This window comes from Conger conger, chromosome 9 (assembly GCF_963514075.1).
Source record: "Conger conger chromosome 9, fConCon1.1, whole genome shotgun sequence".
Taxonomy (NCBI): Eukaryota; Metazoa; Chordata; class Actinopteri; order Anguilliformes; family Congridae; genus Conger; species Conger conger.
In genome coordinates this window covers 726848-871026 of record NC_083768.1, presented here as the reverse complement: position 1 = coordinate 871026, position 144179 = coordinate 726848, and the positions used below count along the sequence as shown (strand labels likewise).

At 41.9% G+C, this 144179-nt stretch overlaps 7 protein-coding genes and 1 pseudogene across 7 annotated transcripts in view; all 8 read right to left on the bottom strand.

Moving 5' to 3' along the window:
• LOC133136606 (CMP-N-acetylneuraminate-beta-galactosamide-alpha-2,3-sialyltransferase 1-like) overlaps positions 1-822 on the bottom strand; it is a 12588-nt pseudogene extending 11766 nt beyond the window's left edge.
• A 706-nt stretch (positions 823-1528) lies between these two features.
• Positions 1529-26748, bottom strand: LOC133136605 (CMP-N-acetylneuraminate-beta-galactosamide-alpha-2,3-sialyltransferase 1-like). The gene is made up of 8 exons (XM_061254242.1): positions 26518-26748; positions 25367-25591; positions 13965-14123; positions 7976-8166; positions 6859-7038; positions 6082-6127; positions 2638-2757; positions 1529-2259 (listed from the first exon to the last, which is right to left on the bottom strand). The coding sequence occupies exons 1-8, from the start codon at positions 26746-26748 to the stop codon at positions 2089-2091; spliced, it is 1323 nt and encodes a 440-aa protein (XP_061110226.1). The 3' UTR covers positions 1529-2088.
• A 5064-nt stretch (positions 26749-31812) lies between these two features.
• On the bottom strand, positions 31813-49189 carry LOC133136604 (CMP-N-acetylneuraminate-beta-galactosamide-alpha-2,3-sialyltransferase 1-like). Its single transcript, XM_061254240.1, has 9 exons — positions 49037-49189; positions 45190-45268; positions 44040-44091; positions 38668-38806; positions 37578-37768; positions 35119-35298; positions 34695-34740; positions 34413-34532; positions 31813-33164 (listed from the first exon to the last, which is right to left on the bottom strand). The coding sequence occupies exons 1-9, from the start codon at positions 49187-49189 to the stop codon at positions 32994-32996; spliced, it is 1131 nt and encodes a 376-aa protein (XP_061110224.1). The 3' UTR covers positions 31813-32993.
• A 4188-nt stretch (positions 49190-53377) lies between these two features.
• On the bottom strand, positions 53378-67015 carry LOC133136603 (CMP-N-acetylneuraminate-beta-galactosamide-alpha-2,3-sialyltransferase 1-like). The gene is made up of 8 exons (XM_061254239.1): positions 66658-67015; positions 64034-64085; positions 58312-58450; positions 57266-57456; positions 56224-56403; positions 55800-55845; positions 55515-55634; positions 53378-53548 (listed from the first exon to the last, which is right to left on the bottom strand). Exons 1-8 carry the CDS (start codon positions 67013-67015, stop codon positions 53378-53380), a joined length of 1257 nt encoding a protein of 418 aa, XP_061110223.1.
• Positions 67016-75184: 8169 nt separating this feature from the next.
• Positions 75185-92444, bottom strand: LOC133136602 (CMP-N-acetylneuraminate-beta-galactosamide-alpha-2,3-sialyltransferase 1-like). Its single transcript, XM_061254238.1, has 8 exons — positions 92255-92444; positions 85817-85868; positions 80785-80923; positions 79961-80151; positions 77062-77241; positions 76638-76683; positions 76362-76481; positions 75185-75355 (listed from the first exon to the last, which is right to left on the bottom strand). Exons 1-8 carry the CDS (start codon positions 92442-92444, stop codon positions 75185-75187), a joined length of 1089 nt encoding a protein of 362 aa, XP_061110222.1.
• Positions 92445-92449: 5 nt separating this feature from the next.
• LOC133136601 (CMP-N-acetylneuraminate-beta-galactosamide-alpha-2,3-sialyltransferase 1-like) lies at positions 92450-114889 on the bottom strand. Its single transcript, XM_061254237.1, has 11 exons — positions 114737-114889; positions 108860-109135; positions 108134-108187; positions 107721-107776; positions 101384-101522; positions 99988-100178; positions 98924-99103; positions 98498-98543; positions 98215-98334; positions 95734-95806; positions 92450-92547 (listed from the first exon to the last, which is right to left on the bottom strand). Exons 1-11 carry the CDS (start codon positions 114887-114889, stop codon positions 92450-92452), a joined length of 1386 nt encoding a protein of 461 aa, XP_061110221.1.
• Positions 114890-123671: 8782 nt separating this feature from the next.
• LOC133136600 (CMP-N-acetylneuraminate-beta-galactosamide-alpha-2,3-sialyltransferase 1-like) lies at positions 123672-137078 on the bottom strand. Its single transcript, XM_061254236.1, has 8 exons — positions 136721-137078; positions 134517-134568; positions 129223-129361; positions 128246-128436; positions 125793-125972; positions 125369-125414; positions 125091-125210; positions 123672-123842 (listed from the first exon to the last, which is right to left on the bottom strand). Exons 1-8 carry the CDS (start codon positions 137076-137078, stop codon positions 123672-123674), a joined length of 1257 nt encoding a protein of 418 aa, XP_061110220.1.
• Positions 137079-143434: 6356 nt separating this feature from the next.
• Positions 143435-144179, bottom strand: part of LOC133136599 (CMP-N-acetylneuraminate-beta-galactosamide-alpha-2,3-sialyltransferase 1-like) — a 6740-nt gene continuing 5995 nt past the window's right edge. The window contains exon 6 of the mRNA XM_061254235.1: positions 143435-143850. Coding sequence (XP_061110219.1) covers positions 143680-143850 — 171 coding nt within the window. The 3' untranslated portion in view covers positions 143435-143679. The remainder of the gene's footprint in view (positions 143851-144179) is intronic.

Sequence of the window (144179 nt, the reverse complement as noted above, 5' to 3'; positions counted from 1 at the left end):
CTCCATGTCTCCTTGTGCTGACACAGCAGGTCCTGCGGCAGCTTCAGCATTCACGCCATGTTGGGTCTGAATACAGCCCATAATAGTGGCGTAACCCAGAGTAAGAACCAAACTGGCTGACGTTCTGTGGGGGTGGGGCTTTGTTCTTGGATGAGGCTGTGTGCCAGCCTCCGGCATAGATCGCATGGCCAAGATACTCAACAGACCTGCACTTCTCGTTCAACCCACATTCCTTCAGCCATCCAGTGTACGCAGGTGTTCCTCACCTGTGGGTCCTGTCTGTTACGCAGGTGTTCCTCACCTGTGGCTCCTGTCTGTTACGCAGGTGTTCCTGACCTGTGGGTCCTGTCATGCAGGTGTTCCTGACCTGTGGGTCCTGTCTGTCACGCAGGTGTTCCTCACCTGTGGGTCCTGTCTGTCACACAGGTGTTCCTCACCTGTGGGTCCTGTCACACAGGTGTTCCTCACCTGTGGCTCCTGTCTGTTACGCAGATGTTCCTCACCTGTGGGTCCTGTCTGTTACGCAGGTGTTCCTCACCTGTGGGTCCTGTCACGCAGGTGTTCCTCACCTGTGGGTCCTGTCTGTCACGCAGGTGTTCCTCACCTGTGGGTCCTGTCTGTTACGCAGGTGTTCCTCACCTGTGGGTCCTGTCTGTTACGCAGGTGTTCCTCACCTGTGGGTCCTGTCACGCAGGTGTTCCTCACCTGTGGGTCCTGTCTGTTATGCAGGTGTTCCTCACCTGTGGGTCCTGTCACGCAGGTGTTCCTCACCTGTGGCTCCTGTCTGTTACGCAGGTGTTCCTCACCTGTGGGTCCTGTCATGCAGGTGTTCCTCACCTGTGGGTCCTGTCACACAGGTGTTCCTCCCCTGTGGGTTCTGTGGACTGCACACCGGCCGGGCTGGACTTACACCTTGGCCTTCATGTTCAGTCATGAGTTCAGCAAAGCCGTACAATGTCTGACAGAATGTTTTTAAAGAATAAAAAAGCAAGATCCAGTTGTCATTCAAAGATAAGGACAAACATAAGCTGGCCCTACGTGTAAAAATGAAATGTTGGTACTTTCTCCCTCTAATCAAAGCCAGTAATTAGGGACTAAGTGTTGGTTTCCTCCCAGCATTAATAAATAGCAGTGCAATGAAGCATTCTCATTCCCCATTTCACATCAACAAACTTATGACACAGCACTACAGCTTGCTAAGTGCTACTGTAGTGCTACATTTATCCAATGCTGAATTATGTACTAGTGATGATGGAATACCGCTAGTTCTGGTGATTCACTGGCATTTCAGATAACGAAATTAAAAAATCTCTATTTTTGTATTTGATGTGGATAAAATTGAGGTCCCATTGAACAATATATAATGATGACGATGATACTCAAATCCTAAAGATTTAATGATATAACTGCAGCTTGTCATATTCAAAACATATTCAAACAAATAAAATACATTTCTGATTTAATTTTAAAAAGCAATCATTCCATTTATAAATGTGAGATGAAGTTTAAAAGGCACACAACCCCCATCCTCAAATCCAAAACCTTACACATTAGGAATTTCATTGATAAGGCACTTCACATACAGAGACATAGCCCTCACAGATATTCACCATGTGTACACCAGTCATACAGGCAAAGTTATATATCCATTTAAAACTAAAAATGTCCCAAGTTATTGATAGAACGAATATCTTGATTTCCTTGTCAGTTAATAGAATGGTTAATTGAATACATTGGTGTAGAAAATGAAAACGTCCCCATCCGACATACAGTAAGTAACATTACATTACATTACATTACAGTCTTTTGGCAACAAAGTGCAAAACTATAAACAGGGACCAATGTGCTTTCACCCCTGTTACTTTCAACCTGGCTCTCCCCTAAAGTTACCACAGTCACATTTGAAACACGTTTAAAATTAGGTTTTTTTTGTTGATAGCGGGGTAATGACCTTCGCCTCGGGCAATTTCCAATATTATTTTTTGGCGGAGCAGCAAGTTTACATGGCCCTTTGCCATTTCCTCCAAAAATAAAAGCTTATTAAGGCTGCTTGGGAGGTCGTGTTCATTTCACAGCCAATGCTTCCCCTCATCTCCCTTCAAACAACTTCATTTTTTTTTTACAGGCCAGCAGCTTCATGACGAAGGACTCATAGTCTCCGGCGTGCAGTCCAGTTGGCTCCGACTTTCTAAATTTGTTTTTCTCCCAGTAATGCTGCCAGGTTCTGTCCTTGGATGCTCCAAATCCAAAAACATTCACCTGAGACCAAGAGGAAGTAGAGGGACAGTTAAACTGAATATATTTTCATAAATTGCGGTTTTTGGCTTGTACTTACAAGAATAGGACACACAGAGATGTACGCAAATACCCAACATAGCTTCACTTGAGACTAACTCACAAAGGACAGCATTAAATTAAATTTAATTTAATTAATGAAATTTAATCTTGCAAAAATTCTTCCACTGGATCATCAGGCTTAAAGTTAAAAAAGGTATCAGGGCATTTTACCAACACTAGATGGCAGTATATGCCAGCTCAAACGCACACTGCACTTTGATTTTGCTTTTTTCTTGGGTAAATTGGATAAAGCCAGTTTGCTCATTATATGGTTTGTTAACATGTGTAATATGTGCTTACCTCATCACATATGTGGATGGCGAACATCAAGGTTAAGAAGCCGCTGGAGGGATATTTCCCATGGCGTTCAAGCCACACATCATAGACATACTTTAAGAACGTGGGGTTATATATTAACACCTGTGTTCAAAGAAATCATAAAAGTCACCAAATCAGCACAAAAGACATACTATATGTAGAATTTGTATAGTCACACACACAGGCTGACTGACTGTGATCCCTGACCTTTTACTAGTGAGTGGGTAAAGTTGCCTGCTTTTACAACCGCGACTCATCGCTCTGTACTCTCGTAGGAAGCAGGACGGGTAATCAAGGCATCTGTTTTCTTCCAAAGCAACCCCCTCTATTGTCTGATTGTCTATTCAGGCCTCCAGCCGTTAAAACTCATTACGACAGGGCAACATTGTTTACGGCACCGAGAGGTTGGGAGGGAATCCTTCCTGCCAGGCCCGACCTTCTCCTGAACCCTTTATGACTCTCTCCCTCTTTACTCAGTCACTGAATGGTGTGTACAGCACTGGATGTTTCATGGCAAGGCCAATTATGATAAAATTCATGTTTGGTATCATTTTTCTTGGTTTAGTGTGGTACAATGGTCTCCTTTCCATAGCAATGTACTAAGGATATCATAGCCATCCAGGAACCTAGGGAAAGCTATGGAAATCTGACCTAAGAAAAGTCATCTGGTTCAACCCCCCTGTCTAGATCCCATCCATCCATCCATTATCTGAACCCGCTTATCCTGATCAGGGTCGCAGGGGGGCTGGAGCCTATCCCAGCATACATTGGGCGAAAGGCAGGAATACACCCTGGACAGGTCGCCAGCCTATCACAGGGCACACACACCATTCACTCACACACTCATACCTACGGACAATTTAGACTCTCCAATCAGCCTAACGTGCATGTCTTTGGACTGTGGGAGGAAACCGGAGTACCCGGAGGAAACCCACGCAGACACGGGGAGAACATGCAAACTCCGCACAGAGAGGCCCCGGCCGACGGGGATTCGAACCCAGGACCTCCTTGCTGTGAGGCAGCAGTGCTACCCACTGCACCATCCGTGCCGCCTGTCTAGATCCCCATTAGTGATAATTTACAAATGGTTAATTATGGACCCAATTTTATGGTCAAGCATCAAAGGCCTGGTTTGCTACTTAAGGGGAAGATACAAGGGGTCTGGGAGATCTGTTTCCAGACTCCCGCACCTGCCGTGTGTGTAGAAACCCTTGCCAGGTATGACAATGTTTTTACTTTGTACCAGTGGAGGCTGGTGACTTCCAGAATTGAGGAGGCCATTTTTTTCCGCTTGCTCACTTCACTCGCGATGGAATGTTCCCTGTTCTCTTATCTGTCTTTGTGCTGGCCAAAGGCATACTATTTGGAGTGTAAGCTACAGTCAGAAAGTTCTGGCTGATGAAATTCATTGTGCAGAGCTTAGCCTTGTGCCTTCCTGAAGAAATGACATTGCTGTAAGTCTATGAGCCTGCCTGATAATTAAGCTGAGAAATGACATTTGGATGTAATATAAATGCCAAGTGAACATGTGTAAAAGGCAGGAATTTTAATTATGTAGTTAAAAACAATTTTGTTTAGCTTACATTTTTCATTCTTCTACAGCTTCAACATGTAATCACCAATTTAATCAAGTTTAGCATATAAAAAAGATAAGATAACACTTTCTTTATCATATGTAGTTTTATTCAATATATTTAATATAAAATATGTAAAAATATGGTTCCAGTTGGCTTTATCTAACGTTAACGTTATCCACTAGAGGGCAGCACTCTATTCGTATTTAGAGTGAATTTCCTCACAGAGCAACAATTCAGTAATTTGATATGGAAGATTATTAAATTGACTTGTAATAAAACGAAATGGACTACATTAAAAATAAAACTGTTCAATAAATCCCAAATGGTGTCTAACATGACCTATTGAATGTCATTCTCACTCCCTAGTATCTGGAATCTGCATATCTCCAGCCCAAGGTCTCAAATTGCGGCAGAATCTCGCCGACTTCCGAGGTCGTTTTAAGCAAAAGTCAAATGAGCTATAAACATCAGGGATGATAGCCAGGGGTGTTCTCTAAATTTCCTGAAAAGCACAAGTTGATAGGACACTCGTAGCCACTATGGCGAGTGTTTGTTTGACTGAAGTGACTGGCGAATTCTCAAAATGGCTTCTGTGTTGAATAGGAAAGGAAAGGATAGTTGATTCCAAATGAACCAGTAGCATGTGATTGGACGAACAAAATGTCAATCTTTCAGCCCTGGACACAATGCATGGTGAGGCCAGGCCTCCGTTGCCCACCCATTTTCAGTGATCTGGCCAATCACATATTGGCATGAAAAAAAATGCATTACATTGACTTCTATGAGAAGCTAATTTCCTAGGGGAGGCCTGGCCTCCCTTAATACAAACTGATAGGGAAATCTGGCCTGTTGCTTTACAATTGCAATATTGGGTTTTAGCCATGGGAAAATTTAGATTTATGAACAAAACTAAAATAATATGAATATAAAAATATGTTTTTTGTTAAAATAAATAAATAAAATAAATATATTTATTGTTTTTTTTAAATCTCTCTCTTCTCTCAAATTATTGGGGAGGCCAGGCCTCCTCCACGTCTATGGAGGAGCCTCCAGTGCTTGGTACTCTGTGTAAAAGTGTATTATATACTATGATTTGTAACTTGTAACTGTGTTTTGGTTGTAATTTGAAGAAGTAACCTACCTGGCAAAATACATTGTTAAACTTGATTTGTTTGGTTTTCCTCACTGACACTTAATGTTATACAGGGAATGCTTGCTTTACGCTTAATGTATCACGGCGTATAGCACCCGTAGACCTATGATGGTAAATCCCTCGCCTCCGCGTGTTAGTTCATTCATGTCGAGCACAGCCATAGCAATGTTGGTCTGCTTGGGTCCCTAGGCTGTAAACAGATGTACCCAAGAGTAGCTATTCCTGCGACCTCTGATGACTACAGATAGCTAGTCAGTTCGTGAGACGTGCACATAACGCGTGATGTGACATGCGGTGGTACCAGCAGAGGACTGTTCGGAGAGTAAATCTCAGTACAGGATTCCCGTAACAATCAAGTCCAAATTTAGATAATGAGAATATTATACAATTGGACCTAACTATATTAAAACAGAGTCAAAGTCTATAGAAACTGTAAAATGCACCATTCCCGGAGTTCGGGTCAGTCCATATCAGTAAAAAACGGAAGTGATACTGCTGTCTTTGTCACTTGGTATTTCTCTGACTGATCTAGTTTCTCTACGGAATGGGTTCAATTGGGTAATAACATCAACCTCTTCCCAAGCAGCACCTGAAGGACACGCAGATACCTTCGGCCTACACAGCTAACTTCATCATTGGGTTAGCGGGGGCTTACACACACTTAAACAGAAGCAAGTTGTGACATAAGACTCTCACCTTATGCTTGTCTGCATTAATCTTGGCCATCACCGGCATCCAGGTGCTGTTGAGAACAGAGAGCTGTCAATAGCCTGCTGGGTGCCACTTAGTCCAATGACGATCCACAAGATCACAGAGTCCACTAGTACCCCAGGGCAGGACACTTGGAGCATCCATGGCAGCACTGAACCAAGAGCTGATACTTTGCCTAACTTTAAAAAACTTTGCCTGACAATTTTAAACCCTCACCCGGTTTAAACGAAGTGCTGCTCACAAAGGCAAACTTGATGTCAACTTGTGTACAAAATATAGTAAAGATATCGACAGGCAAGTGTCCCCAAATCTACCCAAATACAAAACATCTGCATATCTTTTTGTCCAGACACATGAATGATGTTTTTCTATTAAAACAGATTCTTTGATACAAAATGTCAAGAAAATTCACCTTCACATGTGTTTTATTCACATATATGAGAGTATGATTTCATGAAGGTCTCCAAAGTGTACAAAAAGCTCTCCGAAAAAGTATTACACAACCTAATGTTGCATCACTTTTACAATGGAACTTTATTTCAAAATTAGGGTAACCAGAGGCCCATTAACCCTAATTAATGACCCTAACATTAAATTCAAAGCGTAATGATGAAAACTGTTGCTTCTTTTTCATCCGAAAACAAAGTGAGTGAGCACCACAGCAGCTTCTGACGAGGGCTCCTGTTTCTCAGAGCTGCATTCAGCTTCTTAGATCAATGTTCAAACACAAATGCATTCCCAATGTAGCCCATGGCCACCTACCGTTTCACAGTGCCTGTGGTCAGAGCACTAGTGATCCACTCCAGATCCAAAGTCTTGAATGGTATCAGCAGCAGGCTCGTGTCCTTTTGCAGGTTTGTGGCACTTTCTGGGTACATGACACGATGGGTGGTTCTGTTCCCTACGTCCTTTTCATAGCCCAAAATGGGAGCTTTGTTCATTCTGCAGAGACAATATGTATATATATATATACATATATATCGCTCTTAGAGAACTGACTGCTATGTAAACTAGTCTTCACATTGATTTTTGACAATGCAATCATGAGAGCTGCATTTATGTGGCCCAAGTTTACGAGACAACCAGGAAACATCATTATGGTTTCTGTAACGTGATGGGAGAAATATGTTTCAACACTATTGGCACAGAAAATACACTGGCTGGTATTCAATTAACATTTCTCCTTCACTTACTAATAAATGCAAGCTTTGTACCTTTTCTTTGATGGATGGAAGAAACACATGGCAGGAATTTTACTTTTCTGCCTCTGCTTTTAATAGTTAGTCAAGGTCAGTGAGTTACAATAACAGCACAGCTTTCTTATGCATTTATTAATGCACCCAAAAACAAACCCAAACACACAGACAGGGTCTAGCCTAACACTGTCAGTCCCGAAGCAGGCCGAGCTATCCAAAAAGATATTAAAATAATGTAAATAAAACATGACATGGCCAAGAAGGCGTATTGCTAGAGGGCCTAGTGGGGCCAGGCGTTATATCACAAACCTTATAAATAATTTGGCGAAGATGATATATACGGTTGGATAATTTAGTTTGTAAGTTTGAACTTCTATTAATATGTTACCACTAGTCGTGATAAATGGGATGTTTTAAAGTATTCCTGCAGTGTTTTATTCATAAATAACACTACTTTCTCTAATAACGCAATCAAGCAGTCGCGGCATGGAGTGCATAATCAATCACAGACAGGTCGATAGGCCTAGTAATGTCGCACGTAGAAGCTATGCCTTAAGCAACCGCCGAAGGGATAGTTCGGAGAAAACACGTAGAAAAGTTAACAACTTTCGTAAGGTATACCTTTCGCGTCTTCGTAAACTGCTAAGAGACACCGTTATTGAAAATCAGGCTGAATCGGTCACCTTATGACGAAGTCATTGGAGTCAATGATGGATCCGTAATCGGATCCGTTGAGGTTCCCAGAATTCCCGACTACAGCACAAGTCCTGCAGCGATTGGGCGCTGAGTCGTTGTAGTGTCCCTTGCCAGGGACGACCTTGAATAGTTTCCGCACCACATCTCCGTAGTTGGCATTTTGCTTAGTCTGTAGCCTCTGGGGACACAATAAAGACACACAACAGAGACTCTCAGCTGCTCGAGAGTCAATCAGCAAGAGCAACGATAGCTGCAGAACAGAACAAAACATTTATTTGCATAACCCCAGGCGAATGAAAGGTTATGCTGTATTTAAAATACAGCATAAATAACCGCGGTCGAGCTGCACGTTCACGCCTGTTTTCCGTTCTGGTTCCTCCGGGGAGGAATGACTTGCCTACCACTGTCAGGACAGCAGAATCCCGCCCCCTATTTCGACGCAGACTAAAAACACACCTTTTGAAACTGTACCTTAGTCCTCCCTCCTGATTTCCCCCCACCCTTCCGATATCCCTGTTGTCCCTGTTGTAAAACTTGCACTTACGATGACTGTATTTTTTGTTTAGAACAGCACTTCATGTGTATTTTACTAGTTATGGATGTGATGCTTTAACTTGTGGAAGAACCTATGCACTTGTAAATTGCTTTGGATTAAAAGTGTCTGCCAAATGATTAAAATGTCAATGTAAATGTAGGTATTTATTAGACATATTTCTTCGACTTATTAAGTCTTCTGCTGCTGTGGCCTAACCACTTACAGTGATGATGCGTTGTGTGGTCAGAGATGCTCTTCTGCTTAACACTGCTGTAATGTGTGGTTATTCGCGTTACTGTCACCTTCCAATCAGCTTTGACCAGTCTTGGCCTTCTCCTCTGACCTCTCTCACGTCTCTGCCCCCGCTGAAATGCTGCTCACTGGATGTTTTTTTGTTTTTCGCACCGTTCTCTGCAAACTCTAGAGACTGTAGTAAGTGTAAATCCAAGGAGATCAGCAGTTTCTGAGACACTCAAACCACCCTGTCTGGCACCAACAATCATTCCATGGTCAAAGTCAACTAGATCACATTTGTTCCCCATTCTGACATTTGGTCTGAAAAACAGCTGAACATCTTGATCACATCTGCATGTTTTTATGGATTTAGTTGTTGCCACACAATTGGCTGATTCAATATTTGCATTAACAAGCTGGTGCACAGGTCTACCTAATAAAGTGCTCACTGAGTGCATATTGGTGATTGTAGTTTTGCAGGTGATCATATTTGTACTTCATAATGTTCGGTTTTGAAAGTGAACTCATACACTTTTATAAAGGTGCATTTTAATGCATTCATGCTGAACATTTGCTTTAGAAAAGGACAAACATGAACAATATTTTTAACATTTTTACAAATGTACATGGGGGGGCACTATTCAATGCAATTCTATTTCCTGCATTCAACATTCATCACAACAAAACTCAAAGCCTCGCTTCATTATATACTGTTCAACTATTCAACATTCATCACAACAAAACTCAAAGCCTCGCTTCATTATATACTGTTCAACTATTCAACATTCATCACAACAAAACTCAAAGCCTCGCTTCATTATATACTGTTCAACTATTCAACATTCATCACAACAAAACTCAAAGCCTCGCTTCATTATATACTGTTCAACTATTCAACATTCATCACAACAAAACTCAAAGCCTCGCTTCATTATATACTGTTCAACTATTCAACATTCATCACAACAAAACTCAAAGCCTCGCTTCATTATGTACTGTTCAACTATTCAACATTCATCACAACAAAACTCAAAGCCTCGCTTCATTATATACTGTTCAACTATTCAACATTCATCACAACAAAACTCAAAGCCTCATTTGATTATATACTGTTCAACTATTCAACATTCATCACAACAAAACTCAAAGCCTCGCTTCATTATATACTGTTCAACTATTCAACATTCATCACAACAAAACTGAAAACCTCACTTCATTATATACTGTTCAACTATTCAACATTCATCACAACAAAACTCAAAACCTCATTTCATGATATACTGTAACCTCTAAAACTCTATTATGTAGTAATGGATAACATACCTGTCTGCTTGGGTGTAGTACGATGCTTGGATGCTTTGTGCTTAATCTTGATCGATGTATAAGGACGTGTGAATGTTTAACATAATGGCCATTTATGATTTAGAGAATTATTTGTTAAACAAAAAATTAGGGGCCAGATGCATATCATGCAAATATGCAAATAGTTTGGGTGTGGATTTGCATTATTATTATTAATATTATAGTTAGGGCTAATGGTTGCGAATTTGCCTATATTTGTTTCATGTGCCTAATGATGTGTTTTTGGGCCACGTTTACAATGACGTGAGAGGGCAAAGGCTATAGGCCTATATGACATATAGGAAGTTGAATTGCTGGGGTCGAAAGCCGATGGCGTTTGCTATAGTTTGGTTAAAAATACAATTTTGACCACACGCTACCTCGATTATAATATGTTTTTCGTTCAGTTAAAATACAATGTCTAATTTACAACTATGTTTCGTTCATGTTTTGGTGCTGCAAATGGACAAATAAATTATTTTAATTTAGCAAACGGAGCCCGAGGGAAGAAGTGCGTTCGTCCAGCCAGGCTATGCGCTGCTTCACGGTTTGGAACAAATGGTTGAATTCGTCAAAACAAAAGTCAAAATTGTATTAACATGTTTTCCAAGTTGGCAATGGATATTCTATTGACTAGCACCAAAGCCTCATTGTCATTGTAATTTCCCCCAAAGCCATGTGGGCCATTGAGAACCCAGCCAAGAATGTTTTTTTCTGCATAAGGTCCACTACCTACACTGTTTACTATTTTCCAAGGTTCTAAAGCTCTTGGAGCATCGACACCGATTAGTAGCCCAATGCTGCCGTCAATTGGCGTTACGTCAACCTCCTCCAGGTAAGACCATTTCCTTATATCCTCCACTTTTGGAACATTGTCACGTGTCACTGGAATTGATTTTTGTGTAAAAACAGCAGGCAGTTTAAGAAATGTGTCGCTGTTTAATGCAGCTGCTTCTATGCCAGCTATTTTATAACTGGTTATTGGTTTTTCTTGACCCATTGTTTTTAAAAGTATCTGTTTTTTCTTTTTTACCAGGGGCACAAAGCTTAATGGACAGCTCCCCGGATCTAGGTAAGCATGTGTTTCTATGCATTTCGTTCCTTTCTCCAGTTTCACTTTGACAGGCCCAATTGATAGAGCCCAGTCTTGTGTTCTGGCCCCAGTACGGCTACCTGTTGCCAGAGAGACCACCACATCAGAATCTACAGATTCTTGGATATTCTGAGGCTGTCTTTGATTTTCCTTTGTTTGTATGTGCAAAATTGTTGGATGATTTAGTTCACACACATTGCAAGACATTGCTTCTGACAATTTCTGTTCATGTGACCTGTCTCCGAGCACCCAAAGCACATGCCTTGTGCTTTCAAGAATTCCTCCTTTTCGTTATTTGGTTTGGTTTGAAATATTTCACATACTTCCACTGAGTGATTTTTGTTGCAGAACACGCAGGGCATTGTGAATGCACTTGAAATACTGATTATGGTGGGGGCTTGTTTGTTATCATATAACTGAAACTTTGTTTGCTAAACATAGGTGAAACTGCCGTAGCAAAACTGCTTTTGTAACCTACACTAAGTTGATAAGGTAGTGATGGGGTTCCTTTAAGAAGTTTTTGCCGCATTTTAGGCTATTTTCTGCGGTAGCGTCACAGTTTACGGCAATAGTAAGGAGGGCAGTATAAATGCACTGGTAGAGCATGTGCGCGCCAGAGCGTAAGTGTGCAGACTTGAGGCAGTAGCAGTACAGTCCTGTAAAGTAACCGCTGCACCCACTGGCGATAATTCTTGCTCCTACAAAGTTTGCAATTACATGCCTCTCATATTAGGTGTCGGAGACTGAGAAGAGTTCGTCTTGGGTCATCCGTCAGTTGCCTGGTGGACACCACTAGAGGGAGCCCCGCTGCCGCTCATAAATTTTCTTCCTTTCGTCAACGGGATCAAGTAGGAATTGGAACAGAATTTTTTTTATGACAGGGGTACCCGTTTAACTTTTTTTTGTTTTTTTGTTGTTTTTTTCTCCAAACAAACATGTTCATGGACTGAGTCTAGATAGTTCAATTTGAGAATTCCGATCAACACATTCAGAGGTTGTTAACAAGCTGCAGCGTAAAAAATATTATGTTCGGTCTTACAAAATAAGATTTTGTGATTACCAATTATTTATTTTTATGCTGTTCCTTTTCACATTTGCAAAGAAAACTGTATGCTATGTGCAATTGTAGGACTCAGTGCGTTCCAGTTCAGACAATAGAAACTAAAATTTCCCCTGTGGTCCCTACTCTAAGCTGGCTTCTGCATTCTTAATATTTAATATAGGGGTTACACTTTCATTTGGTTTTGAAGTTTTATTCAATGCACTTTGAATTTCCCCGAATATTGGATCCAACATTATTCGAGATCGTTTCTCGAAATAAAAGTAAATCTCTAAATGCTGCTCTGTTTGTGTTTGTCATACATGTTGCAGACAACTGTTCTCCAGCTTTCGCGCAGCTTAAAAGTCAGTTTTGACAGAATGATTTTTAAATTGGAAGGTGTTTCAAGATCTGTCATATAATCCATCTCTTGCATTGTGTTGTGACAACTGTTAAAAAATATAGCATGAGACCTCAGACCAGATGCATCCTCTGCCTTGGTAGCAGGCCACGTCAATGCCTTGTCCATAAAAGCAGATGTGATTCTTATTTTATTTCCGAAATGTCATTCAAGCTGTTCATTTTGCTTGTTCATGACGTCAAGAGAATCATAATTATATGAACAAGCGATAGGCCTATATTTAGAGGTTTGATTTTCGACTGTGGGTTGGGTAGGCCTAGGCCCTTTTGTGCAAATTAAATATGAGCTTTGGGTTCTGATTTAACCTGAGTTGATGTGGGTTTGGGCTTATTTTGTTTTGTATATTTGCTTTGTTAGAACCTTTTTTTCCGTCGTTACAATATATTCGGTTGATGTTCTAGAAGTTGCAAGACTCGCCCTTTCTGTGCCTAAAAACTGGGACTCTGTAAGGATTAAGCATAAACAAGCCGGTGCCCAGGTCTACCTAATAAAGTGCTCGCTGAGTCCAAAATTCAACACCTTGAATAAACTATTATCAGTGTAGCGGCTTGGGTTCATACCAGCCATTATGATCGTGCTCCTATTCCTCATCCGACAATAAAGATTGAACATTCACTTGTAAATCCATGAACTCAGACAAGCATTCATCAAAGAGATCAATCTGGTGTTTAACTTCATTATCGTCACGCCCGGTCTCGATAAGAGCATTTATTTCATTGCGCTTCCGCGTGAGGACACCCAGGATTACTCACGGTTCACTAGGGAATATCTTCCAAATTTAAAGTTATTCTTTTCCAGTAATCCGAGTCTCCAAACTCCGTTATCGAAGAACAAATTTGACTTTTGTTTCGACGAATTCAACCATTTGTTCCAAACCGTGAAGCAGCGCATAGCCTGGCTGGACGAACGCACTTCTTCCCTCGGGCTCCGTTTGCAACATTAAAATAATTTATTTGTCCATTTGCAGCACCAAAACATGAACGAAACATAGTTGTAAATTAGACATTGTATTTTAACGGAACGAAAAACAAACCTCACTTCATTATACTATATATTGTATCTCAACCCCTGACGTACCGTTCCATACATCACAACAATACTCAAAACCTCACTATTTTGTTAATATTATTCTTTTTTCTGTTCATTTTTATTCACATTGCATGTATGACTTTCCTTCCAATCAAATATTGCTAAATGTATGTCGTATGTTTTACCATGTTTGTAAAACTCAGCATTTGTGTAAAAGTTGTCCCCTGAAATGGGGGCTGGCGGATGGATGAGATGAAAAAGAATCCATGTTTGTGTGTGCTTACCTGCCACCAGTAATAGGTGCTCTTCGAAAGTATGGCGTTCTCCTGCGACAAGAGCGGCGATATGGACGTGTTAAAGCGCTTCATGAACCAGGGGTCTTCATCCTCAACAGAGATGCACTGGCGGCAGGCACACAGTGCCCTGGAAACGGGTTTGTCGGACTGCCGATAGTCAAGTTGTAATAAGTATGATGACAGATTGCTGTAGCTAAATAAAACTAAGGTAGCAGCACAGCTGCAGAACAGCACAATCAAAAGCTTGCTTTTCAGATGCTTGAGGTCCACCATTTTGGTAATGATGTGTTGTGTTTGTGATACTGGAAAGAGTGGAGAAAAAAAACCTTCCTCAATGGAGGGTGACTTCAGTCGAGGATTTGGAAGGTTTGTTAAATGCCCGTAGTTTACATTTCCTGCTTGGCAAACTGCATGTAATGTGCTTTGAGGTACAGATTAAAAAACAACCATTGTCTGAACGGGAGGGAAAATATGACGGTTTGAAGCAAAAGGAGGAAGCAGAAACATGAGACAGGCACCCTCCATCAACAGCACCATTGAAAACTGCTCTTAAAATTCCACACCTGGAAAGAAAACAAAGGAGAATTGAGCATGTTGCTCCATGGCAACATATCTATATATATCAGTAATGTACCTGGAACATTCCCCAACAGAGGGATTGCTCTCTGTACAATCCATGCACTCCCCTGCGTAGTCTAGCTATTTGACTAATACAAGCGTCAGCTAAATAACAGCTAGCTAGCTAATGTAATATTCAAGAGCCAAAAATATATTTATCTTATTTCCAGGTGGAAATGTGAATTCCTATGATGCACACAGCCTGAGACGCTCAAGGAAAAAGTACGGACATTACATAAAAATTGGTGTTTATGCTTAAAGATCTGTCAAATTAATCTGTTGTTCACTCTACATGTTCACATGTGCAATAAGTCACAAAGGAATGCATGTCATACCAAATGAAAAAATTATGTCCCAGGCACATATTTTGTATTCATTACATCCTCATATCTTATTTCAGTACAGAGTTACCGACAGTTAAGTTGAGGGTGTGCTCTTGTGACAACTTGCCCCATCATAGACAGGGCTCCAGACTGTGGTGAGATTGTGCCATTTTGCATGATAATAATTGATCATAGCCCACTTACTTCAGATATCGGACTCCCCGTACTTGCAAAACTGATATCCCTTGGAGTCATTCCATACTCAACCCATATTTCCATCATTCAGTTTAACACAAAGGAAAGAAACCACAATAAAAATATATCCCGTTCATACTGGTCGATGATTACTGTGGCTCCCTTTCCCAGGGCTCTATGTACAGTAGTGCCCCTGTAGCAGTGGTCGCGTACGGATGAATGAACTTCTGAACAGGCGGCGCAGGTACAAGAGTATCGGACTTTTAAATAGCCTATTCTGTTGCGATAACGCCCCCTTCCAGGAAAAAAACAAGGTTTAATTGAAATGGCATAACTTACACCTGAGCTATTCACACATCCCAGACGCGTTGGGAGTATTGTAGCTAAATATTGTACGTGGCTCAAGTGGTCATTTGTGGATAAATAAATGCAATGAGTTAGCAATGTGCTACTACGTGTTACTTTAATGTGCGGTTTTGGACCTGAATAAAGCTCCAATGCCTCCTTCTACATATGAGTCTTTCACACAGTCTGTCCTTGGAACACTTACAATGTCCTGCCCTGGCCTGCGATGAGGTATGAGGATGTGTGGTTTTGGTGAGACCTGTTTCTACAGGGTGGCCTGTAGCTGAGTGTAGTGGTGAGACCTGTTTCTACAGCGTGGAATAAGAATAAGCTCTCTCCATTATTATTTTTATTTTATGAAATACTATTTATACATGTATTAGGTAGACAAGTACACCAGCTTGTTACTGCAAATATTTAGCCAATCATGTGGCAGCAACTAAAAGGTCTGTGTTGTAAATGCACAAATGTTAATGTCCACAAATGTTGCGCACACTGTTAAAATGCTCCAGTTACAAATAATGAAGCAAGCAATATAAATTATTTCAACATTAAAAATAAGAACAAGAAAGCACAAATACTCAATGGGAGAAAATAAATATCATAAATATATGAGTGTGGCGAGGACAGGTGAAGTAAGCAGGTAAGCAGCGCGACCCGAGGAACACGCCTACAGGTGTAGAGGCACACGCCTACAGGTGTATAGGCACACGCCTACAGGTGTATAGGCACACGCCTACAGGTGTATAGGCACACGCCTACAGGTGTATAGGAACACACCTACAGGTCTATAGGCACACGCCTACAGGTGTATAGGCACACGCCTACAGGTGTATAGGCACACGCCTACAGGTGTCTAGGCACATGCCTACAGGTGTATAGGCACACGCCTACAGGTGTATAGGAACACACCTACAGGTCTATAGGCACACGCCTACAGGTGTATAGGCACACGCCTACAGGTGTAGAGGCACACGCCTACAGGTCTATAGGCACACGCCTACAGGTGTACAGGCACACGCCTACAGGTGTATAGGCACACGCCTACAGGTGTACAGGAACACACCTACAGGTCTATAGGCACACGCCTACAGGTGTATAGGAACACACCTACAGGTCTATAGGCACACGCCTACAGGTGTATAGGAACACACCTACAGGTCTATAGGCACACGCCTACAGGTCTATAGGCACACGCCTACAGGTGTACAGGCACACGCCTACAGGTCTATAGGCACACGCCTACAGGCGTATAGGCACACGCCTACAGGTGTATAGGCACACGCCTACAGGTGTACAGGAACACACCTACAGGTCTATAGGCACACGCCTACAGGTGTATAGGCACACGCCTACAGGTGTACAGGAACACACCTACAGGTCTATAGGCACACGCCTACAGGTCTATAGGCACACGCCTACAGGTGTACAGGAACACACCTACAGGTCTATAGGCACACGCCTACAGGTGTACAGGAACACACCTACAGCTGTATAGGCACACACCTACAGGTGTATAGGCACACGCCTACAGGTGTACAGGAACACACCTACAGCTGTATAGGCACACGCCTACAGGTGTACAGGAACACACCTGCAGGTGTACAGGAACACGCCTACAGGTGTACAGGAACACGCCTACAGGTGTATAGGCACACGCCTACAGGTGTACAGGAACACACCTACAGGTCTATAGGCACATGCCTACAGGTGTATAGGCACACGCCTACAGGTCTATAGGCACATGCCTACAGGTGTATAGGCACACGCCTACAGGTGTATAGGCACACGCCTACAGGTGTACAGGAACAAACCTACAGGTGTACAGGAACACACCTACAGGTGTATAGGCACATGCCTACAGGTGTACAGGAACACACCTACAGGTGTACAGGAACACACTTACAGGTGTATAGGCACACACCCGTGTGACTACATTGTGAAATTCATCACATTGGGCCCCACTTCTGTGAAGATATGTTGTCACCCAAAATTACATTACATTACATTAATGGCATTTGGAAGACGCTCTTATCCAGAGCGACATACAGTTGATTAGCCAGTTGAATCCTCCCCTGGAGCAATGCAGGGTTAAGGGCCTTGCTCAAGGGCCCAACGGCTGTTGGGATCTTATTGTGGGATTAGAACCACCGACCTTGCGTGTCCCAGTCATTTGCCTTAACCACTACACTACAGGCCGCCAAAAATATGACATCGCTCATCACATACTTTCAAATCTTATCAAAATGTAGCTGATTCCCATCTCTACTAAATAGAACTAAGGAATTTTATTACTTTTGATACAACAAAACTGAAACGTTTACCTCACAAAAAAGTGAGTAATTTTTAAAACTAATAGATGAGTGCAGTTCAGGGAAGCAAACATTTTAATGTTATATTTTTGTATCTACCTTCAAAGTACGGGAACATAGTTCCCAACCAACCTCTCCTACACGAGACTCATCATTTCTGGGGTTCATTTATTTATTTATGTACTTTTAATCGGGTAATTTTTTGGGTTTCATTTTTCAATAAAAAAAAACGGATGAAAATTTAATTAAAATGTGACAGCCTTAAAAACGGATATAATAACAAAAATAACAATTTAACCAGGATAAATCTTTTACACATTGTTCTTTCTTTTAAGGAGGTTGGATATGTTGCGCCTGCACATTTTGTGACATTCGCACAGTGACAGCCGCAATTTGTATGATTATTATGGGCTTTATTTAACCAGGGAGATCAATTAAGGACACATTCGTACAAGGACAACCTGGCAAGTAATAGTGTGAGAGTCGCACATCCGGGATCCGGGTTTATTCGCATTCAATGGTTTTTTCCATGGTGACATTTTCTACCAATCTGGTCACATGATATGCCCTAGCTAACCGTTTGAGTGTGAATACGACTTTTAATGCGCCTTGTTAGCTCCAGGGAGACGTTGACCTCAATTGCATCTAGAATCTATCAGATTCCCCGGCCAGTTCTAACTTTAGTGTACAATAAAACGTGAAACTGATCACGAATCCGCACCCAGGGTGCAACTTTGTACATCATTATTTGTGAAAAGACGTTATCGATAGGCCAACATTTTGGCAGTTTTTGCCATTATTGATCGTCCATCGATTGAACATCGGAAGACATGGTACATATGATAATTAGTTATCGTAGCCTAGATCTGGCAACGCTATAGGAATGCCTGCTTTCATCTCGAAACGTTTTGCTCAAACACAAGGGGGATCTAACCTTCTATTAGAACTTCGCACGACAGGCTAAAATTGTTATTCTTTTCACAGCAAGGGTCCAGCGAACAAACTTCAATGACAAAAACCTACAGAGACATCAATGTGAAAAACAAAAAACCCTCGTGAACATCAATTTAATCGGAATTGTCCTTGGCCTATTTTTAAACAATTGGGGAATTTTCGGAGTGAATTGGTTAAAACGGACAATGATGAGCCTTAAATATACAATGGGCTCCAGAATGATAAAGTAACGGAGGCCGAAAGTAACATGGGTGTTTTCTCTAAAACGATGGGAGCTGCAATGACGTGGTTACTTGTGCATGCGCATATAACGAGCTTCATACAAAATATCGGCGCCATCGGAGCAGTTTGGTGGAGCTACCGTCGAGAAACTTTTTTGCGCGAGTTGTGTTTACTTGTTTAAGTTGGCTAACATATGTAATTGTCTTGACACATCTCGTGACTAAATGACAGTGTAACGCGGCGCTTCTTTTATAACAATAGAGAGATTCAAACAACAGTACAGGTCCAGGCAATCAGTTAAGTGAATATACAAAAAAATGCTTTATTATAAGAGATGCCACTTGATACACACACACACACACACACACACACACACACACACACAATTACTCCTACCCTTTTGCCTCAACTATGGGCCTCGTTGAACAGCTAGGGGTGGGGCTGGCCGTTAACCCTGGCCAAAGGGCTAAGCTGTACCCTGACTAATAAAATGATAAAATAAAGATCTTGCTAAGTGCAGTTGTCAAGCTAAAACATTATAATACAAAATGAGAACAGAAGAGAGCAATCGCAGGTAACGTGGAACACTTATCTGGCACCCCGCAATTAGTCCAGTCAGGTGCGCTGAATTAGGCTACTTGGGGATAGCAGGTAAATTACGTGGGCGTGGCAGATAAACTCCATTCATCACAATAGCATAGGCTTCAAGTCTTGGATACTAGCCAGGGACAAGTGACAGGAGAGAGGGGAAGTAACGTCCTATTAATAAAGCATTTTTGTATTTTCAACAGAAACAGTTCATTCTATGTTGCCAAAATCAACTCGCTAATGTTTGAAAATTAGTCTACAAATATTGCATCGTTATAATTGTGATTGCTTTATCAGACCTCGCTATTAAACTCAAATTACGAATTTCAGTATCTGTGCGTTATGCTGTTAGCTTTCATGTATAATTTGTTGATGTTTTGCGGAAAACCGTCATGATGCTCTTTGTCTTTGTTTACGCGCTCCTGTTCTGTTTGTCTTTGAAATAAACGTTATGTTTGGAGTGGTTTTAATGTAAATTAAAGACAATATATTAAGTGTCAAGATATTCATATCATTTAGTATCTTGGCACTGATGCATTGACTATTCGTGTCCTATATGGACATGTGCACATTGTTCTATTATAGTATCCTATAGTTATCTTATGTCGAATAATATTCTATATTTATTTCGAACCACGTAGCGGTAATTGCTTGATTAATTGATTATCTCAGCAGGAGTCTGCAGATAGCCTATAGTAAGGATACACACTCAGTGATCACTTTATTGGAGATATTTTTGGACTTATTGGTCTTCTGCTGTTGTAGCTCATCCGCAATTCAACATGTTGTGTGTTCCGGGATGTTCTATGTCACTATAGTAATGTAACTGTAACTGATACCCACAGCGTGATTTGAGTTGCTGTCACCTTCCCGTCAGCTAGAACCAGTCTGGCCATTCTGTGAGAACCAAACATTATATTTATTTATTTTTATTTGACCTTTATTTTACTAGGTCCCGTTGAGATTTACATCTCTTTTACAAGGGAGTCCTGGCCAAAATGGCTTAAAATACAACAAATAACACAGATTGTGCATTACGCACAGCAAGACACAGAAGAACATAGACAATATACAAATAATTTAGGCTAACACAAAAAAAACATTTAGGTAAATATTTAGTGCATACAGTGTCCATTGAATCGCTGATAAGCAGTTAAATGTTTTTTAAAGGTATCAGTGTATTAAGCTTCATTTTCTCTTGTAGCTTCTTCCATGCTGAGAGAACAGCATCGCTGAAAGCTTTCTCATGTACAGACAGTACAAACATTTGGAACAACAAAATGAAGTCATGTGATCTCAATGCACATGAATTTGTGTTTGTCCATTCTAGCAAATAACTTAAATACAGTGGGAGCTGACCAAGGACAGCTTTATAAATCGAAATTAACCAATGGTATTGCCTACGGGCTGAGAGTGAGGGTAGTCCAGCTTTCTGATACAGGGTACAGCGATGTGTGTGTTAAGTAGAGTCAGTCATGAACCTTAATGCTGCATGACATGCTGTATAACACTGCCCAATATGCTTAAGCAGGATTTACCTGCACACGTGTAATTAACATCTCCATAATCAATCACTGACAAAAATGTTGCCATAACAAGTTGTTTTCTGGGATGAAATGAAAAACATTTGGTTCTATAAAAGAAATTGATTTTCAGTTTTTCTACATGACTTGTGAAAGAAAGTTGACAGTCCAAATGAAATCCTATGTACTTGTAAATATTTACCTGCTCTATTAATTTACTTTGTCGGGTTAACTCAGTCTTATCTGCATTCAAAACCAGTTTCAAATTGCGCAAGTGGTCCTGAATGCTATTAAAAGCAGTCTTCCAAGCTGTAAAAGTATATAATACTGTGTCATCTGCATAAAAAATGAAGATGGTATTTGTCACTTTTTGACCCAGTTCATTTACATGAATAGTAAACAGGATAGGGCCGAGAATCTAACCCTGGGGCACCCCATTACGTATGACCATAACATTTAATGTATAATTATCCATTTGGACACATTGACTCCTGTCAAAAAGATCATTTTCATGCCAGCTATATTGATCCGTCTATCTTTCAATATAGCATGATGCACCATATCAAAGGCCTTGGATAAGTCTAAGAACAAGGCTGTGCAATGCTGTTTCTTATCCAAGCTTGAGTTATGTCATTTAAAACCTGTTGTACCGTGTTTTTTAACAATAACAATAAAAGAAAAATAGAATAATAAAGTGTGGAAAGAGTGACTTGTGTACACATATGAACACACAGACCAACGGACAGACAGACAGGAGGATGAACATTGTGTACACATATGGACACACAGACAGACAGGAGGATGAACATTGTGTACACATATGGACACACAGACCAACGGGCAGACAGACAGGAGGATGAACATTGTGTACACATATGGACAGACAGACAGGAGGATGAACATTGTGTACACATATGAACACGCAGACAGACAGGAGGATGAACATTGTGTACACATATGAACACGCAGACAGACAGGAGGATGGACATTGTGTACACATATGAACACGCAGACAGACAGGAGGATGGACATTGTGTACACATATGAACACGCAGATAGACAGGAGGATGAACATTGTGTACACATATGAACACGCAGACAGACAGGAGGATGAACATTGTGTACACATATGAACACGCAGACAGACAGGAGGATGAACATTGTGTACACATATGAACACACAGACAGACAGGAGGATGGACATTGTGTACACATATGAACACGCAGATAGACAGGAGGATGAACATTGTGTACACATATGAACACGCAGACAGACAGGAGGATGAACATTGTGTACACATATGGACACACAGACAGACAGGAGGATGAACATTGTGTACACATATGGACACACAGACAGACAGGAGGATGAACATTGTGTACACATATGGACACACAGACAGACAGGAGGATGAACATTGTGTACACATATGGACACGCAGACAGACAGGAGGATGAACATTGTGTACACATATGAACACGCAGACAGACAGGAGGATGAACATTGTGTACACATATGAACACGCAGACAGACAGGAGGATGGACATTGTGTACACATATGAACACGCAGACAGACAGGAGGATGAACATTGTGTACACATATGAACACACAGACAGACAGGAGGATGAACATTGTGTACACATATGAACACACAGACAGACAGGAGGATGGACATTGTGTACACATATGAACACGCAGATAGACAGGAGGATGAACATTGTGTACACATATGAACACACAGACAGACAGGAGGATGAACATTGTGTACACATATGAACACACAGACAGACAGGAGGATGAACATTGTGTACACATATGAACACACAGACAGACAGGAGGATGAACATTGTGTACACATATGGACACGCAGACAGACAGGAGGATGGACATTGTGTACACATATGAACACACAGACAGACAGGAGGATGGACATTGTGTACACATATGAACACACAGACAGACAGGAGGATGGACATTGTGTACACATATGGACACACAGACAGACAGGAGGATGAACATTGTGTACACATATGAACACGCAGACAGACAGGAGGATGAACATTGTGTACACATATGAACACGCAGACAGACAGGAGGATGGACATTGTGTACACATATGGACACACAGACAGACAGGAGGATGGACATTGTGTACACACATTGTGGTGCCTCGGGGGGGATCCTGAGGTGCAGTGGGTGGGCGCAGCTGGAAACCAGACACAGGAGATAGCAGATATCAGAAAAAATGATTATTTTTATTTTTTCTGTGTTTTTATTTTCGGGTTATTGGTGATAGCGCCCCCCCTCAGGGCAAGGGTAGGGGAAAACTGGAGAAATAAAAGGGGCCGTTCAGGCAAAATAAACTCAGGTTCTTCCCAGACTGGAGTATGCTCCAGGGCCTCCTCCCTCCTTCCCTCTTCAGCTGCGTCAGGGCTGGGGGGAAACACAAAGATATGGGGTAAGTAGGATGGGATTTTATTAGGCTCATGTGTCCGGTGTCCGTTTCCAGGTCTTTGGGGTTGCTGTTTGTAAAGGTGGGGTCTCCTTCAGGGTCAGTACAGCAGGGCGTAGACGGTCCTTCCTCTTTCTGCCTTTCACACTCTCACACGCTCAGGAATGGCACCGACTGAACCTGTTTGCAGCCTCGACCGCGCCTTAAATACCATTCCCTGCTCATTAGGAAACAGGCTGCAGCTGAGTCATTACTTTTCCACTCTGCTCACTCACGTGCACTGTCCGGCGTCCTGGACTGCAGGTAGAGGGATCTCTCTCCAAAGTGCTGATCTCCCCATCACCTCTAGGAAGTTTGGTCACTTTTGCTTTGTTGTTTGTGTGTTTATTTGTTTGTTTAAAAAAAAAAAATTCAAATAGGCCCTGGTCCTTATCTTTGTTGTACAGGTAGCAATTGAAATTGTACTTCCCTCTAGGGTCTTTCAGCGCACTTATCCCTAGTTATGGGTATGCACTTTGTTGTACGTCGCTCTGGATAAGAGCGTCTGCCAAATGCCATTAATGTAAATGTGTTGGTGGTCATCGTGAAGGTGTTCCTTCAGATTTGAGTCCAGAAGTCTGAATCGTAGCAGAGTGATAAGTCTTTTTCCCAGGCTTGGATGGGGAGGGATATTGTTAGGTCTGTGGTTGATATTAGTTTGTATAATTTGGAGATAATTTTTTTGGTGTTGATTATTTTATTAATTTCATCCATTAGCGGAGGTGGTTGTAAGTAGTTTTAATTTTATATTTTAAAAAAGATTTTAATTGAAAGTACTGGTCTTGCTAAAAAGTATTGCTCTTTCCCAATGATACATCCGAGAAGAGTCACGACTGGTCTCCTCCTGGCTCCTTGACCACAGCAACAGCCTCTTTACACTGCAGACTAACCCCCCCTCTCTCAGCAGGGCGGGGGGGGGAGGACTACTACTAACGAATGTTGTAGCGGCGGTACACTAGTAAAGAGAGTTTGAGAACCACTGCTTTATGTCACCAGTAACACAATGTAATAATAGGAATGCAACAGAGTAAAGTCCATTATTAGGAACCCTTGGCTGTATAGTCTAGGGGACAGACAGGTGGGAAGCGCAACATATTACAGTATACCAATGTGTTGACACTAGTGAAACGGTGTGAACAAATGACAATGACCACAAAATAAAATGATGGGTGTTTATTTGGCTACAAAGTTACCAGACTAAGGAGAAAAGGGAGAGAACAGTGCCAAAGAAAATAAACAATTATAAACATTCCCTTACTTAATCTACCAAAATCTAGACCATAGCCGTAATGACCGGCTACTAGCTAAACTAGCCAAAAACTACAGTGATGGCATGTCCCCAATTTACCTAGTGTGTGTTGACAAAGAAAACCCCTACGTGTAAGTATGTATGCCCATGGGCAGCTCTTACCTATACCCCTTTTCTCCTGCTAACTTTACCCATAACAAAAACTATACAAAGAGCAAACAAAAAGCAGGTCTGAAGAGCAAACAATTTCAGCATGCTCTCTTGCAAAAACAGAAAGGTGAAAATAACTGCGGTGTGGTTGAACAGCAGGGCTCTTGAGGATGGTGGAACACCCTCTGATTGGTTGTGGGCTGATTGGCAAGGTACGACAGCTGGCATGAATCAGGGACCTGGGAGAGTGACAGAGGAGAGGGACAACTGACAAAACAACAGGACACACCCAAACAAACCCTGACCATATCCATCTTTAAATATTTTGCAGTATCACTGTTCTAAGTGAGGTGTACAGTTCTGCAGCATCAAATGCATCTGTAGGAGCATCCCATCCATTCTCCTGCATTAGTAGTACACAGAGCTCGAAAACAGTCTCATCACAAGGGAGCTGACTCTTGGGTGTGCACTCGTCCTTGCACACAACCACCTCCTCAAGGTCCACTGTTTCGAGCTTGTCCTCAGCACCGTACACCTGTGGGACTGTGTACATGATGACTGGACGACCTCCATGCACATCTTGACCTGGCCTGGGTCTGATCTTGTGGGTGTTCCATGTTCGCACCACTTCATCCACTTCTTTCTGCAAGAATATACATTACAGGACAATTACACTTGAGGTGGTGTGTAGCCTAGGTATTGCATTATTGTCACTCACTTATAGATCAGGCCATAGGTTACTTTAACATTGCGCTTGACTTACTATGGGCTAGGACTGGTTAGACTAATACTAAATATTTTAACTTAACACATTTCATTTTCACTGAATAAAATTAAGTGTTCTGTGTGACATTATCTGATCCTATTATTAATAATAGGTCATTTGTACAGTTTTCATCTGGATCGTTCTCTGATGCGCTGATGATGTGGAGACTGCATACAGTGTACAGTGTGTGCGCGTGCTGTTTTGAGCTACAGTCTGATTATGCTGTACTTTGTTTTTTGTGTGTACAGCCTGCACGTGAAATTCACTGACTACCTGCATGGAATTGACTGTGTGCGTAATACGCAGCTGGAAAGCTCCAATCGTTAATTGTATCAGCTATATCAGGAGCGCTGTGTGTCATATTATCAATCATGATGTTCTTTCTCCATAAATGAGCGCGTTCCATAGACTGTAAGTGCGTTCATAATTGTGACCTCTTCTCTCTCTTTTACTCTCGGGTTTTGCAGAGGCAATACAACTCACCCGATGACAATAATTGTTTTGTGATTGCTTGTGATTATGAAAAGACATGGGGCTATAGGGGGTGTTTACATAATAGATTCTAATTACATAAGTTTGATGTACTTCAAACAAATTCTCTTTAACTTTGGATTCATTCAAACCCGATGCAGGTGTCACGAACTTTAAATGTATTATTTACATAGGCCTATATTAACACACGTGTATGCTGAGAGAGAAAGAGAGAGAGAAGGAAAACAAACGTTCAGTGTTTCTTTTACTTTCTATTTTTGTGCAAAATGAATATTCATATTAATAGTGTCATTAATGTAATGATGTCTTACCTGAACGAGGTTGAGGAAACAGAACTGGATTAGGCTTTTATCCAAAAAGTCTCCAGAGAAGTGGCCATTGTCTTGGTGAGCTTTGAACATGTTCATCCAGAACTGAACGCTTTGTTTGCGCAGTATTCCCCACCAGGATTCAATACGTTGATTGCCCGTACTGCGTCCATAAATAAAACTATTCTCTTTGGCGAAGGTGTCGGTGTGGTTTCTCCTCAGAAACACCTGCATGTTAGCGACATGTCCATTTTCAGTGCCATTGTCCGCACGAATCCTCTCTGGACACCCACCCAAGCGCGTAACGCATTTCATATAATAGTCAGCTATAACCTTGGGGTCGTTGTTTGTTGTGTAAGCTTCCATCCAAACAACAAAACGACTGAAACCATCTATGCATCCGTTAATCCCTATAGCATATGGCTTCAATTTGTCATAGGAGTCCATGTGCCAAAGAGCATTAGGCCCTTTAGTGTTGTACTGCCTGCGCCTAAGACGCTGCGCTCTTCTAAGATCCACACCTTGAGGATCAATTAATTTGATGATCTGTCGTATTGTGTCCTGCTGTACCACAAATCCCATTTGAATTGCCCGTCGATGTAACCAGCGATATCCTTATGACCCAGTTTACGGCAATGTCTCTTCAAAGTCCGGATGCTTATGATAATATGGTGATTCTGGGCTAAAATCAAGAGTATTTCCTTATTGCTAAATCCGATTGCAAAGTATAACTTGATGAGGTCATCCATTGCAAGTGGAAGCGGTGGCGGTGTGATCCAAGTTGCAAAGTGAAGGGATGTGGTTAAAAAGCACAATTTTTTTTTTCCTCGTAAATTTGCGAGATTATAAAGTGGCAAATTTGCGACTTTAAACTCAGAGAATTCTGAGTTTAAATTCTGAGTTGAATTCTGAGTTTAAGAGAATTCTGAGTTTAATCTCACAATATTTCCCCCCTCCCCCCACTCCGTATTTTTTTTTTTTTACCGACAATGGCCCTAATACGCCTTCGTACAGCTTGCCAACTATTAATGGATGGGGAAATTATTCAGTACATCATGTTTCAAAATGCATAAAATAAAGGTATATTTTAATGACAATCAAAATGGCAGATATGCAGGTTGCTTAGCTTTGCAGTGGCATAGCTTTGTCAGATAGGCAAATGAGGGATTGTAACAGACATTTAAACCAGGAGTGCCCAAATTTTTGCACCCCACTGTAAAAATACTTGGAAATAAAAACTGAAATTCGGATACGAATCTCATGTACAGCTTCTGACCTCAAACCCAATTGTCTTCAGTGTATAATTGGGCTTGCTGTTCCAATCATTTTGGAGGGGACTGCATAAAAACAACAAAACCAATGGTCACCATTTTAAATAAGTTGTTATATTTGTGCAGTTAAATATGTCAAATATGTCAAATATGTCACGGTAGAGAATACTGGCTGTTGACAGTACGGCATGAAGCATTAAAAAATTGTGGGGTTAGGGTCTGTGGATCAAATGTGGATTAATCTTTCAGTCTAGAAACCCCAACCCTCATCTCCATCCTTGAGAACAATTATTTTCTTGCAGTTGTACTTGTACTCCCAAATGTTAACTCAAATTTTCTTGCAGAATATGAATATCATACTTTCTCTGTCACTCTCTCTTGCTCTCTCTCTATCTATTGGACTCTATCTATCTCTCCCACACACACTCAAAAAGAATACCCCTTGCTAGGTCATCACAACTGCTCTCCTTCATAATATTATGCCCACAGGGACAAAAACACAGATTTGTTAACAGCTCTTGGTGAAGTTTTCAAACGCCACTCACACACAAGAACGAGTTGCCAGAATGAAAACAAACCCATTATTCTTGCAGAAATGCAACTACGGTATGCAACTATAAAAAAAAGTTTTTAAACCTCTTAAAAGCTTTCTATGAACAAGCCAGCTAAATTGCTTGTCATCACGCATGCACGCCATGACGTCACTTTCACGCTGACGTCTTTGGTTTTTTTTGAAGGTGCTGCTGCGCCGATGTTATTAATCTTGCAGAATGTGAAGTTGATTCATTTTGTAATGATGCTGACGAAACAATATCTGTATTTTGGGAAGGTATATATTGCCATGTTTTCTGGAATGATACAAAGAAACTTATAGATGGTACAATCGATTGTTTTTTTTTATTTGTGCTACTGTGTTTTCAAAAAATGAGAAGGTAAACATAAACCATAAAATGTTTGTTTTCAACCTTCTCTTAATTTGAGCAAAATCTCATATCCATTCCAGCGAATATGCTAATCAGAAACCACATTTTGTAGTATTTCAGGCCTTATTAAATCACACTTGCTTTACATAATGTGGTGTAAAGCCTAGCTCCAGTTCTAAAGCCATTGAGACTGCGTGTAATGGCAATTTTCTAGCCATCCATTCTATTACATCAATCAACCTGTAATATACTTAGATCCTGTGATATTATATATATCTTTGTTGAGTTCAATAAAAAAGTGTTTTTATTTACAGATATTATTTTCTCAGAATCTTGCAATATGTTTGCAAGGCCCCACAAACTAAAACTGTCTAGTCTCTCTTCCGAATTCAGAATTCAGACTTTATTGCTCAGGAAGCGTAATTGTTCAACACATGAACACGTTTTAGTTTACGGTAACATAATTCCCAAAATTAACGAGACACTCACATATACAATTATGTGCTACAGCACTTAGCCAATTTACAGTAAATAGTTCGTTCGCCAACCCGGACGGAACAATATTCTCAGTGTTGTATAGCGCATTATCAATGTTTCTGCATGTTCACACTTCAGATTACATTCTTTGTGAAATTGCCCTTGTGCAGCATTCAACACACAAACATTAATTTGAAGGGAAGAACAATCAACCACAGGAGTTTGGTCTATATTCTGGTGAACTATATTCGAGTCTCATCCTAAAACATAGACGTTCAACAAGATCTCCTTTTCTTTTTATTATTATTTCATTCATTTTTTAATCACAAACATTTATGTTCTTTAATTTCTTTTTTTCTTTTCTTTTTTTCAGTTTCAAGTAAGTGGCCGCCTTAATTAACTGATTACGTCAGTTTTTACTTCAGGATAATGCTAATCAAGCTAATAGCAAATGCCGTTACATTGTTCGAATATGCACATGTCCATACAGGATACGAATAGTCACTGCATCGGCGTCTGTGATATTAATTGATATAGACCACTTACTTCCGATCTTAGGCTCCCCGTGCTTGAGAAACTGATATCCTTTGGAGTCATTCCGTAGTCAAACCTATATTTCCATCTTTATTAACCCAAAGGAAAGAAACCACAGTAAATCCCGTTCATAATGGTCGATGATAACTGTGGAGAGGCACCAAAGCGTGCTCTATTTAAAGTAGTGCCATAGTAGCGGTGGCCGTGTATGGGTAAATAGTATCGACTGTAGATCGGGTAAAAGATTATCGGATTCTTTAATACCTTTTTGAGGTAACGCGCCAGCGCCCGAAAAAACCGAGGCTGCAATGGCATTACTTACACCTGAGCGCCTTACACCTGAGCTACCGGCATTTGACAGACGCCTGATAAAATAAATGGATATTTGAATTACAATCAAAATGGTAGATATGCAGGTTGCTTCACAGGTGTAAAAAGTATAATACCATACAGAATCTGGGCAACATGCAAATACATACAGACAGAGAATGGCATAGCTTTGTCAGATAGGCAAATGAGGGGGGCTGGTAGATGAAATGAAGGTTTAAGGTTTCAAGGGCGATGTCATTAAAATGACTTCACTCTTGTCTCGCAAAGCCAGTGACACTCTCATGCATGTGTCACCATGGCAGCAGGTGCATACCTCTTCTTGAATCATGTCCTGGGTTAGCATATCAATCCTGCAGAATCGTACATTACTTTTCCTGCATTTCAACCAAAAATGCTGGCTTCCTGTGTATCCTATTGAAGAGAGTGAGCATACAGTAGATTTGTCTGGTAGAGAATGATGTATTCACCTAGTCCAAGAAAATTAATAGATACCAAGTTGGGACCAATTTTATCCTCAGTATATAGCCAAAGACATATGGATAAATATTAATAAATGAAAAATAATATGGTTTTTCTATATTCAGTGGAAACTGAACAGGGGGGAGAAAAGGGGAAGAATCAATATGACCCTCCATATTGTTTCCTTTAACCTGCAGGTAGAGACAGAGCACCAATGTATCTCAGCAGGTCCAGCAAACATAATCTATGTGGTTAATTTAACTGAGCTTGTTTCCTTCATGTTGCCAGAATGTCCAGACATCCCTTCTTAAGCACATGAAAAGCAAAGGGTTTGATTGTCACTTATGAAAGAATATCAGACATAACTACATAATTTAGTCACTGTAGATTTCTCCCTATCTGGAGATGGCAAATCAGCTAATTCAGAAACTTTGTAGACCAGGAACCATAGAACCTTCTGATCCTCAGGTGCATGAGATTAGGCAGAGTCTAAACCCTCAGAGCAGAATATCTGTGGTATTAGGCTGAGTCTAAACCCTCAGAGCAGAAAACCTGTGTGATTAGGCTGAGACTAAACCCTCAGAATACCTGTGTAATTAGGCTGAGTCTAAACCCTCAGAGCAGAATACCTGTGTGAGATTAGGCTGAGTCTAAACCCTCAGAGCAGAATACCTGTGTGAGATTAGGCTGAGTCTAAACCCTCAGAATATCTGTGTGTGATTAGGCTGAGACTAAACCCTCAGAATACCTGTGTAATTAGGCTGAGTCTAAACCCTCAGAGCAGAATACCTGTGTGAGATTAGGCTGAGTCTAAACCCTCAGAATATCTGTGTGTGATTAGGCTGAGTCTAAACCCTCAGAGCAGAATACCTGTATGAGATTAGGCTGAGTCTAAACCCTCAGAATATCTGTGTGTGATTAGGCTGAGTCTAAACCCTCAGAGCAGAATACCCTCAGAGGCCCCGATAATAATCGGGGCCTCTCTGTGTGGAGTTTGCATGTTCTCCCCTTGTTTGCGTGGGTTTCCTCCGGGTACTCCGGTTTCCTCCCACAGTCCAAAGACATGCAGGTTAGGCTGATTGGAGAGTCGAAATTTCCCATGGGTATGAATGTGTGAGTGAATGGTGTGTGTGCGCCCTGCGATGGACTGGCAACCTGTCCAGGGTGTATTCCTGCCTTTTGCCCAATGTATGCTGGGATAGGCTCCAGCCCCCCTGCGACCCTGTTCAGGATAAGCGGGTTAAGATAATGGATGGATGGATGGAAAAAATAATAATTTAATTCATAAATGCAAGATTAAGTTGAAAAGGCACAAAACCCCCATCCCCAAAACCCAAACCTTACACATTAGGAATTTCATTGATAAGGCACTTCACATACAGAGACATAGCCCTCACAGATATTCACCATGTGTACACCAGTCATACAGGCAAAGTTATATATCCGTTTAAAACTAAAAATGTCCCAAGTTATTGATAGAACTTCATGATTTAATTTACTTGATTAAATTATTCCCTCAAAACAAAGCATATTAAAGATGAGCTGAAGTCAAAATGTACTTTTTCCCCAATTTAGTCAAACAAAGTAACGCGTTAAAGTATTCCAAAAAAATGTATCTAGTTTTACTCATGTAAATGTCATATCTAGTTTTACTTGTGTACGTCATATCTAGTTTAACTTGTGTACATGTCATATCTAGTTTTACTTGTTTATGTCATATCTAGTTTAACTTGTGTATGTCATATCTAGTTTTACTCGTGTACATGTCATATCTAGTTTTACTTGTGTACATCATATCTAGTTTAACTTGTGTACATGTCATATCTAGTTTAACTTGTGTATGTCATATCTAGTTTAACTTGTGTACATCATATCTAGTTTAACTTGTGTACATGTCATATCTAGTTTAACTTGTGTATGTCATATCTAGTTTAACTTGTGTACATGTCATATCTAGTTTAACTTGTGTACGTCATATCTAGTTTAACTTGTGTACATCATATCTAGTTTAACTTGTGTACATGTCATATCTAGTTTAACTTGTGTATGTCATATTGCGGAAGCCAGTGCTGCTAAGGGGGCGACATGGCTCAGGCAGTAAGAGCAGTCGTCTCATTGGCTCAGGCAGTAAGAGCAGTCGTCTCATTGGCTCAGGCAGTAAGAGCAGTCGTCTCATTGGCTCAGGCAGTAAGAGCAGTCGGCTGGCAGCCGGAGGGTTGCCAGTTCGATCCCCCACCCAGGCTGTGTCGAAGTGTCCCTGAGCAAGACACTTAACTCCCAAATGCTCTTGACGAGCTGGTCGGTGCCTTGCATGGCAGCCAATCGCCGTTGGTGTGTGTGTGTGTATGAATGGGTGGATGAGAAGCATCAATTGTACAGCGCTTTGGAAAAAGGCGCTATATAAATGCCAACCATTTACCATGCTCTAACTTCAGCCTTTAAGGCCGTTCGGCAGTCCTGTTCATTTCACAGCCAATGGTTACCCTCATCTCCCTTCAAACAACTTCATTTTATTTTTACAGGCCAGCAGCTTCATGGTGATGGACTCATAGTCTCCAGCATGCCCTCCGGTTGGCTTTGACTGGAGAAATTTCCTTGTCTCCCAGTAATGCTGCCAGGTTCTGTCCTTGGATGCTCCAAATCCAAAAACATTCACCTGAGACCAAGAGGAAGCAGATGGGCAGTTGATGTTGAACTGAGTAGATTTTGTGAGGCCCAGGTTACAAACAGCTGTGGAGGCATTCACTATGAGGCTGAGGTTATAGAGGCATTCACTATGAGGCTGAGGTTATAGAGACATTCACTACGAGGCTGAGGTTATGTAGGCATTCAGTACAAGGCTGAGGTTATAGAGGCATTCACTATGAGGCTGAGGTTATGCAGGCATTCAGTACGAGGCTGAGGTTATAGAGGCATTCACTACGAGGCTGAGGTTATGTAGGCATTCACTATGAGGCTGAGGTTACAGGCAGCTGTGGAGGCATTCAGTAGGAGGCTGAGGTTATAGAGGCATTCAGTATGAGGCTGAGGTTATAGAGGCATTCACTATGAGGCTGAGGTTATAGAGGCATTCCCTATGAGGCTGAGGTTATAGAGGCATTCACTATGAGGCTGAGGTTATAGAGGCATTCACTATGAGGCTGAGGTTATAGAGGCATTCCCTATGAGGCTGAGGTTATAGAGGCATTCACTATGAGGCTGAGGTTATAGAGGCATTCACTATGAGGCTGAGGTTATAGAGGCATTCACTATGAGGCTGAGGTTATAGAGGCATTCACTACGAGGCTGAGGTTATGTAGGCATTCAGTACGAGGCTGAGGTTATAGAGGCATTCACTACGAGGCTGAGGTTATGTAGGCATTCACTATGAGGCTGAGGTTATAGAGGCATTCACTATGAGGCTGAGGTTATAGAGGCATTCACTGTGAGGCTGAGGTTATAGAGGCATTCACTATGAGGCTGAGGTTATAGAGGCATTCACTACGAGGCCGTCTATATCCAGACCAAGGCTGGGGATTAGCGAGGTCATTGTTTTTCGGTCCAGTAAGGATTACTTCTGATTTGTCACAGTTAAGTTTGGGATTAAATCCCAAAGGACAGTATTAAATCAGAAGCACCATGGAAACACTACATCTGTGGTCCTAACAAGACATTAAGAAGACTTATAAGTGATTCAGGAATGGTCAATGAAATTTGATGTTGCAAAAATTCTACCAGTGGATCATCAGGCTTAAAGTAAAAAAAGGTATCAGGGCATTTCACCAACACTTGATAGCAGTATACGCCAGCTCAAACGTACACTGCATCTGACACTGCACTTTGCTTTTGCTTTTTTTCTTGGGTAAATTGGATAAAGCCAGTTTGTTAATGATATAGTTTGTTAAAATGTGTAATATGTGCTTACCTCATCACATACGTGGATGGCGAACATCAAGGTTAAGAAGCCGGTGGAGGGATATTTCCCATGGCGTTCAAGCCACACATCATAGACGTACTTTAAGAACGTGGGGTTGTATATTAACACCTGTGTTGAATGAAATCATAAAAGTCACAGAATGAGCACATGAGACATACTACATGTTGTATTTGTATATTCACACACTTGTACGTACACACACACACACACACACACACACACACACAAAAGAATCTTGTGTGAACAAAGTACGACACAAGACTCTTTCACCTTATTCTTGTCTGCATTAATCTTGGCCATCACACGCATACGGGTGCTGTTGAAAACAGAGAGATGTCAATAGCCTGCTGGGTGGCACTTAGTCCAATGACGATCCACAAGATCACAGAGTCCACTAGTACCCCAGGGCAGGACACTTGGAGCATCCATGGCAGCACTGAACCAAGAGCTGATAAAGGAGCCCTTTTTCCCTTTCTTTGTGCATAACTGTCTGTCTAGCTCATTTTGCCCCTCACCCTAACATTAAATGCAAAGCGTAATGATGAAAACTGTTGCTTCTTTTTCATCCGAAAACAAAGTGAGTGAGCACCACAGCAGCTTCTGACGAGGGCTCTTGTTTCTCAAAGCTGCATTCAGCTTCTTAGATCAATGTTCAAACACAAATGCATTCCCAATGTAGCCCATGGCCACCTACCGTTTCACAGTGCCTGTGGTCAGAGCACTAGAGATCCACTCCAGATCCAAAGTCTTGAATGGTATCAGCAGCAGACTTGTGTCCTTTTGCAGGTTTGTGGCACTTTCTGGGTACATGACACGATGGGTGGTTCTGTTCCCTACATCCTTTTCATAGCCCAAAATGGGAGCTTTGTTCATTCTGCAGAGACAATATGTATCGCTTTTAGAGAACTGGCTGCTATGCAAACTAGTCTTGACATTGATTTTAGACAATGCAATCATGATAGCTGCATTTTTGTGGCCCAAGTTTACCATACAACCAAGAAACATCATTATGGTTTCTGTAACGTGATGTGAGAAATATGTTTCAACACTATTGGCACAGAAAATACACTAACTGGTATTCAATTAACATTTCTATTGACTTAATAAATGCAAGCTTTGTAATTCAGGAGTTCAGGGTGGAAGAACACATGGTAGGACAAGCTGCCTCAGCTTTTAATAGTTAATCAGGGTTAATCATATTTTATTTCTAGAAACAAAAAACTGTGACATAATAAAAGCACAAAATTGCAGTGCCAGATTGTTAAAGACGATTAAAGCCGAGAACAGCAGTTTAGATGTTTATCAGCCTCTTATTTGCAAAGCAGGGCAATAAAACTCCAGCCTCCCTCTCACCATGCTCATGGTTTACAACCCTCACCTCCCCACGGAGTCAGACAATAAAAGGCAACTTTTATTACATTTCTGGTCAACATATTTCCGGTTTAGTAGAAATACAAGTTTGTTTTGCTAATTGTTCGATACAGACATGTATGGAACCAAATATCCCACCTGGTGATGACGCTATGGCTGTTTTCTGACTCATTTTGAAGTTTATTTCATAATCCGTTCAGCCATTTTCTAGGAAATTATATATTAACCCAGCGCTATTTCTTATTGTTGCAGACATGCATTGCAAGGTCATTTCAGTACCAAACTAATGTAAAACATAGTAAGCTTCTTGTACAGGGCCTCCTACCCTTTCCAACAAGGTATAATGTGTCATATTCAGGTTATGGACAGTTTAGGAATATTGCTGAGTTTGCATAGCTGCAATGAATATACAGACATGAATAATTAAAGGATTTGGACTTGCTATAGATTAACCTGTATTGTACTGGCGAACAGGGCTAGCATGGCTCTGGCTAACCTAATTTTGAAATAAATGTGATGTCCATTTAAAATGTGATGCAGGTTCGTTTGAAAGCATTAGGGTGAGTCATCCTTTTTGGGGGGCGTTTTGGACACTTCGGGCATGCTTTAAAAAAACATACTCACATACAATATTTTCTTTACATTTTTAATAAAAAACCAGTTTTAAAAGAAAAATAAGCTTTTCTGATCATTCAAGTGTCTGGAGAAAAAGATATGTACATATATTTGGAGAGATTAGGGGACACTTGATGACACCTGGGTGCAGTTGTGGAATTTGAATGCCTGTCGATATTGTTACAAAATGTTGTACACCAAGTTAAAACCAAGTTTGTCCACAAATATAAAGTAGGTCTGGGTTGGTCCTTGACTTAGAAATTGAGGTATTCAGTGCTGAACTATAAAACATTAATAATAGTAATGAAAATTTTGTATTTCATGTATCTTTTGTGTACACTGTATGTGCACGCTCTGACTTAAATTTGTTACGACCCAAATTAAAATGTTACAGGCCTCTTCTTTCTAACCTTTGAATTTAAGTGTTAATAGTCAATAGTTTCAGATATTAATTAATTATATTGGACAAAAATAGGTGGAGGGCAAAGTGAAAAGGCGTCAATAATATGATTACAGTGCTGTTCTGTTTTTTGAACTATCCAAAAAACAATGCTGGGGCCTTCACTCCTGAAGAGCCGCAGGGTGTGCTGGCTTTTGTTATTACTTAGCATTCAACTGATCAATTAAACCACTTAATTTGTTTAAAACAGTTCAAATGTGGTTCAAATCTGGAGTATCCCAGTACCAACTGTGGCTGGTAGCTCCACAGGGCAAAATGCATGTTGTGTTTACATTTCCCAGGAATAGGAGGTTTCAATCCATTAGGGCACTGATCTCAAACTTGAGAACAGGCCATTCAGACCAGCAATGCTGACCTTATCCTACCACTAAAGTGTACCTACTGCTTAGTTTGCCTAACAGCTAAATGGTATCTAGCGCCGTATCAAGCCTGGTCTTGAAAACCCCCAGTATTTCTGCCTCCACTACATATCCACTTTTGGATTCTGTTTAAATCTTCCTGGACTAAAAAAGATTTCAAACTGTTAGCTAAACCTTCTAGTTTTGTATCATCTGCAAATTTAACTGACGTACTTTAAATGTCCCTGTCAAGGTCATTTATATGAATGAGGAAGAACAGTGGTCCCAGCACCGATCCTTGTGGGACTCCACTTCCCACAATACCTCAGCCTGACCTGTTTTTAGGTCAGGTCAGGCTGAATCTGTCACCTTATGACGAAGTCATTGGAGTCAATGAGGGCTCCGTAATCAGATCCCTTGAGGTTCCCAGAATTCCCGACTACAGCGCAAGTCCTGCAGCGATTGGGCCCTGAGTCGTTGTAATGTCCCTCCCCAGGGACGACCTGGAATAGTTTCTGCACCACAGCACTGTAGTTGGCATTTTTCTTAGTCTGTAGCCTCTGGGGACACAATAAAGATACACAAGAGTGACTCTCAGCTGCTCGAGAGGCACTCAGCAAGAGCAACGGTAGCTATGGGAGCAGAATAAAGCCTTTCTTAGGTAGATGGCAGGTTATGCTGTATTTACATGGTTTTACTCCGATTACATTCGTCAAGAGACCAAAACCAAAACACACACACCCACACATACACAGTTCAGTCAGAAGACTTCTGAAGAAACGATTACAATGCAAATGCAGTAACAGCATGTAATATAAGCAACAGCAGCATTGAAGCAACAGCATGCCAAAAAGAGCAATGCAGCAGAAAGAGCCAGGCAGAGCTATGGTTTTAGCATGCAGAATGAGCCAGGCAGAGCTATGGCTTTAGCATGCAGAATGAGCCAGGCAGCGCTATGGCTTTAGCATGCCAAATGAGCCAGGCAGAGCTTTGGCTTTAGCCTGCAGAATGAGGCAGGCAGTGCTATGGCTTTAGCATGCAGAATGAGGCAGGCAGTGCTATTGCTTTAGCATGGTAAATGAGGCAGGCAGAGTTTTGGCTTTAGCGTGCCAAATGAGCCAGGCAGCGCTATGGCTTTAGCATGCAGAATGAGCCAGGCAGCGCTACGGCTTTAGCATGCAGAATGAGCCAGGCAGCGCTATGGCTTTAGCATGCAGAATGAGGCAGCAGCGCTATGGCTTTAGCATGCAGAATGAGCCAGGCAGCGCTATGGCTTTAGCATGCAGAATGAGCCAGGCAGTGCTATGGCTTTAGCATGCAGAATGAGCAAGGCAGTGCTATGGCTTTAGCGTGCAGAATGAGCCAGGCAGTGCTATGGCTTTAGCGTGCAGAATGAGCCAGCAGGTCAGCTTTTGGATGATTTCCAGCATCATAGGTACTTTTTTGTGTGCGTGCTTACCTGCCACCATTTAAAGGTGTCGTCAGACAGCATGGCGTTCTTCTGTGACAAGAGCGGCGATATGGACGTGTTAAAGCGCTTCCTGAACCAGGGGTCTTCATCCTCAACAGAGATGCACTGGCGGCAGGCACACAGTGCCCTGGAAACGGGTTTGTCGGACCACCGAGAGACAAGTTGTGATAAGTATGATGACGTATTGCTGGAGCTAAATAAAACTATGGTAGTAGCACAGAAGCAGAACAGCACAATCAAAAGCTTCCTTCTCGGATTCTTGAGGTCCACCATTTTGTAAATGATATGTGTTTACAGACTGGAAAGTTGCAAAAAGGAGGGAGAGCTTCCTCAATGGAGGGTTTGACTTCAGACGAGGGTTTGAAAGGATTGTATCAGAAACAAAGTGCATGACCTATTCAGGCAGGGAATGTTATCCTTTCAGAACAGTTCTCAGATGCACTCAAAAGCTAGATGCATGCAGTTTACACTTTGGGGGTTTTCTGCATGGTAAACTGCAAGTACGAGAGGTACTGACAGTCGTAGATTAGTAAGTAACTGACGTCTGAATAGGAGGGAAAATGTGACGGTTTGAAGTGCAAGCTTGTGCTTCCTGTTAGAGGGAGGGGTCCTGCTTTCTTCTTTTTGACTGAATGAGGTGGTAAAGAGATGGTGAAGCTGCTCTCTGCTGGAAATCACCCACCTAGAAAGAAAACACAGGAGGACTGATTACACTCAACATATCTATGGTACATATCAGTAATGGGCCTGGAGCATTTCCCAACAGAGGGGATTGCTCTCCGTAGAATCCATTGGAACACATAAACAACTTAAATATTACCAGATTATTCAAAAAACTAAAATCCAACCTGAGACTGCTACACTTAAGGAAAATCTAATGTTTCTGCTTAAAAATCTGTCAAATGAACATGTACATGTAAGCTATTGTAAGTATTCACTGTTCTGCATGTAAATGAGAGGCTTAGCACAATAGACACATAGACAGCAAGGTTTATTTTGAGGGGACATAGTGCATTGAAGGTGAGTATAACAGTAGTAATTCTCGATAAGTTTGGTTAATGTACTATCAATATTAATTTGTTCTGTATAAATTTATATCAATACATGTAGTCTGGTGCAACCAGGCACACACAAATAAAAAAATTAATGTACTGTATAATACTGTGATCATATCGCGTACAGTTTATGCATATTACAAAACCAAATGTAGATACTTTGTATCTTATATTATTTGGTGTACCCAAATATTACTTTGTCATAAAAGATGCCTTGGGTCCATACAATGCCCATACTACTTCTGATAAACTACCTACAAGGAGATAAAATAATAGGTAGATATTGCACATGATTATAGTTACATATTGCACATGGTTATAGTTAGATATTACACGTGATTATAGGTAGATATTGCACATGATTATAGCTACATATTGATTATAAGTTGATATTACACGTGATTATAGGTAGATATTGATTATAAGTTGATATTACACGTGATTATAGGTAGATATTGCTCATGATTATAGTTACATATTGCACATGATTATAGGTAGATATTACACGTGATTATAGGTAGATATTGATTATAAGTTGATATTACACGTGATTATAGGTAGATACTGCACATGATTATAGCTACATATTGATTATAAGTTGATATTACACATGATTATAGTTACATATTGCACATGATTATAGGTAGATATTACACGTGATTATAGGTAGATATTACACATGATTATAGCTACATATTGATTATAAGTTGATATTACACGTGATTATAGGTAGATACTGCACATGAGCCGCGGTGGCGTAACAGGCTAAGACGCAGCAGACTTGCGGTTGCAGTTTGCTGCAGTTGCACACCGGGGTTCGATTCTCGGTCCTGCCAAAAGCCAAGTTTGACCGGCTCACGTGGGGCAGCAATAATTGGCTCGCTGCTCCAGAGGGAGGGACTTGGCAGGGTTATTAGATCGCCGCACAATAAGCACCTCGGGCGCCTCGGAATCACGGCAACGGGCACGAGACGAGACGGCTTGAAGGCGTGTCGCTCTCATTCGGGCCGCCCAGGGATGGGGTACGGGCGGTACATCTAATACGACTACCTCCAATTGAATCAGACGAGGTACAATTGGCTACCAAATTGGGAGAAAAAGGGAAAAATCTGGAAAAATTTTAATAAAAAATAAAAAAAAGATATTGCACATGATTATAGGTTGGTATTGCAGTGACTATAGGGAGATATTGCACATGATAATGAGTTGATATTGCACGTGATTGCACTCTTTAGGTTCAATCTCCCACACCAGGCAGGTTAGAGGTTCCTCATTTTATGAGAGTTCTACAGTCCCCTCCAAAAATATTTGAATAGCAATTTCTTTGTTTTTGCTATACACTGAAGACAATTGAGTTTGAGGTCAAAAGATGTAGATGAGATGACAGATCTGAATTTCAGCCTTTATTTCCTGGTATTTTTGTCTAGATTTGTTAAACAACTAAGAACATCACCTTTTATATCAGACCACCCATTTGTGTTAGAAATGATAAACCAACATCAAGACCAGAGAGCTGTCTTTGGGAGAAAAGCAAGCCATTTTGAAGCTTAGAAAAGAGGGGAAATCCATTGCACAAGCATTGAGGATAGCTTGTACAACAACTTGGAATGACCTGAAAAAGAAAGAAACCACTGGTGTACTGAGTGTTGGTGCGTTTTGCTTGTTGTTGCGCTTTTATTGAAAACATCAGCTAATCAGAGAAAATAGTGAATTACACCCACCAGTAATGGTGCTTCTGGCAAATCGACCCTGATTGAAAAGATATTAAAATAATGTAAATAAAACATGACATGCCAAAGAAGGCGTATTGCTAGGTGGCGTAGCCACAAACCATATCACAAACCATGTATAAAAATTATATATACAGTTGGATAATTTAGTTTGTAAGTTTTTAATGATATTAATGATGTTAGAGTGACATTTATTTACACACACTCAAATTTCAGCCATGTTATATTATTTTTCATTCATGAACTTAATTACCATACACGTGAAGATAATTTGGGACAGCCTGAAAATAAAAAGATTTAAAGAAGGAAAAAATTATATTCAAAATGTTTTACTTTATTTTGTTGCAGTAATATCTTATACTTGATAATCAGTATCATGCATGACATTTGAATCATCTTAACAAATAAGGCCCAAATGCTACACTGTGTCCCGGTACCCTGTCTCCTGGCTACTTCCTGGGTGACCATCGCCACGCCCACTTCAATGAGTGAGTCACAGAATAAATGTCATGTGACCATGAGCAATTTATATACACGGTATTTGAGGTGAAAATGCTGAATGACAATGATTAGCTAGTCAAGGCGAAAAACTCAAAATACTTAATGCGTCCCAAATTCTGAATCTGAATTCACCCTAATGTAGTGAATAGTAAACCAAGAAATAAACGTAATTTGTGATGAACGAGTAGGCTACATTCAGTCTATCGACTAAAAGCGGTAATAGCATTCTTCTAAACCAGTGTTTTTTGTATAGAAAGGTGTAGGGTGTGTTGTAGATATTTACTCCATAAAAATATGTTCTTTTACATATTAGACACATAAAATAAGCCACGGCCATGCTTAAAAATTTTATTTATTTTTTTTAAAAGAAGAAAAATGACAAATTGAACGCCATATCTGGGTTAAGGGAGCTGCATCTTCACTGGGCATTGTAAGATGGAAATGAGGGTTTTTAAGAACAGGCTGTATAGACCTATGTTTGTTAATGGATTTGCGGCAAGATCCTGCAGTGCATAGCCTTATACGCGATTACGCGGATATATTGCAAAATACGACGTCTGCTGTCCAAATTCATTTGTATATGGGGGAAAAGTTTCTTTTTTTCGGTCATTTGTTTCAAAAAGTTAAACTTTCTTATATTCTAGATTCATTACACATAAAGTGAAATATTTCAAGCCTTTTTTTGTTTTAATCTTGACGATTACGTCTTACAGCTCCAGTATCTGAAAATATTACAATATTACATGAGACCAGTCAAAAAAAAGATTTATAATACAGAAATGTCGATCTTCTGAAAAGTATGTTCATTTATGCTCTCAATACATGGTCGGGCAATCATGGGGAAAACTGCTGACGTGACAGTTGCCCAGTAGACACTCATTGACACCCTCCACAAGGAGGGTAAGCCATAGAAGGTCGTTGCTGAAAGGGCTGGCTGTTCGCAGAGTGTTGTATCAACGCATATTCATGGAAAGTTGACTGGAAGTTGCTTGAAGTCCAGTGTGTCCAAGTTTCCACAGTCAGTGATGATTTGGGGTGCCATGTCATCTGCTGGTGTTGGTCCACTGTGTTTTATCAAGTCCAGAGTCAACACAGCAGATTACCAGGAGATTTTAGAGCACTTCATGCTTCCGTCTGCTGACAAGCTTTATGGAGATGCTGATTTCCTTTTCCAGCAGGACTTGGCATCTGCCCACAGTGCCAAATCTACTAGTAACTGGTTTGCTGACCATGGTATTACTGTGCTTGATTGACCTGAACCACATAGATAATCATCGAGATTCAAAATAATAAATAATTGAAATATTTCACTTTATGTGTAATGAATCTAGAATATGTGAAAGTTTCAATTAAATAACAGAAAAAAGTAACTTTTCCACGGTATTCTAATTTTTTTTAGATAAACCTGTGTAGCGTATTAAATTGATATTCACAAAGTAGGGATTAGTAATAAGTGAATAGTGAGCCATTTCAGATACAGCCAATGGGTGCGTCCCATTATTCTGAAAATGCATACTTCACTCCACTTTGTCCCAAACGTTACGGTGCCCTGAGATGGAAGGGCTACGTATAAACACCGCTATAATTTCTACATGGGAACCCAAAGTGTATACAAAATACCCTTTAATAAAATCTGAAAATTTGCACTTTAATCACATGTTAATTGTGTGATTGCAAATCTAAAATTGTAGCAAATCAGAGGCAAAGAAATACATTCCGAGCCTTGAGAGATATAACCCATCATATTACATTACATTACAAGGCATTTAGCAGACGCTCTTATCCAGAGCGACGTACAACGAAGTGCAAATCAAACACAAGTATGAGTGCTAAGAGGACCTGAGAGCCCAGTACAGTTCCGAGTCTTAGTGTGTTTACAGATACAATCGGAACCCTTGAAGAATAACCCGATGTACAAGGAGGGGTTTGGAGAGACGCTATTAAACGACTAATCCTGTTATATCGGCCTCCTCCTCGTTCTCCTTATATAAAATAGTGTCAGAAGTAAAACTAAAAAAGAAATACTACAACAAAGTTAATCAAACCAGCGCCACCATTCATGTGACTAACTTACCTTGATGTCCGCTGCGGGAAAGGTGAAGTTACATTTCCATCGCCGATGAGGACTGAAAAAACAAAAGCATTTATGCACCTACACTACAGGTGCGTCCCAATAGACGGAAATTGTATAGGCATACAGCACTCCTTTGCGCCACATTATTTCGCAGAAGTGGAGGAGTGGCCCTGGGGGAGTGGAGTAAAGGATGGTGGAGTGAAAGATTGTGGGACGCAGTCTAGCACTGAATGGGGGCGAGTCGCGCACATTAAACTATGAGAAGTTAACGAGCACACCTGCGGACGATGGCGTATGACAGGTGAACACAGCGATGCAGCTTACGCCGGCCGGCAAACGCAAATGATCGGCCGAAATGGATAAGCCGTTTATAAACGGTATAGAATTGCGTCAGGACTTGATAAGAAAAGGCGGGCCATATCAAGTTTGCGTTGGGAGGCGAAGCTGACGAAATTCTGTCAGGAAAAGGAAGGTGATTTTTTGAAAGGGCACGGTTCAACATGCGTGATGCTCACCACAGACAGTGGATAATATTAGCGGCACAGAGTCAGATGAATATGCATTTCTGGGTGACGTGTCAGCGCAAGGCAAAAGTGTATGGGCCCAAAAGGTAGAAATTAATGGGGAATATATTGAATTTAGTGGTCCATCCCCAGTGAGTCCACAGCAGCATGGAGCCCTGCGCCCTCCTTTTAAAGTCCTGTACGGTCCAGGGGATACTGTCCTTAATGTTCAGGGATGTTTCACAGCTCAACTGTAGATTTCACAGCTCAAACACAGAGCGTCAGAGCAGGACATGCATGTGGTGTCAGGTCTTTCAAAGCCACTTCTGGGTTCACCATGCCACTGAGTCGCTGCAGCTAATTCAGCGCACTCACGTTGTGCCGGCTGCAGGGGAGGAGTTTGTGAAGGGCCATCCAACTGTGTTCAAGGGCTGGGGAAGATTGGAGAACTAGACATGATTTCACACTGTGTTCAAGGGCTGGGGAAGATTGGAGAACCAGACACGACTTCACACACTCTCTAACTGCAGCCAGGAGAGAGTCTGGCTGACGACAGAATGCACATGGGTCAGTACTGCGGCAGGTACAGACGCCTCGGCCTTATCGGGTCAGAACGCATGGCGGGCTGATGGAGGAACCACATTCACCTGTGGGCAACACTGGAGCCAGAGCCCTCAGACATGCTGCGGCACCAAGCTCCTCAGACACACCAGGGGGCTGAGAATCCTGCAGGAGGGCACACCTCCCTGACCCGGAGAGGAGAGTCACTAAACCACCCCTTAAACTGCACTGCAGAGGAGAGTCACTAAACCACCCCTTAAACTGCACTGCAAAGGAGAATCACTAAACCACCCCTTAAACTGGACTGCAGAGGAGAGTCACTAAACCACCCCTTCTCTGCACTGCAAAGGAGAGTCACTAAACCACCCCTTAAACTGCACTGCAGAGGAGAGTCACTAAACCACCCCTTCTCTGCACTGCAAAGGAGAATCACTAAACCACCCCTTAAACTGGACTGCAAAGGAGAGTCACTAAACCACCCCTTCTCTGCACTGCAAAGGAGAATCACTAAACCAGCCCTTAAACTGGACTGCAGAGGAGAATCACTGAACCACCCCTTAAACTGGACTGCAGAGGAGAGTCACTAAACCACCCCTTAAACGGGACTGCAGAGGAGAGTCACTGAACCACCCCTTAAACTGGACTGCAAAGGAGAGTCACTGAACCACCCCTTAAACTGGACTGCAGAGGAGCCGTCACTGAACCACCCCTTAAACTGGACTGCAAAGGAGTCACTAAACCACCCCTTAAACTGAACTGCAGAGGAGGCGTCACTAAACCACCCCCTGAACTGGACTCCAAAGGAGAGAGACCAGAGAGGCCATAATCATATGCTGGGGCTTGTTTTCCTACCAACTGTGTTACTGTAAAAAAAGGAGAAAGGAATGTTACAAAAGGTTGTGTAGTTCTTCTTTGCTTAACAGGGGAGATGTCCTGGGATGGGTTAATTCCAGGAGCTGTGAGAGATGACTTTTGAGCAGGGTGTACGAGGAGGGGGTTGTAGAGATGCTATTAAACAGCAAGTCCTGTTATATCGACCTCCTCATCATTCTCCTTACTGTATATTGTATTGTACCAGACATCTAGATTCAGGACAGTTTTGTGAAGTGTGTTTGGTCAATCCAATGTGGTGCACTCGGGTGAACCCTTTTGATTTATGATGATTCCATTACATTACATAAAATTATTGGCATTTGGCAGACGCTCTTATCCAGAGCGACGTACAGTTGATTAGACTAAGCAGGAGACAATCTGGAGCAATGCAGGGTTAAGGGCCTTGCTCAACGGCCCAATGGCTGTGCGGATCTAACTGTGGCTAGACCGGGATTAGAACCACTGACCTTGCATGTCCCAGTCATTTACCTTAACCACTCCGCTACAGGCCACCCTGATGACATCATGGAAATGTTCTTGTGTCAGGTCCATTGTTTCATGAGCAGTTTATTGTGTGTGATGATAATGTGGAAATGTTCCTGCATGAGATCCATTGTTTCATTAGCAGTTTGGTGTTTGTTTTGCACTCCAAATCAAAGAAAACACAATCCGCCTACAATGTCAACACTACCAAACAGGACATCCTCAATTGACTTCCTGAAGTGTGCCAGCCTTCAGAACAAGGAACCGAAATGACAGATGTCCAAATCAATGTCTTTATTAACTTTGGGGCAGGTTAAGCAGGCGTAGGTCGACCGCAGGAAAACAAGTATATAGAAGACTAGACAGTTTGTAAACTATAATCCAGGCAGGGGTTCGGTTTCTAGTTCTGTCTGTTAGTTTATTCGTTTTTTTCTTGTAATTTATCATTTTTCATTATCATATCTGGTTTTCTGTTATCACCATTACTGTTCATTGCATTTCGTCTCCGCCGATGTTTTCGAGCCGTAGTCACTCCCCTGTCTGCGTGTCCCCCTCAATATTTAGAAGAGGTGAATTTGTCCCCCCAAAACATAATGAATGATAACCTCCTCCCCAGTACAGGTATAAATAACAGCACAGAGGGTCTAAACGCTTAGATATCTTTCTTGCCTATTTTACAATTATTTCATACACCCGCAGTTGCGATATGTCTACCGTTGCGGAAGCACGATAGTGTCATGAATCAAGTGTAAATAGCTATCACGCTTGTTTTACCTTCAGTGTTTCTGAATGAGAGTATATGCGGATGAAACGCTAACGTTATCTAGTTTATAACTTGTGCCTGAAGTTATCTGAGGTGCGTTCAGCAAACAGGCGAACGTTTGCAAACAATTAAAGTTTTTTCCGTTAGCATTCTGTTCGCTGTGTTTGCAAACGGTCTGAAAGATATGCGGCGAACAATGAGGAAGCTGGACTGAGGTAAATGTGAAGATAAATTGATGCAGAAGAGGAGTAAATTGGTTCATAAAAATTCACCAGAATGCAGGAAATTAAGTGAGAGATGCTCAAAATTTCCTGGGGGAGAACACCCAATGTTGAAATGAAACCTATGCCCTTGAGTACTAATATACTATATTAACACACTTACTGTCTGTCTAACTAATAAACTAACAGTCACTTATTTCGGGTATTTAGATTTATACACTTACTATAACTTACAAACAATTATCTCCCATTTCTAGTCTGCTCTGTAACTCCGCCTCTCTGTTCTATCACTATGTAATGTCCACGTCCTAATCCGGAGCCGAATGTCTTTCATGTGGGTTCGTTTCCTCTTTGTTATTATATCAGTACCCTATTATGTTCTCCGCATGTTGTCCATTTGTTTAGCCCAACTCACTCCCGTGCCCCGCCTAGTTTGGTCTGGTCTTGGTATTTAAACACCTGTCTCTGCATTGTTCTTTGTCTGAACGTTGATCAATATCGGGTTGCCAATTCATAGTAAGCCTGTATATTTGAGATTCAAGAACGACACGAGTTTGCCTTATCCTTCTGTTTTTTTTTTTTGCTTGTTTGATTATTTGATTATTCGTTTTGGCCCTTTTTGTACTCCAGCTTGTGACTCTCAGATTATAGGCCCCTGCTTTGTTTTTTGACCATTATTTTGAATCTCGATTCTGGCATTGTTTGAACTCTGTTTACCTGGCTTGATTCTGGGATTGTTTGAACTCTGTTTACCTGGCTTGATCCTGGACTGATTAAAGAACAACATTTTTGCATACTCCCTGGTCTGTGTCTGGGTCCTCTGAACGGTACCTCACACATAAAATTAAAGAAAACCAAAACGTAGTCGTGGTCACAGGCAGAAGGTCGATAACAGTAAGGCAGTCCAAACAGGCAGATAAACAGAAACAAAATCTGGGATGTGAGATATAGCTCAAGTCTGGAGACATGGAACACTGGATGGAGTCAGGCCCTATGCCTGGAAGGTGGGGGGTGTGATGGGAGACGGAGTCAGGCATTGAGAAGGTGGGGGGTGTGATGGGAGATGGAGTCAGGCATTGAGAAGGTGGGGGGTGTGATGGGAGATGGAGTCAGGCATTGAGAAGGTGGGGGGTGTGATGGGAGATGGAGTCAGGCATTGAGAAGGTGGGGGGTGTGATGGGAGATGGAGTCAGGCATTGAGAAGGTGGGGGGTGTGATGGGAGACGGAGTCAGGCATTGAGAAGGTGGGGGGTGTGATGGGAGATGGAGTCAGGCATTGAGAAGGTGGGGGGTGTGATGGGAGATGGAGTCAGGCATTGAGAAGGTGGGGGGTGTGATGGGAGATGGAGTCAGGCATTGAGAAGGTGGGGGGTGTGATGGGAGATGGAGTCAGGCATTGAGAAGGTGGGGGGTGTGATGGGAGATGGAGTCAGGCATTGAGAAGGTGGGGGGTGTGATGGGAGATGGAGTCAGGCATTGAGAAGGTGGGGGGTGTGATGGGAGATGGAGTCAGGCATTGAGAAGGTGGGGGGTGTGATGGGAGATGGAGTCAGGACATGGGGGCCCCGAGGAGCAATGATGTGCATCCTCCACCCAGGGGAGCGAGGCCTCCCAGGAGGGCAGGGATTTCTCCACCAGGCAGCGCAGTGTCTTTGCCGACTCCTGGCTCGTCCGCTCAGTCTGGCCGGCGGTCTGGGGGTGAAAGCTAGACAGCAGCTGGGTCTTGGCCCCCAGAGCGGACAGCATGACCTCTAAAAGCGACTGGAGAACTGAGGGCCACGGCCCCTGGTCACCTCCAGGGGCAGGCCGTGCAGACGGAAGGCGTGGAGGAACAGGAGCTCCGCTGTCTCTTTCCAGGAGGGTAGTTTGGGGAGAGCAAACGAAGTGAACAAACTTCAAAAACTGGTCCACCATGATGAGGACCACGGACGCCTTGGTTTTGCCACAATGGCTTTTTATGTTTTTTTATGTTTTGGTCGAAGCTTTCTCTGTCAGAGAAACTTTTCTGGGCCTGAAAAACTCAAATTAGCGTTTCCCTAAAACTTTTTCCCTCCGTCTTGCGACCACAAACTTGCCAACTATTAATGGATGGGGAAATAATTCAGTACATCTTGTTTCAAAATGCATGAAATAAAGGTATATTTTAATGACAATCAAAATGGCAGAGATGCAGGTTGCTTAGCTTTGCAGTGGCATAGCTTTGTCAGATAGGCAAATGAGGGATTGTAACAGACATTTAAACCAGGAGTGCCCAAATTTTTGCACCCCACTGTAAAAATACTTGGAAATAAAAACTGAAATTCGGATACGAATCTCATGTACAGCTTCTGACCTCAAACCCAATTGTCTTCAGTGTATAATTGGGCTTGCTGTTCCAATCATTTTGGAGGGGACTGCATAAACACAACAAAACCAATGGTCACCATTTAAAATAAATTGTTACATTTGTGGTGTTAAATATGTCAAATATGTCAAATATGTCACGGTAGAGAATACTGGCTGTTGACAGTACGGCATGAAGCATTAAAAAGTTGTGGGGTTAGGGTCTGTGAATGTGGATTAAGCTTTCAGTCTAGAAACCCCACCCCTCATCTCCATCCTTGAGAACAATTATTTTCTTGCAGTTGTACTTGTACTCCCAAATGTTAACTCAAATTTTCTTGCAGAATATGAATATCATACTTTCTCTGTCACTCTCTCTTGCTCTCTCTCTATCTATTGGACTCTATCTATCTCTCCGACACACACTCAAAAAGAATACCCCTTGCTAGGTCATCACAACTGCTCTCCTTCATAATATTATGCCCACAGAGACAAACACAGCTTTTTATGAACTAGCCAGCTAAATTGCTTGTCATCACGCATGCACGCCATGACGTCACTTTCACGCTGACGTCTTTTTTTTAAGGTGCTGCTGCGCCGATGTTATTAATCTTGCAGAATGTGAAGTTGATTCATTTTGTAATGATGCTGATGAAACAATATCTGTATTTTGGGAAGGTATATATTGCCATGTTTTCTGGAATGATACAAAGAAACTTACAGATGGTACAATCGATTGTTTTTTTAAATTTGTGCTACTGTGTTTTCAAAAAATGAGAAGGTAAACATAAACCGTAAAATGTTTGTTATCAACCTTCTCTTAATTTGAGCAAAATCTCATATCCATTCCAGCGAATATGCTAATCAGAAACCACATTTTGTAGTATTTCAGGCCTTATTAAATCACACTTGCTTTATATAATGTGATGTAAAGCATAGCCCCAGTTCTAAAGCCATTGAGACTGCGTGTAATGGCTATTTTCTAGCCATCCATTAAATTACATTAATCAACCTGTAATATGCTTATATCCTGTGATATTATATATATCTTTGTTGAGTTCAATAAAAAAGTGTTTTTATTTACAGATATTATTTTCTCAGAATCTTGCAATATATTTGGAGGCCCCACAAACTAAAACTGTCTACTCTTTACTTTATTGCTCAGGCAGGAAGCGTAATTGTTCAACACATGAACACGTTTTAGTTTACGGTAACATAATTCCCAAAATTAACGAGACACTCACATATACAATTATGTGCTACAGCACTTAGCCAATTTACAGTAAAAAGTTTGTTCGCCAACCCGGACGGAACAATATTCTCAGTGTTGTATAGCGCATTATCAATGTTTCTGCATGTTCACACTTCAGATTACATTCTTTGTTAAATTGCCCTTGTGTGGCATTCAACACACAAACATTAATTTGAAGGGAAGAACAATCAACCACAGAGTTTGGTCTATATTCTGGTGAACTATATTCGAGTCTCATCCTAAAACATAGACGTTCAACAAGATCTCCTTTTCTTTTTATTATTATTTCATTCATTTTTTAATCACAAACATTTATGTTCTTGAATTTCTTCTTTTCTTTTCTTTTTTTCAGTTTTAAGTAAGCTCTTGAAGTGGCCGCCTTAATTAACTGATGACGTCAGTTTTTACTTCAGGATAATGCTAATCAAGCTAATAGCAATTGCCGTTACATTGTTCAAAATAACTAGACACATTTATTATAATGGAACAATATGCACATATCCATACAGGATACGAATAGTCACTGCATCGGCGTCTGTGATATTAATTGATATAGACCACTTACTTACTTACACATTAGGAATTTCATTGATAAGGCACTTCACATATAGAGACATAGCCCTCACAGTTATTCACCGTGTGTACACCGGTCATACAGGCAAAATTATATATCTATTTAAAACTAAAAATGTCCCAATTTATTGATAGAACTTCATGATTTCATTTATCATTCATTCATTATCCTAACCCGCTTATCCTGAACAGGGTCGCAGGGGGGCTGGAGCCTATCCCAGCATACATTGGGCGAAAGGTAGGAATACACCCTGGACAGGTCGCCAGTCCATCGCAGGGCACACACACCATTCACTCACACACACACTCATACCTACAGGCAATTTAGACTCTCCAATCAGCCTAAACTGCATGTCTTCAGACTGTGGGAGGAAACCAGAGTACCCGGAGGAAACCCACGCAAATCGGCGGAAGGGGATTCAGAACCCAAGACTTCCTTGCTGTGAGGCGGCAGTGCTACCCACTGCAACATCCATGCCGCCATGATTTCATTTACTTGATTAAATTATTCCCTCAAAACAGAGCATGTTATAGATGAGCTGAAGTCAAAATGTACTTTTTCCCCTATTTAGTCAAACAAACACATGTTAAAGTATTCCAAACATTTTTATAAGACTGTTATACTTGTTTCCTTTTTTTTTTTTTCATCCACTTCTCTGATTTCACATCATTGTGGACCAGAGGGCGTGTATGTTGGTCAAAAATCTGTCAATTCTCCATTCCCCTCCAATCAGCATCCTTATCACCCAGCAGTGCGGTCCTCATTTCAAATCGGTCAATTTGACTCCCCGCCCTTCTAAAATTACCCATTTATACGTCATATTTCGGTTAACTTGTGTATATGTCATATCTAGTTTTACTTAATATATGTCATATCTATAAATGGTAAATGGTTGGCATTTACATAGCGCCTTTATCCAAAGCGCTGTACAATTGATGCTTCTCCATTCACCCATTCATACACACACTCACACACCGACGGCGATTGGCTGCCATGCAAGGGACTTGCTCAGGGACACTTTGACACAGCCCGGGCGGGGGATCGAACGGGCAACCCTACGACTGCCAGACGACTGCTCTTACTGCCTGAGCCATGTCTAGTTTAACTCGTGTGTATGTCATATCTAGTTTTACTTGTGTATATGTCATATCTAGTTTTTCTTGTTTATATGTCATATATAGTTTTACTTGTTTATATGTCATATCTACTTTTACTTGTTTATATGTCATATATAGTTTTACTTGTTTATATGTCATACATAGTTTTTCTTATTTATATGTCATATATAGTTTTACTTGTTTATATGTCATATCTAGTTTTACTTGTTTATATGTCATATCTAGTTTTACTTGTTTATATGTCATATCTAGTTTTTCTTGTTTATATGTCATATATAGTTTTACTTGTTTATATGTCATGTATAGTTTTACTTGTTTATATGTCATATATAGTTTTACTTGTTTATATGTCATGTATAGTTTTACTTGTTTATATGTCATATCTAGTTTTACTTGTTTATATGTCATATCTAGTTTTACTTGTTTATATGTCATATCTAGTTTTACTTGTTTATATGTCATATATAGTTTTACTTGTTTATATGTCATATCTAGTTTTACTTGTTTATATGTCATATCTAGTTTTACTTGTTTATATGTCATATCTAGTTTTACTTGTTTATATGTCATATCTAGTTTTACTTGTTTATATATCATATTGCGGAAGTCAGTGCTGCTCTCACTTCAGCCTTTAAGGACGTTCGGCAGTCCTGTTCATTTCACAGCCCTCATCTCCCTTCAAACAACTTCAATTTTTTTTCACAGGCCAGAAGCTTCATGACCATGGACTCATAGTCTCCAGCATGCACTCCGGTTGGCTTTGTACGTTTAAATTTGTTTTTCTCCCAGTAATGCTGCCAGGTTCCATCTTTGGATGCTCCAAATCCAAAAACATTCACCTGAGACCAAGAGGACGCAGATGGACAGTTTGATGTTAAATTGAGTAGATTTCATAGAGTCCAGTTGTTGGTAGTGACTGTATTATCATCAACAATATAATTATGATTGTATATCCTACACCAGTGAGCACTTTATTATGTATTTTTAGACATATTTTTTGGACTTATTAAGTCTCCAGCTGCTGTAGCCTATCCACTTAGTGGTTTGATGCTTTGTGTGTTCAGAGACGCTCTTCTGCATACCACTGTTGCAATGTGTGGTTATATGTGTTACTGTCACCTTCCTGTCAGCTTTGACCAATCTGGCCCTTCTCCTCTGATCTCTCTCATTAATAAGGCGTTTCTGTCTGCAGAACTGCTGCCCACTGGATTTTTTTTGTTTTTTGCACCATTCTCTGTAAACTCTAAAGGCTGCTGTGCATGAGAGATACTCAAACCACCCTGTCTGTCACCAACAATCATTCCACAGTCAATCATTCTTAGATCACATTTCTGCATCATTCTGAAATTTGATCTGAAAAACAGCTGAACCACTTGACCATGTCTGCATGATTTTATGCATTTAGTTGCTGCCACATGATTGGCTGATTAAATATTTGCATTAAGAAGCTGGTGTACCGGTCTACCTAATAAAGTGCTCACTGAGTGTATGTGCATGGGTGTGGAACTGGAACTTGATTTTGTGTGTGTGTTTTTAAAAGAAATGAAAAGACGAGAACACAGATGCATACAAATGTCCATCATGGCATCTTATTTCCCACTACTGCACCTAAAACTTGTTAAACATGAATAAATAAATTACTGAAATGAAAAGCAAAACCAGGAGAGGAGGAAACAAAGGGAAGTTGGAGAAGCTTAGGGTTCTGAGTGAGGGGAATAGTGTTGGGAGAAGAGGCAGGTTTTTAGGGTACTGAGTGAGGAGAATAGTGTTGGGAGAAGAGGCAGGTTTTTAGGGTACTGAGTGTAACAGTGTTGGGAGAAGAGGCAGGTTTTTAGGGTACTGAGGGTAACAGTGTTGGGAGAAGAGGCAGGTTTTTAGGGTACTGAGTGTAACAGTGTTGGGAGAAGAGGCAGGTTTTTAGGGTACTGAGGGTAACAGTGTTGGGAGAAGAGGCAGGTTTTTAGGGTACTGAGGGTAACGGTGTTGGGAGAAGAGGCAGGTTTTTAGGGTACTGAGGGTAACAGTGTTGGGAGAAGAGGCGGGTTTTTAGGGTACTGAGGGTAACAGTGTTGGGAGAAGAGGCAGGTTTTTAGGGTACTGAGTGAGGGGAATAGTGTTGGGAGAAGAGGCAGGTTTTTAGGGTACTGAGTGAGGGGAATAGTGTTGGGAGAAGAGGCAGGTTTTTAGGGTACTGAGTGAGGGGAATAGTGTTGGGAGAAGAGGCAGGTTTTTAGGGTACTGAGTGAGGGGAATAGTGTTGGGAGAAGAGGCAGGTTTTTAGGGTACTGAGGGTAACAGTGTTGGGAGAAGAGGCAGGTTTTTAAGGTACTGAGTGAGGGAATAGTATTAGGAGAAGAGCCAGGTTTTGGGGGGCCACCAGAGTCCAGTGGGGAGGAGTGACTCAGTGAGGTAGGAGGGAGCCAAACCTTTTAGTGCTCTTTAGGGGGTGAGAAGGATTTAGTAATGAATATGTCAGGTGATGGGGAAGCAGTGCAGCTGACTGAGGGTGGGGGTGATGTGATTTCTTGGTTTGTGTGAATATTCTGGCAGCAGAGTTTTGTATATATTACAGTTTATGGAGAGATTTATCCAGGAGATCACAGAAAAGGGCATTGCAGTAACGCGGACAGGGTTTGAGCGTCTTTGAGGGAAAGGGATGGGCAGTTGTGCAATGTTACAGAGATGGGAAAATGTAGTCTTCGTGATGGAGGTGATGCACTTTGCTTTTTCTTTTTTTCTTGGGTAAATTGGATAAAGCCAGTTTGTTTATTAGATAGTTTGTTAAAATGTGTAATATGTGCTTACCTCATCACATACGTGGATGGCGAACATCAAGGTTGAGAAGCCGGTGGAGGGATATTTCCCATGGCGTTCAAGCCAAACATCATAGACGTACTTTAAGAACGTGGGGTTGTATATTAACACCTGTGTTTAAATAAATCATAAAAGTCACAGAATGAGCACAAGAGACATACTACATGTGATATTTGTATATTCACACACTTGTACATACACACACACACACACACACACACACACACACAGACACAAAAGCATCTTGGAACAAAGTGCGACACAAGACTCTTTCACCTTATTCTTGTCTGCATTAATCTTGGCCATCACCGGCATCCGGGTGCTGTTGAAAACAGAGAGATGTCAATAGCCTGCTGGGTGGCACTTAGTCCAATGACGATCCACAAGATCACAGAGTCCACTAGTACCCCAGGGCAGGACACTTGGAGCATCCATGGCAGCACTGAACCAAGAGCTGATAAAGGAGCCCTTTTTCCCTTTCTTTGTGCATAACTGTCTGTCTAGCTAATTTTAGCCCTCACCCGAACATTAAATGCAAAGCGTAATGATGAAAACTGTTGCTTCTTTTTCATCCGAAAACAAAGTGAGTGAGCACTACAGCAGCTTCTGACAAGGGCTCCTGTTTCTCAGAGCTGCATTCAGCTTCTTAGATCAATGTTCAAACACAAATGCATTCCCAATGTAGCCCATGGCCACCTACCGTTTCACAGTGCCTGTGGTCAGAGCACTAGTGATCCACTCCAGATCCAAAGTCTTGAATGGTATCAGCAGCAGGCTCGTGTCCTTTTGCAGGTTTGTGGCACTTTCTGGGTACATGACACGATGGGTGGTTCTGTTCCCTACGTCCTTTTCATAGCCCAAAATGGGAGCTTTGTTCATTCTGCAGAGACAATATGTATCGCTTTTAGAGAACTGACTGCTATGTAAACTAGTCTTGACATTGATTTTAGACAATGCAATCATGATAGCTGCATTTTTGTGGCCCAAGTTTACCATACAACCAAGAAACATCATTATGGTTTCTGTAACGTGATGTGAGACTATACTATTGCCACAGAAAATACACTAACTGGTATTCAATTAACATTTCTATTGAATTCAGGAGTTGGAAGAACACATGGTAGGACATTCTGGCTCAGCTTTTAATAGTTAATCAGGGTTAATCATATCCACTTTGCCCCCTTGTAGCTCAGTCGTTGATGTCCCAAATTATTGTTGCATTCATATTTATAGAAACAAAATACTGTGAAAAAATGAAAGCACAAAACTGCAATGCCAGATTGTTAAAGACGATTAAAAGTGAGAACAGCAGTTTAGATGTTTATCAGCCTCTTATTTGCAAAGCAGGGCAATAAAACTAGAACAGGCCATTCAGACCAGCAATGCTGACCTTATCCTACCACTAAAGTGTACCTACTGCTTAGTTTGCCTAACAGCTAAATGGTATCTAGCACCATATCAAGCCTGGTCTTGAAAACCCCCAGTATTTCTGCCTCCACTACATATCCACTTTTGGATTCTGTTTAAATCTTCCTGGATTACAATAGATTCCAAACTGTTAGCTAAACCTTCTAGTTTTGTATCATCTGCAAATTTAACTGACGTACTTTAAATGTCCCTGTCAAGGTCATTTATATGAATGAGGAAGAGCAGTGGTCCCAGCACCGATCCTTGTGGGACTCCACTTCCCACAATACCTCAGCCTGACCTGTTTTTAGGTCAGCTCAGGCTGAGTCTGTCACCTTATGATGAAGTCATTGGAGTCAATGAGGGCTCCGTAATCAGATCCCTTGAGGTTCCCAGAATTCCCTACTACAGCGCAAGTCCTGCAGCGATTGGGCCCTGAGTCGTTATAATGTCCCTCCCCAGGGACGACCTGGAATAGTTTCTGCACCACAGCACTGTAGTTGGCATTTTGCTTAGTCTGTAGCCTCTGGGGACACAATAAAGACACACAAGAGTGACTCTCAGCTGCTCAAGAGTCAATCAACAAGAGCAACGGTAGCTATGGGAGCAGAATAAAGCCTTTCTTAGGCAGATGGCAGGTTATGCTGTATTTACATGGTTTTTCTCCAATTACATTTGTCAACAGACCAAAACCAAAACACACACACCCACACACACACACATACACAGTTCAGTCAGAAGACTCATAATAAATGACTCCCTGTTGTAAGCCAGCCAAAACAGGGAGTGACTACCCCCCCCACCCATGGGGGTCTTTAGAAGCTCACAGTTGGATGCTGGGGTGGTGGTGGGAGAGCAACAAACTTCTGAAGACACGATTGCAATGCAAATGCAGTAACAAGCATGTAATACAAGCAACAGCAGCAGTGAAACAACAGCATGCCAAAAAGAGCAATGCAGCAGAATGAGGCAGGCAGCGCTATGGCTTTAGCATGCAGAATGAGCCAGGCAGCGCTATGGCTTTAGCATGCAGAATGAGGCAGGCAGCGCTATGGCCTTAGCATGCAGAATGAGCCAGGCAGCGCTATGGCTTTAGCATGCAGAATGAGCCAGGCAGTGCTATGGCTTTAGCGTGCAGAATGAGCCAGGCAGTGCTATGGCTTTAGCGTGCAGAATGAGGCAGGCAGCGCTATGGCTTTAGCATGCAGAATGAGCCAGGCAGCGCTATGGCCTTAGCATGCAGAATGAGCCAGGCAGTGCTATGGCTTTAGCGTGCAGAATGAGCCAGGCAGTGCTATGGCTTTAGCGTGCAGACTGAGCCAGCAGGTCAGCTTTTGGATGATTTCCAGCATCATAGGTACTTTTTTGTGTGCGTGCTTACCTGCCACCATTTAAAGGTGTCGTCAGACAGCATGGCGTTCTTCTGTGATAAGAGTGGCGATATGGACGTGTTAAAGCGCTTCATGAACCAGGGGTCTTCATCCTCAACAGAGATGCACTGGCGGCAGGCACACAGTGCCCTGGAAACGGGTTTGTCGGACCACCGAGAGACAAGTTGTGATAAGTATGATGACGTATTGCTGGAGCTAAATAAAACTATGGTAGTAGCACAGAAGCAGAACAGCACAATCAAAAGCTTTCTTCTCGGATTCTTGAGGTCCACCATTTTGTAAATGATATGTGTTTACAGACTGGAAAGTTGCAAAAAGGAGGGAGAGCTTCCTCAATGGAGGGTTTGACTTCAGACGAGGGTTTGAAAGGATTGTATCAGAAACAAAGTGCATGACCTATTCAGGCAGGGAATGTTATCCTTTCAGAACAGTTCTCAGATGCACTCAAAAGCTAGATGCATGCAGTTTACACTTTGGGGGTTTTCTGCATGGTAAACTGCAAGTACGAGAGGTACTGACAGTCGTAGATTAGTAAGTAACTGACGTCTGAATAGGAGGGAAAATGTGACGGTTTGAAGTGCAAGCTTGTGCTTCCTGTTAGAGGGAGGGGTCCTGCTTTCTTCTTTTTGACTGAATGAGGTGGTAAAGAGATGGTGAAGCTGCTCTCTGCTGGAAATCACCCACCTAGAAAGAAAACAAAGGAGGACTGATTACACTCAACATATCTATGGTACATATCAGTAATGGGCCTGGAGCATTTCCCAACAGAGGGGATTGCTCTCCGTAGAATCCATTGGAACACATAAACAACTTAAATATTACCAGATTATTCAAAAAACTAAAATCCAACCTGAGACTGCTACACTTAAGGAAAATCTAATGTTTCTGCTTAAAAATCTGTCAAATGAACATGTACATGTAAGCTATTGTAAGTATTCACTGTTCTGCATGTAAATGAGAGGTTTAGCACAATAGACACATAGACAGCAAGGTTTATTTTGAGGGGACATAGTGCATTGAAGGTGAGTATAACAGTAGTAATTATCGATAAGTTTGGTTAATGTACAATCAATATTAATTTGTTCTGTATAAATCTATATCAATACATGTAGTCTGGTGCAACCAGGCACACACAAATAAAAAAATTAGTGTACTGTATAATACTGTGATCATATCGCGTACAGTTTATGTATATTACAAAACCAAATGTAGATACTTTGTATCTTATATTATTTGGTGTACCCCAAATATTACTTTGTCATAAAAGATGCCTTGGGTCCATACAATGCCCATACTACTTCTGATAAACTACCTACAAGGAGATAAAATAATAGGTAGATATTGCACATGATTATAGTTACATATTGCACATGGTTATAGTTAGATATTACACGTGATTATAGGTAGATATTGTACATGATTATAAGTAGACATTGCACATGGTTATAGTTAGATATTACACGTGATTATAGGTAGATATTGCACATGATTATAGTTAGATATTACACGTGATTATAAGTAGACATTGCACATGGTTATAGTTAGATATTACACGTGATTATAAGTAGATATTGCACATGATTATAGTTACATATTACACGTGATTATAGGTAGATATTACACATGATTATAGTTACATATTGATTATAAGTTGATATTACACGTGATTATAGGTAGATACTGCACATGATTATAGTTACATATTGATTATAAGTTGATATTACACGCGATTATAGGTAGATACTGCACATGATTATAGGTAGATATTGCACGTGATTATAGGTAGATATTACACATGATTATAGCTACATATTGATTATAGGTAGATATTACACGCGATTATAGGTAGATATTACACATGATTATAGCTACATATTGATTATAAGTTGATATTACACGTGATTATAGGTAGATATTACACGTGATTATAGGTAGATATTGCACATGATTATAGTTACATATTGATTATAAGTTGATATTACACGTGATTATAGGTAGATACTGCACATGATTATAGTTACATATTACACGTGATTATAGGTAGATATTGATTATAAGTTGATATTACACGTGATTATAGGTAGATACTGCACATGATGAGCCGCGGTGGCGTAACAGGCTAAGACGCAGCAGACTTGCGGTTGCAGTTTGCTGCAGTTGCACACCGGGGTTCGATTCTCGGTCCTGCCAAAAGCCAAGTTTGGCCGGCTCACGTGGGGCAGCAATAATTGGCTCGCTGCTCCAGAGGGAGGGACTTGGCAGGGTTATTAGATCGCCGCACAATAAGCACCTCGGGCGCCTCGGAATCACGGCAACGGGCACGAGACGAGACGGCTTGAAGAAGGCGTGTCGCTCTCATTCGGGCCGCCCAGGGATGGGGTACGGGTGGTACATCTAATACGACTACCTCCAATTGAATCAGACGAGGTACAATTGGCTACCAAATTGGGAGAAAAAGAGAAAAATCTGGAAAAAAAAAAAAAAAAAGATATTGCACATGATTATAGGGAGATATTGCACATGATTATAGGGAGATATTGCACATGATAATGAGTTGATATTGCACGTGATTATAGGTTGATATTGCACGTGATTGCACTCTTTAGGTTCAATCTCCCACACCAGGCAGGTTAGAGGTTCCTCATTTTATGAGAGTTCTACAGTCCCCTCCAAAAATATTTGAATAGCAATTTCTTTGTTTTTGCTATACACTGAAGACAATTGAGTTTGAGGTCAAAAGATGTAGATGAGATGACAGATCTGAAATTCAGCCTTTATTTCCTGGTATTTTTGTCTAGATTTGTTAAACAACTAAGAACATCACCTTTTATATCAGACCACCCATTTGTGTTAGAAATGATAAACCAACATCAAGACCAGAGAGCTGTCTTTGGGAGAAAGGCAAGCTATAAGAGGGGAAATCCATTGCACAAGCATTGAGGATAGCTTGTACAACAACTTGGAATGACCTGAAAAAGAAAGAAACCACTGGTGTACTGAGTGTTGGTGCGTTTTGCTTGTTGTTGCGCTTTTATTGAAAACATCAGCTAATCAGAGAAAATAGTGAATTACACCCACCAGTAATGGTGCTTCTGGCAAATCGACCCTGATTGAAAAGACATTAAAATAATGTAAATAAAACATGACATGCCAAAGAAGGCGTATTGCTAGGTGGCGTAGCCACAAACCATATCACAAACCATGTATAAAAATTATATATACAGTTGGATAATTTAGTTTGTAAGTTTTTAATGATATTAATGATGTTAGAGTGACATTTATTTACACACACTCAAATTTCAGCCATGTTATATTATTTTTCATTCATGAACTTAATTACCATACACGTGAAGATAATTTGGGACAGCCTGAAAATAAAAAGATTTAAAGAAGGAAAAAATTATATTCAAAATGTTTTACTTTATTTTGTTGCAGTAATATCTTATACTTGATAATCAGTATCATGCATGACATTTGAATCATCTTAACAAATAAGGCCCAAATGCTACACTGTGTCCCGGTACCCTGTCTCCTGGCTACTTCCTGGGTGACCATCGCCACGCCCACTTCAATGAGTGAGTCACAGAATAAATGTCATGTGACCACGATCAATTTATATACACGGTATTTGAGGTGAAAATGCTGAATGACAATGATTAGCTAGTCAAGGCGAAAAACTCAAAATACTTAATGCGTCCCAAATTCTGAATCTGAATTCACCCTAATGTAGTGAATAGTAAACCAAGAAATAAACGTAATTTGTGATGAACGAGTAGGCTACATTCAGTCTATCGACTAAAAGCGGTAATAGCATTCTTCTAAACCAGTGTTTTTTGTATAGAAAGGTGTAGGGTGTGTTGTAGATATTTACTCCATAAAAATATGTTCTTTTACATATTAGACACATAAAATAAGCCACGGCCATGCTTAAAAATTTTATTTATTTTTTTTAAAAGAAGAAAAATGACAAATTGAACGCCATATCTGGGTTAAGGGAGCTGCATCTTCACTGGGCATTGTAAGATGGAAATGAGGGTTTTTAAGAACAGGCTGTATAGACCTATGTTTGTTAATGGATTTGCGGCAAGATCCTGCAGTGCATAGCCTTATACGCGATTACGCGGATATATTGCAAAATACGACGTCTGCTGTCCAAATTCACTCTTTATTTAGTTAACTATACAAGGTGCATCTCAAAAAATTTGTATATGGTGGAAAAGTTTCTTTTTTTCGGTCATTTGTTTCAAAAAGTTAAACTTTCTTATATTCTAGATTCATTACACATAAAGTGAAATATTTCAAGCCTTTTTTTGTTTTAATCTTGACGATTACGTTTTACAGCTCCAGTATCTGAAAATATTACAATATTACATGAGACCAGTCAAAAAAAAGATTTATAATACAGAAATGTCGATCTTCTGAAAAGTATGTTCATTTATGCTCTCAATACATGGTCGGGCAATCATGGGGAAAACTGCTGACGTGACAGTTGCCCAGTGGACACTCATTGACACCCTCCACAAGGAGGGTAAGCCATAGAAGGTCGTTGCTGAAAGGGCTGGCTGTTCGCAGAGTGTTGTATCAACGCATATTCATGGAAAGTTGACTGGAAGTTGCTTGAAGTCCAGTGTGTCCAAGTTTCCACAGTCAGTGATGATTTGGGGTGCCATGTCATCTGCTGGTGTTGGTCCACTGTGTTTTATCAAGTCCAGAGTCAACACAGCAGATTACCAGGAGATTTTAGAGCACTTCATGCTTCCGTCTGCTGACAAGCTTTATGGAGATGCTGATTTCCTTTTCCAGCAGGACTTGGCATCTGCCCACAGTGCCAAATCTACTATTAACTGGTTTGCTGACCATGGTATTACTGTGCTTGATTGACCTGAACCACATAGATAATCATCGAGATTCAAAATAATAAATAATTGAAATATTTCACTTTATGTGTAATGAATCTAGAATATGTGAAAGTTTCAATTAAATAACAGAAAAAAGTAACTTTTCCACGGTATTCTAATTTTTTTTAGATAAACCTGTGTAGCGTATTAAATTGATATTCACAAAGTAGGGATTAGTAATAAGTGAATAGTGAGCCATTTCAGATACAGCCAATGGGTGCGTCCCATTATTCTGAAAATGCATACTTCACTCCACTTTGTCCCAAACGTTACGGTGCCCTGAGATGGAAGGGCTACGTATAAACACCGCTATAATTTCTACATGGGAACCCAAAGTGTATACAAAATACCCTTTAATAAAATCTGAAAATTTGCACTTTAATCACATGTTAATTGTGTGATTTCAAATCTAAAATTGTAGCAAATCAGAGGCAAAGAAATACATTCCGAGCCTTGAGAGATATAACCCATCACATTACATTACATTACATTACATTACAAGGCATTTAGCAGACGCTCTTATCCAGAGCGACGTACAACGAAGAGCAAATCAAACACAAGTATGAGTGCTAAGAGGACCTGAGAGCCCAGTACAGTTCAGAGTCTTAGTGTGTTTACAGATACAATCGGAACCCTTGAAGAATAACCCGATGTACAAGGAGGGGTTTGGAGAGACGCTATTAAACGACTAATCCTGTTATATCGGCCTCCTCCTCGTTCTCCTTATATAAAATAGTGTCAGAAGTAAAACTAAAAAAGAAATACTACAACAAAGTTAATCAAACCAGCGCCACCATTCATGTGAATAACTTACCTTGATGTCCGCTGCGGGAAAGGTGAAGTTACATTTCCATCGACGATGAGGACTGAAAAAACAAAAGCATTTATGCACCTACACTACAGGTGCGTCCCAATAGACGGAAAGTGTATAGGCATACAGCACTCCTTTGCGCCACATTATTTCGCAGAAGTGGAGGAGTGGCCCTGGGGGAGTGGAGTAAAGGATGGTGGAGTGAAAGATTGTGGGACGCAGTCTAGCACTGAATGGGGGCGAGTCGCGCACATTAAACTATGAGAAGTTAACGAGCACACCTGCGGACGATGGCGTATGACAGGTGAACACAGCGATGCAGCTTACGCCGGCCGGCAAACGCAAATGATCGGCCGAAATGGATAAGCCGTTTATAAACGGTATAGAATTGCGTCAGGACTTTCAATATTTAGAAGAGGTGAATTTGTCCCCCCAAAACATAATGAATGATAACCTCCTCCCCAGTACAGGTATAAATAACAGCACAGAGGGTCTAAACGCTTAGATATCTTTTTGCCTATTTTACAATTATTTCATACACCCGCAGTTGCGATATGTCTACCGTTGCGGAAGCATGATAGTGTCATGAATCAAGTGTAAATAGCTATCACGCTTGTTTTACCTTCAGTGTTTCTGAATGAGAGTATATGCGGATGAAACGCTAACGTTATCTAGTTTATAACTTGTGCCTGAAGTTATCTGAGGTGCGTTCAGCAAACAGGCGAACGTTTGCAAACAATTAAAGTTTTTTCCGTTAGCATTCTGTTCGCTGTGTTTGCAAACGGTCTGAAAGATATGCGGCGAACAATGAGGAAGCTGGACTGAGGTAAATGTGAAGATAAATTGATGCAGAAGAGGAGTAAATTGGTTCATAAAAATTCACCAGAATGCAGGAAATTAAGTGAGAGATGCTCAAAATTTCCTGGGGGAGAACACCCAATGTTGAAATGAAACCTATGCCCTTGAGTACTAATATACTATATTAACACACTTACTGTCTGTCTAACTAATAAACTAACAGTCACTTATTTTGGGTATTTAGATTTATACACTTACTATAACTTACAAACAATTATCTCCCATTTCTAGTCTGCTCTGTAACTCCGCCTCTCTGTTCTATCACTATGTAATGTCCACGTCCTAATCCGGAGCCGAATGTCTTTCATGTGGGGTCGTTTCCTCTTTGTTATTATATCAGTACCCTATTATGTTCTCCGCATGTTGTCCATTTGTTTAGCCCACCTCACTCCCGTGCCCCGCCTAGTGTGGTCTGGTCTTGGTATTTAAACACCTGTCTCTGCATTGTTCTTTGTCTGAACGTTGATCAATATCGGGTTGCCAATTCATAGTAAGCCTGTATATTTGAGATTCAAGAACGACACGAGTTTGCCTTATCCTTCTGTTTTTTTTTTTGCTTGTTTGATTATTTGATTATTCGTTTTGGCCCTTTTTGTACTCCAGCTTGTGACTCTCAGATTATAGGCCCCTGCTTTGTTTTTTGACCATTATTTTGAATCTCGATTCTGGCATTGTTTGAACTCTGTTTACCTGGCTTGATTCTGGGATTGTTTGAACTCTGTTTACCTGGCTTGATCCTGGACTGATTAAAGAACAACATTTTTGCATACTCCCTGGTCTGTGTCTGGGTCCTCTGAACGGTACCTCACACATAAAATTAAAGAAAACCAAAACGTAGTCGTGGTCACAGGCAGAAGGTCGATAACAGTAAGGCAGTCCAAACAGGCAGATAAACAGAAACAAAATCTGGGATGTGAGATATAGCTCAAGTCTGGAGACATGGAACACTGGATGGAGTCAGGCCCTATGCCTGGAAGGTGGGGGGTGTGATGGGAGACGGAGTCAGGCATTGAGAAGGTGGGGGGTGTGATGGGAGATGGAGTCAGGCATTGAGAAGGTGGGGGGTGTGATGGGAGATGGAGTCAGGCATTGAGAAGGTGGGGGGTGTGATGGGAGATGGAGTCAGGCATTGAGAAGGTGGGGGGTGTGATGGGAGATGGAGTCAGGCATTGAGAAGGTGGGGGGTGTGATGGGAGATGGAGTCAGGCATTGAGAAGGTGGGGGGTGTGATGGGAGATGGAGTCAGGCATTGAGAAGGTGGGGGGTGTGATGGGAGATGGAGTCAGGCATTGAGAAGGTGGGGGGTGTGATGGGAGATGGAGTCAGGCATTGAGAAGGTGGGGGGTGTGATGGGAGATGGAGTCAGGCATTGAGAAGGTGGGGGGTGTGATGGGAGATGGAGTCAGGCATTGAGAAGGTGGGGGGTGTGATGGGAGATGGAGTCAGGCATTGAGAAGGTGGGGGGTGTGATGGGAGATGGAGTCAGGCATTGAGAAGGTGGGGGGTGTGATGGGAGATGGAGTCAGGCATTGAGAAGGTGGGGGGTGTGATGGGAGATGGAGTCAGGCATTGAGAAGGTGGGGGGTGTGATGGGAGATGGAGTCAGGCATTGAGAAGGTGGGGGGTGTGATGGGAGATGGAGTCAGGCATTGAGAAGGTGGGGGGTGTGATGGGAGATGGAGTCAGGCATTGAGAAGGTGGGGGGTGTGATGGGAGATGGAGTCAGGCATTGAGAAGGTGGGGGGTGTGATGGGAGATGGAGTCAGGACATGGCGGCCCCGAGGAGCAATGATGTGCATCCTCCACCCAGGGGAGCGAGGCCTCCCAGGAGGGCAGGGATTTCTCCACCAGGCAGCGCAGTGTCTTTGCCGGCTCCTGGCTCGTCCGCTCAGTCTGGCCGGCGGTCTGGGGGTGAAAGCTAGACAGCAGCTGGGTCTTGGCCTCCAGAGCGGACAGCATGACCTCTAAAAGCGACTGGAGAACTGAGGGCCACGGCCCCTGGTCACCTCCAGGGGCAGGCCGTGCAGACGGAAGGCGTGGAGGAACAGGAGCTCCGCTGTCTCTTTCCAGGAGGGTAGTTTGGGGAGAGCAAACGAAGTGAACAAACTTCAAAAACTGGTCCACCATGATGAGGACCACGGACGCCTTGGTTTTGCCACAATGGCTTTTTATGTTTCGTTTTGGTCGAAGCTTTCTCTGTCAGAGAAACTTTGCTGGGCCTGAAAAACTCAAATTAGCGTTTCCCTAAAACTTTTCCCTCCGTCTTGCGACCACAAACTTGCCAACTATTAATGGATGGGGAAATAATTCAGTACATCTTGTTTCAAAATGCATAAAATAAAGGTATATTTTAATGACAATCAAAATGGCAGAGATGCAGGTTGCTTAGCTTTGCAGTGGCATAGCTTTGTCAGATAGGCAAATGATGTATTGTAACAGACATTTAAACCAGGAGTGCCCAAATTTTTGCACCCCACTGTAAAAATACTTGGAAATAAAAACTGGAATTCGGATACGAATCTCATGTACAGCTTCTGACCTCAAACCCAATTGTCTTCAGTGTATAATTGGCCTTGCTGTTCCAATCATTTTGGAGGGGACTGCATAAACACAACAAAACCAATTTAAAATAAATTGTTACATTTGTGGTGTTAAACATGTCAAATATGTCAAATATGTCACGGTAGAGAATACTGGCTGTTGACAGTACGGCATGAAGCATTAAAAAGTTGTGGGGTTAGGGTCTGTGAATGTGGATTAATCTTTCAGTCTAGAAACCCCACCCCTCATCTCTTGGTGAAGTTTTCAAACGCCACTCACACACAAGAACGAGTTGCCAGAATGAAAACAACCCCATTATTCTTGCAGAAATGCAACTACGGTATGCAACTATAAAAAAAAGTTTTTAAACCTCTTAAAAGCTTTCTATGAACTAGCCAGCTAAATTGCTTGTAATCACGCATGCACGCCATGACGTCACTTTCACGCTGACGTCTTTGGTTTTTTTTGAAGGTGCTGCTGCGCCGATGTTATTAATCTTGCAGAATGTAAAGTTGATTCATTTTGTAATGATGCTGATGAAACAATATCTGTATTTTGGGAAGGTATATATTGCCATGTTTTCTGGAATGATACAAAGACACTTACAGATGGTACAATCGATTGTTTTTTTTAATTTGTGCTACTGTGTTTTCAAAAAATGAGAAGGTAAACATAAACCATAAAATGTCTGTTATCAACCTTCTCTTAATTTGAGCAAAATCTCATATCCATTCCAGCGAATATGCTAATCAGAAACCACATTTTGTAGTATTTCAGGCCTTATTAAATCACACTCGCTTTATATAATGTGTAAAGCATAGCCCCAGTTCTAAAGCCATTGAGACTGCGTGTAATGGCTATTTTCTAGCCATCCATTAAATTACATCAATCAACCTGTAATATGCTTATATCCTGTGATATTATATATATCTTTGTTGAGTTCAATAAAAAAGTGTTTTTATTTACAGATATTATTTTCCCAGAATCTTGCAATATATTTGGAGGCCCCACAAACTAAAACTGTCTACTCTCTGTTCCGAATTCCGAATTCAGACTTTATTGCTCAGGAAGCGTAATTGTTCAACACATGAACACGTTTTAGTTTACGGTAACATAATTCCCAAAATTAACGAGACACTCACATATATAATTATGTGCTTCAGCACTTAGCCAATTTACAATAAAAAGTTCGTTCGCCAACCCGGACGGAACAATATTCTCAGTGTTGTATAGCGCATTATCAATGTTTCTGCATGTTCACACTTCAGATTACATTCTTTGTTAAATTGCCCTTGTGTGGCATTCAACACACAAACATTAATTTGAAGGGAAGAACATTTTACATTTACATTTTAGTCATTTGGCAGACAATCAGCCACAGAGTTTGGTCTATATTCTGGTGAACTATATTCGAGTCTCATCCTAAAACATAGACGTTCAACAAGATCTCCTTTTCTTTTTATTATTATTTCATTCATTTTTTAATTACAAACATTTATGTTCTTGAATTTCTTCTTTTCTTTTCTTTTTTTCAGTTTTAAGTAAGCTCTTGAAGTGGCCGCCTTAATTAACTGATTACGTCAGTTTTTACTTCAGGATAATGCTAATCAAGCTAATAGCAATTTCCGTTACATTGTTGGAAATAACTAGACACATTTATTATAACGGAACAATATGCACATGTCCATACAGGATACGAATAGTCACTGCATCCTCGTCTGTGATATTAATTGATATAGACCACAGCTCCGTGAAGTTGGCAACAATTAGACTTCCTGTACAGAAGTTCCGGTTTCAACTTCCTGTGATTTTCCGTCAAAATAAGAGCTGCTGAGTAACGTTAAATAATGAGAACATAGTTACCGCGTTTGCTGCGCTTCCTCACATAATTACCATTGTTTAAATTAATTGCTGATAGAACTTATAAAAGTCAGCAAGCAACAAGCTTGCTATTTGACTAGTTACTATATTGTAGGCCAAGCATACAGTTCAATAACTGCTCATTTGCATACCTGCTTACTGTTTGAAAAAAATGTTGCCAAATATGAAGGGGCATACATTAAATCTATGTATAATATATATAAAATTATACATTTATTATCTAAAATCATGTTCCGAGCAATTGTTGCTGTGTTTCTAGTGTGGGGTGGCCATACGTTGCTATTGACTGTCAATTCACAAGCAGCTCATTTGCATAGCTGATAACTCAAAAACTATGAATTGTTTCAAAATGAAAGGGGGTATACATTTGTTAGCTGGACCCATATCTTTAATATTCTATAGTCCTTTCTGTGAAATCCTGTTCCGAGCAATTGTTGCTGTGTGTCAGGTGCAGGGTGGGCATTCATTGCTATAGACTGTCAATTCACAAGCTGCTCATTATAGACCTATATACCCAGGGATAAACCCAAACCATGCAACTTTACAAAGAAATTAAAGTCAAATCAACTTTATTTGTGTTGCACATTTCACGCTATATTTGTCAGTACATGCTTTAGAGCAGTGCTTCTCAACCAGGAATTTATTAATTGATTTATTTAATTTAGGGCATTTTTGGTGGTATGATTGGTTCAGTTATTAAATTAGTTGTTTCAGTTTCTGGTTACAACAAAAACCTTCCGGCAAGACTAGAGTTGAGAAACACAGCTTAACGCAAGCCCCAGCCTTTCCCCCCACAAAAGCAAGCCTAGGGCAACAGTGGCAAGGAAAAACTTCCAAGGTGGAGAAGGAAGAAACCTTGGGAGGAACCAGACTTAAGTGGGGGGCCCATCCTCCTCTGGCTGGCTTACGGGTGACAATGATGGTCAGATAAAACAATTAACAATGAATTATGAACAATTTGTTCATGTGATGGGTTTTGAATGTGTGTGAGATTGGCAGGGTGCAGATGAAGGAGGTGGCGGTCCTGGGGCAGTATGTGGGGGGTGTCTCAGCGCTGCAGTATGATTGTGATGAAGACAAGGGGGAAAAAAATGACAATATGGCAGTGGGAAGTAAGTAGGGACACAAATGGGACTTGGAAACAAACCGAGGCCTTAATTGTAAGGAGGATTTACTGTTGGGCTAATTCTAATGAGTATTTAATTTTAAGTTAAGTCATCCAGGACAACCTTTCGCATTTTACTTGGACTGCAATTTAACTGATTACTATCAAGTATTATACTTTTTGAAAACACAAACGTAAAGTCCACAGCTGCTCCCATCTAACTGACCTGGAAAGGAAGGACATTGGTGAGCATATTCAAAAACAAAATTTACTGGATGTAGTTTTCCTGTAATGCCAAAATACTGTAAAGATAAATACAGTGAGAGACGGTCAAGAACTGCTAATAAAGATGAGTTGTGGTGCTTCAGTGAGTCCATTAATACTGCTTTCAAAAATATTTTTCCCTCTAATATCCTGCAATGTTCCATTGTACTATGAATCATGGTCCAATGTAACAAATCTAAATTCACTGGAACAAGGACAAATTTAAATCTCCACCAATTTCTTTTTAAATTTGGTAAATTTGGCAAGACCTCAATTGTCTTGCAGTACAAACTATACAGTTCCTGGCTAACAAATGTAGAGGGGACTGCAAGAATTATGTTTTCGGGTACTGTTCTGATTAAAAATGACAGGTATGTGTTTATAATGGAATCATTTAGCCAATTGTTTCCAGGATTTCACAGAAAAGACTGTAGAATATTAAAGATATGGGTATATAGAGTAAATGTATACCCCCTTTCATTTGGAAACTATTTCTAGTTTTTGAGTTATGAGCTATGCAAATGAGCTGGGTGGCAACTGACAGTCAATAGCAACGTATGGCCACAACACACTAGAAAAACAGCAACAATTGCTCGGAACAGGATTTTGCAGAAAGGACTGTAGAATATTAAAGATATGGGTCCAGCTAAAAAATGTATACCCCTTTCATTTTGAAATAATTTATAGTTTTTGAGTTATCAGCTATGCAAATGAGCTGGGTGGCAACTGACAGTCAATAGCAACGTATGGCCACCTCACACTAGAAACACAGCAACAATTGCTCGGAACAGGATTTTGCAGAAAGGACTGTAGAATATTAAAGATATGGGTCCAACTAACAAATGTATACCCCCTTTCATTTTGAAACAATTTATAGTTTTTGAGTTATGAGCTATGAAAATGAGCTGGGTGGCAATTGACAGTCTATGGCAACGTATGGCCTCCCCACACTAGAAACACAGCAACAATTGCTCGGAACAGGATTTCACAGAAAAGACTGTTTCATATTAAAGATATGGGTCCAGCTAACAAATGTATACCCCCTTTCATTTGGAAACTATTTATAGTTTTTGAGTTATCAGCTATGCAAATGAGCTGGGTGGCAACTGACAGTCAATAGCAACGTATGGCCACCCCACACTAGAAACACAGCAACAATTGCTTGGAACAGGATTTTGCAGAAAGGACTGTTTCATTTTAAAGATATGGGTCCAGCTAACAAATGTATACCCCCTTTCATTTAGAAACAATTCATAGTTTTTGAGTTATGAGCTATGCAAATGAGTTGGGTGGCAACTGACAGTCTATGGCAATGCATGCCCATACCACACCTGACAGACAGCAACAACAGGTGGCAAACTGTTTTTATTGAAATTTGTGCACAATTTTATATTCTCTGCAAATACATCACAATCATATCCAACTGTATTAATTTAACAATTAAAATTGACAAAATTACAGTTCATAAATAATTTTATTCACCGAACTTTTATTTTGATAAATGCGAACCGGACGTCTCCAATTGTGGCCAGCAACATTTGCCAACTGCACGCAGCTATAGACCACTTACTTCCGATCTTAGGCTCCCCGTGCTTGAGAAACTGATATCCTTTGGAGTCATTCCGTAGTCAAACCTATATTTCCATCTTTATTAACCCAAAGGAAAGAAACCACAGTAAAAGCGTATGCCGTTCATAATGGTCGATGATAACTGTGGAGAGGCACCAAAGCGTGCTCTATTTAAAGTAGTGCCATAGTAGCGGTGGCCGTGTATGGGTAAATAGTATCGACTGTAGATCGGGTAAAAGATTCTCGGATTCTTTAATACCTTTTTGAGGTAACGCGCCATCGCCCAAAAAAACCGAGGCTGCAATGGCATTACTTACACCTGAGCGCCTTACACCTGAGCTACCGGCATTTGACAGACGCCTGATAAAATAAATGGATGTTTGAATTACAATCAAAATGGTAGATATGCAGGTTGCTTCACAGGTGTAAAAAGTATAATACCATACAGAATCTGGGCAACATGCAAATACATACAGACAGAGAATGGCATAGCTTTGTCAGATAGGCAAATGAGGGGGGCTGGTAGATGAAATGAAGGTTTAAGGTTTCAAGGGCGATGTCATTAAAATGACTTCACTCTTGTCTCGCAAAGCCAGTGACATTCTCATGCATGTGTCACCATGGCAGCAGGTGCATACCTCTTCTTGAATCAAGTCCTGGGTTAGCATATCAATCCTGCATAATCGTACATTACTTTTCCTGCATTTCAACCAAAAATGCTGGCTTCCTGTGTATCCTATTGAAGAGAGTGAGCATACAGTAGATTTGTCTGGTAGAGAATGGTGTATTCACCTAGTCCAAGAAAATTAATAGATACCAAGTCGGGACCAATTTTATCCTCAGTATATAGCCAAAGATGTATGGATAAATATTAATAAATGAAAAATAATATGGTGTTTTTCTATATTCAGTGGAAACTGAACAGGGGGGAGAAAAAGGGAAGAATCAATATGACCCTCCATATTGTTTCCTTTAACCTGCAGGTAGAGACAGAGCACCAATGTATCTCAGCAGGTCCAGCAAACATAATCTATGTGGTTAATTTAACTGAGCTTGTTTCCTTCATGTTGCCAGAATGTCCAGACATCCCTTCTTAAGCACATGAAAAGCAAAGGGTTTGATTGTCACTTATGAAAGAATATCAGACATAACTACATAATTTAGTCACTGTAGATTTCTCCCTATCTGGAGATGGCAAATCGGCTAATTCAGAAACTTTGTAGACCAGGAACCATAGAACCTTCTGATCCTTAGGTGCGTGAGATTAGGCAGAGTCTAAACCCTCAGAGCAGAATATCTGTGTGATTAGGCTGAGTCTAAACCCTCAGAGCAGAATATCTGTGTGATTAGGCTGAGTCTAAACCCTCAGAGCAGAAAACCTGTGTGATTAGGCTGAGACTAAACCCTCAGAATACCTGTGGAATTAGGCTGAGTCTAAACCCTCAGAGCAGAATACCTGTGTGAGATTAGGCTGAGTCTAAACCCTCAGAATACCCATGTAATTAGGCGGAGTTTAAACCCTCAGAGCAGAATACCAATGTGAGATTAGGCTGAGTCTAAACCCTCAGAATAGAATACCTGTGTGAGATTAGGCTGAGTATAAACCCTCAGACGCCTCACAGCAAGGAGGTCCTGGGTTCGAATCCCCGTCGGCCGGGGCGTCTCTGTGTGGAGTTTGCATGTTCTCCCCTTGTTTGCGTGGGTTTCCTCCGGGTACTCCGGTTTCCTCCCACAGTCCAAAGACATGCAGGTTAGGCTGATTTGAGAGTCGAAATTTCCCATGGGTATGAGTGTGTGAGTGAATGGTGTGTGTGCCCTGCGATGGACTGGCGACCTGTCCAGGGTGTATTCCTGCCTTTTGCCCAATGTATGCTGGGATAGGCTCCAGCCCCCCTGTGACCCTGTTCAGGATAAGCGGGTTAGGATAATGGAAGGATGGGTGGAAAAAAAAATTGTTTTATTCATAAATGCAAGATAAAGTTGAAAAGGCACAAAACCCCCATCCCCAAAACCCAAACCTTACATTTCATTGATAAGGCACTTCACATACAGAGACATAGCCCTCACAGATATTCACCATGTGTACACCAGTCATACAGGCAAAGTTATATATCCGTTTAAAACTAAAAATGTCCCAAGTTATTGATAGAACTTCATGATTTAATTTACTTGATTCAATTATTCCCTCAAAACAAAGCATATTAAAGATGAGCTGAAGTCAAAATGTACTTTTTCCCCAATTTAGTCAAACAAAGTAAAGCGTTAAAGTATTCCAAAAAAATGTATCTAGTTTTACTCATGTATATGTCATATCTAGTTTAACTTGTGTATATGTCATATCTAGTTTAACTTGTGTATATGTCATATCTAGTTTAACTTGTGTACATGTCATATCTAGTTTAACTTGTGTACATGTCATATCTAGTTTAACTTGTGTATGTCATATTGCGGAAGCCAGTGCTGCTAAGGGGGCGACATGGCTCAGGCAGTAAGAGCAGTCGTCTCATTGGCTCAGGCAGTAAGAGCAGTCGTCTCATTGGCTCAGGCAGTAAGAGCAGTTGTCTCATTGGCTCAGGCAGTAAGAGCAGTCGTCTCATTGGCTCAGGCAGTAAGAGCAGTCGTCTCATTGGCTCAGGCAGTAAGAGCAGTCAGCTGGCAGCCGGACGGTTGCCAGTTCGATCCCCCACCCAGGCTGTGTCGAAGTGTCCCTGAGCAAGACACTTAACTCCCAAATGCTCCTGACGAGCTGGTCGGTGCCTTGCATGGCAGCCAATCGCCGTTGGTGTGTGTGTGTGTATGAATGGGTGGATGAGAAGCATCAATTGTACAGCGCTTTGGAAAAAGGCGCTATATAAATGCCAACCATTTACCATGCTCTAACTTCAGCCTTTAGGGCCGTTCGGCAGTCCTGTTCATTTCACAGCCAATGGTTACCCTCATCTCCCTTCAAACAACTTCATTTTATTTTTACAGGCCAGCAGCTTCATGGTGATGGACTCATAGTCTCCAGCATGCCCTCCGGTTGGCTTTGACTGGAGAAATTTCCTTGTCTCCCAGTAATGCTGCCAGGTTCTGTCCTTGGATGCTCCAAATCCAAAAACATTCACCTGAGATCAAGAGGAAGCAGATGGACAGTTTGATGTTGAACTGAGTAGATTTTGTGAGGCCCAGGTTACAAACAGCTGTGGAGGCATTCACTATGAGGCTGAGGTTATAGAGGCATTCACTATGAGGCTGAGGTTATAGAGGCATTCACTATGAGGCTGAGGTTATAGAGGCATTCACTATGAGGCTGAGGTTATAGAGGCATTCACTACGAGGCTGAGGTTATGTAGGCATTCAGTACGAGGCTGAGGTTATAGAGGCATTCACTACGAGGCTGAGGTAATGTAGGCATTCAGTACGAGGCTGAGGTTATAGAGGCATTCACTATGAGGCTGAGGTTATAGAGGCATTCACTACGAGGCTGAGGTAATGTAGGCATTCAGTACGAGGCTGAGGTTATGTAGGCATTCACTATGAGGCTGAGGTTATAGAGGCATTCCCTATGAGGCTGACGTTATAGAGGCATTCACTATGAGGCTGAGGTTATAGAGGCATTCACTACGAGGCTGAGGTTATAGAGGCATTCACTATGAGGCTGACGTTATAGAGGCATTCACTATGAGGCTGAGATTATAGAGGCATTCACTACGAGGCCGTCTATATCCAGACCGAGGCTGGGGATTAGCGAGGTCATGGTTTTTCGGTCCAGTAAGGATTACCTCTGATTTGTCACAGTTAAATTTGGGATTAAATCCCAAAGGACAGTATTAAATCAGAAGCACCATGGACACACTACATCTGTGGTCCTAACAAGACATTAAGAAGACTTATAAGTGATTCAGGAATGGTCAATGAAATTTGATGTTGCAAAAATTCTACCAGTGGCTCATCATGCATACAGTAAAAAAAGTATCAGGGCATTTCACCAACACTAGATGGCAGTATACGCCAGCTCAAACGTACACTGCATCTGACACTGCACTTTGCTTTTGCTTTTTTTCTTGGGTAAATTGGATAAAGCCAGTTTGTTAATGATATAGTTTGTTAAAATGTGTAATATGTGCTTACCTCATCACATACGTGGATGGCGAACATCAAGGTTAAGAAGCCGGTGGAGGGATATTGCCCATGGCGTTCAAGCCACACATCATAGACGTACTTTAAGAACGTGGGGTTGTATATTAACACCTGTGTTGAATGAAATCATAAAAGTCACAGAATGAGCACAAGAGACATACTACATGTGATATTTGTATATTCACACACTTGTACATACACACACACACACACACACACACACAAAAGCATCTTGTGTGAACAAAGTGCGACACAAGACTCTTTCACCTTATTCTTGTCTGCATTAATCTTGGCCATCACCGGCATCCGGGTGCTGTTGAAAACAGAGAGATGTCAATAGCCTGCTGGGTGGCACTTAGTCCAATGACGATCCACAAGATCACAGAGTCCACTAGTACCCCAGGGCAGGACACTTGGAGCATCCATGGCAGCACTGAACCAAGAGCTGATAAAGGAGCCCTTTTTCCCTTTCTTTGTGCATAACTGTCTGTCTAGCTCATTTTGCCCCTCACCCTAACATTAAATGCAAAGCGTAATGATGAAAACTGTTGCTTCTTTTTCATCCAAAAACAAAGTGAGTGAGCACCACAGCAGCTTCTGACGAGGGCTCTTGTTTCTCAAAGCTGCATTCAGCTTCTTAGATCAATGTTCAAACACAAATGCATTCCCAATGTAGCCCATGGCCACCTACCGTTTCACAGTGCCTGTGGTCAGAGCACTAGTGATCCACTCCAGATCCAAAGTCTTGAATGGTATCAGCAGCAGACTTGTGTCCTTTTGCAGGTTTGTGGCACTTTCTGGGTACATGACACGATGGGTGGTTCTGTTCCCTACGTCCTTTTCATAGCCCAAAATGGGAGCTTTGTTCATTCTGCAGAGACAATATGTATCGCTCTTAGAGAACTGACTGCTATGTAAACTAGTCTTGACATTGATTTTAGACAATGCAATCATGATAGCTGCATTTTTGTGGCCCAAGTTTACCATACAACCAAGAAACATCATTATGGTTTCTGTAACGTGATGTGAGAAATATGTTTCAACACTATTGCCACAGAAAATACACTAACTGGTATTCAATTAACATTTCTATTGACTTAATCGATGCAAGCTTTGTAATTCAGGAGTTCAGGGTGGAAGAACACATGGTAGGACAAGCTGCCTCAGCTTTTAATAGTTAATCAGGGTAAATCATATTTTATTTCTAGAAACAAAAAACTGTGACATAATAAAAGCACAAAATTGCAATGCCAGATTGTTAAAGACGATTAAAGGCGAGAACAGCAGTTTAGATGTTTATCAGCCTCTTATTTGCAAAGCAGGGCAATAAAACTCCAGCCTCCCTCTCACTATGCTCATGGTTTGCAACCCTCACCTCCCCACGGAGTCAGACAATAAAAGGCAACTTTTATTACATTTCTGGTCAACATATTTCCGGTTTAGTAGAAATACAAGTTTGTTTTGCTAATTGTTCGATACAGACATGTATGGAACCAAATATCCCACCAACAGCTATGGCTGTTTTCTGACTAATTTTGAAGTTTATTTCATAATCCGTTCAGCCATTTTCTAGAAAATTATATATTAACCCAGCGCTATTTCTTATTGTTGCAGAAATGCATTGCAAGGTCATTTCAGTACCAAACTAATGTAAAACATAGTAAGCTTCTTGTACAGGGCCTCCTACCCTTTCCAACAAGGTATAATGTGTCATATTCAGGTTATGGACAGTTTAGGAATATTGCTGAGTTTGCATAGCTGCAATGAATATACAGACATGAGTAATTAAAGGATTTGCTATAGATTAATCTGTATTGTACTGGCGAACAGGGCTAGCATGGCTCTGGCTAACCTAATTTTGAAATAAATGTGATGTCCATTTAAAATGTGATGCAGGTTCGTTTGAAAGCATTAGGGTGAGTCATCCTTTTTGGAGGGCGTTTTGGACACTTCGGGCATGCTTTAAAAAAACATACTCACATACAATATTTTCTTTACATTTTCAATAAAAAAAACAGTTTTAAAAGAAAAATAAGCTTTTCTGATCATTCAAGTGTCTGGAGAAAAAGATATGTACATATATTTGGAGAGATTAGGGGACACTTGATGACACCTGGGTGCAGTTGTGGAATTTGAATGCCTGTCGATATTGTTACAAAATGTTGTACACAAGTTAAAACCAAGTTTGTCCACAAATATAAAGTAGGTCTGGGTTGGTCCTTGACTTAGAAATTGAGGTATTCAGTGCTAAACTATAAAACATTAATAATAGTAATGAAAATTTTGTATTTCATGTATCTTTTGTGTACACTGTATGTGCACGCTCTGACTTAAATTTGTTACGACCCAAATTAAAATGTTACAGGCCTCTTCTTTCTAACCTTTAAATTTAAGTGTTAATAGTCAATAGTTTCAGATATTAATTAATTATATTGGACAAAAATAGGCGGAGGGCAAAGTGAAAAGGCGTCAATAATATGATTACAGTGCTGTTCTGTTTTTTGAACTATCCAAAAAACAATGCTGGGGCCTTCACTCCTGAAGAGCCGCAGGGTGTGCTTTCTTTTGTTATTACTTAGCATTCAACTGATCAATTAAACCACTTAATTTGTTTAAAACAGTTCAAATGTGGTTCAAATCCGGAGTATCCCAGTACCAACTGTGGCTGGTAGCTCCACGGGGCAAAATGCAAGTTGTGTTTACATTTCCCTAGGAGGTTTCAATCCATTAGGGCACTGATCTCAAACTTGAGAACAGGCCATTCAGACCAGCAATGCTGACCTTATCCTACCACTAAAGTGTACTTACTGCTTAGTTTGCCTAACAGCTAAATGGTATCTAGCGCCGTATAAAGCCTGGTCTTGAAAACCCCCAGTATTTCTGCCTCCACTACATATCCACTTTTGGATTCTGTTTAAATCTTCCTGGACTACAATAGATTTCAAACTGTTAGCTAAACCTTCTAGTTTTGTATCATCTGCAAATTTAACTGATGTACTTATAACTGCTCCCAAAGGTCCTTTTCTTTAGCACAGACACCCACGCATCGACTGATGTTCACGTCTGAAGTTTTATTGTTTTCTTTCGTCGGCAAACACCATGAAAAACGTGTGCGCCTTGTGACCAAACTCAAGGAGTAGTTACATTCACTTTCACACCCTCTCTTCTTTGCTCTTCGTTTCTCTTGCTTTTCATTTACAAAACAACCTTCCTTGTGCGGCTCCCAACAGTTCAAACATCTCTGTCGTTCTCGAATGTTTCGACCAATCCACAGTACTCCCAATTAACGCAACTGACTCACGTGACCACAGTATGCTGTCTATGCACAGGAACTTACACATTTGAACAGTAGGTGTCGCTACTACACAAGATCACAAGAAACCAAACCTTATATTTTCCAAACATTACAAACAAAATGATTGCACCAATCACAATAATCATTCAATTCTCTCCATATTACTCTGCACTTTAAATAATCAGAAAGTCAGGGGACAGCTACAGTACTTTAAATGTCCCTGTCAAGGTAATTTATATGAATGAGAAAGAGCAGTGGTCCCTGTTTTTAGGTCAGGTCAGGCTGAGTCTTTCACCTTATGACGAAGTCATTGGAGTCAATGAGGGCTCCGTAATCAGATCCCTTGAGGTTCCCAGAATTCCCGACTACAGCGCAAGTCCTGCAGCGATTGGGCCCTGAGTCGTTGTAATGTCCCTCCCCAGGGACAACCTTGAATAGTTTCTGCACCACAGCACTGTAGTTGGCATTTTTCTTAGTCTGTAGCCTCTGGGGACACAATAAAGACACACAAGAGTGTGTCAGGAGTCAGCTGCTCAAGAGTCAATCAACAAGAGCAACGGTAGCTATGGGAGCAGAATAAAGCCTTTCTTAGGTAGATGGCAGGTTATGCTGTATTTACATGGTTTTACTGCGATTACATTTGTCAACAGACCAAAACCAAAACACACACACCCACACACACACACATACACAGTTCAGTCAGAAGACTTCTGAAGAAACGATTACAATGCAAATGCAGTAACAGCATGTAATATAAGCAACAGCAGCATTGAAGCAACAGCATGCCAAAAAGAGCAATGCAGCAGAAAGAGCCAGGCAGCGCTATGGCTTTAGCATGCCAAATGAGCCAGCCAGAGCTATGGCTTTAGCGTGCCAAATGAGCCAGGCAGCGCTATGGCTTTAGCATGCAGAATGAGGCAGGCAGAGCTATGGTTTTAGCATGCAGAATGAGCCAGGCAGCGCTATGGCTTTAGCATGCAGAAAGAGCCAGGCAGAGCTATGGCTTTAGCATGCCAAATGAGCCAGGCAGTGCTATGGCTTTAGCGTGCAGACTGAGCCAGCAGGTCAGCTTTTGGATGATTTCCAGCATCATAGGTACTTTTTTGTGTGCGTGCTTACCTGCCACCATTGAAAGGTGTCGTCAGACAGCATGGCGTTCTTCTGTGACAAGAGCGGCGATATGGACGTGTTAAAGCGCTTCCTGAACCAGGGGTCTTCATCCTCAACAGAGATGCACTGGCGGCAGGCACACAGTGCCCTGGAAACGGGTTTGTCGGACCACCGAGAGACAAGTTGTGATAAGTATGATGACGTATTGCTGGAGCTAAATAAAACTATGGTAGTAGCACAGAAGCAGAACAGCACAATCAAAAGCTTTCTTCTCGGATTCTTGAGGTCCACCATTTTGTAAATGATATGTGTTTACAGACTGGAAAGTTGCAAAAAGGAGGGAGAGCTTCCTCAATGGAGGGTTTGACTTCAGACGAGGGTTTGAAAGGATTGTATCAGAAACAAAGTGCATGACCTATTCAGGCAGGGAATGTTATCCTTTCAGAACAGTTCTCAGATGCACTCAAAAGCTAGATGCATGCAGTTTACACTTTGGGGGTTTTCTGCATGGTAAACTGCAAGTACGAGAGGTACTGACAGTCGTAGATTAGTAAGTAACTGACGTCTGAATAGGAGGGAAAATGTGACGGTTTGAAGTGCAAGCTTGTGCTTCCTGTTAGAGGGAGGGGTCCTGCTTTCTTCTTTTTGACTGAATGAGGTGGTAAAGAGATGGTGAAGCTGCTCTCTGCTGGAAATCACCCACCTAGAAAGAAAACACAGGAGGACTGATTACACTCAACATATCTATGGTACATATCAGTAATGGGCCTGGAGCATTTCCCAACAGAGGGGATTGCTCTCCGTAGAATCCATTGGAACACATAAACAACTTAAATATTACCAGATTATTCAAAAAACTAAAATCCAACCTGAGACTGCTACACTTAAGGAAAATCTAATGTTTCTGCTTAAAAATCTGTCAAATGAACATGTACATGTAAGCTATTGTAAGTATTCACTGTTCTGCATGTAAATGAGCGGCTTAGCACAATAGACACATAGACAGCAAGGTTTATTTTGAGGGGACATAGTGCATTGAAGGTGAGTATAACAGTAGTAATTATCGATAAGTTTGGTTAATGTACAATCAATATTAATTTGTTCTGTATAAATCTATATCAATACATGTAGTCTGGTGCAACCAGGCACACACAAATAAAAAAATTAGTGTACTGTATAATACTGTGATCATATCGCGTACAGTTTATGTATATTACAAAACCAAATGTAGATACTTTGTATCTTATATTATTTGGTGTACCCCAAATATTACTTTGTCATAAAAGATGCCTTGGGTCCATACAATGCCCATACTACTTCTGATAAACTACCTACAAGGAGATAAAATAATAGGTAGATATTGCACATGATTATAGTTACATATTGCACATGGTTATAGTTAGATATTACACGTGATTATAGGTAGATATTGCACATGATTATAGCTACATATTGATTATAAGTTGATATTACATGTGATTATAGGTAGATATTGATTATAAGTTGATATTACACGTGATTATAGGTAGATATTGCACATGATTATAGTTACATATTACACGTGATTATAGGTAGATATTACACGTGATTATAGGTAGATATTGATTATAAGTTGATATTACACGCGATTATAGGTAGATACTGCACATGATGAGCCGCGGTGGCGCAACAGGCTAAGACGCAGCAGACTTGCGGTTGCAGTTTGCTGCAGTTGCACACCGGGGTTCGATTCTCGGTCCTGCCAAAAGCCAAGTTTGACCGGCTCACGTGGGGCAGCAATAATTGGTTCGCTGCTCCAGAGGGAGGGACTTGGCAGGGTTATTAGATCGCCGCACAATAAGCACCTCGGGCGCCTCGGAATCACGGCAACGGACACGAGACGAGACGGCTTGAAGAAGGCGTGTCGCTCTCATTCGGGCCGCCCAGGGATGGGGTACGGGCGGTACATCTAATACGACTACCTCCAATTGAATCAGACGAGGTACAATTGGCTACCAAATTGGGAGGAAAAGGGAAAAATCTGGAAAAATTTAAATAAAAAATAAAAAAAAGATATTGCACATGATTATAGGTTGGTATTGCAGTGACTATAGGGAGATATTGCACATGATAATGAGTTGATATTGCACGTGATTGCACTCTTTAGGTTCAATCTCCCACACCAGGCAGGTTAGAGGTTCCTCATTTTATGAGAGTTCTACAGTCCCCTCCAAAAATATTTGAATAGCAATTTCTTTGTTTTTGCTATACACTGAAGACAATTGAGTTTGAGGTCAAAAGATGTAGATGAGATGACAGATCTGAAATTCAGCCTTTATTTCCTGGTATTTTTGTCTAGATTTGTTAAACAACTAAGAACATCACCTTTTATATCAGACCACCCATTTGTGTTAGAAATGATAAACCAACATCAAGACCAGAGAGCTGTCTTTGGGAGAAAAGCAAGCCATTTTGAAGCTTAGAAAAGAGGGGAAATCCATTGCACAAGCATTGAGGATAGCTTGTACAACAACTTGGAATGACCTGAAAAAGAAAGAAACCACTGGTGTACTGAATGTTGGTGCGTTTTGCTTGTTGTTGCGCTTTTATTGAAAACATCAGCTAATCAGAGAAAATAGTGAATTACACCCACCAGTAATGGTGCTTCTGGCAAATCGACCCTGATTGAAAAGATATTAAAATAATGTAAATAAAACATGACATGCCAAAGAAGGCGTATTGCTAGGTGGCGTAGCCACAAACCATATCACAAACCATGTATAAAAATTATATATACAGTTGGATAATTTAGTTTGTAAGTTTTTAATGATATTAATGATGTTAGAGTGACATTTATTTACACACACTCAAATTTCAGCCATGTTATATTATTTTTCATTCATGAACTTAATTACCATACACGTGAAGATAATTTGGGACAGCCTGAAAATAAAAAGATTTAAAGAAGGAAAAAATTATATTCAAAATGTTTTACTTTATTTTGTTGCAGTAATATCTTATACTTGATAATCAGTATCATGCATGACATTTGAATCATCTTAACAAATAAGGCCCAAATGCTACACTGTGTCCCGGTACCCTGTCTCCTGCCAACTTCCTGGGTGGCCATCGCCACGCCCACTTCAATGAGTGAGTCACAGAATAAATGTCATGTGACCACGAGCAATTTATATACACGGTATTTGAGGTGAAAATGCTGAATGACAATGATTAGCAGGTCAAGGCGAAAAACCCAAAATACTTAATGCGCCCCAAATTCTGAAAGTGAATTCACCCTAATGTAGTGAATAGTAAACCAAGAAATACACGTAATTTGTGATGAACGAGTAGGCTACATTCAGTCTATCGACTAAAAGCGGTAATAGCATTCTTCTAAACCAGTGTTTTTTGTATAGAAAGGTGTAGGGTGTGTTGTAGATATTTAGAAGAAAAATGACAAATTGAACGCCATATCTGGGTTAAGGGAGCTGCATCTTCACTGGGCATTGTAAGATGGAAATGAGGGTTTTTAAGAACAGGCTGCATAGACCTATGTTTGATAATGGATTTGCGGCAAGATCCTGCAGTGCATAGCCTTATACGCGATTACGCGGATATATTGCAAAATACGACGTCTGCTGTCCAAATTCACTCTTTATTTAGTAAACTATACAAGGTGCATCTCAAAAAATTTGTATATCGTGGAAAAGTTTCTTTTTTTCTGTCATTTGTTTCAAAAAGTTAAACTTTCTTATATTCTAGATTCATTACACATAAAGTGAAATATTTCAAGCCTTTTTTTATTTTAATCTTGACGATTACGTCTTACAGCTCCAGTATCTGAAAATATTACAATATTACATGAGACCAGTCAAAAAAAAGATTTATAATACAGAAATGTCGATCTTCTGAAAAGTATGTTCATTTATGCTCTCAATACATGGTCGAGCAATCATGGGGAAAACTGCTGACGTGTTTAATAGCAGTTTCCACAGTCAGTGATGATTTGGGGTGCCATGTCATCTGCTGGTGTTGGTCCACTGTGTTTTATCAAGTCCAGAGTCAACGCAGCAGATTACCAGGAGATTTTAGAGCACTTCATGCATCCGTCTGCTGACAAGCTTTATGGAGATGCTGATTTCCTTTTCCAGCAGGACTTGGCATCTGCCCACAGTGCCAAATCTACTAGTAACTGGTTTGCTGACCATGGTATTACTGTGCTTGATTGACCTGAACCACATAGATAATCATCGAGATTCAAAATAATAAATAATTGAAATATTTCACTTTATGTGTAATGAATCTAGAATATGTGAAAGTTTCAATTAAATAACAGAAAAAAGTAACTTTTCCACGATATTCTAATTTTTTTTAGATAAACCTGTGTAGCGTATTAAATTGATATTCACAAAGTAGGGATTAGTAATAAGTGAATAGTGAGCCATTTCAGATACAGCCAATGGGTGCGTCCCATTATTCTGAAAATGCATACTTCACTCCACTTTGTCCCAAACGTTACGGTGCCCTGAGATGGAAGGGCTACGTATAAACACCGCTATAATTTCTACATGGGAACGCAAAGTGTATACAAAATACCCTTTAATAAAATCTGAAAATTTGCACTTTAATCACATGTTAATTGTGTGATTTCAAATCTAAAATTGTAGCAAATCAGAGGCAAAGAAATACATTCCGAGCCTTGATAGATATAACCCATCACATTACATTACATTACATTACATTACAAGGCATTTAGCAGACGCTCTTATCCAGAGCGACGTACAACGAAGAGCAAATCAAACACAAGTATGAGTGCTAAGAGGACCTGAGAGCCCAGTACAGTTCCGAGTCTTAGTGTAAACATACAGATACAATCGGAACCCTTGAAGAATAACCCGATGTACAAGGAGGGGTTTGGAGAGACGCTATTAAACGACTAATCCTGTTATATCGGCCTCCTCCTCGTTCTCCTTATATATAATAGTGTCAGAAGTAAAACTAAAAAAGAAATACTACAACAAAGTTAATCAAACCAGCGCCACCATTCATGTGAATAACTTACCTTGATGTCCGCTGCGGGAAAGGTGAAGTTACATTTCCATCGCCGATGAGGACTGAAAAAACAAAAGCATTTATGCACCTACACTACAGGTGCGTCCCAATAGACGGAAAGTGTACAGGCATACAGCACTCCTTTGCTCCACATTATTTCGCAGAAGTGGAGGAGTGGCCCTGGGGCAGTGGAGTAAAGGATGGTGGAGTGAAAGATTGTGGGACGCAGTCTAGCACTGAATGGGGGCGAGTCGCGCACATTAAACTATGAGAAGTTAACGAGCACACCTGCGGACGATGGCGTATGACAGGTGAACACAGCGATGCAGCTTACGCCGGCCGGCAAACGCAAATGATCGGCCGAAATGGATAAGCCGTTTATAAACGGTATAGAATTGCGTCAGGACTTGATAAGAAAAGGCGGGCCATATCAAGTTTGCGTTGGGAGGCGAAGCTGACGAAATTCTGTCAGGAAAAGGAAGGTGATTTTTTGAAAGGGCACGGTTCAACATGCGTGATGCTCACCACAGACAGTGGATAATATTAGCGGCACAGAGTCAGATGAATATGCATTTCTGGGTGACGTGTCAGCGCAAGGCAAAAGTGTATGGGCCCAAAAGGTAGAAATGAATGGGGAATATATTGAATTTAGTGGTCCATCCCCAGTGAGTCCACAGCAGCATGGAGCCCTGCACCCTGCTTTTAAAGTCCTGTACGGTCCAGGGGATACTGTCCTTAATGTTCAGGGATGTTTCACAGCTCAACTGCAGATTTCACAGCTCAAACACAGAGCGTCAGAGCAGGACATGCATGTGGTGTCAGGTCTTTCAAAGCCACTTCTGGGTTCACCATGCCACTGAGTCACTGCAGCTAATTCAGCGCACTCATGTGCAGAGGAGGCATCACTGAACCACCCCTTAAACTGGACTGCAGAGGAGAGTCACTAAACCACCCCTTAAACTGCACTGCAAAGGAGAATCACTAAACCACCCCTTAAACTGGACTGCAAAGGAGAGTCACTAAACCACCCCTTCTCTGCACTGCAAAGGAGAATCACTAAACCACCCCTTAAACTGGACTGCAAAGGAGAGTCACTAAACCACCCCTTCTCTGCACTGCAAAGGAGAATCACTAAACCACCCCTTAAACTGGACTGCAGAGGAGAGTCACTGAACCACCCCTTAAACTGGACTGCAGAGGAGAGTCACTGAACCACCCCTTAAACTGGACTGCAGAGGAGAGTCACTAAACCACCCCTGAAACTGGACTGCAGAGGAGAGTCACTAAACCACCCCTTAAACTGGACTGCAGAGGAGAGTCACTAAACCACCCCTTAAACTGGACTGCAGAGGAGAGTCAGTGAACCACCCCTTAAACTGGACTGCAGAGGAGAGTCACTAAACCACCCCTGAAACTGGACTCCAAAGGAGAGTCACTAAACCACCCCTTAAACTGGACTGCAGAGGAGAGTGACTGAACCACCCCTTAAACTGGACTGCAGAGGAGAGTCACTGAACCACCCCTTAAACTGGACTGCAGAGGAGAGTCACTAAACCACCCCTTCTCTGCACTGCAAAGGAGAATCTCTAAACCACCCCTTAAACTGGACTGCAGAGGAGGCGTCACTAAACCACCCCCTGAACTGGACTCCAAAGGAGAGAGACCAGAGAGGCCATAATCATATGCTGGGGCTTGTTTTCCTACCAACTGTGTTACTGTAAAAAAAGGAGAAAGGAATGTTACAAAAGGTTGTGTTGTTCTTCTTTGCTTAACAGGGGAGATGTCCTGGGATGGGTTCATTCCAGGAGCTGTGAGAGATGACTTTTGAGCAGGGTGTACGAGGAGGGGGTTGTAGAGATGCTATTAAACAGCAAGTCCTGTTATATCGACCTCCTCATCATTCTCCTTACTGTATATTGTATTGTACCAGACATCTAGATTCAGGACAGTTTTGTGAAGTGTGTTTGGTCAATCCAATGTGGTGCACTCGGGTGAACCCTTTTCATTTATGATGATTACATTACATTACATAAAATTATTGGCATTTGGCAGACGCTCTTATCCAGAGCGACGTACAGTTGATTAGACTAAGCAGGAGACAATCTGGAGCAATGCAGGATTAAGGGCCTTGCTCAAGGGCCCAATGGCTGTGCGGATCTTACTGTGGCTAGACCGCGATTAGAACCACTGACTTTGCATGTCCCAGTCATTTACCTTAACCACTCCGCTACAGGCCACCCTGATGACATCATGGAAATGTTCTTGTGTCAGGTCCATTGGTTCCTGAGCAGTTTATTGTGTGTGATGATAATGTGGAAATGTTCCTGCATGAGATCCATTGTTTCATTAGCAGTTTGGTGTTTGTTTTGCACTCCAAATCAAAGAAAACACGATCCGCCTACAATGTCAACACTACCAAACAGGACATCCTCAATTGACTTCCTGAAGTGTGCCAGCCTTCAGAACAAGGAACCGAAATGACAGATGTCCAAATCAATGTCTTTATTAACTTTGGGGCAGGTTAAGCAGGCGTAGGTCGACCGCAGGAAAACAAGTATATAGAAGACTAGACAGTTTGTAAACTATAATCCAGGCAGGGGTTCGGTTTCTAGTTCTGTCTGTTAGTTTATTCGTTTTTTTCTTGTAATTTATCATTTTTCATTATCATATCTGGTTTTCTGTTATCACCATTACTGTTCATTGCATTTCGTCTCCGCCGATGTTTTCGAGCCGTAGTCACTCCCCTGTCTGCGTGTCCCCCTCAATATTTAGAAGAGGTGAATTTGTCCCCCCAAAACATAATGAATGATAACCTCCTCCCCAGTACAGGTATAAATAACAGCACAGAGGGTCTAAACGCTTAGATATCTTTCTTGCCTATTTTACAATTATTTCATACACCCGCAGTTGCGATATGTCTACCGTTGCGGAAGCATGATAGTGTCATGAATCAAGTGTAAATAGCTATCACGCTTGTTTTACCTTCAGTGTTTCTGAATGAGAGTATATGCGGATGAAACGCTAACGTTATCTAGTTTATAACGTGTGCCTGAAGTTATCTGAGGTGCGTTCAGCAAACAGGCGAACGTTTGCAAACAATTAAAGTTTTTTCCGTTAGCATTCTGTTCGCTGTGTTTGCAAACGGTCTGAAAGATATGCGGCGAACAATGAGGAAGCTGGATTGAGGTAAATGTGAAGATAAATTGATGCAGAAGAGGAGTAAATTGGTTCATAAAAATTCACCAGAATGCAGGAAATTAAGTGAGAGATGCTCAAAATTTCCTGGGGGAGAACACCCAATGTTGAAATGAAACCTATGCCCTTGAGTACTAATATACTATATTAACACACTTACTGTCTGTCTAACTAATAAACTAACAGTCACTTATTTTGGGTATTTAGATTTATACACTTACTATAACTTACAAACAATTATCTCCCATTTCTAGTCTGCTCTGTAACTCCGCCTCTCTGTTCTATCACTATGTAATGTCCACGTTCTAATCCGGAGCCGAATGTCTTTCATGTGGGTCTGTGGGCATCCAGTCCACGTTTTCGTTTCCTCTTTGTTATTATATCAGTACCCTATTATGTTCTCCGCATGTTGTCCATTTGTTTAGCCCACCTCACTCCCGTGCCCCGCCTAGTTTGGTCTGGTCTTGGTATTTAAACCCCTGTCTCTGCATTGTTCTTTGTCTGAACGTTGATCAATATCGGGTTGCCAATTCATAGTAAGCCTGCCTATTTGAGATTCAAGAACGACACGAGTTTGCCTTATCCTTCTGTTTTTTTTTGCTTGTTTGATTATTTGATTATTCGTTTTGGCCCTTTTTGTACTCCAGCTTGTGACTCTCAGATTATAGGCCCCTGCTTTGTTTTTTGACCATTATTTTGCATCTCGATTCTGCCATTGTTTGAACTCTGTTTACCTGGCTTGATTCTGGGATTGTTTGAACTCTGTTTACCTGGCTTGATCCTGGACTGATTAAAGAACAACATTTTTGCATACTCCCTGGTCTGTGTCTGGGTCCTCTGAACGGTACCTCACACATAAAATTAAAGAAAACCAAAACGTAGTCGTGGTCACAGGCAGAAGGTCGATAACAGTAAGGCAGTCCAAACAGGCAGATAAACAGAAACAAAATCTGGGATGTGAGATATAGCTCAAGTCTGGAGACATGGAACACTGGATGGAGTCAGGCCCTATGCCTGGAAGGTGGGGGGTGTGATGGGAGACGGAGTCAGGCATTGAGAAGGTGGGGGGTGTGATGGGAGACGGAGTCAGGCATTGAGAAGGTGGGGGGTGTGATGGGAGATGGAGTCAGGCATTGAGAAGGTGGGGGGTGTGATGGGAGATGGAGTCAGGCATTGAGAAGGTGGGGGGTGTGATGGGAGATGGAGTCAGGCATTGAGAAGGTGGGGGGTGTGATGGGAGATGGAGTCAGGCATTGAGAAGGTGGGGGGTGTGATGGGAGATGGAGTCAGGCATTGAGAAGGTGGGGGGTGTGATGGGAGATGGAGTCAGGCATTGAGAAGGTGGGGGGTGTGATGGGAGATGGAGTCAGGCATTGAGAAGGTGGGGGGTGTGATGGGAGATGGAGTCAGGCATTGAGAAGGTGGGGGGTGTGATGGGAGATGGAGTCAGGCATTGAGAAGGTGGGGGGTGTGATGGGAGATGGAGTCAGGCATTGAGAAGGTGGGGGGTGTGATGGGAGATGGAGTCAGGCATTGAGAAGGTGGGGGGTGTGATGGGAGATGGAGTCAGGCATTGAGAAGGTGGGGGGTGTGATGGGAGATGGAGTCAGGCATTGAGAAGGTGGGGGGTGTGATGGGAGATGGAGTCAGGCATTGAGAAGGTGGGGGGTGTGATGGGAGATGGAGTCAGGCATTGAGAAGGTGGGGGGTGTGATGGGAGATGGAGTCAGGCATTGAGAAGGTGGGGGGTGTGATGGGAGATGGAGTCAGGCATTGAGAAGGTGGGGGGTGTGATGGGAGATGGAGTCAGGCATTGAGAAGGTGGGGGGTGTGATGGGAGATGGAGTCAGGCATTGAGAAGGTGGGGGGTGTGATGGGAGATGGAGTCAGGCATTGAGAAGGTGGGGGGTGTGATGGGAGATGGAGTCAGGCATTGAGAAGGTGGGGGGTGTGATGGGAGATGGAGTCAGGCATTGAGAAGGTGGGGGGTGTGATGGGAGATGGAGTCAGGCATTGAGAAGGTGGGGGGTGTGATGGGAGATGGAGTCAGGCATTGAGAAGGTGGGGGGTGTGATGGGAGATGGAGTCAGGCATTGAGAAGGTGGGGGGTGTGATGGGAGATGGAGTCAGGCATTGAGAAGGTGGGGGGTGTGATGGGAGATGGAGTCAGGCATTGAGAAGGTGGGGGGTGTGATGGGAGATGGAGTCAGGCATTGAGAAGGTGGGGGGTGTGATGGGAGATGGAGTCAGGCATTGAGAAGGTGGGGGGTGTGATGGGAGATGGAGTCAGGCATTGAGAAGGTGGGGGGTGTGATGGGAGATGGAGTCAGGCATTGAGAAGGTGGGGGGTGTGATGGGAGATGGAGTCAGGCATTGAGAAGGTGGGGGGTGTGATGGGAGATGGAGTCAGGCATTGAGAAGGTGGGGGGTGTGATGGGAGATGGAGTCAGGCATTGAGAAGGTGGGGGGTGTGATGGGAGATGGAGTCAGGCATTGAGAAGGTGGGGGGTGTGATGGGAGATGGAGTCAGGCATTGAGAAGGTGGGGGGTGTGATGGGAGATGGAGTCAGGCATTGAGAAGGTGGGGGGTGTGATGGGAGATGGAGTCAGGCATTGAGAAGGTGGGGGGTGTGATGGGAGATGGAGTCAGGCATTGAGAAGGTGGGGGGTGTGATGGGAGATGGAGTCAGGCATTGAGAAGGTGGGGGGTGTGATGGGAGATGGAGTCAGGCATTGAGAAGGTGGGGGGTGTGATGGGAGATGGAGTCAGGCATTGAGAAGGTGGGGGGTGTGATGGGAGATGGAGTCAGGCATTGAGAAGGTGGGGGGTGTGATGGGAGATGGAGTCAGGCATTGAGAAGGTGGGGGGTGTGATGGGAGATGGAGTCAGGCATTGAGAAGGTGGGGGGTGTGATGGGAGATGGAGTCAGGCATTGAGAAGGTGGGGGGTGTGATGGGAGATGGAGTCAGGCATTGAGAAGGTGGGGGGTGTGATGGGAGACGGAGTCAGGCATTGAGAAGGTGGGGGGTGTGATGGGAGATGGAGTCAGGCATTGAGAAGGTGGGGGGTGTGATGGGAGATGGAGTCAGGCATTGAGAAGGTGGGGGGTGTGATGGGAGATGGAGTCAGGCATTGAGAAGGTGGGGGGTGTGATGGGAGATGGAGTCAGGCATTGAGAAGGTGGGGGGTGTGATGGGAGATGGAGTCAGGCATTGAGAAGGTGGGGGGTGTGATGGGAGATGGAGTCAGGACATGGCGGCCCCGAGGAGCAATGATGTGCATCCTCCACCCAGGGGAGCGAGGCCTCCCAGGAGGGCAGGGATTTCTCCACCAGGCAGTGCAGTGTCTTTGCCGGCTCCTGGCTCGTCCGCTCAGTCTGGCCGGCGGTCTGGGGGTGAAAGCTAGACAGCAGCTGGGTCTTGGCCTCCAGAGCGGACAGCATGACCTCTAAAAGCGACTGGAGAACTGAGGGCCACGGCCCCTGGTCACCTCCAGGGGCAGGCCGTGCAGACGGAAGGCGTGGAGGAACAGGAGCTCCGCTGTCTCTTTCCAGGAGGGTAGTTTGGGGAGAGCAAACAAAGTGAACAAACTTCAAAAACTGGTCCACCATGATGAGGACCACGGACGCCTTGGTTTTGCCACAATGGCTTTTTATGTTTTTTTATGTTTTGGTCGAAGCTTTCTCTGTCAGAGAAACTTTGCTGGGCCTGAAAAACTCAAATTAGCATTTCCCTAAAACTTTTTCCCTCCGTCTTGCGACCACAAACTTGCCAACTATTAATGGATGGGGAAATAATTCAGTACATCTTGTTTCAAAATGCATAAAATAAAGGTATATTTTAATGACAATCAAAATGGCAGAGATGCAGGTTGCTTAGCTTTGCAGTGGCATAGCTTTGTCAGATAGGCAAATGAGGGATTGTAACAGACATTTAAACCAGGAGTGCCCAAATTTTTGCACCCCACTGTAAAAATACTTGGAAATAAAAACTGAAATTCGGATACGAATCTCATGTACAGCTTCTGACCTCAAACCCAATTGTCTTCAGTGTATAATTGGCCTTGCTGTTCCAATCATTTTGGAGGGGACTGCATAAACACAACAAAACCAATGGTCACCATTTTAAATAAATTGTTACATTTGTGGTGTTAAATATGTCAAATATGTCAAATATGTCACGGTCACATTTTGTAGTATTTCAGGCCTTATTAAATCACACTTGCTTTATATAATGTGGTGTAAAGCATAGCCCCAGTTCTAAAGCCATTGAGACTGCGTGTAATGGCTATTTTCTAGCCATCCATTAAATTACATTAATCAACCTGTAATATGCTTATATCCTGTGATATTATATATATCTTTGTTGAGTTCAATAAAAAAGTGTTTTTATTTACAGATATTATTTTCTCAGAATCTTGCAATATATTTGGAGGCCCCACAAACTAAAACTGTCTACTCTTTACTTTATTGCTCAGGAAGCGTAATTGTTCAACACATGAACACGTTTTATTTTACGGTAACATAATTCCCTAAATTAACGAGACACTCACATATACAATTATGTGCTACAGCACTTAGCCAATTTACAGTAAAAAGTTTGTTCGCCAACCCGGACGGAACAATATTCTCAGTGTTGTATAGCGCATTATCAATGTTTCTGCATGTTCACACTTCAGATTACATTCTTTGTTAAATTGCCCTTGTGTGGCATTCAACACACAAACATTAATTTGAAGGGAAGAACAATCAACCACAGAGTTTGGTCTATATTCTGGTGAACTATATTCGAGTCTCATCCTAAAACATAGACGTTCAACAAGATCTTGTTTTCTTTTTATTATTATTTCATTCATTTTTTAATCACAAACATTTATGTTCTTGAATTTCTTCTTTTCTTTTTTTCAGTTTTAAGTAAGCTCTTGAAGTGGCCGCCTTAATTAACTGATGACGTCAGTTTTTACTTCAGGATAATGCTAATCAAGCTAATAGCAATTGCCGTTACATTGTTCAAAATAACTAGACACATTTATTATAACGGAACAATATGCACATGTCCATACAGGATACGAATAGTCACTGCATCGGCGTCTGTGATATTAATTGATATAGACCACTTACTTACTTACTTACACATTAGGAATTTAATTGATAAGGCACTTCACATACAGAGACATAGCCCTCACAGTTATTCACCGTGTGTACACCGGTCATACAGGCAAAATTATATATCTATTTAAAACTAAAAATGTCCCAATTTATTGATAGAACTTCATGATGTCATTTATCATTCATTCATTATCCTAACCCGCTTATCCTGAACAGGGTCGCAGGGGGGCTGGAGCCTATCCCAGCATACATTGGGCGAAAGGTAGGAATACACCCTGGACAGGTCGCCAGTCCATCACAGGGCACACACACCATTCACTCACACACACACTCATACCTACAGGCAATTTAGACTCTCCAATCAGCCCAAACTGCATGTCTTCGGACTGTGGGAGGAAACCAGAGTACCCGGAGGAAACCCACGCAAACTCCACACAGAGAGGCCCCGGCTGAAGGGGATTCAGAACCCAGGACTTCCTTGCTGTGAGGCGGCAGTGCTACCCACTGCAACATCCATGCCGCCATGATTTCATTTACTTGATTAAATTATTCCCTCAAAACAGAGCATGTTATAGATGAGCTGAAGTCAAAATGTACTTTTTCCCCTATTTAGTCAAACAAACACATGTTAAAGTATTCCAAACATTTTTATAAGACTGTTATACTTGTTTTCATTTTTTTTTTTTCATCCACTTCTCTGATTTCACATCATTGTGGACCAGAGGGCGTGTATGTTGGTCAAAAATCTGTCAATTCTCCATTCCCCTCCAATCAGCATCCTTATCACCCAGCAGTGTGGTCCTCATTTCACATCGGTCAATTTGACTCCCTGCCCTTCTAAAATTACCCATTTATACGTCATATTTCGGTTAACTTGTGTATATGTCATATCTAGTTTTACTTTATATATGTCATATCTATAAATGGTAAATGGTTGGCATTTACATAGCGCCTTTATCCAAAGCGCTGTACAATTGATGCTTCTCCATTCACCCATTCATACACACACTCACACACAGACGGTGATTGGCTGCCATGCAAGGGACTTGCTCAGGGACACTTCGACACAGCCCGGGCGGGGGATCGAACGGGCAACCCTCCGACTGCCAGACTCTTACTGCCTGAGCCATGTCTAGTTTAACTCGTGTGTATGTCATATCTAGTTTTACTTGTGTATATGTCATATATAGTTTTACTTGTTTATATGTCATATATAGTTTTACTTGTTTATATGTCATATCTAGTTTTACTTGTTTATATGTCATATCTAGTTTTACTTGTTTATATGTCATATCTAGTTTTTCTTGTTTATATGTCATATATAGTTTTACTTGTTTATATGTCATGTATAGTTTTACTTGTTTATATGTCATATCTAGTTTTACTTGTTTATATGTCATATCTAGTTTTACTTGTTTATATGTCATATCTAGTTTTACTTGTTTATATGTCATATATAGTTTTACTGGAAGCCAGTGCTGCTCTAACTTCAGCCTTTAAGGACGTTCGGCAGTCCTGTTCATTTCACAGCCCTCATCTCCCTTCAAACAACTTCAATTTTTTTCACAGGCCAGAAGCTTCATGACCATGGACTCATAGTCTCCAGCATGCATTGGCTTTGTACGTTTAAATTTGTTTTTCTCCCAGTAATGCTGCCAGGTTCCATCTTTGGATGCTCCAAATCCAAAAACATTCACCTGAGACCAAGAGGACGCAGATGGACAGTTTGATGTTAAATTGAGTAGATTTCATAGAGTCCAGTTGTTGGTAATGACTGTATTATCATCAACAATATCATTATGATTGTATATCCTACACCAGTGAGCACTTTATTATGTATTTTTAGACATATTTTTTGGACTTATTAAGTCTCCTGCTGCTGTAGCCTATCCACTTAGTGGTTTGATGCTTTGTGTGTTCAGAGACGCTCTTCTGCATACCACTGTTGCAATGTGTGGTTATATGTGTTACTGTCACCTTCCTGTCAGCTTTGACCGGTCTGGCCCTTCTCCTCTGATCTCTCTCATTAACAAGGCATTCCTGTCTGCAGAACTGCTGCCCACTGGATTTCTTTTGTTTTTTGCACCATTCTCTGCAAACTCTAAAGGCTGCTGTGCATGAGAGATACTCAAACCACCCTGTCTGTCACCAACAATCATTCCACAGTCAATCATTCTTAGATCACATTTCTGCATCATTCTGAAATTTGATCTGAAAAACAGCTGAACCACTTGACCATGTCTGCATGATTTTATGCATTTAGTTGCTGCCACATGATTGGCTGATTAAATATTTGCATTAAGAAGCTGGTGTACCGGTCTACCTAATAAAGTGCTCACTGAGTGTATGTGCATGGGTGTGGAACTGGAACTTGATTTTGTGTGTGTGTTTTTAAAAGAAATGAAAAGACGAGAACACAGATGCATACAAATGTCCATCATGGCATCTTATTTCCCACTACTGCACCTAAAACTTGTTAAACATGAATAAATAAATTACTGAAATGAAAAGCAAAACCAGGAGAGGAGGAAACAAAGGGAAGTTGGAGAAGCTTAGGGTTCTGAGTGAGGGGAATAGTGTTGGGAGAAGAGGCAGGTTTTTAGGGTACTGAGGGTAACAGTGTTGGGAGAAGAGGCAGGTTTATAGGGTACTGAGTGAGGGGAATCGTTTTGGGAGAAGAGGCAGGTTTTTAGGGTACTGAGGGTAACAGTGTTGGGAGAAGAGGCAGGTTTTTAGGGTACTGAGTGAGGAGAACAGTGTTGGGAGAAGAGGCAGGTTTTTAGGGTACTGAGGGTAACAGTGTTGGGAGAAGAGGCAGGTTTTTAGGGTACTGAGGGTAACAGTGTTGGGAGAAGAGGCAGGTTTTTAGGGTACTGAGGGTAACAGTGTTGGGAGAAAAGGCAGGTTTTTAGGGTACTGAGGGTAACAGTGTTGGGAGAAGAGGCAGGTTTTTAGGGTACTGAGGGTAACAGTGTTGGGAGAAGAGGCAGGTTTTTAGGGTACTGAGGGTAACAGTGTTGGGAGAAGAGGCAGGTTTTTAGGGTACTGAGGGTAACAGTGTTGGGAGAAGAGGCAGGTTTTTAGGGTACTGAGGGTAACAGTGTTGGGAGAAGAGGCAGGTTTTTAGGGTACTGAGGGTAACAGTGTTGGGAGAAGAGGCAGGTTTTTAGGGTCCTGAGGGTAACAGTGTTGGGAGAAGAGGCAGGTTTTTAGGGTACTGAGGGTAACAGCGTTGGGAGAAGAGGCAGGTTTTTAGGGTACTGAGGGTAACAGTGTTGGGAGAAGAGGCAGGTTTTTAAGGTACTGAGTGAGGGGAATAGTGTTGGGAGAAGAGGCAGGTTTTTAGGGTACTGAGTGAGGGGAATAGTGTTGGGAGAAGAGGCAGGTTTTTAGGGTACTGAGTGAGGGGAATAGTGTTGGGAGAAGAGGCAGGTTTTTAGGGTACTGAGTGAGGGTAACAGTGTTGGGAGAAGAGGCAGGTTTTTAGGGTACTGAGTGAGGGGAATAGTGTTGGGAGAAGAGGCAGGTTTTTAGGGTACTGAGTGAGGGGAATAGTGTTGGGAGAAGAGGCAGGTTTTTAGGGTACTGAGGGTAACAGTGTTGGGAGAAGAGGCAGGTTTTTAAGGTACTGAGTGAGGGAATAGAATTAGGAGAAGAGCCAGGTTTTGGGGGGCCACCAGAGTCCAGTGGGGAGGAGTGACTCAGTGAGGTAGGAGGGAGCCAAACCTTTTAGTGCTCTTTAGGGGGTGAGAAGGATTTAGTAATGAATATGTCAGGTGATGGGGAAGCAGTGCAGCTGACTGAGGGTGGGGGTGATGTGATTTCTTGGTATGTGTGAATATTCTGGCAGCAGAGTTTTGTATATATTACAGTTTATGGAGAGATTTATCCAGGAGATCACAGAAAAGGGCATTGCAGTAACGCGGACAGGGTTTGAGCGTCTTTGAGGGAAAGGGATGGGCAGTTGTGCAATGTTACAGAGATGGGAAAATGTAGTCTTCGTGATGGAGGTGATGCACTTTGCTTTTTCTTTTTTTCTTGGGTAAATTGGATAAAGCCAGTTTGTTTATTAGATAGTTTGTTAAAATGTGTAATATGTGCTTACCTCATCACATACGTGGATGGCGAACATCAAGGTTGAGAAGCCGGTGGAGGGATATTTCCCATGGCGTTCAAGCCAAACATCATAGACGTACTTTAAGAACGTGGGGTTGTATATTAACACCTGTGTTAAAATAAATCATAAAAGTCACAGAATGAGCACAAGAGACATACTACATGTGATATTTGTATATTCACACACTTGTACATACACACACACACACACACACACACACAGACACACACAAAAGCATTTTGGAACAAAGTGCGACACAAGACTCTTTCACCTTATTCTTGTCTGCATTAATCTTGGCCATCACCGGCATCCGGGTGCTGTTGAAAACAGAGAGATGTCAATAGCCTGCTGGGTGGCACTTAGTCCAATGACGATCCACAAGATCACAGAGTCCACTAGTACCCCAGGGCAGGACACTTGGAGCATCCATGGCAGCACTGAACCAAGAGCTGATAAAGGAGCCCTTTTTCCCTTTCTTTGTGCATAACTGTCTGTCTAGCTAATTTTAGCCCTCACCCGAACATTAAATGCAAAGCGTAATGATGAAAATGATGTTGCTTCTTTTTCATCCGAAAACAAAGTGAGTGAGCACTACAGCAGCTTCTGACAAGGGCTCCTGTTTCTCAGAGCTGCATTCAGCTTCTTAGATCAATGTTCAAACACAAATGCATTCCCAATGTAGCCCATGGCCACCTACCGTTTCACAGTGCCTGTGGTCAGAGCACTAGTGATCCACTCCAGATCCAAAGTCTTGAATGGTATCAGCAGCAGGCTCGTGTCCTTTTGCAGGTTTGTGGCACTTTCTGGGTACATGACACGATGGGTGGTTCTGTTCCCTACGTCCTTTTCATAGCCCAAAATGGGAGCTTTGTTCATTCTGCAGAGACAATATGTATCGCTCTTAGAGAACTGACTGCTATGTAAACTAGTCTTGACATTGATTTTAGACAATGCAATCATGATAGCTGCATTTTTGTGGCCCAAGTTTACCATACAACCAAGAAACATCATTATGGTTTCTGTAACGTGATGTGAGACTATACTATTGCCACAGAAAATACACTAACTGGTATTCAATTAACATTTCTATTGACTTAATAAATGCAAGCTTTGTAATTCAGGAGTTGGAAGAACACATGGTAGGACATTCTGGCTCAGCTTTTAATAGTTAATCAGGGTTAATCATATCCACTTTGCCCCCTTGTAGCTCAGTCGTTGATGTCCCAAATTATTGTTGCATTCATATTTATAGAAACAAAATACTGTGAAAAAATGAAAGCACAAAACTGCAATGCCAGATTGTTAAAGACGATTAAAAGTGAGAACAGCAGTTTAGATGTTTATCAGCCTCTTATTTGCAAAGCAGGGCAATAAAACTAGAACAGGCCATTCAGACCAGCAATGCTGACCTTATCCTACCACTAAAGTGTACCTACTGCTTAGTTTGCCTAACAGCTAAATGGTATCTAGCACCATATCAAGCCTGGTCTTGAAAACCCCCAGTATTTCTGCCTCCACTACATATCCACTTTTGGATTCTGTTTAAATCTTCCTGGATTACAATAGATTCCAAACTGTTAGCTAAACCTTCTAGTTTTGTATCATCTGCAAATTTAACTGACGTACTTTAAATGTCCCTGTCAAGGTAATTTATATGAATGAGGAAGAGCAGTGGTCCCAGCACCGATCCTTGTGGGACTCCACTTCCCACAATACCTCAGCCTGACCTGTTTTTAGGTCAGCTCAGGCTGAGTCTGTCACCTTATGATGAAGTCATTGGAGTCAATGAGGGCTCCGTAATCAGATCCCTTGAGGTTCCCAGAATTCCCTACTACAGCGCAAGTCCTGCAGCGATTGGGCCCTGAGTCGTTATAATGTCCCTCCCCAGGGACGACCTGGAATAGTTTCTGCACCACAGCACTGTAGTTGGCATTTTGCTTAGTCTGTAGCCTCTGGGGACACAATAAAGACACACAAGAGTGACTCTCAGCTGCTCAAGAGTCAATCAACAAGAGCAACGGTAGCTATGGGAGCAGAATAAAGCTTTTCTTAGACAGATGGCAGGTTATGCTGTATTTACATGGTTTTTCTCCAATTACATTTGTCAACAGACCAAAACCAAAACACACACACCCACACACACACACATACACAGTTCAGTCAGAAGACTCATAATAAATGACTCCCTGTTGTAAGCCAGCCAAAACAGGGAGTGACTACCCCCCCCACCCATGGGGGTCTTTAGAAGCTCACAGTTGGATGCTGGGGTGGTGGTGGGAGAGCAACAAACTTCTGAAGACACGATTGCAATGCAAATGCAGTAACAAGCATGTAATACAAGCAACAGCAGCAGTGAAACAACAGCATGCCAAAAAGAGCAATGCAGCAGAATGAGCCAGGCAGCGCTATGGCTTTAGCATGCAGAATGAGCCAGGCAGTGCTATGGCTTTAGCATGCAGAATGAGGCAGGCAGCGCTATGGCTTTAGCATGCAGAATGAGCCAGGCAGCACTATGGCTTTAGCATGCAGAATGAGCCAGGCAGTGCTATGGCTTTAGCATGCAGAATGAGCCAGGCAGTGCTATGGCTTTAGCGTGCAGAATGAGCCAGGCAGTGCTATGGCTTTAGCATGCAGAATGAGCCAGGCAGCGCTATGGCTTTAGCATGCAGAAAGAGCCAGGCAGCGCTATGGCTTTAGCATGCAGAAAGAGCCAGGCAGTGCTATGGCTTTAGCATGCAGAATGAGCCAGGCAGCGCTATGGCTTTAGCGTGCAGAATGAGCCAGGCAGTGCTATGGCTTTAGCATGCAGAATGAGCCAGGCAGCGCTATGGCTTTAGCATGCAGAAAGAGCCAGGCAGCGCTATGGCTTTAGCATGCAGAATGAGCCAGGCAGCGCTATGGCTTTAGCATGCAGAATGAGCCAGGCAGTGCTATGGCTTTAGCGTGCAGAATGAGGCAGGCAGCGCTATGGCTTTAGCATGCAGAATGAGCCAGGCAGCGCTATGGCCTTAGCATGCAGAATGAGCCAGGCAGTGCTATGGCTTTAGCGTGCAGAATGAGCCAGGCAGTGCTATGGCTTTAGCGTGCAGAATGAGCCAGCAGGTCAGCTTTTGGATGATTTCCAGCATCATAGGTACTTTTTTGTGTGCGTGCTTACCTGCCACCATTTAAAGGTGTCGTCAGACAGCATGGCGTTCTTCTGTGACAAGAGTGGCGATATGGACGTGTTAAAGCGCTTCATGAACCAGGGGTCTTCATCCTTAACAGAGATGCACTGGCGGCAGGCACACAGTGCCCTGGAAACGGGTTTGTCGGACCACCGAGAGACAAGTTGTGATAAGTATGATGACGTATTGCTGGAGCTAAATAAAACTATGGTAGTAGCACAGAAGCAGAACAGCACAATCAAAAGCTTTCTTCTCGGATTCTTGAGGTCCACCATTTTGTAAATGATATGTGTTTACAGACTGGAAAGTTGCAAAAAGGAGGGAGAGCTTCCTCAATGGAGGGTTTGACTTCAGACGAGGGTTTGACTTCAGACGAGGGTTTGAAAGGATTGTATCAGAAACAAAGTGCATGACCTATTCAGGCAGGGAATGTTATCCTTTCAGAACAGTTCTCAGATGCACTCAAAAGCTAGATGCATGCAGTTTACACTTTGGGGGTTTTCTGCATAGTAAACTGCAAGTACGAGAGGTACTGACAGTCGTAGATTAGTAAGTAACTGACGTCTGAATAGGAGGGAAAATGTGACGGTTTGAAGTGCAAGCTTGTGCTTCCTGTTAGAGGGAGGGGTCCTGCTTTCTTCTTTTTGACTGAATGAGGTGGTAAAGAGATGGTGAAGCTGCTCTCTGCTGGAAATCACCCACCTAGAAAGAAAACAAAGGAGGACTGATTACACTCAACATATCTATGGTACATATCAGTAATGGGCCTGGAGCATTTCCCAACAGAGGGGATTGCTCTCCGTAGAATCCATTGGAACACATAAACAACTTAAATATTACCAGATTATTCAAAAAACTAAAATCCAACCTGAGACTGCTACACTTAAGGAAAATCTAATGTTTCTGCTTAAAAATCTGTCAAATGAACATGTACATGTAAGCTATTGTAAGTATTCACTGTTCTGCATGTAAATGAGAGGCTTAGCACAATAGACACATAGACAGCAAGGTTTATTTTGAGGGGACATAGTGCATTGAAGGTGAGTATAACAGTAGTAATTATCGATAAGTTTGGTTAATGTACAATCAATATTAATTTGTTCTGTATAAATCTATATCAATACATGTAGTCTGGTGCAACCAGGCACACACAAATAAAAAAATTAGTGTACTGTATAATACTGTGATCATATCGCGTACAGTTTATGTATATTACAAAACCAAATGTAGATACTTTGTATCTTATATTATTTGGTGTACCCCAAATATTACTTTGTCATAAAAGATGCCTTGGGTCCATACAATGCCCATACTACTTCTGATAAACTACCTACAAGGAGATAAAATAATAGGTAGATATTGCACATGATTATAGTTACATATTGCACATGATTATAAGTTGATATTGCAGTGATTAGAGGTAGATATTGTACATGATTATAAGTAGACATTGCACATGGTTATAGTTAGATATTACACGTGATTATAGGTAGATATTGCACATGATTATAGTTAGATATTACACGTGATTATAAGTAGACATTGCACATGGTTATAGTTAGATATTACACGTGATTATAGGTAGATATTGCACATGATTATAGTTAGATATTACACGTGATTATAGGTAGATATTACACGTGATTATAGGCAGATATTGATTATAAGTTGATATTACACGTGATTATAAGTTGATATTGCACATTATTATAGTTACATATTGCACATGATTATAGGTAGATATTACACGTGATTATAGGTAGATATTACACATGATTATAGCTACATATTGATTATAAGTTGATATTACACGTGATTATAGGTAGATACTGCACATGATGAGCCGCGGTGGCGTAACAGGCTAAGACGCAGCAGACTTGCGGTTGCAGTTTGCTGCAGTTGCACACCGGGGTTCGATTCTCGGTCCTGCCAAAAGCCAAGTTTGGCCGGCTCACGTGGGGCAGCAATAATTGGCTCGCTGCTCCAGAGGGAGGGACTTGGCAGGGTTATTAGATCGCCGCACAATAAGCACCTCGGGCGCCTCGGAATCACGGCAACGGGCACGAGACGAGACGGCTTGAAGAAGGCGTGTCGCTCTCATTCGGGCCGCCCAGGGATGGGGTACGGGCGGTACATCTAATACGACTACCTCCAATTGAATCAGACGAGGTACAATTGGCTACCAAATTGGGAGAAAAAGGGAAAAATCTGGAAAAAAAATAAAAAAAAGATATTGCACATGATTATAGGGAGATATTGCACATGATTATAGGGAGATATTGCACATGATAATGAGTTGATATTGCACGTGATTATAGGTTGATATTGCACGTGATTGCACTCTTTAGGTTCAATCTCCCACACCAGGCAGGTTAGAGGTTCCTCATTTTATGAGAGTTCTACAGTCCCCTCCAAAAATATTTGAATAGCAATTTCTTTGTTTTTGCTATACACTGAAGACAATTGAGTTTGAGGTCAAAAGATGTAGATGAGATGACAGATCTGAAATTCAGCCTTTATTTCCTGGTATTTTTGTCTAGATTTGTTAAACAACTAAGAACATCACCTTTTATATCAGACCACCCATTTGTGTTAGAAATGATAAACCAACATCAAGACCAGAGAGCTGTCTTTGGGAGAAAGGCAAGCTATAAGAGGGGAAATCCATTGCACAAGCATTGAGGATAGCTTGTACAACAACTTGGAATGACCTGAAAAAGAAAGAAACCACTGGTGTACTGAGTGTTGGTGCGTTTTGCTTGTTGTTGCGCTTTTATTGAAAACATCAGCTAATCAGAGAAAATAGTGAATTACACCCACCAGTAATGGTGCTTCTGGCAAATCGACCCTGATTGAAAAGATATTAAAATAATGTAAATAAAACATGACATGCCAAAGAAGGCGTATTGCTAGGTGGCGTAGCCACAAACCATATCACAAACCATGTATAAAAATTATATATACAGTTGGATAATTTAGTTTGTAAGTTTTTAATGATATTAATGATGTTAGAGTGACATTTATTTACACACACTCAAATTTCAGCCATGTTATATTATTTTTCATTCATGAACTTAATTACCATACACGTGAAGATAATTTGGGACAGCCTGAAAATAAAAAGATTTAAAGAAGGAAAAAATTATATTCAAAATGTTTTACTTTATTTTGTTGCAGTAATATCTTATACTTGATAATCAGTATCATGCATGACATTTGAATCATCTTAACAAATAAGGCCCAAATGCTACACTGTGTCCCGGTACCCTGTCTCCTGGCTACTTCCTGGGTGACCATCGCCACGCCCACTTCAATGAGTGAGTCACAGAATAAATGTCATGTGACCACGAGCAATTTATATACACGGTATTTGAGGTGAAAATGCTGAATGACAATGATTAGCTAGTCAAGGCGAAAAACTCAAAATACTTAATGCGTCCCAAATTCTGAATCTGAATTCACCCTAATGTAGTGAATAGTAAACCAAGAAATACACGTAATTTGTGATGAACGAGTAGGCTACATTCAGTCTATCGACTAAAAGCGGTAATAGCATTCTTCTAAACCAGTGTTTTTTGTATAGAAAGGTGTAGGGTGTGTTGTAGATATTTACTCCATAAAAATATGTTCTTTTACATATTAGACACATAAAATAAGCCACGGCCATGCTTAAAAATTTTATTTATTTTTTTTAAAAGAAGAAAAATGACAAATTGAACGCCATATCTGGGTTAAGGGAGCTGCATCTTGACTGGGCATTGTAAGATGGAAATGAGGGTTTTAAGAACAGGCTGCATAGACCTATGTTTGTTAATGGATTTGCGGCAAGATCCTGCAGTGCATAGCCTTATACGCGATTACGCGGATATATTGCAAAATACGACGTCTGCTGTCCAAATTCACTCTTTATTTAGTAAACTATACAAGGTGCATCTCAAAAAATTTGTATATCGTGGAAAAGTTTCTTTTTTTCTGTCATTTGTTTCAAAAAGTTAAACTTTCTTATATTCTAGATTCATTACACATAAAGTGAAATATTTCAAGCCTTTTTTTATTTTAATCTTGACGATTACGTCTTACAGCTCCAGTATCTGAAAATATTACAATATTACATGAGACCAGTCAAAAAAAAGATTTATAATACAGAAATGTCGATCTTCTGAAAAGTATGTTCATTTATGCTCTCAATACATGGTCGGGCAATCATGGGGAAAACTGCTGACGTGACAGTTGCCCAGTAGACACTCATTGACACCCTCCACAAGGAGGGTAAGCCATAGAAGGTCGTTGCTGAAAGGGCTGGCTGTTCGCAGAGTGTTGTATCAACGCATATTCATGGAAAGTTGACTGGAAGTTCTTGAAGTCCAGTGTGTCCAAGTTTCCACAGTCAGTGATGATTTGGGGTGCCATGTCATCTGCTGGTGTTGGTCCACTGTGTTTTATCAAGTCCAGAGTCAACGCAGCAGATTACCAGGAGATTTTAGAGCACTTCATGCTTCCGTCTGCTGACAAGCTTTATGGAGATGCTGATTTCCTTTTCCAGCAGGACTTGGTATCTGCCCACAGTGTCAAATCTACTAGTAACTGGTTTGTTGACCATGGTATTACTGTGCTTGATTGACCTGAACCACATAGATAATCATCGAGATTCAAAATAATAAATAATTGAAATATTTCACTTTATGTGTAATGAATCTAGAATATGTGAAAGTTTCAATTAAACAGAAAAAAGTAACTTTTCCACGGTATTCTAATTTTTTTTAGATAAACATGTGTAGCGTATTAAATTGATATTCACAAAGTAGGGATTAGTAATAAGTGAATAGTGAGCCATTTCAGATACAGCCAATGGGTGCGTCCCATTATTCTGAAAATGCATACTTCACTCCACTTTGTCCCAAACGTTACGGTGCCCTGAGATGGAAGGGCTACGTATAAACACCGCTATAATTTCTACATGGGAACCCAAAGTGTATACAAAATACCCTTTAATAAAATCTGAAAATTTGCACTTTAATCACATGTTAATTGTGTGATTGCAAATCTAAAATTGTAGCAAATCAGAGGCAAAGAAATACATTCCGAGCCTTGAGAGATATAACCCATCACATTACATTACATTACATTACATTACAAGGCATTTAGCAGACGCTCTTATCCAGAGCGACGTACAACGAAGTGCAAATCAAACACAAGTATGAGTGCTAAGAGGACCTGAGAGCCCAGTACAGTTCCGAGTCTTAGTGTGTTTACAGATACAATCGGAACCCTTGAAGAATAACCCGATGTACAAGGAGGGGTTTTGAGAGACGCTATTAAACGACTAATCCTGTTATATCGGCCTCCTCCTCGTTCTCCTTATATAAAATAGTGTCAGAAGTAAAACTAAAAAAGAAATACTACAACAAAGTTAATCAAACCAGCGCCACCATTCATGTGAATAACTTACCTTGATGTCCGCTGCGGGAAAGGTGAAGTTACATTTCCATCGCCGATGAGGACTGAAAAAACAAAAGCATTTATGCATCTACACTACAGGTGCGTCCCAATAGACGGAAAGTGTATAGGCATACAGCACTCCTTTGCGCCACATTATTTCGCAGAAGTGGAGGAGTGGCCCTGGGGGAGTGGAGTAAAGGATGGTGGAGTGAAAGATTGTGGGACGCAGTCTAGCACTGAATGGAGGCGAGTCGCGCACATTAAACTATGAGAAGTTAACGAGCACACCTGCGGACGATGGCGTATGACAGGTGAACACAGCGATGCAGCTTACGCCGGCCGGCAAACGCAAATGATCGGCCGAAATGGATAAGCCGTTTATAAACGGTATAGAATTGCGTCAGGACTTGATAAGAAAAGGCGGGCCATATCAAGTTTGCGTTGGGAGGCGAAGCTGACGAAATTCTGTCAGGAAAAGGAAGGTGATTTTTTGAAAGGGCACGGTTCAACATGCGTGATGCTCACCACAGACAGTGGATAATATTAGCGGCACAGAGTCAGATGAATATGGATTTCTGGGTGACGTGTCAGCGCAAGGCAAAAGTGTATGGGCCCAAAAGGTAGAAATTAATGGGGAATATATTGAATTTAGTGGTCCATCCCCAGTGAGTCCACAGCAGCATGGAGCCCTGCGCCCTCCTTTTAAAGTCCTGTACGGTCCAGGGGATACTGTCCTTAATGTTCAGGGATGTTTCACAGCTCAACTGCAGATTTCACAGCTCAAACACAGAGCGTCAGAGCAGGACATGCATGTGGTGTCAGGTCTTTCAAAGCCACTTCTGGGTTCACCATGCCACTGAGTCACTGCAGCTAATTCAGCGCACTCACGTTGTGCCGGCTGCAGGGGAGGAGTTTGTGAAGGGCCATCCAACTGTGTTCAAGGGCTGGGGAAGATTGGAGAACCAGACACGATTTCACACTGTGTTCAAGGGCTGGGGAAGATTGGAGAACCAGACACGACTTCAAACTGTGTTCAAGGGCTGGGGAAGATTGGAGAACCAGACACGATTTCACACTGTGTTCAAGGGCTGGGGAAGATTGGAGAACCAGACACGACTTCACACACTCCCTAACTGCAGCCAGGAGAGAGTCTGGCTGACGACAGAATGCACATGGGTCAGTACTGCGGCAGGTACAGACGCCTCGGCCTTATCGGGTCAGAACGCATGGCGGGCTGATGGAGGAACCACATTCACCTGTGGGCAACACTGGAGCCAGAGCCCTCAGACATGCTGCGGCACCAAGCTCCTCAGACACACCAGGGGGCTGAGAATCCTGCAGGAGGGCACACCTCCCTGACCCGGAGAGGAGAGTCACTGAACCACCCCTTAAACTGCACTGCAGAGGAGAGTCACTAAACCACCCCTTCTCTGCACTGCAAAGGAGAATCACTAAACCACCCCTTAAACTGGACTGCAGAGGAGAGTCACTGAACCACCCCTTAAACTGGACTGCAGAGGAGAGTCACTAAACCACCCCTTAAACTGCACTGCAAAGGAGAGTCACTAAACCACCCCTTCTCTGCACTGCAAAGGAGAATCACTAAACCACCCCTTAAACTGGACTGCAAAGGAGAATCACTAAACCACCCCTTAAACTGAACTGCAGAGGAGGCGTCACTTAACCACCCCCTGAACTGGACTCCAAAGGAGAGAGACCAGAGAGGCCATAATCATATGCTGGGGCTTGTTTTCCTACCAACTGTGTTACTGTAAAAAAAGGAGAAAGGAATGTTACAAAAGGTTGTGTAGTTCTTCTTTGCTTAACAGGGGAGATGTCCTGGGATGGGTTCATTCCAGGAGCTGTGAGAGATGACTTTTGAGCAGGGTGTATCAGGAGGGGGTTGTAGAGATGCTATTAAACAGCTAGTCCTGTTATATCGACCTCCTCATCATTCTCCTGTTACGTTCTCAGGCGTCACCAGTACAGTTGAACATGGGTCAGTCGGTCCTAAGAGATGGGCGAACGCCGTTCGGAAGGGAGGGGCGATGGCCTCCGTCGCCCCCGGCCGATCGAAAGGGAGTCGGGTTCAGATCCCCGAATCCGGAGCGGCGGAGACGGGCGCCGCGAGGCGTCCAGTGCGGTGACGCGACCGATCCCGGAGAAGCCGGCGGGAGCCCCGGGGAGAGTTCTCTTTTCTTTGTGAAGGGCAGGGCGCCCTGGAATGGGTTCGCCCCGAGAGAGGGGCCCGAGCCTTGGAAAGCGTCGCGGTTCCGGCGGCGTCCGGTGAGCTCTCGCTGGCCCTTGAAAATCCGGGGGAGATGGTGTAAATCTCGCGCCGGGCCGTACCCATATCCGCGTGGAGAAGGGTTCCATGTGAACAGCAGTTGAACATGGGTCAGTCGGTCCTAAGAGATGGGCGAACGCCGTTCGGAAGGGAGGGGCGATGGCCTCCGTCGCCCCCGGCCGATCGAAAGGGAGTCGGGTTCAGATCCCCGAATCCGGAGCGGCGGAGACGGGCGCCGCGAGGCGTCCAGTGCGGTGACGCGACCGATCCCGGACGAGCCCCCATTTTTGTTACGTTCTCAGGCGTCCAGGGGTAGGAGGGAGTACGCAACAAAATTATAATTAAATAAAAATGACCGGGAGGATGTATTTGAGGAGTGAAAATGATCGAACAAACCAGGTTTGAGGTGCAATAGGTGTATTTACAAAAAATGTACAGTGGCGGTGCTATTTACAGTTTTCAAACAAGACAAAGACACATCGGGTACGAGGCCAAGGGACCTGGGTGTTGCCAAATCAATTAAATGAACAAAACCAAAGAGAGCTAAAAACAAAATACATACTAACTGTAACAAAATAATATCTCTACTCTATAATCAAAAGTACATAGGTGGCAATCACCCCTTTCCTAAGGTGTCTAAACAAGGGTTCACCCTACGTGCAGCAACAGTGTATAGAGGCCTCTGTCTTACCTGCCCCAGGGCCTACACACGGACAACCACATTCACAGGAGTAGGAGAACGGAGGAACACGCATGCACACAACAGGGTTATGAAGGGAATGAATAGGCAAGTTAAGCATCGCCCCCTATAGGGCAGCCAACACAGTTTATATAAGCAGAGGGATGTGATTGGTGGAGGCGGGACCAGGGCAATGATGATGGACAGCAGGGACAGCGAATGGAAATGGTTGATGGCTTCATCTGTAGAGTTTAAGGGGGGGGGAAACAGACAGACATACATACGTGGAACGTAACACTCCTTACTGTATATTGTATTGTACCAGACATCTAGATTCAGGACAGTTTTGTGAAGTGTGTTTGGTCAACCCAATGTGGTGCACTCGGGTGAACCCTTTTCATTTATGATGATTACATTACATTACATAAAATTATTGGCATTTGGCAGACGCTCTTATCCAGAGCGACGTACAGTTGATTAGACTAAGCAGGAGACAATCTGGAGCAATGCAGGGTTAAGGGCCTTGCTCAACGGCCCAATGGCTGTGCGGATCTTACTGTGGCTAGACCGGGATTAGAACCACTGACCTTGCATGTCCCAGTCATTTACCTTAACCACTCCGCTACAGGCCACCCTGATGACATCATGGAAATGTTCTTGTGTCAGGTCCATTGTTTCATGAGCAGTTTATTGTGTGTGATGATAATGTGGAAATGTTCCTGCATGAGATCCATTGTTTCATTAGCAGTTTGGTGTTTGTTTTGCACTCCAAATCAAAGAAAACACAATCCGCCTACAATGTCAACACTACCAAACAGGACATCCTCAATTGACTTCCTGAAGTGTGCCAGCCTTCAGAACAAGGAACCGAAATGACAGATGTCCAAATCAATGTCTTTATTAACTTTTTGGCAGGTTAAGCAGGCGTAGGTCGACCGCAGGAAAACAAGTATATAGAAGACTAGACAGTTTGTAAACTATAATCCAGGCAGGGGTTCGGTTTCTAGTTCTGTCTGTTAGTTTATTCGTTTTTTTCTTGTAATTTATCATTTTTCATTATCATATCTGGTTTTCTGTTATCACCATTACTGTTCATTGCATTTCGTCTCCGCCGATGTTTTCGAGCCGTAGTCACTCCCCTGTCTGCGTGTCCCCCTCAATATTTAGAAGAGGTGAATTTGTCCCCCCAAAACATAATGAATGATAACCTCCTCCCCAGTACAGGTATAAATAACAGCACAGAGGGTCTAAACGCTTAGATATCTTTCTTGCCTATTTTACAATTATTTCATACACCCGCAGTTGCGATATGTCTACCGTTGCGGAAGCATGATAGTGTCATGAATCAAGTGTAAATAGCTATCACGCTTGTTTTACCTTCAGTGTTTCTGAATGAGAGTATATGCGGATGAAACGCTAACGTTATCTAGTTTATAACTTGTGCCTGAAGTTATCTGAGGTGCGTTCAGCAAACAGGCGAACGTTTGCAAACAATTAAAGTTTTTTCCGTTAGCATTCTGTTCGCTGTGTTTGCAAACGGTCTGAAAGATATGCGGCGAACAATGAGGAAGCTGGACTGAGGTAAATGTGAAGATAAATTGATGCAGAAGAGGAGTAAATTGGTTCATAAAAATTCACCAGAATGCAGGAAATTAAGTGAGAGATGCTCAAAATTTCCTGGGGGAGAACACCCAATGTTGAAATGAAACCTATGCCCTTGAGTACTAATATACTATATTAACACACTTACTGTCTGTCTAACTAATAAACTAACAGTCACTTATTTTGGGTATTTAGATTTATACACTTACTATAACTTACAAACAATTATCTCCCATTTCTAGTCTGCTCTGTAACTCCGCCTCTCTGTTCTATCACTATGTAATGTCCACGTCCTAATCCGGAGCCGAATGTCTTTCATGTGGGTTCGTTTCCTCTTTGTTATTATATCAGTACCCTATTATGTTCTCCGCATGTTGTCCATTTGTTTAGCCCAACTCACTCCCGTGCCCCGCCTAGTTTGGTCTGGTCTTGGTATTTAAACACCTGTCTCTGCATTGTTCTTTGTCTGAACGTTGATCAATATCGGGTTGCCAATTCATAGTAAGCCTGTATATTTGAGATTCAAGAACGACACGAGTTTGCCTTATCCTACTGTTTTTTTTTTTGCTTGTTTGACTATTTGATTATTCGTTTTGGCCCTTTTTGTACTCCAGCTTGTGACTCTCAGATTATAGGCCCCTGCTTTGTTTTTTGACCATTATTTTGAATCTCGATTCTGGGATTGTTTGAACTCTGTTTACCTGGCTTGATTCTGGGATTGTTTGAACTCTGTTTACCTGGCTTGATCCTGGACTGATTAAAGAACAACATTTTTGCATACTCCCTGGTCTGTGTCTGGGTCCTCTGAACGGTACCTCACACATAAAATTAAAGAAAACCAAAACGTAGTCGTGGTCACAGGCAGAAGGTCGATAACAGTAAGGCAGTCCAAACAGGCAGATAAACAGAAACAAAATCTGGGATGTGAGATATAGCTCAAGTCTGGAGACATGGAACACTGGATGGAGTCAGGCCCTATGCCTGGAAGGTGGGGGGTGTGATGGGAGACGGAGTCAGGCATTGAGAAGGTGGGGGGTGTGATGGGAGACGGAGTCAGGCATTGAGAAGGTGGGGGGTGTGATGGGAGATGGAGTCAGGCATTGAGAAGGTGGGGGGTGTGATGGGAGATGGAGTCAGGCATTGAGAAGGTGGGGGGTGTGATGGGAGATGGAGTCAGGCATTGAGAAGGTGGGGGGTGTGATGGGAGATGGAGTCAGGCATTGAGAAGGTGGGGGGTGTGATGGGAGATGGAGTCAGGCATTGAGAAGGTGGGGGGTGTGATGGGAGATGGAGTCAGGCATTGAGAAGGTGGGGGGTGTGATGGGAGATGGAGTCAGGCATTGAGAAGGTGGGGGGTGTGATGGGAGATGGAGTCAGGCATTGAGAAGGTGGGGGGTGTGATGGGAGATGGAGTCAGGCAATGAGAAGGTGGGGGTGTGATGGGAGATGGAGTCAGGCATTGAGAAGGTGGGGGGTGTGATGGGAGATGGAGTCAGGCATTGAGAAGGTGGGGGGTGTGATGGGAGATGGAGTCAGGCATTGAGAAGGTGGGGGGTGTGATGGGAGATGGAGTCAGGCATTGAGAAGGTGGGGGGTGTGATGGGAGATGGAGTCAGGCATTGAGAAGGTGGGGGGTGTGATGGGAGATGGAGTCAGGCATTGAGAAGGTGGGGGGTGTGATGGGAGATGGAGTCAGGCATTGAGAAGGTGGGGGGTGTGATGGGAGATGGAGTCAGGCATTGAGAAGGTGGGGGGTGTGATGGGAGATGGAGTCAGGCATTGAGAAGGTGGGGGGTGTGATGGGAGATGGAGTCAGGCATTGAGAAGGTGGGGGGTGTGATGGGAGATGGAGTCAGGCATTGAGAAGGTGGGGGGTGTGATGGGAGATGGAGTCAGGCATTGAGAAGGTGGGGGGTGTGATGGGAGATGGAGTCAGGCATTGAGAAGGTGGGGGGTGTGATGGGAGATGGAGTCAGGCATTGAGAAGGTGGGGGGTGTGATGGGAGATGGAGTCAGGCATTGAGAAGGTGGGGGGTGTGATGGGAGATGGAGTCAGGCATTGAGAAGGTGGGGGGTGTGATGGGAGATGGAGTCAGGCATTGAGAAGGTGGGGGGTGTGATGGGAGATGGAGTCAGGCATTGAGAAGGTGGGGGGTGTGATGGGAGATGGAGTCAGGCATTGAGAAGGTGGGGGGTGTGATGGGAGAGGGAGTCAGGCATTGAGAAGGTGGGGGGTGTGATGGGAGATGGAGTCAGGACATGAGAAGGTGGGGGGTGTGATGGGAGATGGAGTCAGGCATTGAGAAGGTGGGGGGTGTGATGGGAGATGGAGTCAGGACATGAGAAGGTGGGGGGTGTGATGGGAGATGGAGTCAGGCATTGAGAAGGTGGGGGGTGTGATGGGAGATGGAGTCAGGCATTGAGAAGGTGGGGGGTGTGATGGGAGATGGAGTCAGGCATTGAGAAGGTGGGGGGTGTGATGGGAGATGGAGTCAGGCATTGAGAAGGTGGGGGGTGTGATGGGAGATGGAGTCAGGCATTGAGAAGGTGGGGGGTGTGATGGGAGATGGAGTCAGGCATTGAGAAGGTGGGGGGTGTGATGGGAGATGGAGTCAGGCATTGAGAAGGTGGGGGGTGTGATGGGAGATGGAGTCAGGCATTGAGAAGGTGGGGGGTGTGATGGGAGATGGAGTCAGGCATTGAGAAGGTGGGGGGTGTGATGGGAGATGGAGTCAGGCATTGAGAAGGTGGGGGGTGTGATGGGAGATGGAGTCAGGCATTGAGAAGGTGGGGGGTGTGATGGGAGATGGAGTCAGGCATTGAGAAGGTGGGGGGTGTGATGGGAGATGGAGTCAGGCATTGAGAAGGTGGGGGGTGTGATGGGAGATGGAGTCAGGCATTGAGAAGGTGGGGGGTGTGATGGGAGATGGAGTCAGGCATTGAGAAGGTGGGGGGTGTGATGGGAGACGGAGTCAGGCATTGAGAAGGTGGGGGGTGTGATGGGAGATGGAGTCAGGCATTGAGAAGGTGGGGGGTGTGATGGGAGATGGAGTCAGGCATTGAGAAGGTGGGGGGTGTGATGGGAGATGGAGTCAGGCATTGAGAAGGTGGGGGGTGTGATGGGAGATGGAGTCAGGCATTGAGAAGGTGGGGGGTGTGATGGGAGATGGAGTCAGGCATTGAGAAGGTGGGGGGTGTGATGGGAGATGGAGTCAGGCATTGAGAAGGTGGGGGGTGTGATGGGAGATGGAGTCAGGCATTGAGAAGGTGGGGGGTGTGATGGGAGATGGAGTCAGGACATGGCGGCCCCGAGGAGCAATGATGTGCATCCTCCACCCAGGGGAGCGAGGCCTCCCAGGAGGGCAGGGATTTCTCCACCAGGCAGCGCAGTGTCTTTGCCGGCTCCTGGCTCGTCCGCTCAGTCTGGCCGGCGGTCTGGGGGTGAAAGCTAGACAGCAGCTGGGTCTTGGCCCCCAGAGCGGACAGCATGACCTCTAAAAGCGACTGGAGAACTGAGGGCCACGGCCCCTGGTCACCTCCAGGGGCAGGCCGTGCAGACGGAAGGCGTGGAGGAACAGGAGCTCCGCTGTCTCTTTCCAGGAGGGTAGTTTGGGGAGAGCAAACAAAGTGAACAAACTTCAAAAACTGGTCCACCATGATGAGGACCACGGACGCCTTGGTTTTGCCACAATGGCTTTTTATGTTTCGTTTTGGTCGAAGCTTTCTCTGTCAGAGAAACTTTGCTGGGCCTGAAAAACTCAAATTAGCATTTCCCTAAAACTTTTTCCCTCCGTCTTGCGACCACAAACTTGCCAACTATTAATGGATGGGGAAATAATTCAGTACATCTTGTTTCAAAATGCATACAATAAAGGTATGTTTTAATGACAATCAAAATGGCAGAGATGCAGGTTGCTTAGCTTTGCAGTGGTATAGCTTTGTCAGATAGGCAAATGAGGGATTGTAACAGACATTTAAACCAGGAGTGCCCAAATTTTTGCACCCCACTGTAAAAATACTTGGAAATAAAAACTGAAATTCGGATACGAATCTCATGTACAGCTTCTGACCTCAAACCCAATTGTCTTCAGTGTATAATTGGCCTTGCTGTTCCAATCATTTTGGAGGGGACTGCATAAACACAACAAAACCAATTTAAAATAAATTGTTACATTTGTGGTGTTAAACATGTCAAATATGTCAAATATGTCACGGTAGAGAATACTGGCTGTTGACAGTACGGCATGAAGCATTAAAAAGTTGTGGGGTTAGGGTCTGTGAATGTGGATTAATCTTTCAGTCTAGAAACCCCACCCCTCATCTCTTGGTGAAGTTTTCAAACGCCACTCACACACAAGAACGAGTTGCCAGAATGAAAACAACCCCATTATTCTTGCAGAAATGCAACTACGGTATGCAACTATAAAAAAAAGTTTTTAAACCTCTTAAAAGCTTTCTATGAACTAGCCAGCTAAATTGCTTGTAATCACGCATGCACGCCATGACGTCACTTTCACGCTGACGTCTTTGGTTTTTTTTGAAGGTGCTGCTGCGCCGATGTTATTAATCTTGCAGAATGTAAAGTTGATTCATTTTGTAATGATGCTGATGAAACAATATCTGTATTTTGGGAAGGTATATATTGCCATGTTTTCTGGAATGATACAAAGACACTTACAGATGGTACAATCGATTGTTTTTTTTAATTTGTGCTACTGTGTTTTCAAAAAATGAGAAGGTAAACATAAACCATAAAATGTCTGTTATCAACCTTCTCTTAATTTGAGCAAAATCTCATATCCATTCCAGCGAATATGCTAATCAGAAACCACATTTTGTAGTATTTCAGGCCTTATTAAATCACACTCGCTTTATATAATGTGTAAAGCATAGCCCCAGTTCTAAAGCCATTGAGACTGCGTGTAATGGCTATTTTCTAGCCATCCATTAAATTACATCAATCAACCTGTAATATGCTTATATCCTGTGATATTATATATATCTTTGTTGAGTTCAATAAAAAAGTGTTTTTATTTACAGATATTATTTTCCCAGAATCTTGCAATATATTTAGAGGCCCCACAAACTAAAACTGTCTACTCTCTGTTCCGAATTCCGAATTCAGACTTTATTGCTCAGGAAGCGTAATTGTTCAACACATGAACACGTTTTAGTTTACGGTAACATAATTCCCAAAATTAACGAGACACTCACATATATAATTATGTGCTTCAGCAATCAGCCAATTTACAATAAAAAGTTTGTTCGCCAACCCGGACGGAACAATATTCTCAGTGTTGTATAGCGCATTATCAATGTTTCTGCATGTTCACACTTCAGATTACATTCTTGCCCTTGTGTGGCATTCAACACACAAACATTAATTTGAAGGGAAGAACATTTTACATTTACATTTTAGTCATTTGGCAGACAATCAGCCACAGAGTTTGGTCTATATTCTGGTGAACTATATTCGAGTCTCATCCTAAAACATAGACGTTCAACAAGATCTCCTTTTCTTTTTATTATTATTTCATTCATTTTTTAATTACAAACATTTATGTTCTTGAATTTCTTCTTTTCTTTTCTTTTTTTCAGTTTTAAGTAAGCTCTTGAAGTGGCCGCCTTAATTAACTGATTACGTCAGTTTTTACTTCAGGATAATGCTAATCAAGCTAATAGCAATTTCCGTTACATTGTTGGAAATAACTAGACACATTTATTATAACGGAACAATATGCATGTCCATACAGGATACGAATAGTCACTGCATCGGCGTCTGTGATATTAATTGATATAGACCACAGCTCCGTGAAGTTGGCAACAATTAGACTTCCTGTACAGAAGTTCCGGTTTCAACTTCCTGTGATTTTCCGTCAAAATAAGAGCTGCTGAGTAACGTTAAATAATGAGAACATAGTTACCGCGTTTGCTGCGCTTCCTCACATAATTACCATTGTTTAAATTAATTGCTGATAGAACTTATAAAAGTCAGCAAGCAACTAGCTTGCTATTTGACTAGTTACTATATTGTAGGCCAAGCATACAGTTCAATAACTGCTCATTTGCATACCTGCTTACTGTTTGAAAAAAATGTTGCCAAATATGAAGGGGCATACATTAAATCTATTTATAATATATATAAAATTATACATTTATTATCTAAAATCATGTTCCGAGCAATTGTTGCTGTGTTTCTAGTGTGGGGTGGCCATACGTTGCTATTGACTGTCAATTCACAAGCAGCTCATTTGCATAGCTGATAACTCAAAAACTATGAATTGTTTCAAAATGAAAGGGGGTATACATTTGTTAGCTGGACCCATATCTTTAATATTCTATAGTCCTTTCTGTGAAATCCTGTTCCGAGCAATTGTTGCTGTGTTTCTAGTGTGAGGTGGCCATACGTTGCTAGTGACTGTCAGTTGCCACCCAACTCATTTGCGTAGCTGATAACTCAAAAACTATAAATTGTTTCAAAATGAAAGGGGGTATACATTTGTTAGCTGGACCCTTATCTTTAATATTCTACAGTCCTGTCTGTGAAATCCTATTCCGAGCAATTGTTGCTGTGTTTCTAGTGTGGGGTGGCCATACGTTGCTATTGACTGTCAGTTGCCACCCAACTCATTTGCATAGCTGATAACTCAAAAACTATGAATTGTTTCAAAATGAAAGGGGGTATACATTTGTTAGTTGGACCCATATCTTTAATATTAAACAGTCCTTTCTGTGAAATCCTGTTCACAGCAATTGTTGCTGTGTGTCAGGTGCAGGGTGGGCATTCATTGCTATAGACTGTCAATTCACAAGCTGCTCATTATAGACCTATATACCCAGGGATAAACCCAAACCATGCAACTTTACAAAGAAATTAAAGTCAAATCAACTTTATTTGTGTTGCACATTTCACGCTATATTTGTCAGTACATGCTTTAGAGCAGTGCTTCTCAACCAGGAATTTATTAATTGATTTATTTAATTTAGGGCATTTTTGGTGGTATGATTGGTTCAGTTATTAAATTAGTTGTTTCAGTTTCTGGTTACAACAAAAACCTTCCGGCAAGACTAGAGTTGAGAAACACAGCTTTAGCGCAAGCCCCAGCCTTTCCCCCCACAAAAGCAAGCCTAGGGCAACAGTGGCAAGGAAAAACTTCCAAGGTGGAGAAGGAAGAAACCTTGGGAGGAACCAGACTTAAGTGGGGTGCCCATCCTCCTCTGGCTGGCTTACGGGTGACAATGATGGTCAGATAAAACAATTAACAATGAATTATGAACAATTTGTTCATGTGATGGGTTTTGAATGTGTGTGAGATTGGCAGGGTGCAGATGAAGGAGGTGGCGGTCCTGGGGCAGTATGTGGGGGGTGTCTCAGCGCTGCAGTATGATTGTGATGAAGACAAGGGGGAAAAAAATGACAATATGGCAGTGGGAAGTAAGTAGGGACACAAATGGGACTTGGAAACAAACCGAGGCCTTAATTGTAAGGAGGATTTACTGTTGGGCTAATTCTAATGAGTATTTAATTTTAAGTTAAGTCATCCAGGACAACCTTTCGCATTTTACTTGGACTGCAATTTAACTGATTACTATCAAGTATTATACTTTTTGAAAACACAAACGTAAAGTCCACAGCTGCTCCCATCTAACTGACCTGGAAAGGAAGGACATTGGTGAGCATATTCAAAAACAAAATTTACTGGATGTAGTTTTCCTGTAATGCCAAAATACTGTAAAGATAAATACAGTGAGAGACGGTCAAGAACTGCTAATAAAGATGAGTTGTGGTGCTTCAGTGAGTCCATTAATACTGCTTTCAAAAATATTTTTCCCTCTAATATCCTGCAATGTTCCATTGTACTATGAATCATGGTCCAATGTAACAAATCTAAATTCACTGGAACAAGGACAAATTTAAATCTCCACCAATTTCTTTTTAAATTTGGTAAATTTGGCAAGACCTCAATTGTCTTGCAGTACCAACTATACAGTTCCTGGCTAACAAATGTAGAGGGGACTGCAAGAATTATGTTTTCGGGTACTGTTCTGATTAAAAATGACAGGTATGTGTTTATAATGGAATCATTTAGCCAATTGTTTCCAGGATTTCACAGAAAAGACTGTAGAATATTAAAGATATGGGTATATAGAGTAAATGTATACCCCCTTTCATTTGGAAACTATTTCTAGTTTTTGAGTTATGAGCTATGCAAATGAGCTGGGTGGCAACTGACAGTCAATAGCAACGTATGGCCACAACACACTAGAAAAACAGCAACAATTGCTCGGAACAGGATTTTGCAGAAAGGACTGTAGAATATTAAAGATATGGGTCCAGCTAATAAATGTATACCCCTTTCATTTTGAAATAATTTATAGTTTTTGAGTTATCAGCTATGCAAATGAGCTGGGTGGCAACTGACAGTCAATAGCAACGTATGGCCACCTCACACTAGAAACACAGCAACAATTGCTCGGAACAGGATTTTGCAGAAAGGACTGTAGAATATTAAAGATATGGGTCCAACTAACAAATGTATACCCCCTTTCATTTTGAAACAATTTATAGTTTTTGAGTTATGAGCTATGAAAATGAGCTGGGTGGCAATTGACAGTCTATGGCAACGTATGGCCACCCCACACTAGAAACACAGCAACAATTGCTCGGAACAGGATTTCACAGAAAAGACTGTTTCATATTAAAGATATGGGTCCAGCTAACAAATGTATACCCCCTTTCATTTGGAAACTATTTATAGTTTTTGAGTTATCAGCTATGCAAATGAGCTGGGTGGCAACTGACAGTCAATAGCAACGTATGGCCACTCCACACTAGAAACACAGCAACAATTGCTTGGAACAGGATTTTGCAGAAAGGACTGTTTCATTTTAAAGATATGGGTCCAGCTAACAAATGTATACCCCCTTTCATTTAGAAACAATTCATAGTTTTTGAGTTATGAGCTATGCAAATGAGTTGGGTGGCAACTGACAGTCTATGGCAATGCATGCCCATACCACACCTGACAGACAGCAACAACAGGTGGCAAACTGTTTTTATTGAAATTTGTGCACAATTTTATATTCTCTGCAAATACATCACAATCATATCCAACTGTATTAATTTAACAATTAAAATTGACAAAATTACAGTTCATAAATAATTTTATTCCCCGAACTTTTATTTTGATAAATGCGAACCGGATGTCTCCAATTGTGGCCAGCAACATTTGCCAACTGCACGCAGCTATAGACCACTTACTTCCGATCTTAGGCTCCCCGTGCTTGAGAAACTGATATCCTTTGGAGTCATTCCGTAGTCAAACCTATATTTCCATCTTTATTAACCCAAAGGAAAGAAACCACAGTAAAAGCGTATCCCGTTCATAATGGTCGATGATAACTGTGGAGAGGCACCAAAGCGTGCTCTATTTAAAGTAGTGCCACAGTAGCGGTGGTCGTGTATGGGTAAATAGTATCGACTGTAGATCGGGTAAAAGATTATCGGATTCTTTAATACCTTTTTGAGGTAACGCGCCAGCGCCCGAAAAAACCGAGGCTGCAATGGCATTACTTACACCTGAGCGCCTTACACCTGAGCTACCGGCATTTGACAGACGCCTGATAAAATAAATGGATGTTTGAATTACAATCAAAATGGTAGATATGCAGGTTGCTTCACAGGTGTAAAAAGTATAATACCATACAGAATCTGGGCAACATGCAAATACATACAGACAGAGAATGGCATAGCTTTGTCAGATAGGCAAATGAGGGGGGCTGGTAGATGAAATGAAGGTTTAAGGTTTCAAGGTGCGATGTCATTAAAATGACTTCACTCTTGTCTTACAAAGCCAGTGACACTCTCATGCATGTGTCACCATGGCAGCAGGTGCATACCTCTTATTGAATCATGTCCTGGGTTAGCATATCAATCCTGCATAATCGTACATTACTTTTCCTGCATTTCAACCAAAAATGCTGGCTTCCTGTGTATCCTATTGAAGAGAGTGAGCATACAGTAGATTTGTCTGGTAGAGAATGGTGTATTCACCTAGTCCAAGAAAATTAATAGATACCAAGTCGGGACCAATTTTATCCTCAGTATATAGCCAAAGATATATGGATAAATATTAATAAATGAAAAATAATATGGTTTTTCTATATTCAGTGGAAACTGAACAGGGGGGAGAAAAAGGGAAGAATCAATATGACCCTCCATATTGTTTCCTTTAACCTGCAGGTAGAGACAGAGCACCAATGTATCTCAGCAGGTCCAGCAAACATAATCTATGTGGTTAATTTAACTGAGCTTGTTTCCTTCATGTTGCCAGAATGTCCAGACATCCCTTCTTAAGCACATGAAAAGCAAAGGGTTTGATTGTCACTTATGAAAGAATATCAGACATAACTACATAATTTAGTCACTGTAGATTTCTCCCTATCTGGAGATGGCAAATCAGCTAATTCAGAAACTTTGTAGACCAGGAACCATAGAACCTTCTGATCCTCAGGTGCGTGAGATTAGGCAGAGTCTAAACCCTCAGAGCAGAATATCTGTGTGATTAGGCTGAGTCTAAACCCTCAGAGCAGAAAACCTGTGTGATTAGGCTGAGACTAAACCCTCAGAATACCTGTGTAATTAGGCTGAGTCTAAACCCTCAGAGCAGAATACCTGTGTGAGATTAGGCTGAGTCTAAACCCTCAGAGCAGAATACCTGTGTGAGATTAGGCTGAGTCTAAACCCTCAGAATATCTGTGTGTGATTAGGCTGAGACTAAACCCTCAGAATACCTGTGTAATTAGGCTGAGTCTAAACCCTCAGAGCAGAATACCTGTGTGAGATTAGGCTGAGTCTAAACCCTCAGAATATCTGTGTGTGATTAGGCTGAGTCTAAACCCTCAGAGCAGAATACCCTCTGAGCAGCTGTTCTTATTTTAAACAATCTTCAAATAAAATAATTTTTTTATTAAATAAAAAATAATAATCGGGGCCTCTCTGTGTGGAGTTTGCATGTTCTCCCCTTGTTTGCGTGGGTTTCCTCCGGGTACTCCGGTTTCCTCCCACAGTCCAAAGACATGCAGGTTAGGCTGATTGGAGAGTCGAAATTTCCCATGGGTATGAATGTGTGAGTGAATGGTGTGTGTGCGCCCTGCGATGGACTGGCGACCTGTCCAGGGTGTATTCCTGCCTTTTGCCCAATGTATGCTGGGATAGGCTCCAGCCCCCCTGCGACCCTGTTCAGGATAAGCGGGTTAAGATAATGGATGGATGGGTGAAAAAAAAAAATGTTTTATTCATAAATGCAAGATAAAGTTGAAAAGGCACAAAACCCCCATCCCCAAAACCCAAACCTTACATTTCATTGATAAGGCACTTCACATACAGAGACATAGCCCTCACAGATATTCACCATGTGTACACCAGTCATACAGGCAAAGTTATATATCCGTTTAAAACTAAAAATGTCCCAAGTTATTGATAGAACTTCATGATTTAATTTACTTGATTCAATTATTCCCTCAAAACAAAGCATATTAAAGATGAGCTGAAGTCAAAATGTACTTTTTCCCCAATTTAGTCAAACAAAGTAAAGCGTTAAAGTATTCCAAAAAAATGTATCTAGTTTTACTCATGTATATGTCATATCTAGTTTAACTTGTGTATATGTCATATCTAGTTTAACTTGTGTATGTCATATCTAGTTTAACTTGTGTATATGTCATATCTAGTTTTACTCGTGTATATGTCATATCTAGTTTTACTTGTGTATGTCATATTGCGGAAGCCAGTGCTGCTAAGGGGGCGACATGGCTCAGGCAGTAAGAGCAGTCATCTCATTGGCTCAGGCAGTAAGAGCAGTCGTCTCATTGGCTCAGGCAGTAAGAGCAGTCGTCTCATTGGCTCAGGCAGTAAGAGCAGTTGTCTCATTGGCTCAGGCAGTAAGAGCAGTCGTCTCATTGGCTCAGGCAGTAAGAGCAGTCGGCTGGCAGCCGGAGGGTTGCCAGTTCGATCCCCCACCCAGGCTGTGTCGAAGTGTCCCTGAGCAAGACACTTAACTCCCAAATGCTCCTGACGAGCTGGTCGGTGCCTTGCATGGCAGCCAATCGCCGTTGGTGTGTGTATGTGTATGAATGGGTGGATGAGAAGCATCAATTGTACAGCGCTTTGGAAAAAGGCGCTATATAAATGCCAACCATTTACCATGCTCTAACTTCAGCCTTTAAGGCCGTTCGGCAGTCCTGTTCATTTCACAGCCAATGGTTACCCTCATCTCCCTTCAAACAACTTCATTTTATTTTTACAGGCCAGCAGCTTCATGGTGATGGACTCATAGTCTCCAGCATGCCCTCCGGTTGGCATTGACTGGAGAAATTTCCTTGTCTCCCAGTAATGCTGCCAGGTTCTGTCCTTGGCTGCTCCAAATCCAAAAACATTCACCTGAGATCAAGAGGAAGCAGATGGACAGTTTGATGTTGAACTGAGTAGATTTTGTGAGGCCCAGGTTACAAACAGCTGTGGAGGCATTCACTATGAGGCTGAGGTTATAGAGGCATTCACTATGAGGCTGAGGTTATAGAGGCATTCACTATGAGGCTGAGGTTATAGAGGCATTCACTACGAGGCTGAGGTTATGTAGGCATTCAGTACGAGGCTGAGGTTATAGAGGCATTCACTATGAGGCTGAGGTTATAGAGGCATTCACTATGAGGCTGAGGTTATAGAGGCATTCACTACGAGGCTGAGGTTATGTAGGCATTCAGTACGAGGCTGAGGTTATAGAGGCATTCACTACGAGGCTGAGGTAATGTAGGCATTCAGTACGAGGCTGAGGTTATGTAGGCATTCACTATGAGGCTGAGGTTATAGAGGCATTCACTATGAGGCTGAGGTTATAGAGGCATTCCCTATGAGGCTGACGTTATAGAGGCATTCACTATGAGGCTGAGGTTATAGAGGCATTCACTATGAGGCTGAGGTTATAGAGGCATTCACTACGAGGCTGAGGTTACAGGCAGCTGTGGAGGCATTCAGTACGAGGCTGAGGTTATAGAGGCATTCACTATGAGGCTGAGGTTATAGAGGCATTCACTATGAGGCTGACGTTATAGAGGCATTCACTATGAGGCTGAGGTTATAGAGGCATTCACTATGAGGCTGAGGTTATAGAGGCATTCACTATGAGGCTGAGGTTATAGAGGCATTCCCTATGAGGCTGACGTTATAGAGGCATTCACTATGAGGCTGAGATTATAGAGGCATTCACTACGAGGCCGTCTATATCCAGACCGAGGCTGGGGATTAGCGAGGTCATGGTTTTTCGGTCCAGTAAGGATTACTTCTGATTTGTCACAGTTAAGTTTGGGATTAAATCCCAAAGGACAGTATTAAATCAGAAGCACCATGGAAACACTACATCTGTGGTCCTAACAAGACATTAAGAAGACTTATCAGTGATTCAGGAATGGTCAATGAAATTTGATGTTGCAAAAATTCTACCAGTGGCTCATCATGCATACAGTAAAAAAAGTATCAGGGCATTTCACCAACACTAGATGGCAGTATACGCCAGCTCAAACGTACACTGCATCTGACACTGCACTTTGCTTTTGCTTTTTTTCTTGGGTAAATTGGATAAAGCCAGTTTGTTAATGATATAGTTTGTTAAAATGTGTAATATGTGCTTACCTCATCACATACGTGGATGGCGAACATCAAGGTTAAGAAGCCGGTGGAGGGATATTGCCCATGGCGTTCAAGCCACACATCATAGACGTACTTTAAGAACGTGGGGTTGTATATTAACACCTGTGTTGAATGAAATCATAAAAGTCACAGAATGAGCACAAGAGACATACTACGTGTGATATTTGTATATTCACACACTTGTACATACACACACACACACACACACACACACACAAAAGCATCTTGTGTGAACAAAGTGCGACACAAGACTCTTTCACCTTATTCTTGTCTGCATTAATCTTGGCCATCACCGGCATCCGGGTGCTGTTGAAAACAGAGAGATGTCAATAGCCTGCTGGGTGCCACTTAGTCCAATGACAATCCACAAGATCACAGAGTCCACTAGTACCCCAGGGCAGGACACTTGGAGCATCCATGGCAGCACTGAACCAAGAGCTGATAAAGGAGCCCTTTTTCCCTTTCTTTGTGCATAACTGTCTGTCTAGCTCATTTTGCCCCTCACCCTAACATTAAATGCAAAGCGTAATGATGAAAACTGTTGCTTCTTTTTCACCCAAAAACAAAGTGAGTGAGCACCACAGCAGCTTCTGACGAGGGCTCTTGTTTCTCAGAGCTGCATTCAGCTTCTTAGATCAATGTTCAAACACAAATGCATTCCCAATGTAGCCCATGGCCACCTACCGTTTCACAGTGCCTGTGGTCAGAGCACTAGTGATCCACTCCAGATCCAAAGTCTTGAATGGTATCAGCAGCAGACTTGTGTCCTTTTGCAGGTTTGTGGCACTTTCTGGGTACATGACACGATGGGTGGTTCTGTTCCCTACGTCCTTTTCATAGCCCAAAATGGGAGCTTTGTTCATTCTGCAGAGACAATATGTATCGCTCTTAGAGAACTGACTGCTATGTAAACTAGTCTTGACATTGATTTTAGACAATGCAATCATGATAGCTGCATTTTTGTGGCCCAAGTTTACCATACAACCAAGAAACATCATTATGGTTTCTGTAACGTGATGTGAGAAATATGTTTCAACACTATTGCCACAGAAAATACACTAACTGGTATTCAATTAACATTTCTATTGACTTAATCGATGCAAGCTTTGTAATTCAGGAGTTCAGGGTGGAAGAACACATGGTAGGACAAGCTGCCTCAGCTTTTAATAGTTAATCAGGGTAAATCATATTTTATTTCTAGAAACAAAAAACTGTGACATAATAAAAGCACAAAATTGCAATGCCAGATTGTTAAAGACGATTAAAGGCGAGAACAGCAGTTTAGATGTTTATCAGCCTCTTCTTTGCAAAGCAGGGCAATAAAACTCCAGCCTCCCTCTCACTATGCTCATGGTTTGCAACCCTCACCTCCCCATGGAGTCAGACAATAAAAGGTAACTTTTATTACATTTCTGGTCAACATATTTCCGGTTTAGTAGAAATACAAGTTTGTTTTGCTAATTGTTCGATACAAACATGTATGGAACCAAATATCCCACCAACAGCTATGGCTGTTTTCTGACTAATTTTGAAGTTTATTTCATAATCCGTTCAGCCATTTTCTAGAAAATTATATATTAACCCAGCGCTATTTCTTATTGTTGCAGAAATGCATTGCAAGGTCATTTCAGTACCAAACTAATGTAAAACATAGTAAGCTTCTTGTACAGGGCCTCCTACCCTTTCCAACAAGGTATAATGTGTCATATTCAGGTTATGGACAGTTTAGGAATATTGCTGAGTTTGCATAGCTGCAATGAATATACAGACATGAGTAATTAAAGGATTTGGACTTGCTATAGATTAACCTGTATTGTACTGGCGAACAGGGCTAGCATGGCTCTGGCTAACCTAATTTTGAAATAAATGTGATGTCCATTTAAAATGTGATGCAGGTTCGTTTGAAAGCATTAGGGTGAGTCATCCTTTTTGGAGGGCGTTTTGGACACTTCGGGCTTGCTTTAAAAAAACATACTCACATACAATATTTTCTTTACATTTTCAATAAAAAAACCAGTTTTAAAAGAAAAATAAGCTTTTCTGATCATTCAAGTGTCTGGAGAAAAAGATATGTACATATATTTGGAGAGATTAGGGGACACTTGATGACACCTGGGTGCAGTTGTGGAATTTGAATGCCTGTCGATATTGTTACAAAATGCTGTACACAAGTTAAAACCAAGTTTGTCCACAAATATAAAGTAGGTCTGGGTTGGTCCTTGACTTAGAAATTGAGGTATTCAGTGCTAAACTATAAAACATTAATAATAGTAATGAAAATTTTGTATTTCATGTATCTTTTGTGTACACTGTATGTGCACGCTCTGACTTAAATTTGTTACGACCCAAATTAAAATGTTACAGGCCTCTTCTTTCTAACCTTTAAATTTAAGTGTTAATAGTCAATAGTTTCAGATATTAATTAATTATATTGGACAAAAATAGGCGGAGGGCAAAGTGAAAAGGCGTCAATAATATGATTACAGTGCTGTTCTGTTTTTTGAACTATCCAAAAAACAATGCTGGGGCCTTCACTCCTGAAGAGCCGCAGGGTGTGCTGGCTTTTGTTATTACTTAGCATTCAACTGATCAATTAAACCACTTAATTTGTTTAAAACAGTTCAAATGTGGTTCAAATCTGGAGTATCCCAGTACCAACTGTGGCTGGTAGCTCCACAGGGCAAAATGCATGTTGTGTTTACATTTCCCAGGAATAGGAGGTTTCAATCCATTAGGGCACTGATCTCAAACTTGAGAACAGGCCATTCAGACCAGCAATGCTGACCTTATCCTACCACTAAAGTGTACCTACTGCTTAGTTTGCCTAACAGCTAAATGGTATCTAGCGCCGTATCAAGCCTGGTCTTGAAAACCCCCAGTATTTCTGCCTCCACTACATATCCACTTTTGGATTCTGTTTAAATCTTCCTGGACTAAAAAAGATTTCAAACTGTTAGCTAAACCTTCTAGTTTTGTATCATCTGCAAATTTAACTGACGTACTTTAAATGTCCCTGTCAAGGTCATTTATATGAATGAGGAAGAACAGTGGTCCCAGCACCGATCCTTGTGGGACTCCACTTCCCACAATACCTCAGCCTGACCTGTTTTTAGGTCAGCTCAGGCTGAGTCTGTCACCTTATGATGAAGTCATTGGAGTCAATGAGGGATCCGTAATCAGATCCCTTGAGGTTCCCAGAATTCCCTACTACAGCGCAAGTCCTGCAGCGATTGGGCCCTGAGTCGTTATAATGTCCCTCCCCAGGGACGACCTGGAATAGTTTCTGCACCACAGCACTGTAGTTGGCATTTTGCTTAGTCTGTAGCCTCTGGGGACACAATAAAGACACACAAGAGTGACTCTCAGCTGCTCAAGAGTCAATCAACAAGAGCAACGGTAGCTATGGGAGCAGAATAAAGCCTTTCTTAGGCAGATGGCAGGTTATGCTGTATTTACATGGTTTTTCTCCAATTACATTTGTCAACAGACCAAAACCAAAACACACACACCCACACACACACACATACACAGTTCAGTCAGAAGACTCATAATAAATGACTCCCTGTTGTAAGCCAGCCAAAACAGGGAGTGACTACCCCCCCCCACCCATGGGGGTCTTTAGAAGCTCACAGTTGGATGCTGGGGTGGTGGTGGGAGAGCAACAAACTTCTGAAGACACGATTGCAATGCAAATGCAGTAACAAGCATGTAATACAAGCAACAGCAGCAGTGAAACAACAGCATGCCAAAAAGAGCAATGCAGCAGAATGAGCCAGGCAGCGCTATGGCTTTAGCATGCAGAAAGAGCCAGGCAGCGCTATGGCTTTAGCATGCAGAATGAGCCAGGCAGTGCTATGGCTTTAGCGTGCAGAATGAGCCAGGCAGTGCTATGGCTTTAGCGTGCAGAATGAGGCAGGCAGCGCTATGGCTTTAGCATGCAGAATGAGCCAGGCAGCGCTATGGCCTTAGCATGCAGAATGAGCCAGGCAGTGCTATGGCTTTAGCGTGCAGAATGAGCCAGGCAGTGCTATGGCTTTAGCGTGCAGAATGAGCCAGCAGGTCAGCTTTTGGATGATTTCCAGCATCATAGGTACTTTTTTGTGTGCGTGCTTACCTGCCACCATTTAAAGGTGTCGTCAGACAGCATGGCGTTCTTCTGTGACAAGAGTGGCGATATGGACGTGTTAAAGCGCTTCCTGAACCAGGGGTCTTCATCCTCAACAGAGATGCACTGGCGGCAGGCACACAGTGCCCTGGAAACGGGTTTGTCGGACCGCCGAGAGACAAGTTGTGATAAGTATGATGACGTATTGCTGGAGCTAAATAAAACTATGGTAGTAGCACAGAAGCAGAACAGCACAATCAAAAGCTTTCTTCTCGGATTCTTGAGGTCCACCATTTTGTAAATGATATGTGTTTACAGACTGGAAAGTTGCAAAAAGGAGGGAGAGCTTCCTCAATGGAGGGTTTGACTTCAGACGAGGGTTTGAAAGGATTGTATCAGAAACAAAGTGCATGACCTATTCAGGCAGGGAATGTTATCCTTTCAGAACAGTTCTCAGATGCACTCAAAAGCTAGATGCATGCAGTTTACACTTCGGGGGTTTTCTGCATGGTAAACTGCAAGTACGAGAGGTACTGACAGTCGTAGATTAGTAAGTAACTGACGTCTGAATAGGAGGGAAAATGTGACGGTTTGAAGTGCAAGCTTGTGCTTCCTGTTAGAGGGAGGGGTCCTGCTTTCTTCTTTTTGACTGAATGAGGTGGTAAAGAGATGGTGAAGCTGCTCTCTGCTGGAAATCACCCACCTAGAAAGAAAACAAAGGAGGACTGATTACACTCAACATATCTATGGTACATATCAGTAATGGGCCTGGAGCATTTCCCAACAGAGGGGATTGCTCTCCGTAGAATCCATTGGAACACATAAACAACTTAAATATTACCAGATTATTCAAAAAACTAAAATCCAACCTGAGACTGCTACACTTAAGGAAAATCTAATGTTTCTGCTTAAAAATCTGTCAAATGAACATGTACATGTAAGCTATTGTAAGTATTCACTGTTCTGCATGTAAATGAGAGGCTTAGCACAATAGACACATAGACAGCAAGGTTTATTTTGAGGGGACATAGTGCATTGAAGGTGAGTATAACAGTAGTAATTATCGATAAGTTTGGTTAATGTACAATCAATATTAATTTGTTCTGCATAAATCTATATCAATACATGTAGTCTGGTGCAACCAGGCACACACAAATTAAAAAATTAGTGTACTGTATAATACTGTGATCATATCGCGTACAGTTTATGTATATTACAAAACCAAATGTAGATACTTTGTATCTTATATTATTTGGTGTACCCCAAATATTACTTTGTCATAAAAGATGCCTTGGGTCCATACAATCCCCTAACTACTTCTGATAAACTACCTACAAGGAGATAAAATAATAGGTAGATATTGCACATGATTATAGTTACATATTGCACATGATTATAAGTTGATATTGCAGTGATTAGAGGTAGATATTGTACATGATTATAAGTAGACATTGCACATGGTTATAGTTAGATATTACACGTGATTATAGGTAGATATTGCACATGATTATAGTTAGATATTACACGTGATTATAAGTAGACATTGCACATGGTTATAGTTAGATATTACACGTGATTATAGGTAGATATTACACATGATTATAGTTACATATTACACGTGATTATAGGTAGATATTACATGTGATTATAGGTAGATATTGATTATAAGTTGATATTACACGTGATTATAGGTAGATATTGATTATAAGTTGATATTACACGTGATTATAGGTAGATACTGCACATGATGAGCCGCGGTGGCGTAACAGGCTAAGACGCAGCAGACTTGCGGTTGCAGTTTGCTGCAGTTGCACACCGGGGTTCGATTCTCGGTCCTGCCAAAAGCCAAGTTTGGCCGGCTCACGTGGGGCAGCAATAATTGGCTCGCTGCTCCAGAGGGAGGGACTTGGCAGGGTTATTAGATCGCCGCACAATAAGCACCTCGGGCGCCTCGGAATCACGGCAACGGGCACGAGACGAGACGGCTTGAAGAAGGCGTGTCGCTCTCATTCGGGCCGCCCAGGGATGGGGTACGGGCGGTACATCTAATACGACTACCTCCAATTGAATCAGACGAGGTACAATTGGCTACCAAATTGGGAGAAAAAGGGAAAAATCTAAAAAAAAAAAAAAGATATTGCACATGATTATAGGGAGATATTGCACGTGATTGCACTCTTTAGGTTCAATCTCCCACACCAGGCAGGTTAGAGGTTCCTCATTTTATGAGAGTTCTACAGTCCCCTCCAAAAATATTTGAATAGCAATTTCTTTGTTTTTGCTATACACTGAAGACAATTGAGTTTGAGGTCAAAAGATGTAGATGAGATGACAGATCTGAATTTCAGCCTTTATTTCCTGGTATTTTTGTCTAGATTTGTTAAACAACTAAGAACATCACCTTTTATATCAGACCACCCATTTGTGTTAGAAATGATAAACCAACATCAAGACCAGAGAGCTGTCTTTGGGAGAAAGGCAAGCTATTTTGAAGCTTAGAAAAGAGGGGAAATCCATTGCACAAGCATTGAGGATAGCTTGTACAACAACTTGGAATGACCTGAAAAAGAAAGAAACCACTGGTGTACTGAGTGTTGGTGCGTTTTGCTTGTTGTTGCGCTTTTATTGAAAACATCAGCTAATCAGAGAAAATAGTGAATTACACCCACCAGTAATGGTGCTTCTGGCAAATCGACCCTGATTGAAAAGATATTAAAATAATGTAAATAAAACATGACATGCCAAAGAAGGCGTATTGCTAGGTGGCGTAGCCACAAACCATATCACAAACCATGTATAAAAATTATATATACAGTTGGATAATTTAGTTTGTAAGTTTTTAATGATATTAATGATGTTAGAGTGACATTTATTTACACACACTCAAATTTCAGCCATGTTATATTATTTTTCATTCATGAACTTAATTACCATACACGTGAAGATAATTTGGGACAGCCTGAAAATAAAAAGATTTAAAGAAGGAAAAAATTATATTCAAAATGTTTTACTTTATTTTGTTGCAGTAATATCTTATACTTGATAATCAGTATCATGCATGACATTTGAATCATCTTAACAAATAAGGCCCAAATGCTACACTGTGTCCCGGTACCCTGTCTCCTGGCTACTTCCTGGGTGACCATCGCCACGCCCACTTCAATGAGTGAGTCACAGAATAAATGTCATGTGACCACCATCAATTTATATACACGGTATTTGAGGTGAAAATGCTGAATGACAATGATTAGCTAGTCAAGGCGAAAAACTCAAAATACTTAATGCGTCCCAAATTCTGAATCTGAATTCACCCTAATGTAGTGAATAGTAAACCAAGAAATAAACGTAATTTGTGATGAACGAGTAGGCTACATTCAGTCTATCGACTAAAAGCGGTAATAGCATTCTTCTAAACCAGTGTTTTTTGTATAGAAAGGTGTAGGGTGTGTTGTAGATATTTACTCCATAAAAATATGTTCTTTTACATATTAGACACATAAAATAAGCCACGGCCATGCTTAAAAATTTTATTTATTTTTTTTAAAAGAAGAAAAATGACAAATTGAACGCCATATCTGGGTTAAGGGAGCTGCATCTTCACTGGGCATTGTAAGATGGAAATGAGGGTTTTTAAGAACAGGCTGTATAGACCTATGTTTGTTAATGGATTTGCGGCAAGATCCTGCAGTGCATAGCCTTATACGCGATTACGCGGATATATTGCAAAATACGACGTCTGCTGTCCAAATTCACTCTTTATTTAGTTAACTATACAAGGTGCATCTCAAAAAATTTGTATATGGTGGAAAAGTTTCTTTTTTTCTGTCATTTGTTTCAAAAAGTTAAACTTTCTTATATTCTAGATTCATTACACATAAAGTGAAATATTTCAAGCCTTTTTTTGTTTTAATCTTGACGATTACGTCTTACAGCTCCAGTATCTGAAAATATTACAATATTACATGAGACCAGTCAAAAAAAAGATTTATAATACAGAAATGTCGATCTTCTGAAAAGTATGTTCATTTATGCTCTCAATACATGGTCGGGCAATCATGGGGAAAACTGCTGACGTGACAGTTGCCCAGTAGACACTCATTGACACCCTCCACAAGGAGGGTAAGCCATAGAAGGTCGTTGCTGAAAGGGCTGGCTGTTCGCAGAGTGTTGTATCAACGCATATTCATGGAAAGTTGACTGGAAGTTGCTTGAAGTCCAGTGTGTCCAAGTTTCCACAGTCAGTGATGATTTGGGGTGCCATGTCATCTGCTGGTGTTGGTCCACTGTGTTTTATCAAGTCCAGAGTCAACACAGCAGATTACCAGGAGATTTTAGAGCACTTCATGCTTCCGTCTGCTGACAAGCTTTATGGAGATGCTGATTTCCTTTTCCAGCAGGACTTGGCATCTGCCCACAGTGCCAAATCTACTAGTAACTGGTTTGCTGACCATGGTATTACTGTGCTTGATTGACCTGAACCACATAGATAATCATCGAGATTCAAAATAATAAATAATTGAAATATTTCACTTTATGTGTAATGAATCTAGAATATGTGAAAGTTTCAATTAAATAACAGAAAAAAGTAACTTTTCCACGGTATTCTAATTTTTTTTAGATAAACCTGTGTAGCGTATTAAATTGATATTCACAAAGTAGGGATTAGTAATAAGTGAATAGTGAGCCATTTCAGATACAGCCAATGGGTGCGTCCCATTATTCTGAAAATGCATACTTCACTCCACTTTGTCCCAAACGTTACGGTGCCCTGAGATGGAAGGGCTACGTATAAACACCGCTATAATTTCTACATGGGAACCCAAAGTGTATACAAAATACCCTTTAATAAAATCTGAAAATTTGCACTTTAATCACATGTTAATTGTGTGATTTCAAATCTAAAATTGTAGCAAATCAGAGGCAAAGAAATACATTCCGAGCCTTGAGAGATATAACCCATCAGATTACATTACATTACATTACATTACAAGGCATTTAGCAGACGCTCTTATCCAGAGCGACGTACAACGAAGAGCAAATCAAACACAAGTATGAGTGCTAAGAGGACCTGAGAGCCCAGTACAGTTCCGAGTCTTAGTGTGTTTACAGATACAATCGGAACCCTTGAAGAATAACCCGATGTACAAGGAGGGGTTTGGAGAGACGCTATTAAACGACTAATCCTGTTATATCGGCCTCCTCCTCGTTCTCCTTATATAAAATAGTGTCAGAAGTAAAACTAAAAAAGAAATACTACAACAAAGTTAATCAAACCAGCGCCACCATTCATGTGAATAACTTACCTTGATGTCCGCTGCGGGAAAGGTGAAGTTACATTTCCATCGACGATGAGGACTGAAAAAACAAAAGCATTTATGCACCTACACTACAGGTGCGTCCCAATAGACGGAAAGTGTATAGGCATACAGCACTCCTTTGCGCCACATTATTTCGCAGAAGTGGAGGAGTGGCCCTGGGGGAGTGGAGTAAAGGATGGTGGAGTGAAAGATTGTGGGACGCAGTCTAGCACTGAATGGGGGCGAGTCGCGCACATTAAACTATGAGAAGTTAACGAGCACACCTGCGGACGATGGCGTATGACAGGTGAACACAGCGATGCAGCTTACGCCGGCCGGCAAACGCAAATGATCGGCCGAAATGGATAAGCCGTTTATAAACGGTATAGAATTGCGTCAGGACTTTCAATATTTAGAAGAGGTGAATTTGTCCCCCCAAAACATAATGAATGATAACCTCCTCCCCAGTACAGGTATAAATAACAGCACAGAGGGTCTAAACGCTTAGATATCTTTTTGCCTATTTTACAATTATTTCATACACCTCATATGCGATATGTCTACCGTTGCGGAAGCATGATAGTGTCATGAGAAGAAGAGGAGTAAATTGGTTCATAAAAATTCACCAGAATGCAGGAAATTAAGTGAGAGATGCTCAAAATTTCCTGGGGGAGAACACCCAATGTTGAAATGAAACCTATGCCCTTGAGTACTAATATACTATATTAACACACTTACTGTCTGTCTAACTAATAAACTAACAGTCACTTATTTTGGGTATTTAGATTTATACACTTACTATAACTTACAAACAATTATCTCCCATTTCTAGTCTGCTCTGTAACTCCGCCTCTCTGTTCTATCACTATGTAATGTCCACGTCCTAATCCGGAGCCGAATGTCTTTCATGTGGGTTCGTTTCCTCTTTGTTATTATATCAGTACCCTATTATGTTCTCCGCATGTTGTCCATTTGTTTAGCCCACCTCACTCCCGTGCCCCGCCTAGTTTGGTCTGGTCTTGGTATTTAAACACCTGTCTCTGCATTGTTCTTTGTCTGAACGTTGATCAATATCGGGTTGCCAATTCATAGTAAGCCTGTATATTTGAGATTCAAGAACGACACGAGTTTGCCTTATCCTTCTGTTTTTTTTTTTGCTTGTTTGATTATTTGATTATTCGTTTTGGCCCTTTTTGTACTCCAGCCTGTGACTCTCAGATTATAGGCCCCTGCTTTGTTTTTTGACCATTATTTTGAATCTCGATTCTGGCATTGTTTGAACTCTGTTTACCTGGCTTGATTCTGGGATTGTTTGAACTCTGTTTACCTGGCTTGATCCTGGACTGATTAAAGAACAACATTTTTGCATACTCCCTGGTCTGTGTCTGGGTCCTCTGAACGGTACCTCACACATAAAATTAAAGAAAACCAAAACGTAGTTGTGGTCACAGGCAGAAGGTCGATAACAGTAAGGCAGTCCAAACAGGCAGATAAACAGAAACAAAATCTGGGATGTGAGATATAGCTCAAGTCTGGAGACATGGAACACTGGATGGAGTCAGGCCCTATGCCTGGAAGGTGGGGGGTGTGATGGGAGACGGAGTCAGGCATTGAGAAGGTGGGGGGTGTGATGGGAGACGGAGTCAGGCATTGAGAAGGTGGGGGGTGTGATGGGAGATGGAGTCAGGCATTGAGAAGGTGGGGGGTGTGATGGGAGATGGAGTCAGGCATTGAGAAGGTGGGGGGTGTGATGGGAGATGGAGTCAGGCATTGAGAAGGTGGGGGGTGTGATGGGAGATGGAGTCAGGCATTGAGAAGGTGGGGGGTGTGATGGGAGACGGAGTCAGGCATTGAGAAGGTGGGGGGTGTGATGGGAGACGGAGTCAGGCATTGAGAAGGTGGGGGGTGTGATGGGAGACGGAGTCAGGCATTGAGAAGGTGGGGGGTGTGATGGGAGACGGAGTCAGGCATTGAGAAGGTGGGGGGTGTGATGGGAGATGGAGTCAGGCATTGAGAAGGTGGGGGGTGTGATGGGAGATGGAGTCAGGCATTGAGAAGGTGGGGGGTGTGATGGGAGATGGAGTCAGGCATTGAGAAGGTGGGGGGTGTGATGGGAGATGGAGTCAGGCATTGAGAAGGTGGGGGGTGTGATGGGAGATGGAGTCAGGCATTGAGAAGGTGGGGGGTGTGATGGGAGATGGAGTCAGGACATGGCGGCCCCGAGGAGCAATGATGTGCATCCTCCACCCAGGCGAGCGAGGCCTCCCAGGAGGGCAGGGACTTCTCCACCAGGCAGCGCAGTGTCTTTGCCGGCTCCTGGCTCGTCCGCTCAGTCTGGCCGGCGGTCTGGGGGTGAAAGCTAGACAGCAGCTGGGTCTTGGCCCCCAGAGCGGACAGCATGACCTCTAAAAGCGACTGGAGAACTGAGGGCCACGGCCCCTGGTCACCTCCAGGGGCAGGCCGTGCAGACGGAAGGCGTGGAGGAACAGGAGCTCCGCTGTCTCTTTCCAGGAGGGTAGTTTGGGGAGAGCAAACGAAGTGAACAAACTTCAAAAACTGGTCCACCATGATGAGGACCACGAGCGCCTTGGTTTTGCCACAATGGCTTTTTATGTTTCGTTTTGGTCGAAGCTTTCTCTGTCAGAGAAACTTTGCTGGGCCTGAAAAACTCAAATTAGCGTTTCCCTAAAACTTTTTCCCTCCGTCTTGCGACCACAAACTTGCCAACTATTAATGGATGGGGAAATAATTCAGTACATCTTGTTTCAAAATGCATAAAATAAAGGTATATTTTAATGACAATCAAAATGGCAGAGATGCAGGTTGCTTAGCTTTGCAGTGGCATAGCTTTGTCAGATAGGCAAATGAGGGATTGTAACAGACATTTAAACCAGGAGTGCCCAAATTTTTGCACCCCACTGTAAAAATACTTGGAAATAAAAACTGAAATTCGGATACGAATCTCATGTACAGCTTCTGACCTCAAACCCAATTGTCTTCAGTGTATAATTGGCCTTGCTGTTCCAATCATTTTGGAGGGGACTGCGTAAACACAACAAAACCAATGGTCACCATTTTAAATAAATTGTTACATTTGTGGTGTTAAATATGTCAAATATGTCACTGTAGAGAATACTGGCTGTTGACAGTACGGCATGAAGCATTAACAAGTTGTGGGGTTAGGGTCTGTGAATGTGGATTAATCTTTCAGTCTAGAAACCCCACCCCTCATCTCCATCCTTGAGAACAATTATTTTCTTGCAGTTGTACTTGTACTCCCAAATGTTAACTCGAATTTTCTTGCAGAATATGAATATCATACTTTCTCTGTCACTCTCTCTTGCTCTCTCTCTATCTATTGGACTCTATCTATCTCTCCGACACACACTCAAAAAGAATACCCCTTGCTAGGTCATCACAACTGCTGTCCTTCATAATATTATGCCCACAGAGACTAAAACACAGATTTGTTAACAGCTCTTGGTGAAGTTTTCAAACGCCACTCACACACAAGAACGAGTTGCCAGAATGAAAACAACCCCATTATTCTTGCGGATATGCAACTACGGTATGCAACTATAAAAAATTTTTTTAAAACCTCTTAAAACTTTCTATGAACTAGCCAGCTAAATTGCTTGTCATCACGCATGCACGCCATGACGTCACTTTCACGCTGACGTCTTTTTTTTAAGGTGCTGCTGCGCCGATGTTATTCATCTTGCAGAATGTGAAGTTGATTCATTTTGTAATGATGCTGATGAAACAATATCTGTATTTTGGGAAGGTATATATTGCCATGTTTTCTGGAATGATACAAAGAAACTTACAGATGGTACAATCGATTGTTTTTTTAAATTTGTGCTACTGTGTTTTCAAAAAATGAGAAGGTAAACATAAACCGTAAAATGTTTGTTATCAACCTTCTCTTAATTTGAGCAAAATCTCATATCCATTCCAGCGAATATGCTAATCAGAAACCACATTTTGTAGTATTTCAGGCCTTATTAAATCACACTTGCTTTACATAATGTGGTGTAAAGCCTAGCCCCAGTTCTAAAGCCATTGAGACTGCGTGTAATGGCAATTTTCTAGCCATCCATTATATTACATCAATCAACCTGTAATATACTTAGATCCTGTGATATTATATATATCTTTGTTGAGTTCAATAAAAAAGTGTTTTTATTTACAGATATTATTTTCTCAGAATCTTGCAATATGTTTGCAAGGCCCCACAAACTAAAACTGTCTAGTCTCTCTTCCGAATTCAGAATTCAGACTTTATTGCTCAGGAAGCGTAATTGTTCAACACATGAACACGTTTTAGTTTACGGTAACATAGTTTCCAAAATTAACGAGACACTCACATATACAATTATGTGCTACAGCGCTCAGCCAATTTACAGTAAAAAGTTCGTTCGCCAACCCGGATGGCACAATATTCTCAGTGTTGTATAGCGCATTATCAATGTTTCTGCATGTTCACACTTGAGATTACATTCTTTGTTGGGCAAAATTGCCCTTGTGTGGCATTCAACACACATTCAGTAAGTTTGCCTTTATGTTTAGCTACGTACCATCTGCAAAATTATTTCTAAACATTCATTACATTAATTTGAAGGGAAGAACAATCAGCCACAGAGTTTGGTCTATATTCTGGTGAACTATATTCGAGTCTAATCCTAAAACATAGACGTCCAACAACATCTTCCTTTTCTTTTTATTATTATTTCATTCATTTTTTAATCACAAACATTTATGTTCTTGAATTTCTGTTTTTTCTTTTCTTTTTTTCAGTTTTTACTTCAGGATAATGCTAATCAAGCTAATAGGAATTGCCGTTACATTGTTCGAAATAACTAGACACATTTATTATAACAGAACAATATGCACATGCCCATACAGGATACGAATAGTCACTGCATCAGCGTCTGTGATATTAATTGATATAGCCCACTTACTTCCGATCTTAGGCTCCCCGTGCTTGAGAAACTGATATTACATTACATTACATTGATATCCTTTGGAGTCATTCCATAGTCAAACCTTTATTTCCATCTTTTTTAACCCAAAGGAAAGAAACCACAGTAAAAGCGTATACCGTTGATAATGGTCGATGATAACTGTGGAGAGGCGCCAAAGCGTGCTCTATTTAAAGTAGTGCCATAGCAGCGGTCGTCGCGTATGGGAAAATAGTGGCTACTGTAGATCGGGTAAAAGACTATCGGATTTTTAAATACCCTTTTGTGGTAACGCGGGTAACCAGGGACAAGTGCACTGAAAACCCAAGAGGCAAGTTCAGTTCAAAGAGCAGGAACTGACCACAAAGATAAGAACTAGGGCCGTGGCCTGGAGATAACAAACAGAAGCAGCAATAAAGCAGTTTCAGCAAATATAAGGCGAGCAATAAGTTCAATAGCAGTGATAAAATAAAGATATATGTGCTTTGACTTATGCTTGTTTACAGTTCTATTTCAATTATCAGTATGCGGTGATTCGTTGTTGGTGTGTGTGTGTGTGTGTGTGTGTGAATGAGAACCAACAATTATACAGCGTTTTGGATAAAGACGCTATATACATTTTATATTTTTTACATTTTACATTTTTGTCATTTAACAGACGCTTTTAATCCAAAGCGATTTACAAGTACATAGGTTCTTCCACAAGTTAAAGCATCACATCCATGATGTTGTTCTAAACATATAGTCATCAAAAGTGCAATTCTTTATTTTTTTTGGGGGGGGGGGGGGGGGGGGGGGGGGTTAGGCAAGAGGGATAGGGATATCAGAAAGTGGGCGGGGGAAATCAGGAGGGAGGACTAAGGTACAGTTTGAAAAGGTGTGTTTTTAGTCTGCGTCGAAATAGGGGGAGGGATTCTGCTGTCCTGACAGTGGTAGGCAAGTAATTCCACCGCTGACGAACCAGAGCATTACAGAGAATTACAATCAGAATGGCAGATAAGCAGGTTGCTTCACAGGTGGTATAAGGACCATACTGTGATAAACCTGGTGTGGGAGGAAACATTGGTGGGGGGTGGAGAGCAATAATGGACTAATTGTCTACAGCTGTGGGACGGTGAAACTCTGCATGGGACTCTGGGGGTTAAGAGACAGAGCCTAGGGTTCATTCGGGTGTTGCTGGGGAGCTGAGACCTGTTTGCTATTGCGGATCGGCACACTCTGGGGGGGAGGAGCCGTTCGCAAATTATAGTTCTGCCGGCGGTGAAGATAGCTGAGTCAGGGGAGCTGTACCAGCGCAAGGAGGGGAGGCTGGTCGCCTCCTTTAGTAAGACAGGGCCGGGGAGATTTAGGAGTGTGTGCATCCGCCTGCTCTCCAGCCCATCGTTCCAGCGTTCGGCCTGCTGCCGTGCGCTATTGGCCCCGCCGACCCAAGCTATTGTTGTCCCGGGGAGTCGGACGGAGCCACAGCCCAGACCCCGGGGGAGGGTCTCGCCAGTTCGGCGAGCTAAGTCTTTAAATCCTTATTATATTAAACTATGTTTAGTGTGTGTGCTACCTTTCCTACCCTAGTCTGTTTTATGTTACTTACATTTTAAATAATAAATAAAGATATATATTGGATCATTATCTGGAGTGTATTGTGTGTTTTCTGGTCTTCCGAAAGAGCCCTTTTCGGGATGGTTTATTACAGCCCATACATACTATTAGAACTGGGTCTTTTATTTATGGTTGACGGCCCTCTAGTGGTCACAGGGGTCATTGCTTCCTTTGTTTTGTTTTTAAGTTTAATTTCTCATGTGAGCCCCCATACATGTGGTTACGTTTTAGCTGCACAGTTCTACCTTTCCACTTTGTACAATCGTGTCTTGGAAAGTATCGGTTGTAAGTACGTCATTTGAAGCAGCATATTAATGTGTTTTGTGCACTTTGTTTATGCAAGTGAACGCTGCCCTCCATTATACGTTTGCCAAGCTAATGCTAGTTTCCTATTAGTAGTTAATTTGTGGACCGGAGAAAGCGGAGCAGCACTTCTCCAAATAATAAGTAGACCTACGCAACGTGATCGCACTAATGTTGGACAGTGCTTGCATAATGGTACACATTTTTAAAAAAGGAATACAATCTTGTTTGCTCACTTACGATACCTTGCAAGCTAACTAGCTAGGGAGTTTGGCAGAACAACGTTAGAGTTTACTAATGTTGCATAGCACTCCTTCAGACACTGACAAAACGCACTTCCACATCCCCGGTAGGTTTATTCCAAGTCGACCGAGGCGGATTAGGCTACCTTAACCAAATGGAAGATTTGGACAACACGCTCCCCATTTGCTTGGTTAAACATGGGATGAAAGATGCATCAGCACCTTCAACTCCCGAATTTCCTGAGGCATCTCGCATATACCTTTGGATCTGGTGCCCCCAGTTCAACAGATAGAAATAGCAAAACAGACAGAAACAGGAAGTGGCATGTTCAAGGAAACCCGTGTTATACACTGAACAAGCACTTCATTTGGAACATTTTGACATTATTACACATACTTTTTCATGCGATTATCTAATCAGCCAATTGTGTGGCAGCAGTGCAATGCATACAATCGTGTAGATACGGGTCAGGAGCTTCTGTTAGTGTTCACATCAATCATCAGAATGGGGGAAACGCGAAGGTGACAGTAACGTGAATAACCACACATTACAGCAGTGGTGTGCAGAAGAGCATCTCTGAACACACAACACATAACTCTAAAGTGGATAGGCTACAGCAGTAGAAGTCTAAAATAAATACAGAATAAAGTGCTCACTGAGTGTATGTTTTTGAAAAATAACAGATGTTTATAATGATGTTGATTAGTAAGCTCCCTAAGATGAATAGTACAAATTATAGTAGAGCCATGCCATCATTTCCCTGAAATGAATACTACAGATTACAGTAGTCATGGTGAATACTACAGATTACAGTAGAGTCATGCTGAATACTACAGATTACAGTAGAGTCATTTACTCATTTAGAGGTCAAGGTCATGTGAAGTCTTGTATTTCATGATGTAAACACGTTAGAATGATGTTCTTGGTGTCTTTTTGGGGTTTCCATGGTGCTGAATTCCATAATTTATTGATTTAGAGGTCACATGAAATCCGATATGGCCGGATGTAGACGAGCAAGGATGTACATAAAATAAATTATATTTATTCCCAATTTATTTATCTCACTCCAAAGATTAATAAACCTGTCAAATGTATATCATCATTGTTTGAATAAACATTGCAAATTGAAATGAAATAATGCGAAAAACCTGCAGACACACTGACCCACCAGGACTGGAATCAAACCTGCATACACTGCGGCCCTCCAGGATTGGAGTTAAAAACCTGCAGACACTGCGGCCCTCCAGGACTGGAGTTAAACCTGCAGACACTGCGGCCCTCCAGGACTGGAGTTAAACCTGCATACACTGCGGCCCTCCAGGACTGGAGTTAAACCTGCAGACACTGCGGCCCTCCAGGACTGGAGTTAAACCTGCAGACACTGCGGCCCTCCAGGACTGGAGTTAAACCTGCAGACACTGCGGCCCTCCAGGACTGGAGTTAAACCTGCAGACACTGCGGCCCTCCAGGACTGGAGTTAAACCTGCAGACACTGCGGCCCTCCAGGACTGGAGTTAAACCTGCAGACACTGTGGCCCTCCAGGACTGGAGTTAAACCTGCAGACACTGCGGCCCTCCAGGACTGGAGTTAAGCCTGCAGACACTGTGGCCCTCCAGGACTGGAGTTAAACCTGCAGACACTGAGGCCCTCCAGGACTGGAGTTAAACCTGCAGACACTGCGGCCCTCCAGGACTGGAGTTAAACCTGCAGACACACTGTGGCCCTCCAGGACTGGAGTTAAACCTGCAGACACTGAGGCCCTCCAGCACTGGAGTTAAACCAGCAGACACTGCGGTCCCCCAGGACTGGATTTGCCCATCTCTGCTCTACATAAAGATTTAATGAGCGGTTCTTCGTATTCAAAAAAATAAAATACATTTTTATGCATGAAATAAAAAAACAATCATTCAATTTATAAATGTGAGATGAAGTTTAAAATGCACATAACCCCCATCCCCAAATCCCAAACATTACACATTAGGAATTAGGAAGGCACTTCATACACAGAGACATAGGCCTCAGTTAATCACCATGGTTACACTGTTATACAGGCCAATGGTTACCCTCATCTCCCTTCGAACAACTTGATTTTTCTTTTACAGGCCAGCAGCTTCATGACAATGGACTCATAGTCTCCAGCATGCACTCCGGTTGGCTTTGTACGTGTAAATTTGTTTTTCTCCCAGTAATGCTGCCAGGTTCCGTCCTTGGCTGCCCCAAATCCAAAAACATTCACCTGAGACCAAGAGGAATAGATGGACAGTTTGATGTTAAACTGAGTAGATTTCATAAAGTCCAGTTGTTGGTAGTAACTGTATTACCATCAACAATATAATTACTACTGTATACACATGCACTCAGTGAACACTTTATTAGGTACTAATTAGACCTATTTGTTCGACTTATTAAGTCTCCTGGTGCAGTAGCCAATCCACTCAGAGGTTTGACGCATTGTATGTTCAGAGATGCTCTTCAGAACTGCGGCTCACTGGATTTCGTTTTTTGCAGCAAACTCCAGAGACTGCTGTGTATGTGAAACTCCCAGGAGATCAGCCGTTTCTGAGA

What these genes read in the sequence shown, in the direction of transcription:
- LOC133136605 (XM_061254242.1), bottom strand. Translation starts at nt 26,748, where the DNA reads ATGCAGGTGTTTCTGAGGAGAAACCACACCGACACCTTCGCCAAAGAG. An exon ending in GTTTCCTCAACCTCGTTCAG is followed by an intron (nt 25,592 to 26,517) that starts GTAAGACATCAT and finishes ATATTCTTGCAG; the next exon opens with AAAGAAGTGGATGAAGTGGT. An exon ending in GCACCTATTACTGGTGGCAG is followed by an intron (nt 8,167 to 13,964) that starts GTAAGCACACAC and finishes TTGTGTCCCCAG; the next exon opens with AGGCTACAGACTAAGCAAAA.
- LOC133136604 (XM_061254240.1), bottom strand. Translation starts at nt 49,189, where the DNA reads ATGCTGTCCGCTCTGGGGGCCAAGACCCAGCTGCTGTCTAGCTTTCAC. An exon ending in GGGAGGCCTCGCTCCCCTGG is followed by an intron (nt 45,269 to 49,036) that starts GTGGAGGATGCA and finishes GCCCTCCTGCAG; the next exon opens with GATTCTCAGCCCCCTGGTGT. An exon ending in TTCCCGCAGCGGACATCAAG is followed by an intron (nt 38,807 to 44,039) that starts GTAAGTTAGTCA and finishes ACCCGTTTCCAG; the next exon opens with GGCACTGTGTGCCTGCCGCC.
- LOC133136603 (XM_061254239.1), bottom strand. Translation starts at nt 67,015, where the DNA reads ATGGTGGACCAGTTTTTGAAGTTTGTTCACTTCGTTTGCTCTCCCCAA. An exon ending in TTCCCGCAGCGGACATCAAG is followed by an intron (nt 58,451 to 64,033) that starts GTAAGTTATTCA and finishes ACCCGTTTCCAG; the next exon opens with GGCACTGTGTGCCTGCCGCC. An exon ending in ACCACAGGCACTGTGAAACG is followed by an intron (nt 55,846 to 56,223) that starts GTAGGTGGCCAT and finishes TGTTTTCAACAG; the next exon opens with CACCCGGATGCCGGTGATGG.
- LOC133136602 (XM_061254238.1), bottom strand. Translation starts at nt 92,444, where the DNA reads ATGCTGTCCGCTCTGGAGGCCAAGACCCAGCTGCTGTCTAGCTTTCAC. An exon ending in ACCACAGGCACTGTGAAACG is followed by an intron (nt 76,684 to 77,061) that starts GTAGGTGGCCAT and finishes TGTTTTCAACAG; the next exon opens with CACCCGGATGCCGGTGATGG. An exon ending in TTAATGCAGACAAGAATAAG is followed by an intron (nt 76,482 to 76,637) that starts GTGAAAGAGTCT and finishes CATTCAACACAG; the next exon opens with GTGTTAATATACAACCCCAC.
- LOC133136601 (XM_061254237.1), bottom strand. Translation starts at nt 114,889, where the DNA reads ATGCTGTCCGCTCTGGGGGCCAAGACCCAGCTGCTGTCTAGCTTTCAC. An exon ending in GGGAGGCCTCGCTCCCCTGG is followed by an intron (nt 109,136 to 114,736) that starts GTGGAGGATGCA and finishes CGGATTTTCAAG; the next exon opens with GGCCAGCGAGAGCTCACCGG. An exon ending in CCATCCACGTATGTGATGAG is followed by an intron (nt 95,807 to 98,214) that starts GTAAGCACATAT and finishes TCTTGGTCTCAG; the next exon opens with GTGAATGTTTTTGGATTTGG.
- LOC133136600 (XM_061254236.1), bottom strand. Translation starts at nt 137,078, where the DNA reads ATGGTGGACCAGTTTTTGAAGTTTGTTCACTTCGTTTGCTCTCCCCAA. An exon ending in ACACCTTTAAATGGTGGCAG is followed by an intron (nt 128,437 to 129,222) that starts GTAAGCACGCAC and finishes TTGTGTCCCCAG; the next exon opens with AGGCTACAGACTAAGCAAAA. An exon ending in ACCACAGGCACTGTGAAACG is followed by an intron (nt 125,415 to 125,792) that starts GTAGGTGGCCAT and finishes TGTTTTCAACAG; the next exon opens with CACCCGGATGCCGGTGATGG.